The following is a 121896-nucleotide window of genomic DNA, read 5'->3' on the forward strand; positions in this document are numbered from 1 at the left end:
ATCGGTCGAGCAGATCTCCTCAACCTCCTGGAGACAGACAGCAGGCGACCAGAAGAAACCGACGCAAATCCCGTGCTGTCGGATTACAGGTACACGTAAAGGCAGAAATACATTGACTGCAACTGGAAGAGATAACCGTACGCCAGGATTTCAATTCAGCTTTATTCCCAAAGTTGTATTCTTCTGTCTTCTGTTTGTTTGTCTGTCCCTCTCCTCTTTCTCTTTTCTCCTCTTCTGCTTGTCCTGTCAGGGTGATGCTGTACCGAGTATACGAGGACATGACGGTGGAAAATCTTGACAAGATGAAGTTTCTGTTGTCCGACAAACTGGGCAAAGCAAAAATTGAGGCATGCAATGTGAGAGAACAAACCCACAGTTACATAAGAAATAATGACATGGATACCTCTCCTGTTTATTTGTTATGAGTAAAAAGTCTAATAATGCAACATTTGGCCCTAAACGTATTATAGTAAATAGTTAAAATCTCTTTTTCTGTAAACAGCGGCAACCAATATTCATAACTAACACTATTTATACATTTTCTCAATGCACTGTTAACTGTTACATTTACCTGTGTGTAAATGTGAATGTATCTGCTTAGGTTAGTGTTGGTAAATATTCAGTGTTAGTTCAGTAGGTTCCATCACGGGTTAACTTAATGTAATTGCAGTTAGGCTGAATGATATAAACATAAAGATATACACACAGCAACAACACAATTACTGCACAGGAAGTGATTTCTAGATTTGAAATTCAGCTGCAAAGCTTCTACACTAACCGACACAAACAAAATTTTTTTTCTGATAATTACAGACAGCACTGGATGTGTTTGCTGAAATGGAACAGACTGGTTTACTGTCAAATACAAATCTACATGAGCTGCATACAATGCTGCTGGAGTTTGATCAACTGCTGGCATCGACTATACAGCGCTACGAGGAAGGTATGATATGCACTTACACACACAAGCACATACACATTTAAATGTTGTATTACTATGAAACTCGTGGAATTATTGTATTCTTTTCAGCAGCCCGGCTGCCTCGAGTTCCTCGCAGCAGCATGGATTCCCAGGTGGGTTTATTAATGTGTGTTTATGTACAGTTAATCCTATAATGAGCCAGTTTACTGAGGAGCCGGACTCTGTTTTTCCTCCCACAGAGGGTCAACACCTTTCAGCCATCACAACCCAGCGGTAAGTCTTTTTTTTCTTCACTGTTTAACTCACCAACTTTACCATTAATTTGAGCACACAGCCATTGAATAATTATCTCCAGTGTCAGACTGGTCTCATGAAGTGGCGTTCGTATGACACGCCAATTCGTATGCCAGTATTGCCGTGTTATCAAGACGCATACTCATTTTAGCGTGTTTATCAACGCCATTTGGCCTCCGTTGACTTACATTACCTTGCGATTGCGTGTGTTTTGACGCCGTAGTGAGTAGTATGAAAGGCTGAAAATCCGCGTAGGGAGATTGGTCGGGGTGGAGGATGGGTAAAACGCAGGACTTTCACCCAGAAGAGCGGCGATCGCGTCCCGCATGTGACTTTGTGTCCCGCGTGTGATGTTTCCTTTCCACGTTTTTTGTTTTCCTAAACCCAACCAGTTAATCTTTTCCTAAACCAAACCAGTTATTCTTTTCCTAAATCAAACCCCGTTCTTAAAGTAACAAAAAATTGCCGGTGCAACACCGATGTCTTCTTACTTAATAGTTTTATTTCTTAAGGTGCATAACAGTGACTAACGTTTCGAAGTAGGGTTACATCTTCATCAGAGTCCTTCCTAATCCCAACCGTTTCTTCTTTTCCTAAACCGTAGCCTTGCGATAACACGTGGCTTTAGAACGTGCCACGTGGCGTGTAGGTTTACGCTGTGACGTTGCAGACTGCTGTCCACTGTACACATCATAGACATACACGCGGATAGCTCAAAATGCGTACAGATAACACGCCACGTGGCTTTAGGAAAGTGGCGTGGAAAGTCATATCACGTTGCCAGTGACTAGCCTTCCACCCCCCTCACTGCTATAGATGTTCACTCTCATGCTATCATTTGTATCATACCCATAGAACGGGATGTAAGTTTTCGCTGTTTTTGTTCTTCAGATGCAGGAGCATCCGATGCATCCGTTGTTTTCTCCGACGCAGAACCAAAGATCTCCCCTCTTCCTGATCACGTAACCATTCACACAAACACAAATACCTCTCATTCATTTTATATATGGAGCATGATTGTTTATGATTTGTCTATGTGGATGTGCTCGTGCCCTTTAGACAGATTACTACTCCCTGAGTCATAACCCACGTGGTTTGTGTGTGGTCATCAATAATGAGAACTTCTTTGGAGCAGAACTGAAAAATCGAGGCGGGACTCTGGAGGATGCAAGTGTGTATCCTTGTATTTGAACAACCATGTGATTTGTTTACGTACTGTTTATCTATTAAGTTACCTAGCAACATTCAGGGTTGAGGATGCTCAGACTTTATACTTATTACACATGATATGATGATATAAAGTAAAAACAATCTATGGGTATGCTTTAATTTGACCCAGAGGCTCTGCGCACAGTGTTCACCCACCTTGGCTTTGAAGTGAAGGTACACGACGACCTGACTGCCGAAAAGATGCTTCTTGTACTGGAAGAGCTGGGCTCAAGGAATTTTTTGGATGATGATGCCTTGGTGAGCAGTGTTACACACCTTCAAAACTGTAATATCGGTGACTGCTGTATATGCTTTATGTTTTGCTCTTTAAAGGAATAGTTTGACATTTTGGAAAAAAGTTTGCGGACTTAAAGGAAAGTTTGGATGTTTTGAAGTGGGATTGTATGAGGTTCTTATCCATAGTCAGTGTATCACTGTACTGCTGTTGACCGGGACAGCAGCAAAATGTATTATAGCCACCTTAAAAAAAATTCCATACTAATGTTAAGCATATCGTGATTCAAGTAGTCTGAAAGAAAACTAGACATCTGTATCTCCTCTTGGCTCTGTTTTCAGGCTTTAGAAAATCTTTGGTCAATCATAGGTCATTTCAGAGAGAGCAAACTAGTTTTTATTGGCTGTTCTGTGCATTTATTGCCCGTGTGACAGAGAGGGGAGAGGGAAAGCTGCAGGAAGAGGTTTCACTAGACTTCAAATTCTGTGGTTTTTCACAGCTTTATGTTGCCATCAGACAGCCCTGTTTACGGTTACACAGAGGGAACTGAAGTCTTTCTGTGCTCTTGTCAAAGCCACCAGAATCCTTGGACAAAACGGTAATTGTACATCGAGGCAGCAGTATACCAGCAACTCCCCTGTTCTGCAAAGTAAAATTACAGTTTTTTGTCAGAGGATTCTGGTGGCTTTGAATGAGAGCATAGGTAACTGCTTCATAAATCTCTTAGGGCAGGGACACATCAGGCCGATTATCGGCCGTGGGACAGTCTGGCGAGGTCAGTGACTCAAATCGGTTCGGTGTGTCCCGTGCCGTCGTCCGTCTGGGGGGCTGTCGGCGTTCATTTTGTCGGCGGCAGGGCCGTCGGGACTCACCCGGAAATGACGAGCGGAATGAGGTGACTACAGTCTCTCAAAATCTGACGAAAATCTTTTAAACTGACCTTGGTGGAGCTGAAATGAAGACAGATTCAGCAACTGCACGGCCTATTTCTCGCTTTAAATGTTTTCAGAAACATGTTTCAGTGAACTATTTTAGTACAATATGAGATCGTATTCTGAACGGCCGCCATGACAGTCCAGGTCTGAATATCCGGAGAAAACAAACCCATGTGACGCGTTCGTCCAATCAGCTGCCGGTTTTCATTTCTTGGGCGACATTACAGATTAGCGCCGCCTGCTGTTATGGAGGCGTATTACATCTCGTCTCCTCTCGTCTTTTTGATGTGTCCCGAGGCAGTTTTTTGGACCTCGGGGACGCGACTGATCATAACGACGGGGTTTTCTGTCAACGGTCGGCCGTCGGCTATATGTGTCTACACCATTAGTTCAAAGTCTTAAAGGACAATTCCCGCGCAAAATGAACCTAGGGGTTAATAACATATGTGTACCGAGTCCACTGTTCTATGGGATCTGTTTTCATGCTAATCAAATGTGTCTCTAGCTTGAAACAAGCTAGCGCAAACCGGTGATTAGCTGCTAACGCTATCTTCCGGGACAGAGGGTAAATCGCTATTTCTACACCACTAACAAGGCTCAAAATAGCACCACACTTCCACGGTAGCATAATGAGGTTCCCTACATGTAAACCGAAGCATTGAGAACTTTGTAAGTGTACAGACAGTTTATTAAAATGATAGATCATAAAGACAGTAGCATTCATTTATAGATGCGGGCGCCATCTTGGAAAACAGTCATGACCAGTCAAACGACGAACGCCATGCAACCAGTAACCAGTAACATAGCTCAAGCACAGCGTTCGCGGTTCAACTGGTCATGACTGTTTTCCAAGATGGCGCCCGCATGTCAACATAAACGCTACTGTCTTTCTAAACTCTGTCTTTCTGAGCCTTGTTAGTGGTGTAGAAATAGCACTTTACCCTCTGTCCCGGAAGGTAGCGTTAGCAGCTAATCACCGGTTTGCGCTAGCTTGTTTCAAGAGACATTCGATTACCACAAAAACAGATCCCAGAGAACGGTCGACTCGGTACACATATGTTATTACGGAATTGTCCTTTAATTTGAACTTGGTGAACCCTGCTATAGCTTCAGAGGGAATCCTATCTAAAATCCAAGTTAAATGGAGATGTAACACAATAAAAAGAAGAAGAAAAAAACCTGTTTGCCTCTGATCTTAGGTGGTTTGCGTGCTGTCCCATGGAGAAAAGGGATGTGTCTATGGGACTGATGAGAAGCCGGTGCTTTTGCAATATCTGTCCAAGCCCTTCACTAGCGGGAGAGCTCCCACCTTGGCAGGGAAGCCCAAACTGTTCTTCATCCAAGCGTGTCAGGGAAACGACTACCAGAAAGGATCCCTGCCGTGTCCTCCGAAGCCAAGACAGGAGGAGGGGGACAGACAGAGCCGCCTGGAGGAAGACGCAGGTCGCGTGGAGGGTGAGACAGTGCCTTGGGATGCTGACTTTCTGCTGGGCATGTCCACCGTGCCAGGGTGCAAGTCGTTTCGAAGCACTGCCACAGGCTCCATCTACATCCAGGAGCTGTGCAGGCAGCTGATGAGGTCAGCAGAAAGGTGAGAGATGCCTCCATCCAGAGTTTAAGATGATGCTTGTTGAGCTTTTTTTTATCCACTAGCTACAGTTAATGAAAAGATTTGGCCAACTAAGGCTACATCTACACTCCTATGTTTCCGATAAAAATCGACTATCTTTTGCTACGTTTACGCCTCACGTCCACACTACTCCGGTGTTTCCCACCCCCCTGAAATGGAGACATTTGGAAGCTGCCCCCGCTTTGGTTTGAAAACTCTGGGGTTGCTTTGTAGTCTGGGTGGGCACAAACGGAGACCTTTTGGAAACGACGATGCACGTCAGTCAGTCTTATCAGCTAGGTCGGCTTACATACCTTTCAGTAACAGTTCCACCTTGTTGTTGGTCTCTAAGCAATTAAATCCCTGGTCTTACTTTTCGCAATTGTTGTTCTCTGTCCAAAGTATTTTTTTTACTTACATCCACAATTTTCAACCGCAGAGTAACTTCCGACAATCTGCTTCCCGTTTACATCAGCACGCACATGTCCAGTGTATGCAAATGTTCATGTGATATGCATTGTCAGACATGTTAATGTGAATGCCGATTAGTTCTGCCACAGGAGCTAAAAGTCTTGTGTGGACAGAGATGGATTTTGTCTCAAAAACGCAGCTTAAAAATGATAACGTTGTGTGGATGTAGGCTAGGTCAGTCTTTAAAACCAGGCTTAACCACAGCACTTACTGACTGTCGTACTACACAGATGTGATGGGTGACACCTTTCAGTTTGAAAGTATACTATCCCCAAACTATTATAAACAAGTCCTAATATAAAGGTAAAAAGTAGGACTTAAGATTCAGGGAGAGTGATGTGTATGTATGTATATGTTGAGAGTCAAGACTAATGCATACATCAGCTGTGTTTACGGTAGGCCTAACTGTCTGACATGATGAAAAAAGGAACATAGAAAATTCCGGTTGTACCAGTTTAGGGACTATAATTCTGTCGCTTTTTCTGTAGGTCTGCTTTTGGTGTTTTTTAAATGTATGTGCATTGCTGTTGATATTATACTGTATTTTAGAGAGCATGATGTTGTATTAAAATATACCCACAATTTAAACAAGGATTATCATTTGTCATGCGTTTCCTCTGTTTTCTGTGCAGCTCGGAGATGGATGATGTGCTCACTGTGCTGACACGTGTGAACAGGGAGGTCAGCAAAGGAGAATATTTAAACTACAAACAAATGCCAGAGCCCAAGTACACCCTCACCAAGAAGCTCGTCCTCAAATTTGTTTGAGCTGACCGGGACCAAGTGCAATGCTGAAAATGTGCCATAGTCACATAGACCCAACTGGTTTACTGTGTGTATGACTGTGGTTGTGTCTGTGTTTTTTAATCTGACTTCATGTTACAGCTTGATGGATGAATTTGAATGTAGGTGTCTCTGTTTGGAGAGTCTGATGTCTCTTAATCTTGCAAAAGCATCATGTTATATAAAATGTAACAGAAGCCACTCCAGTGTGATTTTGAAAAAATAAACAATCAGACCTCATGTGGAAAGTTTCTTTGTGTCACAGTATTACAGATCACAGAAAAGCAGAAAACCTCCCTCAATCTTTTTATACTGACACAATGAAGTCAATATGCAGTGCACATACTCAACATTTGAGAATAGTTTTATTATAGGTAAAACTAACATAAGTCTTCCATTTAAATACAAATTATTTATGTTGGTATTGGTGGTTGTATGGAGTCAGAAGTATATAAAAACAAAAACAATAAAGGTAGCTATACCAAAATTTTAAAATGCTCTGTTACAGGTAGAAGTAATTTTAATCAAATACATCTATCCATTATCTAATCCTTTGCAGCATCATTCACAAGATAATTAAAATAAAGGTATAAGAGTAAAATGAACGATGAGTTGATGTGTAAAACTGACATGTTCATTGTTTCAATGTTGAAAGGTAACTAATAGTGTTGGACTCATCTATGAATGTAACACATGTATTTCTGCTGTCAGATGAAGGAAGGATAATAAAAAACTACCTTTTAACTCGAAAATGGAGAAAGAAATATTTGATTGCACTAAATGGAAATTCTCAGTCAAGCATGTGCAAGTATAGTATTTTTGTTGTAATGCACCTTTATTCAGTAACATGAAAAGGGCCTGTTCAAAATAAGTCGGCAAACTTGTCAGGCCTTGGCTTTCCATGCACTGTGTGTGTGTGTGTGTGTGTGTGTGTGTGTGTGTGTGTGTGTGTGTGTGTGTGTGTGTGTGTGTGTGTGTGTGTGTGTGTGTGTGTGTGTGTGTGTGTGTGTGTGTGTGTGACAGATTCCTCTGGACTCCACCCTGCTCTTTACTGTTCCGGGAAATGTTCTTCGCTGCTGCTGAACATACAGACCAGACCAGAGAGAACAGACGGGCAGGCCGCCGAACAACTTCATATTAACTACAACCTTAACCGAAACTCTTCAGTATTTTGGAGTTTTTTGGAAACGAGAGCACTTTCCGACACCGGAAAGACTTCCAACTTTTCCATTTTACTGCTAAGAAATATTAGGTTACGACCAGACTGTTTCTTTCGTTGACATCTCATAGTTGGTAAGAGGAGCTCATTTTAAGATGTTATCATGTTTTCCTAGCGGGCTAATGGAAATATATTTTACTTTGAATTGAACCTGTTGCTATAGTGGTGTAACCTTGTATTGTGTGTTAGCTAATTCATGGCAGTGTAGCTCTGTGTGTCCCCGCAGGCTAACGCCACACACCTGAACATTTTTGTGAGCCGGGGTTGATTTCTCAGTAAACAAGGTGGAGTGGGTGTAGTCAGCCTTGTGTTTGAAACAGCTCATACATATCAGTGTTCAGTCAAGTTCCAAAGTTAAAGTTTAATGTAGCCATAGTTAATCTGATAGCTACAGAGCTGTCTTTGGTCCGAATCTGAAATGGGGGAACTGATGGTGCATATTTTCTGTCTGCAAACGTGTGGTTACGTTTACACACTGGGTTGTTTGTTTACTGCATTGCTCTCAGCTGCAACACCAGATCTAGCTACAGTGCATTTCAACCCAGGAATAGTTTTTTATTTTTTATTTAGGGCAGACATTTTAACTGTCACACTAGGAAAATCCCAGGTGTAACCACCAACATTAAAGATGGCTTCATTCAGTCCCAGTGAGCCAGCATGCATAGGACCAGGGCCCCAGACAGACCTGAAAGGGAATGTAGCCATAACGAATACTGATTTATATTAACTAATTAATTCCACCTGTTTCCATCTGGTGTGATAACTTGTTGTGCATTGATGGGCATATTCCTCTTGATTCATTCATTCAGTTGTCGGTCACCATACTGCCCATAGACACAAACACTGCTGACGTAGCTGAACTCCAGTAATGGACGCTATGGAAGTGTGGTTGGGGGGAGAAGGGGGTGAACCTTATGTTTCACTTGAAAAAACAACGATTGTAACGATGATTTCATTATTGATTAATTGGCCAATCAATCTAATCAAATGAGCATTTGGTCTACAATCCCTTCCCACCCTAATGTTTGTATAGTCCCTGAAGAAAACTTGCAGCCCCTAACTTTACTATGGCTTGACAGAATAACCGAAAGAAACACTTCACAAAAATGGTCCTGAAACAAAGAAACACAAGTTATTAGGTTAATAAAAAAAAATGGATGTTTTGACATTGGTTTTAATTTGATGGTCAGTTTCAAGTCCACAGTTGATTTGGAACGTGTGAAAAATGAAAAGTCATGATGACAAAGGCCAAATGCAGGAAGTTATTTTAGTAGTAGATCCTCACCAATATAAGCTAAAATACACTTTATGGGTTATCTACTCAACAACAGCCATATATATATATATATATATATATATATATATATATATATACTTTTTAACATGTTCAACATAAACTAAACTAACAGTTAAGTCAAAACCTTAGACAGTCTCAACAAAAAGCAAAAATGAAAATCTTTGTCAAACCGGTTCACTCTGTTATTGTCTTGGGTATTACAAGATTATGATGTCCGTCCAAATGACAGGCTTCATGTTAACTTCTCTAGAGAAGAGTTAACACCCTCCCATTCAAACACCTTTAGCCCTCTCATGTGCTAACTTGTGTCTCAATGACCAAAGAAGTGACCAGTTCTGTGGTGCCTCCTTAACTGCAGATACTCTGAAGCATTTTTTCCATTTAGTGTTTTCTGTTCTGCTGCTTGGTTCTTGGTGCTCTGGATGTGATGTAATGGCAGCATGAGGTGGAGCCAGCTCTTGAATTCCTTTACTGTGCGTATTCCCCTAAAAAGCCCCAGTGAATAAATGCGTGATCGCAAAGGAACCTACTTACACGGTCTTTTCAATATGGTAGCTTAGTGTTTTTATATTGTAACGAGTCAGAAATCATCTGCAAAATGGGTGAAACCATTTTTGGGAGAAATGTGTTTGAAAACTGAGATTCACTTTGTAAAAGTGGCTTAATTTTGTTGATAAAGCACTAACAATATCCTGTAAACGTACCACAGCTCTTTTAATAGGCTACGTAGGAACATGGAATAGTTTGGCCATATGTGACAACGTTATATGTATGAGTGGGTGTGTGGTCTATTATAAGACCTTTCCCTCAGAGACGTATGTGGTTGTTTCCTGAGCCTGTGGTGGTTTTTTGGGACCACATTGCTTAGTAGAACCATATGTTCACTTTAACCTGATACAACCCCAAATGTATCCTTTTAAGTCAAACTCAAGTATGATTATTATTTTTACCCAGCCAAATCTGAGTGTTTGATAAATATGTGCGCACACAAATTCACACACACACCACAGCTGCTCAGTACACTGGCCTAATGCCAGTCTGTGCTTTTGTGTAACTGAAGTCAGGATTACCCATTTATGTATGTGTATGTGTACATGCTTGTGATGGCTTATATGATACTACTCCTGTTCACTCTCTCAGCTTGTGTACATCAAAATGTGAAACCGACGTGAACTGTATTTTCTCCAACTTCCCTCCTTAGGTAAAATGTCCAGGTCAGACTACCCTCCAGGGTACGATGACTCCCGGGACCTGCTGTATGCACCTCAGGGTGGAAATTACCCACCACCCCCTGCGTATGGCTTCCCTGGCTTTGGTGGTCCCCAGCCAGGCCAGCCCTCTGCTCCCTACCCCGCTGGTCCAAACGCTCCTATGTATCCAGGCCAGCCTGGGGGCTATCCTCAGGGCCAGCCTGGGGGCTATCCTCAGGGTCAGCCTGGGGGCTATCCTCAGGGTCAGCCTGGGGGCTATCCTCAGGGCCAGCCTGGGGGCTATCCTCAGGGTCAGCCAGGGGGCTATCCTCCCGGCCCTTACCCAGGACAGCCTCACCCTGGTGGCCCTCCAGGAGCTGGCTACCCCAGTCGCCCTCCCATGCCACCTGTCATGCCACCTACCATGCCATCAGATATCCTGAGTTCGGGTAAGACAGGGACTGCTGAGCATGTCAGCGTGTGTCTTCTAATTTTTTATTTAAACAAATGTTTAATATGTGAAGTAAGCACTGTGCCACTTATGACAAACCATTTAAAGGATGATGCATTTTGGTACTTTGTCCTGACAAAAAGAAAATACACTGGCTTGATGAATCGGTTGAAAAAACAAAAGCTACGTTCAACCAGCAGATCTTAGAAAATGGCCCTGGCCAAATACTGATGCTATAATTAAAGGTAAAAAAAAAAAAAAAAAAAAAAGTTTACTTCTCATAGCACTAATAATTACAATCAGTGCTGTCAGTTAAACACATTATTAGCGGCTTTAATGCAAACCCATTTTAATGGCGTCAAGTTTTTTATTGCGAAATTAACATTCTTTTTGGCCTAGCAAACTTTCTAGTTTTTTTTTCACATGCTGTTGCAACAACTAGTAACGTTAGAAAAACTACAACACCACACCGGATCTAACTAGACCAGAAACAAAACAAGAGGCACGCCGCACACACTTGTTTGGGCTTGCGAGCGGGCCAAAGCGTAGCAGGCTAACGTTATGTTTTGAGTGGATGGCGAGCGCGAGATGCCGAAATGGATGCCAATAAGATTCTGAATGGACAATTTACTTTTAAAAAGTTGCCAGATGGTTCCATTGACAAGACCAAAGTGATCTGTGTGTGTTTTTTGTTGTTGTGAACTGAGCTATCATCGCACGTCCAGTCTGAAATACCACTTGATGGCCAAGCACACAGCTGATGCCAATTCTCCCCCCCTCACCGCCAGGTGACAAAAGCACAAAGCAAGCCAATCCACTTTTCCATGTTGATAAGAGCATTAAAATGACAAAAAATAATGGGACGAAAAGAAATCAAGGGACATTTTAGAATAGATAAAAATGTGCGATTAACTATGACATTAATGTGATTAAATATTTTAATTGTTTGACAGCACTAATTACAATCAAAATTAAGAGTAAAACATGGGAAAATATGCGTATACACCTTTTTGGCGTCTTTTCACACCTGAAAGTCTGAACCAAGGTTCACGCGTCTGTTACATTGTATGCATGTGATCCAGTTAGTTTTGGTTTCACATTTCAATTATGCGAGCTGCGCACTAAAGAACTGTACATGTCATACCTACATCCTGTCGTCGTCACCTACGTACCTGATCTCCCTATACTTGCAGTTGATTGGTTTGTAGACAGGCTCTCCTGTCCTCTTGTATCCTCTCTCTCTCATCCTCGGAAAATAATTGAAAATTGTCAAAGTTTTGGGGATTTTTTTCCCCCCAGCTGAATCTTTGTCTAACCAAGCGTCAATTAAACACTCCTCCTCTCTCCATGTGCTACCCGCGGCTTATTTAGTTCTGTTGCATTGTTTTCCCTTTTTACCGGTTCTGACCATAGGCTGCCAGAACTTCTTGTAATTGGTCCGAAAGGCTGAACCATCCAAGAAAATGTTTTCACACTAGAACCGAACCGCACCATGGTTCAATTTGATCCGGACCCGAGATACCCTCTTTTCGTCGGTTGTTTGGCCCGGACCGTGGTCCAGGGGAGGTTTCACACCTGTGTTTTGTTTGGATCAAACTGAAAATTTCGAAAGATCAGACCAAATGAGGTAGTTGTGAGAGGGCCCTTAGATGAGAGAATCGATACTACTCGCATCTGTACAGTAAATGTGAAACTGCTGACAGGAGATGGCTGGCTCAGCATAAAGACTGGAAACTGTTCCATTTTTGTACAGATTAAACAAACTAGATGTAACACATCCTCACAATAAAACAACCGTGAGGTGTGGTGGTGCTGGTAGGCAGATTTATTTCCCCCTGCTGCCAGTCTTAATGCTGAACTAAACTAACCATCGCCCCGCTGTAGCTTCATATTTAGAGTACAGACATGAGCGGTATCAATCTTCTCATCTGGCTCTCGACGGCAAGAAAGCAAATAAGCGTATTTACCAAAATGTCAAACCATCACTTTAAACTTTTGATGTTATTATGCCTCCTCTCTCACTCTTGATTGGTGAGGGGATGACACGTTTTCTGTAGTTCTTTGTGGTCAGTGCTCATATTTCTGTTTCTGCTGACAACACAGGTGAGGAGTTTGCAGCAAGCGACAGCAGTTGGGACAGTCTGAGCATTCGTCATGCCTTTATCCGAAAGGTAAAACACACATTTCACACAAACCATAATGAATTAGCCCTAGTTTGTGTCTGTCGTGTATTATCATTACATTTAAGTCACAGAGCAAAGAGAGGAACGACGGGGTGTAATGTCCCTTTCTGTATGCATGTGTTTTTTCAGGTGTATTTGATTTTGGCGTCTCAGCTCCTTGTCACCACAGCCATTGTGGCCGTATTCACATTTGTGTGAGTATACAGAGTGTGTTTTGTGTGCCTGTTTGTATTTGTGGCTGCGCGTGTCACACTGTTAACTCTGCCTGTGGTTTCTCACAGCCAACCTGTCAGATACTTCGTACAGAAAAACCAAGCTATCTACTGGGCATCATAGTAAGTCCTACACTGTATTTATCTCAGCACATTTAAAGTTACGTTTTATAGGAATCAAAATCAAAGTTTGTGAAGTTCAATACATTCATCTCTGCATTTTGTTGTTTTAGTGCTGTGTATATTGTCACCCACCTTGTGCTGGTCTGCTGTAAGGGCCCCCGGTGAGTGACTGCTCAGTTTTTCAAAGAATATTTGCACAAAGAATATTCATCAAACTGCATTTAATCTTCTAATCGCACTCTCTTTGTAGGAGAAAGTTCCCATGGAACGTCATTCTGCTGTTCCTCTTTGTAAGTAAGATGACTTGTGGTTGACTTGGGAATCGGGAACGAGAGACGCATCATTACTGGCAGTTTCCTGGACTTGGATCAAGTCTATTCTTAGACTAAAACACTGTAGCTTTCTAAGTGAAGATTTCCATCATGCTATGCTAGTATCGTTCCAATGCTAGATGTTTGACTTTGATAGTAGAACATACAGAACAGTGAGTCAGCACCACACCTGACTCTGACTGGCTGTGTTTGCATAATGCCTTTCGATATGTTGTTTCTGGGTTTTATCAGCTCTGTGCACAAAATGGCTCCATGTATTATTTCGTGGCCTGATAATAAATAAATATATAAATATATAATGTTGCGATAATAAATTATGTATTATCATTTATTTAAGGGGACCATCACTTTTTTTCTGCGTATTGCTTTTTATAGCTTAATATTGATGTTTAGGTCAGTTACAGGATTTTTTTTTCCCATCATGTTTTTGTTTTGATGGAAAAATAAACTTTTTTTTTTTTATTTATTTTTTTTACAGACCCTGGCTTTGTCCTACATGACTGGCTCCATTTCCAGGTAAAACAAAGGTGCACAGTCCATGCTGTAGTAGTATATAAACATCCAGTGGTTGGTTTCCCCCAGAATTGACTCTGTTGTCTGTGTTGCTTTTATGTTTTTAGTTACTACGATACAAAAGCAGTGTTTCTCGCTCTGGGGATCACTGCCGTCGTCTGCATCGCCGTCACCGTCTTCTGCTTCCAGACAAAGGTAGTGTGTGCGCGTGCTTATTGGCTTCAAATGGCCACTGTGTATTTGTGCGGCCACGTGTATCAACCTGTTGGTTTCTCTCTTCTACTTCTAGGTGGACTTCACCAAGTGCCAGGGCCTCTTCTGTGTCCTGGGAATTGTGATGTTGCTGACTGGCATCATTGCAACTATTGTCCTGTCATTCAAATATGTGAGTTTTCTGTTAGGCTGATTAGAACAAAACACTGCTTCCTGGTAACACACAAGTTTCCATCATTGTAATGCCTGTTTTTTTTGTTGCAGATTCTGTGGCTTCATATGCTTTATGCAGCGATGGGAGCCATAGTGTTCACTATGGTGAGTGTTACGCAATTTCACTGTTGATGGTGGTTTGTTACTGTAATTTGTTTTACAGTTTCCCTGGTGGTAGTCCATGTATGACTCTTTCAGATCGTGTTCCAGTGTAATATTGAATGTTTCTTGTTTGTCTTGTAGTTCCTAGCGTACCACACGCAGCTGCTGATAGGGAACAGGAAGTACAACATCAGCCCAGAGGAGTACGTGTTTGCCGCGCTCTCCATCTACGTTGACATCATTCAGATTTTCCTTTTCCTGCTGCAAATTATCGGTGCCTCGACCAAATAAGTGCACCCAAGGGTACGCAAGCAACTTGGGTCAACAGAGTGCAGATTAATACCTCCAAAACCATTCTGTGCCTTTTTATTTTTTTACTTTTTGCTGTGGTTTCAGCCAGAATCAGGATACATTTTTAAAATCATGATTCACTCCAGTGAAAATGTCTTTTTTGAGATTTGGTCATAGGTTAATCCTATGCACAAAAAGATTTCTTTTCCCTGAAATTAATATTTGTGTGCTTCTGTATTAAGCAACTTATCAGTGGTTTAAAAATGTTAATACTACAGTATAAATACAGCAAATACCTTTTAGACATTGGATTTAAGTTGAGGCAGACAGCGTCTCAACCTTTCTTCTCTGCATGTACAAACTGTGGCCAATCTGTATATATGTTGAGAAAATGTGCAACCATGTTTATTTTATGTTTAACCTCCCAATTTGCCAACAAGAGGCCCACCTCTCTGGTTGGCTTTGAAGCAAAGTAGGAGGGGTTGGCAATACCACCAAATTTGGTTTCCGATATCAAGTAACATCAGGGCCAGGATCGTTTTAATACCGATACTGATATGCTTTATCTTTATTTATTTAAGTGTATGAATCATTAATAGGCTACTTCTAAATACATTTTTATTTACCAATAATTAGTTTTTCAAACATAAGGCATTTCTTTTTACATTATATATTATTATACGCTGTTTATAGTTCCACATTTTGGGAAATACTTCTTTTCTGAGTTTGATAAAAGGATTGTCAGGTTAAAAACAATTTGCCTACCAGCACTTCTAAAGCTAACCACTTATCTTATAATACCTCGTTTGTTTAATCCCTAAAAAAACAAAGTGTATCCTGGACCTTTTCTACTAGTAACTCATTTTTATACTAAGGTTTTTGTACAGACTAAACAAACAAGGTACAAAGGGTTATTTAGCGAGCTTTACACGTGCTGGTAGGTTTGTTACCTTTGGATAGACCAGGCTAACTGTTTCCCGTTTATTTATTTTTTTTAGTCTTTATGCTAAACTAAGCTAGCCTGTTGCCAGCTCGCTTCATATTTAGGATACAGACATGAGCGTGATATCGATCACCTCTTTTAACTCTCAGCAAATGTATCAAGTGAATGAGCATATTTCTCAAAATATTGGAACTTTAATGATTTGCATGTCGGAAGGCAAAGCTGGCTTTAATGGTAACTAGTAATTGAGATGTGAAGAGAAGTGTTTATGTGCAAAAAACGTGATGTTACCTGATGTAACCTTTGCATTAATCCTAGTGACACTAGTATGGATGCTCAAAACTACACTTGGTATCTTCAGTATTGATACTTTAGTGATAGATAAAAAGCAAAAACAGCTCAGTACACCTAATGATAGCCTCTGAATATGGCTTCATATTAACAAGCCTTTCCTAAAGGTTTAATCCATGTGTAGCTATATTGTAACTATATATCGTAACTATGCATTCTACATCCCTACAGTGCCTTCACAGGGTGAGGTTTCTGAGTTTAGATTATTTTGTTTTTTTTATAACTTTAAGAAGTACAGGGTTATATTCCACCAGTGTTTATAGTATTGATACATATGTCTGTTGATGTATTCTTGTCCAATCTGGGTCAGATACTGAGTGCCAGCAGGGTGGGTTTGTCCATACAGGATAACACAATCGGGGCCATGGTGTTAAATTATTGGAACATTCCTTAAAGTCAGTGAGTTCAAACCAATGCGTGTCTAAAAGCTCCTAAATGATCAACCCCAACCAGCTGGTCCTCTGCACATGTTTATATTCAGTATAGACCCAAGTTACATACAACTCTTGACTCAAACAACTAAGGCAGACATTTTAATATGTACAGCACAGATGGTCAGTTTGCCTTTTCATATTAAATAAACATTTGTATTTCATATGTAGTTGTACCATGGGTGATACTTTGTTTTTTGTATTCACACATTTATAAATATACTTTTATTTTCATATTTATAGAACATCTGCATTTAGGCTAATAAATGGCGTAATTCCTTAGATTAAATGAAGTGGTCAACCTAAGCACGCATCTTTGTTCATAAGTAAGATCAATCTAATAAGCAACAACAAAAAGGCTGTCCTGATTAAAGGCTCGGTCAAAAGCACGTTCCTGCATCTGCCTCTAGAAGAAATAGTCTCAGAGGGTTTTCAGAGTTCTCTTCTGTAATCAGTCTTTGGGCTGTAGTGCAGTGGAGTGACATTCAGGATATGGTAGAAATCATTGCAGCCATATATGTACATCATTGTTCCAGTTTGACATCCTCTGCATTATGGCGGTAGCGACTGCCTTCATATTCTCCCTCGTTTGACCTTTTCATCCTCTGGCGAACTTTCAGCTGTTTCAGTCGGTTCTTGTCCACTTCTCTCTTGGCCAGGAGGAAGCCGATGATTCCAGTGGGTAGGCCTATCATCCTGGAGGAGGGGGATTGGTAATTATATTGATTATCATACTCAGTGGGCAACACATACCTATCCATTATTGATGCTAAATCTAGATAAACTCCACGTATACAGAGGTAGCCAATTGGGTGGGAAAGCAAAATGTTTGATTCATGGTTGGAAAGCTAGTTTAAGGAGATTTCAATCTCCTGTGTTTGTGTTTCTTCTTAATTAAATCATCCAGTCTTTTGGGGCATTCATGCCACCTGGGAATAACAGGGACCGGCGCCCTGGTTACGTTGTTTTTCCAACTGCCAGCGTTCACATGGTCGGGATGGGTGTTCTTCTGTTATATTGGCGTTTGGCATACCAACTTGTTGCATGACTGCCACCAACTGTTTTCCGTAGCCTAGAGCATCAGGTGTGTGAAAACATAGAGGCCACAATAACAAAAGATTTGATAATGTGTTTTTTATATATATATATATATATATATAAAAAATTTGAAATATGTTATGTCTGTGTATGTTTCTTGGCAGAGGTGTTTGTCCACAATAAACACTTTATTGTCATTGAAATATTTTCAGTAAACAAATGTCGCCTCCATCAAACGTCAGTTGTCAACAACGCGTCACCAACTGGGAAACTTAGCAAAATCTAGCCCCAGTTTCCCACATGACGTGACAATAATGGTGACGTTTTCACTGGGGAAAAATGTTTTTCCGATGTCCATGAACGCACGGTTAGCTCTCTAGGAATACACAATGTTAGTTGTAACACAATTTAGTTGCCAGCTTATTAGGTACACCTAGTTCGAACTAATGCAGTCTAAATACAACAGCCCTGCAAAGGATCGTTAAGGTTTTTGTTGAAGCTGTTTCAATCAACTTCATGGGTCATGTTTGAAAAATGGTCTGTCGATAAATTACAAACATATTGTCTCATAAAAAACAAACTGTAGTATAACGCCTTATGTGTAGCAGAATGTAACTCAAAACCAAAGGTCTCTATGTGCACAGTTACGTTCAGATTTAGGTGAGAATGACTAAATCCATTTCATAATATTTTATTGCTCATTAAACGATGACTTAGGGGCTACATTTTGTAGTACAATGTCTGGGATCTTTTTTGTGGAAATCTGTTGAGCTGGTGACAGGAGAGTTCTTGGTTTGGATTGTAATGCTTTATGTAAGAAATTATGTCTTACCACTTTAACTGTTTGGTGTCTTAGAAATCCATATTGGATGTACACTTTTGTTTGTGCAATAACAAACAAACGTTTTTTTCTCCTACTAGTAATGCTACTGATATAATAATGATACTTCTTCTGTATACATGTGCTACATCAGCACTACTACATACAGCAGTAAATACCAGTGTTACTGCGGATACGTCTGCTACATTTAAATCAAGGTAAATTCCAACAAGTGTGGTTTAGTTATTTTTTGCTCATCTACAAATCCTTTCTAGTTATTTTTGTTAGTCACTAAGGGTGTGCATGAATGAAGAGACTCACCAGGCATAGCCAATCCCCATCATGGGGTTCTTCCCCTTTTTCTTGGGGATGTATTCAGGACCCTCGTCCTCCTCGGCCCTCTCATCTTGTGTGTGGCTGCCGGCTGTGCTGTGGGGCTGGCTGCTCCTCTGGGGACCGGTCCGTGAGCTGCACAGGGAGGCACCAGGGGAGACATGTAGCGGCCGACACTGAGCAGCATGCAGCCGCAAACACCGACACACTGTCGGGGTTTGGCCGGAAACAAGGTGCACACCTAACAGGAAAAAAAGACCTTTGTTCTTTAATGATATGACCATATGACTTGTGTCCCCTCGGCGACGGGGTTAATGTGAGCGTTGAGTCGGTTTATACGTCATGTAAAAAGAAAATGCGTGTTGGCCAAAATATTAGAAAGTAACGTTAACGATAAAATGACGTTATTTCATGTTACACAAATGCCTCCGCCACAGCCCCTGCCAAAAACGTAGCTTTAATGTTAACTATTGTTTATGTCTTGAGGGCGACTTTTACAGAACGTGCAATGTTATCACATTTGTATTTTACCTTTCAGTGCCGTCCCGACTGCTGTCACGTAACGTGCCGCCATGTTTGTTTAGTCGGGCATGCGCGGTGACATTTTCACCATCTCCGACTGCTGCCACCTAGTGGACAACATCGATGTAGCGCTTCTGTGAACTACTGCAGGAAATCATTAACAGCAACAAGAGGTTTTGTGTATGTCAACATTTTATTTATTAAACATTTCCATTTACTAACTCATCATTTTACAAAAGACACACAATAGAACTTGAAACCATTGAGGAAGAGTAAGCCTCAGCATATGTCTTGAATATACAGTTATGGATAATCAGCAATTACACAAATCAGGGTAGTTCCCCTGACAGAGCCAAACAGACCGAAGCCAGCAAACAACTGGAGGACAAAGAGCAGCATATTTACAAAAGTCTGCTTGACTAAGACAAGCTTTTTGTTTGAGAGCCCCAGAATCTTCTGTACAGTACAAAACATGTAAAATAACATCGCCAATGCTACTTTTATGTATGCGTTACATATGAGCATTCAAAAACACCTTGAACATCAACTTCATTGTTGAGGTTTAATATCAACAATCATGGAAGCTGTAAGGGGAGTGGAGAAAAACTAAACAGAGGCATGAAGGGAGAAGTTTAATCTTCCAGGATGTAGTTGGGGTTGACAACCAGAACTTCTTCTTCTGTGGTGGCAGATTCGGAGCCCTTCAGCCCCCCCTGAGACAGCTCGATGAGGATGTGATCCTGGAAAAGCAGACACACCTGGTCAATTTATGTCCAAACTTTCATAGACTTGTCTTTTGGTTTGAAAACAGTGGCTGTATTTTTTTTTTTTTTTTTTTTTTTTTTTTTGCAGATGGTGGACTTACAAAGTGCACGAGCCTGTGAAGGACCTTCTCTATCAGACCCTTCTTATTGACGAGCTCCTCCTCGGAGTCAATCTCTGACTCAATCTCCTTCAGATACCAGTTCACCACCGCACTTTTCTTCAGTTCTTCCTCTTCCTCAGCTGCAACACAGACAGAAGTTAAAAGGTTAAACTGTATAATAAAGAAAAGACAAAATAACTATGGAAGTTACTAAAAATAATTTATGTATAGATAGATGGATAGATAGATGGATAGATAGATGGATAGATAGATAGATGGATGTATAGATAGATGTATAGATAGATGTATAGATAGATGTATAGATTTATAGATAGATGTATAGATGTATGTATAGATAGAGATCTCCTACCTTCCTCGGCCCGGCGCAAATGCAGCACCAGCAGGTTGGAGATGCGTTTGTACTCCGTGAAGGACAGGCGGAGAGATGGTTTGGACTGGGTTCCAGACTCAGCGTGGCCGTTCACACCGTTGACATGTCCGTTAGTTCCACTGGCGTGCCCGTTAACACCGTCTACGTGGCCGTTTACACCATTCACTCCGTTAGGGACGGCGTTTCCTGTAAAGATAAAGTTTGCATTAGATAAAACCTGGTTCTCTTTTCAGTCCTGATACAAACTGCAGGTCTACTATAGGTACGTCATGGCTCTGCATTTATATGTTAATGTGTACATTTGTCTCCAAGAGTGTGTTTTTTTTGGGTGTCTGTACCATCCTCCTGCTGCTGCTCCTCTTCCTCCAGCTCGTCGTCCTGCTCCAGGTTGATGTCGGGCGTCTCCACTCTGATGATGGATTTGTTCAGAAGACGGAAGGCTTCCTTCACATGTTTGGGCTGCACCTGAAGACAAAAAGAAAAGACCAACATTCTGTAAGATGTAATATTCTTGTGAGTAGTTACAATACTATACATTAGGTCACCATCACTTAAAAATAATACTTTGCCCATATTGTAAAAAGTGTGATTTAAGCAGGTCAAGGTGCTATATAAAAATACTGTCAAAGTATCAAACGCTCAATTCATAAAGAAACACACACAGCCAGTATTCACAAACGGTGCCCATCAGGACTTCCGTACGGTTGTGATGTCACAACTATACTATGTATAGGACAGTGCAGTTACATCATTCCCCTGTTGCAATGACGGTGCAGAGACACAGATGGGTACAGATGTGGAAGCCCCCGGAAACGCTGACCAATCAGAGCAGAGTGGGCTTTATCAAAAGGGGGGCTTAAAGAGAGAGGCGCTAAACGGAGCGTTTCAGACAGAGGATGAATACAGGTGTATTCAGACAGTATGAGGGAAATAATGTTTATAACAAAGCATGTAAACATGTTCTAGTAGAAACCAAAAATACAAGTAGGATCCAGAATTTGAGCATAATATTGGACCTTTTTTTTTTTAAATGCATTGGGGTTGTTAGTGTCAAACTACTGTTGTGTAACCATCTGTGCCATAGTCTCTGTGCACCCTCTGTGCTTGCTGAATAGGAAATCCTCGTTGGTACCCACCTTGTCACAGCAGTGCATGCGCGCCATGCCCTCTGAAAGGCGGATCATGCTCTCCAGCTGTCGCACCGTTATTCTCCAGGCAGACTTGGACACACCTCCGGAGCCGTCGCGTTGGCGGAGACGCTTGTACTGCTCAACGATGAACTCTTCAGATTCGCTGGAGATCTACACGAGGAATACGCGTTAAATAGCGGTTAAATGTGAATCGCAAGCGTGCAAATCGTTAGCCTTATGAAAAACACACTATCGGTGCAGCAGGCAGATGCACACCTTAGGTTTGAACTGCCTTGCAAAGAGCAGGTATCTGCGGATTTCATCCAGAGAGTACAGTCTGTCCACAGATTGCTCCATGCGGGTATGCAGGTCCACGATGCGCCTGGCGATGGCGTAGTCCGTCACCTGGGATACACACAGATGAACATGCAGCATTAGACCAGGTCAAATAAAACGTTAATAATCCCCGTAGGGAAATTGGATTGTTATAGCATCCGATATGAGGTCGCAAGAAATAAAAAGGATTTTAAATAACAGAAAATGAGAGGTAAACATAATGTACACACATTTAACACGTCTAAAGTTCAAAAACAAAAGCAAGAATCGGTGCAAGAACAAATGCACAGACTACACGGTGTACCTCGTTACACTCGTCCACCAGGATGAAGAAGAGGTCGAAGCGGCTCATGATGGGGGCGGACAGGTTGACGTTCTGCTTCAGACTCTTGCTGCGGTCGTAGCGCCCACCGACAGGGTTGGCGGCAGCCAGGATGGAGGTGCGAGCATTCAGGGTGGCCTGGAGGAGACGGAGGCAAAGTCTGGTTATTCTACTGAAGAGATGACTGAAAAGCTTCCTTTTAGTTTTGGCTTATAGAACAGTGCATCTTGAAAGTTGTAAAGCCTTTAGTTGTATTGCACGTGTACGGCCATGTTATAGAAATGGGCGTTAAGGTTTCTCTTGACTAAAATGAGGTGCAAAATTAAAAAATTTTAATCTTTATTTTTTTTAACCTTTACCACACCCGAATCAGTAACGAAAACTCAGTTGGACGAATTTCTGAAATAGTTTCAGCAGACCAAAACATAATCCGTAAGGAAACACTGCGGTGAGTCTTGAATTTCAGAATGTGCATCATTTCCACGATCGGTTTAATTTGGCTGCATTACCTTGACTCCAGCCTTGGTGATGCTGATGGTCTGCTGTTCCATGGCTTCATGGATGGCCACCTGGTCCTTGATGTCCATCTTGTCAAACTCATCAATGCAGCACACACCCTGGAGGAAAACACCGCCATTAATACCACTCAATACACTAAATAAGGTCCTTCACTGCCCGCTTCATGACTTCTAACACTCACGTTGTCCGCCAGCATCAGAGCTCCAGCCTCGATGACAAACTCGTGGGACTCCTCGTCTCGGACCACCGCTGCCGTCAGACCGGCAGCGCTGCTGGCCTTGCCGCTAGTGTACACTGCTCTGGGACTGAACTCCTCCACGTGCCTGCACGCACATTTAAAAATTACCATTCAGACTGACAGATCTGTGCGCAGAGTCAATACTTTTCTCTATTTGATGGATTACAATGTACATATATACAAGTAGTTAGTGGTAATTTGTCTATATTGGGTTACATACTTGAGGAACTGGCTCTTGGCAGTACTGGGGTCTCCTACAATGCACACATTGATATCTCCTCTCAGCGAGGTTCGCTCCATGGTCGTCTTTGGAACGCCTCCAAACAGCATCAGCAGAACGCCGCGCTTCACCTCGTCATTGCCTGCAAATCAGGGTCACCATTTAGCTGAAAATCTGCAGCTTTGATAACCTTCAACAAAGTTTTCCTGGATAGAGAAAAATGTTCCGACAGCGGTTTCGAGCACTGACCGTGGATGGTGGGGAAGAGGCTGGTGCACAGGTGGTGGTACAAGTTCTTGTCCTGGCTCATCTCAAACACTTTCTCCCACTCCTTCTCGGTCATCTGGCTCTTTATGCTTTCTGCAGTCTGCTCCTCATCCCGCAGCTCCTTACCACCAAACTACAACAAGGGAAAGCACACACACACACACTGATCCTGACTAACTGTAACTGAATGTTTGGAGCTTTATTTGATCCTTTGGTTTGGGTGACGACAATGCTGTAGGTGCGTTTGCTATGGAAAATGCATTCATCATTATATTGTGTGCGTCTCTTACTCGTGGGTTGGTCGGGGCCACATTGCAGGCCAGGAAGGCCAGTCGGTATGAAAGCTCTCTGACGCCCAGAGCTTTCAGTCCTTTCAAACCCTCAGCCTCAAAGCCCTGGGGTCCTCCACCTACGCGGGTGCTGGTCTCTGCTCGCACACCTGGAGACGGGGACACCCATACAGACAGTCATGAGGTGTCAAATAAATAAAACTAATGTTAATCCGTTCAAATAGGTTATTGCTTCCACACAGTCACAATACGTGACAACATAAGTGAATTCAAGGCTCAAAGCGTGTGGTCCAAAAAAAAAAAAAAAAAAAAAAAAAAAAAAAAAATCACACCTGGAGTGGTGAGCTGAGAGACATCCGGCACGACAATGAGGGTCCCGGTAAAGTCACAGCGGTCTCCAGCCTGAGCCGTCTCCACAGCCTCGGCCCTCAGGACGACCTCCAGGGAGCGAGGGATTGATCCGCGAGGAAGCTCCGCCTGCGTCTCCTGGATACGCACCTGAACACACAGCGTTAAGACTCCATCAGAAAGCTCAAGCGGTCATCAGTAAACCCATTTCCCTACGTATGCATACGCACACATACATCCTCCCTCTCATTAGTTACCTTCTGGAAGTCGACAAACTTGGATTTGTGCGTGTCGAGGTGGAAGCGGGAGCGGTTGTTGCAGACGGGGTTTCTGCAGATGGTTGGTGGGGAGTATTTGAACTGCTGAGGGACATCTTTGATCAGTGCCTGGCAGTCCATGCACAGGAAGGTGCCACTCACCTGCAAAGTCATCATAAAAGACAATGCTATAACAGACACGCTCAACATTACCATTTACGCACCACAGCTTTCATTTGGTTTTTAGGCACGGAGCACCTCTGGATTGCTACCGCACACCACTAATTATTGTAGTGCATGTGTTGACTCTTACCAGTTCAGGGTGTACTGGGTGTGTCCTCACCACCTGACCACTGATCCTCACCAGGGTGCCGATGCGCATGGACGACAGCTCACGGATCCTAGATTACACACAAGAAAAGGGTTGATATATTGCTCTAGCTTTTACTCATTTAACAAATTTAAATCAAGTCTTAGATTAAATGTAATTCGAAAGATAAAATTACACCAACTTCATAATTTCTACTGAGACAACTACAGTATGGGAAGCCACAGTATAGTATGCCATATATCATATACCAACAAAGTGATTCACACCAAAACCAGCAACTGGTGTAGGTTTGTCATGTCTCTTACTTGTGTCTAGTGGGAAGATCCTCGAGGGCTACGTAGAACTCTTTGTTGAGAGGAACATTCCCATGATCCCGAGCAAAGTTGCGCACTGCCCGACAAAGGAAGGGGTAAACTCTGAAAACACAATCCTTTCATGTTAATCCACAGCTGCCTCTCCATGGCTGCCAATGCCATCAGCTGGTTGTTAATTTGCCAATACACATGGCATACCAGTACAGATTTACAACACCAGCTTTACTGGGGAGTCCAAAGTTACAGTGAAAGTGTAACTCCAGCATTGTCATTAGAGATCAAACTGAGGCTGCAAGGCCACAAAAGTGCTAACGCAGTGGGGTTGATGCGGGTAAGCTCACCTGTAGTACTCCTCCTGGATGGTGGTAGCCAGCTCCTGGTTGAAGCCCTCCAGGTCTGTGAAGCTGACCAGCAGCGTGTTCCTCTCAGGCCTGATCAGCTCCTCGGCCTCCCGGACATACTTCACCTCCCCATCCCCGGTCTGGAACCTACACACGGGTTCAGGCAGCGGGGGTGGAGGGGAAACAGGTAAATATTATACATGAACAACAGCCGATCAACACAGCAGTGAATCCTCATAGTTACTGCTAACGAGTCTTCGATTAACTCGTGCACAGCCCGTTTCGACCGACAACAATACAATGAAGCCTGTTGCTGGCTGACTTACTCCTCTAAGAAAGCCTGGAATAGCTTTTGGCATTTTTCAGCCAACTCGTCTTTCACCATCTCTCCGGCATTCTCCGCAGTTGCTGTGGCAACATCCATGCTGAAACACCGTCAAGCTGGAATAACAGACTCAAAAACTTGGGGGGAAATTCACAGAGCCGTACCGCTCTTCTCCGGACAGACACAGCACGCTGTAATAGTCCTGACAACAGAGCAACAGTTTCGCGCGAAAAGAGGGACACGTGATCTTTGGCGCGCAGCTTTCGTCCAATCGGTAATGCTATACAAATGCTCTCTGGGTTGTAGCCAATCAGCAGTGATGTTACTGCTCTTTCCCGCGGCACGCTTCCGGCTTCAAGCCATTCAAGCAAGTTCAGGGGAAAAAAATGGTGAAGACAGACAAGTTAAAAAAATAAAAATAAAAGTAGATTTTTCTCCTTTTGTATGTGCGCGTGTCAAACAGTTGCTCATTATACTATACTTAAGGTGGATGAAATACGGACATGGTCCCAGCCTCGAAATATCTTTCGTTTCCAGTTTTGCAAAATGCTGCTAGAAATGCAAAATACATTATCATTGTCCATGGATACTCACGTTATCACCAGTCACATAGCTTTCTCTAATCCTAACAATACATCTCTAATAATAAATCTGTTTTTAGTACAAGAATAATAGATGGTGGAGAGAATAATATTGCACAGGGTTAATATCCGTAATCATTATTATCCACATGTAGCCTACAAATCGTAAGTGTGATTATTAGCCTACCTAATGTAAAATAAAGTAGCATCTGTGTTGTTAATATGTGCCTAAATTGAATGTAGTGCTACAGTTCCCCGCTGTGACCACTGTAGGGCAGTAAACACAACCATATAGGCCGGGAGCCAGGTCCTCTCCTCAGGATGTTTTTTGCTACCTTTTTTTCACTATTATTTCCTATTTCCTATCCTATCTTATACCTTGGGCCATCACAAGTTGATAACGACCACCCCCAACTTGGCCCCGTTTGGTCTCAGGGGCCAAAAAACACCCTTTTTGGGAAAAGCTTTTGGCAGAATGATGTTGTGAATATTAAGGTACTGCAGCTCCATAAATGGTCATAGAACCCTAAAATTGTGCATGGTGTATCCTGACACAGCAGAAAAAGATTCTGGGGATTGCTGCCTTTTTGCTGTCAAATATCACCCTCAACAAACCCAAAAGACAAAAAATGTCATCAAGCATTTTATTATAGACATCACTGCCTCAAATGTACATGAAAAACTTCCCAAGTTTATAAGTTTCAATTTAAGTCCTAGATAACCTTTCTATCTAGAGGATTACAGCTGGTGCTCCACTGTACCTCAAATCGAGTAAACAGAACTTTCAAGCATTACCATTCCATATGGGATTAAGCATATTTTTTGCATATGAACAATATCTTAAACAAGAGTTGAGACTTGACTTATGTACTGCTATACTATATGAAGTGAATTGCATGAAAAGTGAGTAATGTTATGCCCCCAGGTGGATTGGGGTCAGGTTGCAACATAGTCTACAATCCGACAAAATCAATTAACCAAATGTGATATTTATTAAAGTCCACAAAGTCCACAAAGTCCTCGCAACACAAGGAATAAAGATGACTCTAGTGTGAAATCTGTTATCAAAAAGCAAACCTTCGATTGAGTAAATGTTAGTAACCTGTACAGGTAAATATTCTTTACAGCCACACATGGCAAACTAAAATACAGCTGAAACATAAAATAGAAAACATTTCTTTGGTTCTTAGATCTTTTTGCTGCTTACCCATGCTGTACTTTGACAACTGGTCATGTTAGTGTGTTGTATTAGTGTAGAATATAAACTCTCAATCATCATCACTTTTTTTTGCAGAATTGTGTTCATTGTCTTTTGAAAATGTTGGAGGTAGAGATTGTGCAACTTAAAAAGTGTGTTTCCTGTTGCAATTGCAATAGTTAAATAACTGGATTCTCTTAAGTGTGTTTTTCAAATGTTCTAATGAAGGATTTGTGCAATTGAGAAATCTAATTTTCTCTTACACTTATGTTGTTATAATAAAATATATATATGTGCCAAAAATATATCCAATCAAATGTAACAACAGCAGAGAGCAACAATAATATAAAATATTAAGAATAATATGCAAATAAAATATAGAATAAATATTCTAAATAACACAAATCCTTCATCACACAAATGTGAAAACACACTAAAGAGAATAATTATGAATTATGACACTACAGCACTAAGAACAGAAAACACAAACTAACACTAAAACTATAACTTTCTGGCCTTCCTTGATGTAAAATCATCAATGATGTTATCGTATGAAATCTGCTCCCCTATTGAATGATTGATATTGATGATGGCAAGGCCAGTGATCCGTTCCTGGGACATATGGTTGACCTCAGGTATGACTTGATCAACTTTAGTTTTAAAAGCTCCTCTCTGAATGAGCCACAGTGACTGACAGAGTAAGTGCAATCCTCAGAGCAGTCCAAAAGTTGGGGTATATCTGATAGAGCCTTATCGTGCATAAAAGTGTGAGCTCAAGGAGGCTCATGGTCCACCCGTTTCCCCGCTTGTCCTGACCGTTCCATTTGGGAGACCGAGCAACATAGGTGCCAATTTATGTTTTCCTTTGTGGGTGCTCACGGGCGCCCATGCCAAAAAACGTAAGGCCTACTGAAGAGCTGAAATGTATTCCTGTGAATAATCTTCAGCCTGCTAGTTGATGTTGATTAGTCTACGACATTGTCTTTAATCTGTTCCTCTTGATGGGTTCAAAGAAAAGGACCTTTTTTGTTTGTAGTCAATCACAGATGAACTTCTCTTTTTGAGTTTTGCCATTTTTCAGGGCATTCAGCACATCATAGCGCACCTCTTCTGGCATAGCTGCTCCTGAACTCAAACTGCTGCACTTGATCCTAAGACCGAGTGATTTCATGTGGTCTGAGATCTCTTTGTCGCTTCTCTGTATGTTCGCCTCGGCCACTTGTCATTTCCCATATGGCTTCTACAAACTCTCCTTTGGCATGGGCAGTCAGGATATGACGTTGACGCTCGCTTACTGGTTATTCCACAGATCCCAGCAGAATATACTGGTTATTCCACAGATCCCAGCAGAATATACTGGTTATTCCACAGATCCCAGCAGAATATGTCCCAGACCCTGAGTTTGACTTGAATCAATCTAGAAGTAGAGTGGGTGCCTTACATGTAGAAAAATATAAGACACCAATCTCCCACTAGAATCAATATATTATAACCATATATTATATATATTCTAACACCAGAAAAATAGATCAACTTACCTCCAAATTGTCTTTGCTGAATAACTTCAGGATGTGACATGAAGGGTTAGGGTGTTGGTTGGTTAGTGCAGTGATGTAGTCTACGTGATACGCAGGTATACGCAGTATACCCACTAAGAATTCTCCAGGATTTCCATATACCCATTTAAAAATGTGCAATGATACGCAACAACACATATTTTTGTGACAGAACTTTCACTTCAGATATTTGTATTCATAAATACGGGGTTGAGTAATGTGACAGCAAACAAAACTAACACTGCAGAACATGCAGAGAGACTTCTCTCATCTTTCACTGAGCCACTCCTCGCTGAGCACAGTGCGTAGTGTGTGTGTAGTACATTGGGGCCCAGTCGCTATGCACACACTACGTGTGCGAAGCAACCGCGCCCCAATGCTCCGCCTACACTAACGCCAGCATCCTCCCTTCACCACATTAAAGACTAATATAAGTAGCCTATTTTATTTTGTCCTCGTTGCTTTGGGGTAAACTTTTGTGATCCAGGCTACAATCACAAAATCAAGATGCAAGATATTAGTCTTTGGTGCTCTAAATAACCCTGGGTGAGGACACCCAGACCCCACACTTTGATATGCCCTCCCAAAAGGCCCATTCTGAGCCAGAAAAAAAAAAAAAAAGTGGTACAGTATACCAACTACAATACATTAGACTACACCACTGGGTTAGTGTGTTTATGTGTGTAACCTGGTTACCATTGTTTTATCTTACACCCTGACCCCAGTCCACCTAGGGGCTTAATATTATTCACTTGTAAGGCAATTCACTTCATATAGTATAGCAGTACAAAAGTCAAATCTCAATTCTTGTTAAAGATATTGTTCGTATGCAAAAAATATGCTTAATCCCATATGGAATGGTAATGCTTGAAAGTTTTCTCCGATTTGAGGTACAGTGGAGCACCAGCTGTAATCCTCTAGATAGAAAGGTTATCTTGGACTTAAATTGAAGCTTATAAACTTGGGAAGTTTTTCATGTACATTTGAGGCAGTGATATCTCAGATCATAAAATGCTTGAAAATGATCACTTTTGATGACAATTTGTGAGGCAGACATTTTTTTGTCTTTTGGGGTATGTTGAGGGTGATATTTGACAGCAAAAAGGCAGCAATCCCCAGAGTCTTTTTCTTCTAGTTTCCCCTATGTGTACACCATGCAAAATGTTAGGGTTATATGACCATTTATGGAGCTGCAGTACCTTAATATTCACAATTACATCATTCTGCCAAAAGCTTTTACCAAAAAGGGTGTTTTTTGGCCCCTGAGACCAAACAGGGCCGAGTTGGGGGTGGTCGTTATCAACTTGTGATGGCCCAAGGTATAAGATAATAGGAAATAATAGTGAAAAAAAAGGTAGCAAAAAGAGCACAATAAACATGATCATTTCATGATGTTCACTGAATGTGTTAGCTTGTTTTCATATCTGCCTTGACCATATTACATCCATCAAACTAATCTCCAGAGCAAAAAAAACAGCATTAAAACATCTCGGTTTTAATACATATATTTTCAATACTGTTGCTATTTGTAAATCACACCATTAATGAGCTGTAAATCTTGATATCAATAATCATTTTATCAATATCAAAGACGTGTTGGCGTTAATTATAATACATGAAGTGTTGTAATTCCTAACTGACCACTCATGTTTGAAACCTTTTTTTGAAGAATAAAAGAGTCCAAGTCCAACACAAACAACAGCACAAACACAACAGAACAATTAGAGGCATACTAATAAAACACATTGAGCACAAAAAACATTTAGAAAAGAGATAGATCATCAGCTTAGACTTAAAGCACCCAAGAGAGTTTGCTGACCTGAGTCCCAGGGGGAGACTGTTCCACAGCCTGGGACCCAGGACAGCACACACACAGTCCCCTTGTGTTTTCAGTCTTGTACAAGGTACAACTAGCAGTCCTTGTTCAGAGAGGACCTGAGGGCCCAGATATATACGTTTTAGTAGTTCACTAATATAGTCTGAAGCAAGACCATTCAAAGTCTTATAGATGAGGAGGATGATCTGAATCTTAAATGTAATCGTAAACCAGTAAAAAGTCATCAGACCCGTGTTTGGAGCACATTGAGGATGGATACACATGGACAGCAAAGAAGTAGAATGTGCTGTCGAAGAGGTCTGAGACATTTGCACAAGTTATTTGCTGTAATTAACTTGTCGCCATTGCAATCCTGAACCCAAGCCGACGTCAGCAGCTGTTCTCTATGAAGGATGAGAGCCTACAGGGACTGAATATTCAATATTCAAAAGGTAGCATTTGGGTGGAGTATCACTTCCAGAGTTAATATAAACTGTATTCTTAAGAGGAGTGTGTGCGGGGTCCAAAGGAAGTCACAATACCTAATCTGAGATCTTGTGTCTGTCTCATCATGATTTATTAGGAGTAAGTTGATGGCTTTCTAAAACTATTTTCAATTTTCCATGTAACTTAGGCTACTGCGTAATACGACTTGACCCAAGAACCGCTGACCATGTAGTGACTTAGAATGGCAACTAGAGTTTGTGATAAGGACAAAGAAACAAAGAAATGGACCATAGTTTAATACTAGGGGTTATAATGGTAGGGGAAAAGCAAAAAGTACACCTAACTACCTGCTATCACCAGGGCCATTTGTACATCACTATACTCATTTATGTGCTATATCAATTAACATGTTGTATATATATATACAGTATATATAAAGTCTTCATAATTTATCTTATGTGAAATATAAATTATTTGTTTATTATATATACATTTAATATATATTTTTAATTTATAAAAATTTCAGCAAATACCATCTGCTGATGAAGGCCATAAAATACATCTGAAAGCTCTGGGAGTAATCTAGTATTGGACCTTTTAGTTAATGTTTTGTGTGTGAAACTGCCATTTCCAAAATTAAGAATAAACCTTCAAACCCAACATTTCTTTGTAAGATTTGAACACGTTTAAAACAAACCTGCCTATGTTTGTTCATGTCTACAGCCAGTTAAGAGATGCCTTTTAACACACTGTAAGGATCTGTTCATGTGTGTTTGTTCATATATCACTGAATATGATTACAGCTACATTATGCTTGCTCAAGGGCAATGGATGGATGATATCAAACATAAAAATGCATCCTAACTCAGACAAAAAGTCTGCAGTCAACCTCTGCAGAGTTCAGACCCAGGACCATCTGTGACCAACAAATACTGATTTCTACTCTATTATTCCATTAATGTCTATTTCTGCTCATTCTCACGTCTCCACCTGCTGAGGTCAATACAAACACTCCCGGCAGGCTATTGGTTTCACCTGTCACATTGTATTAATCCACCAGGAACAAAGCAGGAAGTTGTTGCAGGCCATTTGGATGCAGCCCAGTCTTTCTCTCCCTCTTTATTTCTCCTTTTGTCTTGACCTCTGGTTTTCCCACGATTGTTCAGCAGCAGGAAGCTCAGCTTGTCTGAATATGAGGAAACCTGACCATCTGTAGGCACACACACACATAAACCAACACAAATGCACTGCAAGAGCATCAGTGCCATCAAGGTTGGTGAGGAAGGCTTTTTAATATAATATTTATCTCTGTAATTTAATGATGCAGAAGTATATGCGCAGCATAAATGTACCTCATCAGGATATGATAGAGAAGAGGGGAGAGATGGTTTAAAAACAGTTGTTTCCTGGTGTATTTGTATCCACATGGTGACACATTGTCATTGTTTGGGTGGTGTGTTCCTGCACACTTGACTCAAAATGAAACAGCGAGGGCTGACATTCAAGTTTATGGGTGGCTCACATACAGGGAGAACAGAGCAGTGCTTGTAGTCATTTGTATACACTTCACCCTCTATGACACTTGTTCAGTGTTTGTTTTATATACAGCTGGCATTTGCTCCTTTTTGTACGAAAATTCACACTGCGAGTCTGGTAATATACCGCATCTGTTGCATGTAGATCATGCGCATGCAGAATTTGTGCTTTCACAGTCTCTGACCATTCATCAACTCGTTCGTCACGTTTCCAAAAGTGTCTCCTTGATATCAATCATCCCGATTTGGTAAACTTCAAGATTCAGATGGCCTCTTTCTCTTTTTGCCAACCTCAGCTGGTGTGCCACAAAAGAGGCAGTCAGTATTGAAAGATAATGTCCCAGTAGTTGATCTTAGTGTTTGTCTCTCTCTACTTGGTTCTGAGTCTTGTTGGCCGGCGTTCTTGGCTATCTGGGGTCGTATAGTATAAGAACGTTGACAGTCTCTGTGTACTTTATCACCAGGTTGTCTCTCCTTGTTTCACTGGCCTCGTTGATAGACAAACTTCCCTTCTCTCCAAGTGTTGATAATTACCCTGCTCCATCAACATCCTGCTTGCAAATGACACACTGTTCATATTCCTCCATTCCTGAAAATGGACAAAAAAATCCACTCAATTTAAAAATTTATTTAGACAAATTTAATCTCACTGATCCATGACGCAAAGTAAACATAACAATTAACACTGATGGCAACATACGAAGCATATTCTTATGTGAACAGTAGGTGCAGATGGGACACATGTTTGGTGACACAACCAAGAGGGGCCTACATTAGTAATGGGGAGAGAAAAGGGAGAAAAAAAAACATAAGTAAATTATTGTTTCTTGCTATTTCCAAATTTCACTTTTATTGTCATCTTAATTTAGCCTACTGATGTTTTGGTTTTGTTGATATTACTGTAGCTTCTATCTAAGCAATCTAACATGGTGACACTTTGAATCCTACTTTAACTTACATTTATGTGGATAGTCCGGTCCTGTGTGGAGCAGTATGTAGGCATATGTGTAGTAGGCATAGTCATAGTCTAGTCATAGGTATAGGTATAGGTATAGGTATAGTCTACTCTAGAGATACAAGAGATAAAGAGGTGGGATGAGAAAAAGAATGAATAGGCGTATGAATAGGCTATTTAGGTCTTTTTCGAAACTTTCGTCTTTTCTCTTACTCAGGACATATTGAGGATACAAAATCTTTTTTAAGTTTGCTTCTGTTGCAATTTGTCCTATGTTTACCCCCATTTTGGCTTTCAATTACTAACCAACTATAGAACAATGCAGCATGACTATGTTAAACATACTGACAAGGCAACCAAGATGCATTTTCTGGCCAAACAATGGAATACTGACTGTCAAAGTCAGTAAGTCAAGATGAGCATGTGTTTTACTTGCTGAGAACCAGACTAAAGGCAAAAGCCCACCTAAACCTAGCAAGAAGTAAAGTTGGTAGTAGTACTGACCAGTTAAGCATCCCCAGGGAGGATATAGTGTCTGCTGATGTCTGTGGGATGTGTGGGTCATAGATTTCTGACAGTATTGTTTGCCATGTGACTAATGTGGGTGTAAACACTCCCCAAATGAAATCTGTAACTCAGCACACTGTTGTTTGTTATTAATATGCTGGAGTACAAAGCAAACCAACACAATATGCTAATGCTTGTAGTCTTTGGTTAACTGCACAAACAAGCTTCCGGGCTAATGTAAAATGAGCTGTAACATTCTCGTGAGAAAGTTGCAACTTACTAACATCCTGATTTTCTTTTTTTCAAAAAACATATTTACAAGACAGATAAAGTGAACACCTCTCTGAATGAGTGGCTGATATACAATCCGCAAAGCAATACGTTAACAGTCTACCAGTATGCGAGCAGCTCTGTGAGGCTTTTTTATAGGCACAGCTATGACCTAAATGCTAACGTAAATGCTAAAATATTCACTTTACTATGCTAACGTGCCTATGCTACACAGGTACGTTTATCCATGTTCACCATGTTAGTTTAACATATCGGCATGCTTACATGCATTAGCCCTAAACATGAAGTACAGCTGAGGCTCATGGGATTTGGCCATAAGCCAAAGTTTTGGACATTACATTTTGACCTGATACAACGCTATAATTGAGACTCAAAATGTGTCTTAAAATCTTGTCTTCTTCAAAAATCTATAATTGGGTCTTGATATTATATATTTGTATAGTTCATAAGAGCTAAGAACATCCTGTCTTTTAACACTAGAGATCTACTGTATATGTTTACACGTCACCTTTGTGCCCGGTTCATGATGCCCGTTTCATGATGTCCTTCAGTGTCTCTCCTGCATGTTGTTAAACTGATTTATTCTATAGCAGCTCTCTGTGTTGATGAGTGCAGAGCTACTCGGGTGTTTGATTGTTTTAACTGCTTGTTTTTCCTAAAATGAGCTGCAGGAAGTCTTTCCTGTTTTGAATACACTATGAATAGAAGAAGAAGCATTGTGTGTGTGTGTGTGTGTGTGTGTGTGTGTGTGTGTAAGAGAGACAAGGGCATAACATATGATAAAGAAATAGGTACGTTTTCTTTCTACATTTACTGTGAATGAAATTATTTCTGTATAAAGCTACATAAGCACATGCTATGACACAGTTATAATGATGCCAGTGTCAACCCTTGTGGTGCTGACTTACTGTATTCTTCCTTTTCGTCTCTCTCACAACTCTCCTCTTCATCTTTCTCCTCTCTCCTCCAGGAAACAGGACACTGTAAACTTCCAGCTTCTGTTTCTCTCACTTCCAAGTGGAAGTAGATATGTGGGAAGCACTTTGTGTGTGTGTGTGTGTGTGTGTGTGTGTGTGTGTGTGTGTGTGTGTGTGTGTGTGTGTGTGTGTGTGTGTGAGAGAGTACTGGAAAAATGGACCTCCTGACCCTTCCGTGCTCCTTTTTCTCTCACGTAGAAGAAGCAAACTGCTTATATCATCAGCATAAATCTGCACCCCCAAAACAGTGACACAAACACATCCACACATGCCCTCACACACACAGACACACACACACACTCTCTCACACGCATGTGACTCATATACACCTGGCTATCACACATCCCATTCTAAAAAGCAGTTTCATCTTTCGAAAGAACGTGTCCATGCTCCGGATCAGTGGATTCAGATGGCAGGCATGAATCAATACAAAGGGAGACAAGCAGATGATCATGAAGATTGGAACACAAGCCACAATGGGAACTAACTGACACTTTTTCCAAAGAATCTGTATCTGTAAACCACCAACTCTGCCCCCAAGCACACCAAACACAAAGTAAAACAATAGTATTTCCCAAAAACAATCTGCAGGCTTGGACACCGTTGGCAGCTGTCGGCTTACATGTAAACCATGTGTGAGACCAAATAGATTTGTTTCACGCTTGTTTCTTCCTATTCCACCTTTCCTGTTCCTTTTCAATGTGTTTTCTGTGATAAAGCTTAGATGCCTTCATCTACCATCTCATTAGCTTGCTTGGAATTGTTTGTGTAATTTGGGCCTTAATGATATCTATCTAACCCACTGAGAATAAGTTTGTGTGAGGATGGCATTGGCTGTGGTTGAGTGGTTAAAGTACAAGCCAGGAATTCATAGTTTCACTCAGGAAGCAAGAAAATTCTTTCACAAGAGAAGACATTTTCACACATATGGGTATATTTGTATATTTTATTACAAACATCTACAACAGTACACATCAAGCACAGCAGCCCTCAAAACAAATATAATAACAGTATTTACAGGAGAAACCTGACAGTGAGGGAGAAGACAAGTCGTGGGCCAGCAGACTGCTCCTTACTTTCTCAGACACCTTAAACACACACACACACACACACAATATACATATATACAGCATAAGCAAACACTAGCTGGAATGTAAACTGGAGGACTCTGACTCTGTGGTCGTGGAGGCCCCCGGGCGTCTTCGTGGTAAAATCTTCAAACTGGATGCTCGGCTCAGAGTGAGGGCTCTTCGGGCCGAACTCTTGAACCCCGCCCCCAGGAAGGCGTACAGCAGCGGGTTCAGGCAGCAGTGTGCAAATGCCATGGGCTCAGCCACCCCCAGCCACACGCCCAGGACGGCCTCCAGGCTGCAGCCACGGGGCAGGACCTCCAGGCGCAGCAGAGCGTCCACAGAGATGCCCACTCCGTAGGGCAGCCAGCAGACGAAGAAGCAGAGAACCAACGCGATGGTGGTCCTGACCGCTCGCCGCTTCTGCCTCTGGCCCCCAAGCGGGCCCCGGGTCAGCCTGGTGACAATGACGCAGTAACACACCAGGAGGACCAAGCCTGGGATCACCAGACCCACCAGGACCAGCTGGAGGTGGAAGACTGCAACCCAGAGAGGAGCGTTGTCTTCTGGGTAGAATCGCTGGCACAGAGTGGCCCCCTCGCCTCCTTCCTGAGTCCGAGCAAATATCAAGTCAGGCACTGCCAGGAGGCCGGCAGGCAGCCAGGCACCTGCAGCGAGAGAAGAAGATTAAAAGAAGTTAGCTATTGTGGAAATAAGACAAATAAAGAGGAGAGTTGCAACGAAAAAAAGAAATAGAAAGCAAACCAGTCTTTGGACACATACCCACATAAACCAGTCTGTGTGCCAGCAGCTGCCTCAGCCCACCAGTGTTTGTGTCCGTGGCTCGGACCACTGCCAGGTAGCGGTCCAGGCTGATGAATGCCAGGATGAGCACGCTGCCGTACAGGTTGACCGTGTAGATAACGTGCACACCAACGCAGGTGGCCGCTCCGAAACGCCAGTCGGCCAGGGCTGAGTCCACGGCCCAGAACGGCAGAGCCAGAACAAAGAGGAGATCAGCAGCTGAGAGATGCAGGCGATATCGGTCTGTGAGGCTACACTTTGACCTGTAAACAAACACGGGGGAGGAAATCATTAAGCCTATTTCTTATTGGTTCTTGTTAGGGACACAAAGAGAATCATCAGATCAATCACCACCCCAACCCCCCCCTCACCTGCGTTGGCAGCCCAGGACTATGACAACCAGGCCGTTTCCAGTGATGCCCAGTGTGAAGATGAGGGCATAGACAACAGGCAAGAAGACCTGCTGAATGTTAGCAGTCATCACATGCTCCACGTCACAGGGCTCCTCCAGATCCCCTCCCAGGTCACCAGAACCAGAACCTGAGCCGGTGTCGTTGAAGTCATAGTCAAAGAAGATATGCTGGAGAGATGAAGATGACGATGATGATGATGATGATGATGAGTAAGGGCAGGAAGCAAACAACAATTGGTCCTAAACACAGATTTGTGATTTTACTCAAAAGCTCACGTTTGCCTACACATCACCAACAACCTTACCTCATAGTACGACATGACGGAGGCAGTCTTTCTCCTTTCTCAACGGAGTGAAGTTGAGACTTCTGTTCACAGGGGATATATAGTTGTGTTCATGCTCCACCCCTAAACACTGTGACACATCTGTGTTCCTGCTGAAACGTTTTTCCTGTTTTCGAGGTGTCAGGTGCTGATAGTGGTTGTATTACAGGATACTGTGTTGTGTGTGTGGGCACACTGCTTGAATTGTTTTGGCCCTGAGACCTCTGGTTTGTGATAATAGGGACTGCCGAAGAGAATCGGACAATGTATAATGTGTGTGTGTGTGTGTGTGTGTGTGTGTGTGTGTGTGTGTGTGTGTGTGTAGAGTGTCTCCAAACTCCGTGCTCTGTTAAATCAGGACAAGCAGCAGGAGTTTCAGCTTCCCCCACCAGAGTGTGAACATAGTTGCTTTTGCGTCACTGTCTTATATGATGCATACAAGCATTCATGCATTAAAATGCATAGAGAGGCAGACACTGAGAGAGGAAGAGGAATGTGAGATGATTATCAGCTGTGTTCTGGTAACGCTGTAAGACTTTATTTGATCCTTCACTGCCAGTGAACAGTAAGTGTGTGTGTGTGTGTGTCTGTGTGATATTAGTGTCACCTTTCTGAAAGCAAACTTACAAATGTTTCAACACCATGTGAGCAGGAGCATTTATGGAGACTAGAGATGTAACGGTATGAAAATTTAACCTCATGGTTATAGTGACCAAAATGATCAGGGTTTTCAGTATTATCGCGGTATTTTTAAAAGTGTGTTCAAGATACTTTCGAAATAAAAATAGTAAAAACTATTTACATATTAAACATATCAGACTAAAAGATGATACAGAGGAAGTGTAGCCATGATGTGCTTTGTCAATTAAATCTGGGTGGTTTGTCAAATGTTATGGTTCAGCAGATAAAATACCTGTTTACCTGGAGCCCATCCATCCATCCATCTTCGTCCGCTTATCCGGTGTCGGGTCGCGGGGGGAGCAGCTCCAGCAGGGGACCCCAAACTTCCCTTTCCCGAGCAACATTAACCAGCTCCGACTGGGGGATCCCGAGGCGTTCCCAGGCCAGGTTGGAGATATAATCCCTCCACCTAGTCCTGGGTCTTCCCCGAGGCCTCCTCCCAGCTGGACGTGCCTGGAACACCTCCCTAGGGAGGCGCCCAGGGGGCATCCTTACCAGATGCCCGAACCACCTCAACTGGCTCCTTTCGACGCAAAGGAGCAGCGGCTCTACTCCGAGCTCCTCACGGATGACTGAGCTTCTCACCCTATCTCTAAGGGAGACGCCAGCCACCCTCCTGAGGAAACCCATTTCGCCGCTTGTACCCTGGATCTCGTTCTTTCGGTCATGACCCAGCCTTCATGACCATAGGTGAGGGTAGGAACGAAAACTGACCGTAGATCGAGAGCTTTGCCTTCTGGCTCAGCTCTCTTTTCGTCCTGGCAGTGCGATAGATTGAATGCAATACCGCACCGCTGCGCCCGATTCTCCGACCAATCTCCCGCTCCATTGTCCCCTCACTCGCGAACAAAACCCCAAGGTACTTGAACTCCTTCACTTGGGGTAAGGACTCATTCCCTACCTGGAGAAGGCATTCCATCGGTTTCCTGCTGAGAACCATGGCCTCCGATTTAGAGGTGCTGATCCTCATCCCAACCGCTTCACACTCGGTTGCGAACCGATCCAGTGAGTGCTGAAGGTCGCAGGCCGATGATGCCATCAGGACCACATCATCTGCAAAGAGCAGCGATGAGATCCCCAGCCCACCAAACTGCAACCCCTCCCCACCCCGACTACGCCTCGATATCCTGTCCATAAATATTACAAACAGGATTGGTGACAAAGCGCAGCCCTGGCGGAGGCCAACCCTCACCTGAAACGAGTCCGACTTACTACCGAGAACCCGGACACAGCTCTCACTTTGGTCATACAGAGATTGGATGGCCCTGAGTAGAGACCCCTCACCCCATACTCCCGCAGCACCTCCCACAGTATCTCCCGGGGGACCCGGTCATACGCCTTCTCCAAATCCACAAAACACATGTAGACCGGTTGGGCATACTCCCAGGCTCCCTCCAGGATCCTTGCGAGTGAAAGAGCTGGTCCGTTGTTCCACGACCAGGACGGAATCCGCATTGTTCCTCCTCAACCCGAGGTTCGACTATCAGCCGAACCCTCCTTTCCAGCACCTTGGAGTAGACTTTACCAGGGAGGCTGAGAAGTGTGATACCCCTATAATTGGCACACACCCTCTGGTCCCCCTTTTTTAAAAAGAGGAACCACCACCCCAGTCTGCCACTCCTTTGGCACCGTCCCAGACTTCCACGCAATGTTGAAGAGGCGTGTCAACCAGGACAGCCCCTCCACACCCAGAGCCTTGAGCATTTCTGGACGGATCTCATCAATCCCGGGGCTTTGCCACTGTGTAGTTGTTTGACTACATCAGTGACTTCCGCCTGGGAAATCGACGACAATCCCCGTTATCCTCCAGCTCTGCCTCTAACATAGAGGGCGTATTAGTCGGATTCAGGAGTTCCTCAAAGTGCTCCCTCCACCGCCCCTATTACCTCCTCAGTGGAGGTCAACAGTGTCCCATCCTTACTGTACACAGCTTGGATGGTTCCCCGCTTCCCCCTCCTGAGGTGGCGAACAGTTTTCCAGAAACACTTTGGTGCCGACCGAAAGTCCTTCTCCATGTCTTCTCCAAACTTCTCCCACACCTGCTGCTTTGCCTCTTTCACGGCAGAGGCTGCAGCCCTTCGGCCCTTCGGTACCCTGCAACTGCCTCCGGAGTCCTCCGAGATAACATATCCCGGAAGGACTCCTTCTTCAGTCGGACGGCTTCCCTGACCACTGGTGTCCACCACGGTGTTCGTGGGTTACCGCCCCTTGAGGCACCTAAGATCCTAAGACCACAGCTCCTCGCCGCAGCTTCAGCAATGGAAACTTTGAACATTGTCCACTCGGGTTCAATGCCCCCAGCCTCCACAGGGATGCACGAAAAGCTCCGCCCGGAGGTGTGAGTTGAAAGTCTGTCGGACAGGGGCCTCCTCCAGACGTTCCCAATTTACCCGCACTACACGTTTGGGCTTACCAGGTCTGTCCAGAGTCTTCCCCACCCCTGACCCAACTCACCACCAGATGGTGATCGGTTGACAGCTCTGCCCCTCTCTTCACCCGAGTGTCCAAAACATACGGCCTCAGATCAGATGAAACGATTATGAAATCGATCATTGACCTTGGCCTAGGGTGCTCTGGTACCAGGTACACTTATGAGCATCCCTATGTTCGAACATGGTGTTCGTTATAGACAATCCATGACTAGCACAGAAGTCCAACAACAAACAACCACTCTGGTTTAGATCAGGGAGGCCGTTCCTCCCAATCACGCCTCTCAGGTGTCTCCATCATTGCCCACGTGTGCGTTGAAGTCCCCCAGCAGAACAATGGAGTCCCCCACTGGAGCCCCATGCAGGACTCCAGTCAAGGTCTCAAGAAGGCCGAATACTCCGAACTCCTGTTTGGTGCATATGCACAAACAACAGTCAGAGTTTTCCCCCACAACCCGCAGGCGTAGGGAGGCGACCCTCTCGTCCACCGGGTAAACTCCAACACAGCGGCGCTCAGCCGGGGCTTGTGAGTATCCCCACACCCGCCCGGCGCCTCACACCCTGGGCAACTCCGGAGAAGAAAAGAGTCCAACCCCTATCCAGGAGTATGGTTCCAGAACCGAGACTGTGCGTGAGGTAAGCCCCACCAGATCTAACCGGTAGCGCTCCACCTCCCGCACCAGTTCCGGCTCCTTCCCCCACAGAGAGGTGACGTTCCACGTCCCCAGAGCCAGCGTCTGCCGCCCGGGTCTGGTCCGTCGAGGCCCCTGACCTTCACTGCCACCCATGTGGCATCGCACCCGACCCCAACGGTTCCTCCCACAGGTGGTGGGCCCATGGGCTGGAGAGATGGGAGCCACGTCGCTTGTTCGGGCTGTGCCCGGCCGGGCTCCGTGGCAAACCCGGCCACCAGGCGCTCGCCGACGAGCCCGCCGTCTGGGCCTGGCTCCAGACGGGGGCCCCGGGCTTCCTCCGGGCAGGGTCACTCCATCTCTACCTTGCTTCTTCATTGGGGTTTTTGAACCATTCTTTGTCTGGCCCCTCACCTGAGACCACTTTGCCTTGGGAGACCCTACCAGGAGCACAAAGCTCCAGACAACACAGCCCTCAGGTTCACAGAGACACACAAACCTCTCCACCACGATAAGGTGATGGTTCACGGAGAAGTACCTGGAGCCCAAACAGGCTATATGTAACTTAACCTTAATACTATGATCCAGACGAGAGAGAGAGAGAGACGCATGAGTGACGGAGGGAGAGCAGGGAAAGGAAATGCAGCTGAATGAATACGCTGCCTGCACCGCCACGAATTAGTCTACAATATGTGTAAGAAACACTGGTTTCCACACCGTCGTAATCCACCGTGATAATAATTATATTTTAAATTAAAACGGTAATTGTTATTTTCAACATTTCTATCGTGATTTACCGTTACACCGGGTAATCGTTACATCCCTAATGGAGACTGGAGTGTGAACCTGTACTGTTTTACAGTGTTTACTGTAATAATGAATTAATTGACCAAAGGATGTTTTAAATGAATGATATAAAATGCATCATAAAACTCAAAACTACAAAAAGGAATTTAATTTGACAACATTTCTATTTTATCATTGTCTTTAAATGAATACAATATAATTGAATTTTGAAATGAAATAGCAAATACTTATAAAAAAAAGGATGTTTTATTTCTTTACTCATTTTTCTTTCTATCAGGTCCCATCTCACAATTAAATTGCTTCCTGCTTTAACTTTTCCAGTTCATGACGGTTTAATTTAAACGTGTGAGCAGCATAGAGCAACGGCTGGAGCTGTGATTTGCCAGCTGCTATGTGTTGGCAGGACTCCGGTCAATCAGAGCACCTACTGCTTTGTACATTTCGCTTGATTTGTAGGTGGCACACTGCTTACATTTACACTGCATCCATGTGTGTGATACGGTCGGTCAGCAGACACATTTCCTGGCTTGGCACTGGCAGTTCTGACATTAAATCCCCATCCTCTCCCAATACAATAATCCCATAAGTAAACAGCAACACCCCCAATAAGTGCTGCCAAGCCTTCAAGACCCAACTCTCAGTCTCTTATCTCTTGCTCATTTACCCCACCCTTTCCTCCACATTCACTGGTATCAGCACAAACATCTTGAAAATAACATTGCTGTGTATTATGACCTATTCCTGAGTTACCCTCATCAAAATGAGCCAGATGACTCAGTGTCTGCACTGGCTTTATTAATTGGGGTTACGCTGCTGAATAGTAAGCTTGTTTTGAAGCAGACTTTGAGCTCTCATTACAGGACACACACAGGTGTAAGTCATTTCCTTTAGTCAATACTTTAGATTTATAGGTGCAGAGATCTGGTTAATATGCATACTGGCTCACTAGGACACTAAACAATCGTTAATGTTATTAATTACACCTGTACCTTTCTCTTTGGACAAGTCTTCTGTAAAAAATGCACACTAAATGACACACAGCTGATATACCGTACTGTAACCGCAGTGCTGATTCCTGCATTAAGTGGTGCCACCATGTGGGCTTCTAGAGAAAGGGTCTTACACTGCCCAACACCTCTGAAAATACTACCAACAGATCCCTTTACCATCGGTACCATCTTACAGAACATGGCTCATGTTCACCACTTGCTATTTATTTATAATATTCTTAGTAAACATTCTTTGTGTTTTTTTTATACATACAGAAAGGGCAGGCAGACACTGTGTCCCAAATACCTACTATACGATATGATCTTTATAGTTTTTGCAATTATTAAACTTTTTTTTTTTTTTAAATAAATATTCCTTACTATTTTGTACAAAGAGAAATTGATGCAACCGGATGTCAAACTGCGACATATATTGTGAGACAACTTTTTAAAATATATTTAATTTAGTCACTTTTCTATTGTAAAGCGACCACAAACACACTCATAACTTGCTTTGAATTAGTATATCTTATTCAATTGGGACACAGCTATAGTCATCTGAATAATCTTACTGAAAGTGCTCATGTAGGTCTACTGGTAAGGAAAATTTTAAATCTGTCTATCGTTGGCATACAGTAAAAACAGCTTTAATGTCAAAATAAAAACTTTAAATATATACTATTGGAAATTCCAAAAAATAAATAACACGCAAGTACGTGGAACTGCAGCAGTACTTTGCCAATAAACTCAGACCTATAGGCACAGGTATGACTCCAGGTACACCGGAGCAAGTATTTACAGGAAATATCATAAGTCAAAGCTACAATATGGCTAGAATAGCTGTTAAAGTGTAGCTTAAAAACAGTCAGAGTCACGTCACTAACATGTTTCTCGGACGATCATGTTGCTTTTGCCACGCAACTGCACAAGCAAGTCTCTGAATCCACCCCTCTTCTTTGGTGTTTTCTGCTTGGGTGGGACCTCGCTTGGCTTGGTGGTTGTCAGGGTGACTGTGGAGGGAATCAAACCAACATTCAGATTTGCATCCGCTTGATCGTCGACTTCTTGATCGCCACGACCCTCACGACTGCTACTGTGACCGCTGGTTGGGTGAAGACCGATCTCATTGGTACTGCTAATACTGATGTGTTGGCTGTGATTGTTGCTGTGGAGACGCTGCTGCTTAGTGGCGCGAGGATCCTGAGAACCATCTCGCCTCCTCTTCCTCCTGTTTTTCTTCCTCTCCTTTTTCACTGGCACTCTGACAAGCCGTGTAAGGTTTCTGACGCACAAAAAAAACGCACCACATTCAAGTCATTTTTTATGTAAACAGGCTCACTGATCTGCTTCGCTAGGAAATGTGTTACGTGTACAGAAGCATTACCTCGGAAGGAAAGTGTGCAGCCTCGAGCAGGCTGATGATTCTCCCTCTCCCACACATTGTGCAGGTCGCTTTGCACCATTGTTGACCTTAAGTCTTTTCTTAACCAGTTGTACATGGAGCAAAAGCTTCCTGACAAAACAGAGAAGTGCAGACAGTTATAATGAGCTGGGAGCATATACATTTTCATGGCTACTGGTGTTCCACCTTAAAGCCAGTAACCACACATACAAGCAGCCTTACCCTCTTGCATTAGGCAGCCTCTTAGGTCTCCAGTTCTTGATCAGGACCCACTGGTCACATGTCAGGGACTTGGGATCTGGAGAAAGAAACAAGAAAGAGATGTTGAACATAATAATAATAATAATAATAATAATAATAATAATAATAATAAATGTAATTTATATAGCGCTTTTCACAAACTCAAAGTCGCTTTACAGGGCAGGTAGATAATAAAAACAATTCACAACAAATCAAATTAAAGCCAAGCAAAACAAGATTCAGGCACAGATGAAAAGGGAGGGGGCGTGGGGTTATGGATAGGCATAGGTGAAGAGATGGGTCTTGAGGCGGGACTGAAAGACGGTGAGGGACTCAGAGGTGCAGATCTCTTGGGGGAGGGAGTTCCAGAGCCTGTGAGCTGCCCTGAAGAAGGCTATGTCCCCAAAACTGTGGAGATTGGACTTGTGGATGTAGAGGAGACCGACTGAGGTGGATCTGAGGGACCGTGTTAGCATGCATCGGTGTACTGGATATAGACTGACCCACCGAATGATCTCTGTGTGTTGCTCTCTAGCGAATTCAATAGCTTCTGACTCCTGTTTAATTCAATTTAATTTATACTTATACATCAGAACTGGCAGACTTTACGAGAGAAAATAAGTCTCAAGAATTATTAGCATGTGAAAATGGTTACAATGAGTTCCTACAGTAACCACATCATAACTTTTTATCCCGCTGACCACGAAAATGAGTCAAGAAGCTGTTTTTGTTTTTGTGTGTAGAAGCAAATATTTTTAAATATCTGGATGGATAGCATGCCAGGAGGGAGAAAATGTGCCTTTTGTACTTTGTGTTTAATGAAACATTAATAAAACTATGTTGTGGCTTTAACATCTGATCTTATTCACAATACACGCATCTTTTCTGTGTACTAGTATTTGCTGTAGCAATTGCCCAATTTCCCCCAAAACACATTGCATTGTTGCTAAAACAACGAATGAGTGCACTCACCGTTGTCTAGGAGTTTGTTTTTAATTGGTGCTTTCATCTTCTTTGCCTTCTGGTAGAGATTCTGACAGTCTGAGCACAAGCCCTGCGAGGGCCTCGGTTTCTTGGGAGAGGCGTCACGCAGGAAGGAAGGACCAGAAGCTATGCTGCTGGTAACAGAGCAGCAGTCTTCATCTGACTCGTCCACTCCTTCATCAGTCACCTCTACAGACTTCCCTTCATACTCTGCGATATCTTTTTCTTCATGTGTGCTGTTAATGATGTCGATGATGTCACGGTCCTTCCCCTCATCTCGATTGACTACGCTGTCGCCAGCTTCGATCCTCCTCAGGCCTGTCCTCTGTCTCTTACCCCTCAACTTGCGCTGGATAACTTCTTCATTTGGGCTGGGGCTTCTCTGGGGGCTCTTCTTGGAGGCCTTTGGTAGTCTGGAGGGGCGTTGGCGATACATGGGTCTCTTCCACTTCAGACAATACTCAAATGAACTGTAAAAGAGAGCAACAGTCACTACCTGTAATCAAGCATAGTGTAATACATTGGTATGTGTTCATTACACAGTGAAGTTTTCATGTGGTCTCACCTATAATATTCTATTCTTATGGATGATGAATTAATGAACTCCAAGCCCTCTGCCTCAAACTCGCTTTCAGTCGCAGGCCTGTAAAGACAACAAACTACTTTAATGAAAGATAATCAAAACAGTGGAAGGGAAAAAAATACAGCACAATATTAAAATATGATCTTGATACTGTTTCAGCTTGATCTCAATTGTCAAGTCAATTTTATTTATATAGCCGAAAGTCACAAATCTGCCTTAAGGGGCTTTACAATCTATACAGCATTGTTACGTGCATCGTGTAAATATTGTTAAACAGCGGACTAACGTTAGCTACATATAACTAAAACTGTATTTTGCCTTAAGTTGAGCCCGAGAGAACAAACAGTAACGTATGCTGTGTCAATGAGTCTGTGGTCTAAAACTAGGTTTTTAACAGGGTCCCTCCAAAGGACAGGATCTCAAGAACAGGTAACGATAATGCTGCCCCCACTCCATAAAAGGCTACTTTCCTTAAGATCATTTTAGCATCTTGGCTAAGCTAGCCAAACTAAAATACCGTAGACAACGACTGAAGGCTTGCGGGCACGAGATCAACAACGACACCGTCAGCACTGAAGCTAGGCTATGCCTTTAAAACTTACTGCTCCTCAGATTGTTCACAGTTTACGTGATCTGGCATGTTCGTAACTGCTTTTACTGACATATAGCTACAGCGACAACACAACGAGGCGCTTACTTGTTAACATACTGGCTAAAATCCCCTATTGAGCTCGCGGACCCGTGTTTGTTTTGTTGTGTTTATTGCTCGAGGACAAAACTTGAAGCGCGCGGCGGAAGATGCTCTGCTGCCATAGGCTGGCGTGTCGGTTCATTCTTCTTCTACTGCTGCTGTTTGACCAAAACAAGGAAAATGGCGCGTTAGCGCCACCACGCCCATTAAGAGAACCACGCCACGTTTTCATACATCCATGACGCCAGGTTATATAACAAATAAATCAATAAGCACATTTTTAATCCGGTTTTTGTGTAACTGTGGCTGATGTTATAGCTGCATAACCGTTAGCTTTCTTGTGATTGTGACGTTAGAAAATATCAAATATTTTGCATAGGCCTACAAAATTGAGATTGGGACCATCCCTAAATGTATCTATGATGTCCAAATTAAATATTACTTCTCTTTTACTGAAAATCCCATATCAATGAAATTGCCTCCAACTGCTATAGCTGTAAATCGTTGCTCTGGTTAAAGAGAGGACTTTGAACACCCACAGCAGAGGAATTTCAACCCAGGCAGAGGGGGGCAGGCATAGCTTAGGCTACATGAACATTGAAAGCAGAAAGAACCTCACAATTTCCTGTGTGTTGGATTCAGTGAGCTGCAGACACCGAGAAAAGAGAACAATGTGGAAAGCAGCAGTGTTTGTGTTCCTGCTACTAAACCTGGATATACAGGTGAATGGTGCTGTAGATAAGACGAGGGGGTCTGTGGTAGAAAACTCCAGGACAGAGAAGAAGGTGAAGACAGAAGAGGCTGAAGCAAACAACAACATTCCTGCAAGTGACACTGCTTCTTCAGGTTTTTTGGGCAACTTGCTGGTGGTACCCATGGATGGGAGTCACTGGGTGGGTATGAAGGCCATTGCCCAAGAAATGGGTCGTCGTGGACACCGGGTTACAGTGGTGATTCCAGAGATTAGCATGCGGATGGGCCCAGGGAAACACTACAACACTGTGACCTATCCTGTTCCTTATGACAAGGCTCATATTGACTCTATCATGTCCTCAAACAAGGACATGATGCAAACATCTGCACATTCTTTCACGGAGAAGATACGGAAAGGATTCTCAAAAATCCAGAAAATAACAGGCTTTATCCACACCACAGCAGAGAGCCTACTGTTCAATGTCAGTCAGATCTCACATCTGGCACAGCAGGTGAGTGCAAATACAGGATCAGGTGTAAAATCTAATAAATTCAATACAATAGTCTTGCACATTATACAGAATTTGTGAGGCATTTGTGTAAACTACCTTCTGGTGCTGCTGGTATATTGTATTGCATTATACTGTAAAGTGTTTGTGTCATCATAGTGTATAACCCCTGTATGAAGTTGGGACAGCGGTTTACTTATTTGCAATTAAGTGTCAAATATACAAGTACTCCTGCAAAAAACCCTGTAAATGACATTATTAAATTGTTAATACTGATGTATTTATATTGTAGGTAGCATTCACTGCTGTAGCTGGTTGAGGTGGAGCTTAATTTACTTAATTAGGTATTGTAGTCCAGAGGTTCTCGTTCCCAACCTGGGCCACAAGAAAATACACATACCCCTAATGAAATAAAGGGAAAATGTGAAAATGTGTCTTTGGTGTCGGGTCTGCCAAAGCGAGGCTACTTTCGTGAAACCGCTAACCACTCACATTTGAAAGATGACAAGGAACCCTGACCAGACACTGTTTTTTTTTATAGGGTCACATTCCAAAATGTTTAGAAATTACTGGTACATGCATACATAACATATATTGTAAGTTTATCATAATGTATGTTTTTAATGTAAAATTCTTTATCTGCAAGGTAACTATAGCAGACAAATAAAGTGAAGTAAAAAGTGACATCACTTGACATGTATGTAATGTCCGTTGTAAAATCAATGCATGATAAAGCAAAAGGAAAGGTGCTTTTATAAGTGCATACTGTTGAAGATTCACCCGTTTCATATTTTTCCTTTGCACCTTTCCACTCTGCAGAACTTTGATGCAGTCCTAACGGACCCCATGGTGCCCACAGGCTCATTAATAGCTCGGAAATTTGGTGAGTTCAGCCACATTTGGATCATCTGTTCTCTTTTATGTTTGCACATTTTTTCACAGCTCATATATCAAATCCTTTTCAGGTATCCCTACTATAAATTTGCTGAGGGGAATTCCATGTTCCTTGGATATGAAGTCTGCAGGCTGCCCCTCCCCGCCCTCATATGTGCCCCGCTTTTTCACCAGATACACAGATAAAATGAGCTTCCAGGAGAGAGCTTTCAACACTTTGGTGAGGACTTACAGCCAGATGTGCATCCACGGTGCATGCATGAAGGATGGCCATGTTTTCACATTCTATAAAATGACTCTACAAGTTATTAGGTAAAACACAAATTATGTGTTGACCAAACTAATGCCCCTACTTCAGATTCCTCATTTATTTTGCTAGTTGTCACCAAATTCTAGATAAAGATATCAGGTACAGTACCAATCAAGTTTTGAGACGCTTTCAGAATGGGAAAGCATGTCCAAACTTTTGACTAGTACTGTATATCTGAGATTTTCGCAATTGTCTGACCCACCTTGCCTCCATTAATATACCAATATACTAACAAACCCCCATAGCATCTGTCTCCCTACTTTAGATTACATTCAAAGTCAGGCAGTAGGTCAAGATGAACCAGTTCAACTACTGCACGATGAAATGAATAACTTCAGTTCCTGCAATGTTAAAATGTAACTGAAATTCAACTCTTTTGCCAAGCACCTATGCCTTACTTTGTACATTTTTTCATTGTTGCTCTGTGATACCTCTGACATACAGGTGGCTTTATTGGAGCCATTGCTATGCCGACTGATGTATTGGCACTTTGACCAAATAGCCTATCAGTTTCTGGGAGAGGAGGTGGGCATAGCTGAAGTGCTGTCAGAGTCTGCTATCTGGCTGCTGAGGTAAGGTTAGATATTAAGATTTAGGAGAAGAAAACACATCAACCTAGATGGTCCTATGAAGAAGTACTTAATAATATTAAACTAATAAACAAGATAGGAATGATGCAAAGGTAGTTTTACTGTTACTGTTGTTTTATGCATGTAAATCACACTAAAAGAACAAAAGGTCTTAGAATCTGATAAATATTGTAATACTGTGTTAAAACAGGATGGACTTCACACTGGAGTTCCCACGTCCTCTCATGCCTAATGTAGTACTAGTTGGTGGAATCAACTGCAACGTGAGACATCCTCTTCCTGAGGTAAGGGCTGAGTGGTATTGATTCAACCTTTTGATTTTGTGTTTCCACTGCTAATATTGTGGGGAGATAGAGAGCTAGATAGAGAGATGAATACCAGACCCTAGTTTGTGTGTTTTTTGCAGGATCTGGAGTCCTGGGTGTCAGGAGAACATGGGTTTGTAGTGTTCACCCTGGGCACCATGGTGTCAGATCTACCAGAAGAGACAACCTCCGTCTTCTTAGAAGCTTTCAGACAGATTCCACAGAAGGTACAGGAATATATTAACATAATCATACATCAATGCAATAATCAAAAGCATTAAATGACACTCAGCTTCTTTTGATAGGTTATATGGAGGTACACTGGGCAGGTTCCCGACAGTTTCCCAGAAAATGTGAAGTTGATGAAATGGGTGCCTCAGAATGACCTACTAGGTCTGTAACTCCACTGCAAAACATCCTGAAATGTGAAGCGCACGACTCAATACTGAGAGATGATGTGTCCCTTACCGTAACATCTGAAATCTTTGTGTGTTGTGTGTTAGCACATCCTGGAGCTCGGGCTTTCATCACTCATGCTGGCTCTCATGGTCTCTTTGAGGGACTGTGTCATGGTGTTCCCATGGTGATGATGCCAATTGGGGGGGACCAGCCTGACAACGCAATGAGGTTTGCAAGCAGAGGAGCTGGAGTTGTGTTGGATATTTATTCGATCACTACAGAGAGCCTTCTTCAGGGACTGAATGAGGTCATCAATGACACCAGGTGAGGGATTAGAAGCTCGTTTTGGAATCTGATTTTTATACCATCTTCACTTCAGTGTTGTATTCTTCAAACCTTGCCATCAATCTGTTTATATCCAGGTATAAAGAGAACATGCAGAAGCTGTCGGCTCTCCATAAAGACCGGCCAGTTGACCCACTGGACCTTTCAGTGTACTGGACAGAATTTGTGATGCGGCACAAAGGGGCAAAACATCTCAGACCAGCTGTCCATGACCTCAACTGGCTCCAGTACTACTGCCTGGATGTAATAGCAGTACTGGCTACTCTAGTGCTGTTTTTTGTAATACTGACAGTAAAGTGCTTGAAACTATGCTTCTGGAAACTGAGCAGGAAGAGGAAGCAGGACTAACCTTCGGGTTTCTTCAAAGAAGTTTCCAAGTGATCAAATTACCAGAAAACAACTGTTGGTTGCTATACACACCCTTTACACAATGCCTTTACATGTGTCAACATACTGAATCAGAAATCTAGAGAAACAAGCTTGATAAGACATAGGTGTCATATTAAGATACTTCAGGACTCTAGGACTGTTTATAAAAGCGGTGTTGGTTTAATGAATAACAAACATGTGACCTTAGTGATGATAAATGAATGAACCCTTAGGTACTGGTTCTATGGATGTAAGTGATATCTCCACAGGTTGTCTGGTAAGAACAGGAAAGATGGTGATTGGTCAACAAATGCAGTCCATAGTACACACACTCATTGACATGCCATTCATTTTTGGTAGTTTTGGAATATCCCAATGTGAATGTGATTACTACGATAAAGGGAGTAAACAGAGAACATGTACAGACATTAATTATATGCTGTAATAATAAATAACAAACAGTACGGCATGAAATACACAATGCATGAATCCGCTACCGCTCAGAACAGTTACGTGATTGAGAGTTGAAGTTGTTTTTGTTATATCTTTTATTTTTTGCTCTGCTGTCAATGCTTGTATACCTTCTGGTAAGGACAGTTAATTATTTTTGTGGAAAAGAAGAAACATATTAAATTGAAGTTTGAGTGATGAAAATAAATTGACAAACAAAAGAAAACAGTGGCGTGATTCTGAGTCTTGTCGACCAAGGCGCATTCCAAAGGACAAAAGGGATCAAAAACGTTGTCAGAAAGTTGTTCCCATAGTATGCATATGCTTATTTTTCCAATGTAAGTGTTGTAGTAGAACCAGCAGGTGGCCAGTTATTTGTGATGTCATTTTGGAGACATTAGCTATATAATGATGAAACTAGTGAATATCTTTGTTGTATCTCTCTTCGGTTTTGCACTTTGTAGATGGACCCTGCGCACTCGTCTCACAGATGGCTGCTCATAGACCAATGCTATTTGTTCAGGTTGGAGGGGAGACAACCTGTTTTGATGAGATAAGGTTGAAGCTCTATGTCTACCTTACTATGGTAGAAAGAGGTGTCCTTTGTGTTTTTAAAAAGGTTGGTTAATGTATTATTGATCCCGGAAGTTTGAATATCTGAATATCATTCCAACTTCACGGGAGTTAATTAGCTATAAAGAGTTTGGGACCATTCCTGAACATAAGGAATACTGTCCAAATTAAATATTATTTGTGTTCACTTTCACTGAAAGTCCCATATCAATGACCTTTCAACTGCTAACACTTGAGGAATGCAGTAGTGCCTCTTTTTAACATATAGGACTTTGAACACACACAACTTGCTAAAACCACAGAGGAATTTCAACAGCGACCATAAGGGCAGGAATTGTTTCCACGAGAAGCACAAAGAAGAGACAGAGGAAAGAGAACAATGTGGAAAGCAGCAGTGTCTGTGTTCCTGCTACTAAACCTGGATATACAGGTGAATGGTGCTGTAGATAAGACGAGGGGGTCTGTGGTAGAAAACTCCAGGACGGAGAAGAAGGTGAAGACAGAAGAGGCTGAAGCAAACAACAACATTCCTGCAAGTGACACTGCTTCTTCAGGTTTTTTGGGCAACTTGCTGGTGGTACCCATGGATGGGAGTCACTGGGTGGGTATAAAGGCCATTGCTCAAGAAATGGGTCGTCGTGGACACCGGGTTACAGTGGTGATTCCAGAGATCAGCATGCGGATGGGCCCAGGGAAACACTACGACACTGTGACCTATCCTGTTCCTTATGACAAGGATCATATGGATTCTGTCATGGCCTCACACAAGGACCTGATGGAAAAATCTGCACAGTATTTCACGGAGAAAATAAAGATTGGATTCTCAAAATTCCAGAAAATTACAGGCTTTGTCCACACCACAGCAGAGAGCCTACTGTTCAATGTCAGTCTGATCTCACATCTGGCACAGCAGGTGAGTGCAAATACAGGATCAGGTGTCAAATGTAAGAAAATTCAATAGCCTTGCACCTTATATAGTATTTGTGTGGCATTTGTTTAGACTGTCTACTACATTTAAACTAACTTTTGGGGCTGCCACTATATTGGATTGCATTATACTGTAGTGTTTGTGTCATTGTGTAATGTGTAACCCCAAAAATTTAACCTTTTTTACGTGTAAAATATAAATGTACTTGTTCTGCAACAAAAACAAAAAAACAACCTCTGTGACTGATGAATTATTATATAGATATAGATAGCTTTATTTAACTCAGAAGGGCAATTTTGTTGCTACAGTCCACCGGAAAATATGTATACATTCATACTACCAGTCATCAATGACAAAGAGAGCACAATAAAAAGGCATATGGGAAAGTGTGAGATCCAGAAGTATACAACAAGAAAATTATTTGAAATAAAAACTGAATGAAGACGATAAAGTACGATAAAAAAAACTAAATAAAATAATAAAAATGTAAGTGCAGAGTGGATTGCACATACATAACAAATTACAATCCAACAATTTTAAACACATAACCCATATAAGGTTTGTGCAAAATACATTTCATTATTAGAGCATTCATGTCTAAGTAGCAATTACTGTTATAGCTGGTTGAGGTGGAGCTTGTTTTAACTAATTTACTTAATTATTGTAGGATGAGGTATTGTTGTTCAGAGGTTCCCAACATAAGGGTCACAAGATAAATCTGAGGGGTCATAAAATGATTAATAGGGGAGAAAATACATTTATAACCCTATGGACATCACACGTTATTTAAATAAAATTGAAAATGGAATGGAAAATATCTCTTTGGTGGAACCACGATCCTCTCACATTTGAAACATAAAAAGGAGCTCTGACCAGACACTAAAACAGTCACAATCCAAAAAGTTTATAAATTACTAGTACATATACATACAGTACATTACATACATTGTAAGTTTATCATAATGTATGTTTTAATGTAAACTCTTTATATGCAAGGTAACTACTGTAGCGCAGAAAATATAGTGGGGTAAAAAGTACAGTATATTTCTCTGAGAGACAGATGATATGTTTATACAAAAAAAGCTGCAAAAAAGGGTGCTTTAATAGTCCATACTGATTCATCCCTTACATCTAATTTGACTTTGCACCTTTCCACTCTGCAGAACTTTGATGCAGTCCTAACAGACCCCGTGGTGCCCACAGGCTCATTAATAGCTCGTAAATTAGGTGAGTTCAGCCACACTTGGATTATCTGTTCTCTTAAATGTCTGCACGTTTTCTCACAGGTCATACATCAAATCATTTTCAGGTATCCCTACTATAAATTTGCTGAGGGGGATTCCATGTTCCTTGGATATGAAGTCTGCAGGCTGCCCCTCCCCGCCCTCATATGTGCCCCGCTTGTTGACCAGATACACAGATAAAATGAGCTTCCAGGAAGAGAGCTTTCAACACTTTGGTGAGGACTTACAGCCAGATGTGCATCGACAGATGCATGCATGAATGGCTAGGTTTAATTCTGTAAAATCAATATACCAATATACTATCAAACCCCTATATGTCATTACATTTAGCAATGTAGCAGACCCCCTTAGTATCTGTCTCCCTACTTTAGGCTACATTCAAAGTCACGCAGTAGGTCAAGATGAACCAGTTCAACTACTGCACAATGAAATGAATAACATCGTTCCAGCACTGTTAAAATGTAACTGAAATTCTACTCTTTTGCCAAGCACCTATGCCTTACTTTGTAAATTTTTTCATCATTGCTCTGTGATGCCTCTGACATACAGGTGGCTTTATTGGAGCCATTGCTATGCCGACTGATTTATTGGCACTTTGACCAAATAGCCTATCAGTTTCTGGGAGAGGAGGTGGGCATAGCTGAAGTGCTGTCAGAGTCTGCTATCTGGCTGCTGAGGTAAGGTTAGATATTAAGATTTAGGTGAAGAAAACACATCAACCTAGATGGTCCTATGAAGAAGTACTTAATAATATTAAACTAATAAACAAGGGAGGAATAATGCAAAGGTAGTTTTACTGTTACTGTTGTTTTATGCCTCTAAATCACACAAGAAAAAAAGGTCTTAGAATCAGACTAGAAAATGCATTTCCTGCAGAAAATGCTTGTGAATGCTGAACATCTAGATTGCTAAAGCCAAACTGGATTGCTGGCTTGATTGCATAAAACGAAGGTGAAGTAGTGAGGATAGTTGGAAAAGAGGGAATGGTTTTAATTAGTATGAATCTCATTGGAATGTTGAATTAAACTAATAATATATTAAACAAATGGGATATTTTAAGTCTAAAAAATAAAAACAATCATAGTATGGCATGTCAAAAAGTCATAGTATAGGTATGTAAAAAAAGGTAATAAAAAGTAATATTATAGCATGTAAAAAAGTGATTAAAAGTCATAGTATAGTATGTCCAACAAAGAGAAAAAACATAGTAGCTATAGTATGTCCAAAAAACTGATAAAAAGGTAATAATCTGGTATGTCCAAAAAAAGTCATAGTAAAGCATGCCAAAAAGTGATAAAACAGTCATAATATTGTTTGTCGAAAAAAACATCATGAAAACAACCAGCCCAGATCCTGGGTCAAAGTCTGTTGTTATAACTTACCGGTTTCCTGTTGAAGCAATGTTAACCTCTGAGACACTATGCCAGCAAGAACTTTGTTCAAAACAGACATAGCTTAGTATGTCGGAAAAATCCATTAAAAATTCATAGTATAGTATGTCCAACAAAAAGAAAAGGTCATAGTTTTGTATGTCATTAAAAAGTCACGCTATAGTACGTAGAAAGTCATTGTTTGTTAAAGATTTGAAACCTCAACCTCCTATCTTGACTTTATCTCTAGAAGCTTATCTCACTGAGCTATTTGTGAAGCTTAATATGAAGTGGTTCGTAGTTGTATTTATCCTTCAAAAAAGTAATAGTTTAGTATGTACAAAAATTGATAAAAATGACATAGCATAGCATGCATTAAGAGCTTCACAAATAGCTCAGTGCGATAAGCTGCTAGTGATAAAATGCAAAACATGCTATGACTTTCTTGACATGCTATAATATTACTTTTTTTTTTTACATACCATAGTATAACTTTTTCATTACTTTTTTTGACATATTATGACTTTTTTCGATATACTATTCTGTGACGTTTTTTCAACATACTATACTATGACGTTTTAATTACATTTTTGTACAAACTAAACTATGACTATTGTCTTCAGTAATGTGAACGATAAATATAACTCTGAACCAATGCATTATTGGCTTCACAAAACCTCAGTGAGATAAGTTGTTAGAGATAAAATCAAGATTGGAGGTTGAGGGTTCAATTCTCAGACATACTTTGACGTACTATGACTTTTTTTATCACTCTTTTTCGACATACTATACTATGACTGTTTTATGACTTTTTTTGACATACTTCAGTATACTATGACTTTTTTTATGACTTTTTTCGACACGCTGTAGTATGACTTTTTTTTTATTACTTTTTTGTACATACTGAACTATGACTTTTTGTCCTCAATAATGTGAACGATAAATACAACTACGAACCAGTTCATTATTGGTTTCACAAATGGCTCAGTGAGATGCTCTGCTAGAGATAAAATCAAGCTTAGAGATTGACTTTTTTTCAACATACTATACTATGACTTTTTTTCATCAGACTATAGTATGACTTTTTATGACTTTTTGACATACTATACTATCACTTTTTCATGACTTTTTGACATACTATACTGTGATTTTTTAATCACTTCTTTGTACAAACTATACTATGACTTTTGTCTTCGGTAATGTGAACGATAAATACAACTACTACGAACCAATGTGTTATTACCTTCACAAATAGCTCAGTGAGATAAGCTGCTAGAAATAAAATCAAGATTGGAGGTACGACTTCTTTTCGACATGCTGTTTTATGACTTTTATCACTTTTTTGTACATACTAAACTATGACTTTTTGTCTTCAGTAATGTGAACATATTTTCGGCATACTATACAATGACTATTTCACAACATACTATAATATGACTTTTTTATGATTTAGAATAGTATGCAAAAAAACTTCATGAAAATTGACTTTTAATTGAACCTGGGTCTGCTGTGACTACTTGCTGTTTATAAAATAGATTAAAAAAAAAGTCAAAAAAATATATATTAAAAGTCATAGTATGGTATGTCGAAAAAAGTCAGTTTAGTCAAAAAAAGTGAAAAAAAGTCTATATAGTCATAGTACCGGAGCCTTTAAAGAGCTGAACATTTTTATATTTGAATGGTTTATGTAGCTAAAAGTACTGTAGGCAGAATTAGTAGGCGAGCGAAAATTGTACTGAAGAATCCGATAACAATACTGTGAATGCTGCTAAATCACAATAATATTGTGATACTATGTTAAAACAGGATGGACTTCACACTGGAGTTCCCACGTCCTATCACACCTAATGTAGTACTAGTTGGTGGAATCAACTGCAACGTGAGACATCCTCTTCCTAAGGTAAGGGCTGAGTGGTATTGATTCAACCTTTTGATTTTGGTTTTACTTCCTCCTCACATTATCTTCTAATATTGGTGCGAGACAGAAAGATAAATAGAGAGATGAATACCAGACCAGTTTGTGTATTTTTTGCAGGATCTGGAGTCCTGGGTGTCAGGAGAACATGGGTTTGTAGTGTTCACCCTGGGCACCATGGTGTCAGATCTACCAGAGGAGACAACCTCCGTCTTCTTAGAAGCTTTCAGACAGATTCCACAGACGGTACAGGAATATATTAACATAATCATACATCAATGCAATAATCAAAAGCATTAAATGACACTCAGCTTCTTTTGATAGGTTATATGGAGGTACACTGGGCAAGTTCCCGACAGTTTCCCAGAAAATGTGAAGTTGATGAAATGGGTGCCTCAGAATGACCTACTAGGTCTGTAACTCCACTGCAAAACATCCTGAAATGTGAAGCCCACGACTCAATACTGAGAGATGATGTGTCCCATACCGTAACATCTGAAATCTTTGTGTGTTGTGTGTTAGCACATCCTGGAGCTCGGGCTTTCATCACTCATGCTGGCTCTCATGGTCTCTTTGAGGGACTGTGTCACGGTGTTCCCATGGTGATGATGCCAATTTTGGGGGACCAGCCTGACAACGCAGTGAAGTTGGCGAGCAGAGGAGCTGGAGTCGTGTTGGATATTTATTCGATCACTACAGAGAGCCTTCTTCAGGGACTGAATGAGGTCATCAATGACACCAGGTGAGGGATTAGAAGCTCGCTCACAATGTCAGTTATCTCACGAAAAAAAAGCTCCTTAAATCTCTGTAAAATATAAAAGAAGTTTTGGAATCTGATTTTCATACCATCTTCACTTCAATGTTGTATTCTTCATATCTTGCCATCAATCTGTTTATATCCAGGTATAAAGAGAACATGCAGAAGCTGTCTGCTCTCCATAAAGACCGGCCAGTTGACCCACTGGACCTTTCAGTGTACTGGACAGAATTTGTGATGCGGCACAAAGGGGCAAAACATCTCAGACCAGCTGTCCATGACCTCAACTGGCTCCAGTACTACTGCCTGGATGTAATAGCAGTACTGGCTACTCTAGTGCTGTTTTTTGTAATACTGATAGTAAAGTGCTTGAAACTATGCTTCTGGAAACCGAGCAGGAAGAGGAAGCAGGACTAACCTTCGGGTTTCTTGTGCACATTTCCAAAGACATTTTTTAAGTAATCAAATTACCAGAAAACAACTGTTGGTTGCTATACACCCTCCACCCAATGCCTTTACATGTTTCAACATACTGAATCAGAAATCTAGAGAAACAAGCTTGATAAGACATAGGTGTCATATTAAGATACTTCAGGACTCTAGGACTGTTTATAAAAGCGGTGTTGGTTTAATGAATAACAAACATGTGACCTCAGTGACGATAAATTAATGAACCCTTAGGTACTGGTTCTATGGATGTAAGTGATATCTCCACAGGTTGTCTGGTAAGAACAGGAAAGATGGTGATTGGTCAACAAATGCAGTCCATAGTACACACGCTCATTGACATGCCATTCATTTATTGTTGGGAGTTTAGAATATCCCAATGTGAATGTGGTTACTACAATAAAGGGCGTAAACAGAGAAAATGTACAGTAGACATTAATTATATGCTGTAATAATAAATAATAAAAAGTATGGCATGAAATACACAATGCAAGAGTATTTCAATGCAAGGATAAACAATGCAAACATGAATAAATGAGGAGAATATAGCCATAACTGTATGAGTGTGGAGGAGCAAAGCACTGTTGCTGCATTCAGGGCTTAGCACCGCCAAGGACAGTTGTGATTGGTTTAAAAACGTAAATAAAATGTAAAATGCAAACATATAGGAGATAGTTCTGGCTAGACTATACATGAGACAGTATGTGGACTACCACAATATGATGTACAAATACCAGAATAATAACTATTATAATTAGAAAAGGCACTCAGAGAGCGTAGACCTCCTTTAATAACTTGATTATTATACAGTGTAGGGGCGTAGCACAAAATTCTGGGCCCTGATGAAAGGCATTTTCTATGGGCCCCTCCCCGCATCCACAGCTATTCATTCTAGCATCTTTTTGGGCCCTCCTCACATGAGGGCCCTGGGTACTCGGTCCCCTTTTTCCCCCCAGTCCAACGCCCCTGAGTAGTGTCACCAAAATTAGATCACACATATCTGGTCTCCTGTTAGTTGTACTACAACACTTATTATTGAAAGAAAAGGCCTTTGTATACTTTTGGGGATTTGAATTAAGTTGAATTTCATATGGTTACTAATACATCATGGGACCAATTGTGCATATATCCAGGCAAAAATACTCATGTGCAAGACAAATAATATTTAATCTCAGGGCATAATATAGCTTTTGCACACTGCTGGGCACCAATTATAGTTTATTAAATATTTTTAAGTTAACATTTCAATCTGCCTAAAGAAGATCTTGCAGATTGAAACATTACTTTATATAATTTAATACACAATTGAATATTTTCCCTAAGAAATATTGCCCAACATTATGCAAAAGCCTTTTTTTCAGAAGTGCTGTAGAATAACCAAAAGGAGACCAGTAATGTGTGAAGAAGTTTGGAGACATTACTCTATGTAATAACAAAACTATTTAATATTTTCCCCAATAAATATTCCCCAAAAATATGCAAAAGCCTCCTTTTCAAAGTAAGTGTTGTAGTATAACCAGCAGGAGGCATTCTATGTGTGAAGTAAGTTTTGAGACATTGCGCTAAAACTATTACATGTTTTCCCTAATAAATATTGCCCAAAATTATGCAAAAGCCTTTCTTTCCAAAGTAAGTTATCTTAATACATCCATGAGTAGAACCAGCAGTTAGCCAGTTATTTTAAACGCAATTTGGAAGACATGACTTTGTAGACGGTCCCTGCATGCGCATTAATCTCACAAAACATATGTTAGTTGTCCAAGTCGGATAGAAGGACAACCCGTTTTGATGAGATAAGGTTGTGGCTCGTTGGCTACCTTACTATGGTAAGCAAAAGGCGTCGTTTGTGTTTTAAAAACGTTTTGCTGATGACTATTAATCCCGGTGCACTGAATATGTGACCCGTCAAAATCTGTGTCCACCTAGGCTACATTATCGGAAGGGGGCGCTACGGATTCTTACAGGAGGGACCGAGATCTCGACGCGTCACAGATTTCAGTGCAACATCGGAAGTTCAAATCTGTGAATTCCAACTTTACCAAAGTCCACACATCCATTTAGGAGCATTCCTGACGACCTGAACATATATAATAGGCTACTGTCCAAATTAAATATTACTTGTGTTCACTTTCACTGAAAGTCCCATATCAATGATTGCTATATAGCTGTTGAGGACTGCATTTGTCGCTCTTGTTAAAGAGAGGAATTTGAACACACACAATTTGCTAATCCACAGAGGAATTTCCACAATCCAGACGATCATAAAGAGCAGGAAGTGTTTACACGAGAAGCACAAAGAGAAGAGACACAGAGCAGAGGAAAGAGAACAAGGTGGAAAAAAGCAGAACATTCAAAACATAAAAAGATGACGTTTTCTTAGTCCATTTGTTTTTAACTTAACCTTACATTTTTTTTCTGTGTTGGATTCAGTGAGCTGCAGTCACAGAGGAAAGAGAACAATGTGGAAAGCAGCAGTGTCTGTGTTCCTGCTACTAAACCTGGATATACAGGTGAATGGTGCTGTAGATAAGACGAGGGGGTCTGTGGTAGAAAACTCCAGGACGGAGAAGAAGGTGAAGACAGAAGAGGCTGAAGCAAACAACAACATTCCTGCAAGTGACACTGCTTCTTCAGGTTTTTTGGGCAACTTGCTGGTGGTACCCATGGATGGGAGTCACTGGGTGGGTTTAAAGGCCATTGCCCAAGAAATGGGTCGTCGTGGACACCGGGTTACAGTGGTGATTCCAGAGATCAGCATGCGGATGGGCCCAGGGAAACACTACGACACTGTGACCTATCCTGTTCCTTATGACAAGGCTCATATGGATTCTGTCATGGCCTCACTCAAGGACATGATGAAAAAATCGTCTTTCACAGAGAAGATAAGGAAAGGATTCTCAAACATGCAGAAATTCATAGGGTTTATGCACACCACAGCAGAGAGTCTACTGTTCAATGTCAGTCTGATCTCACATCTGGCACAGCAGGTGAGTGCAAATAGAGGATCAGGTGTCAAATCTAATAAATTCAATACAATAGCCTTGCACATTATACAGAATTTGTGAGGCATTTGTTTAGACTGTGTCTACTACTTTTAAACTATGCTACATTTTGGGGCTGCTGTTTGTATTTTATTAATGTGAAATCTTTATCTGCAAGGTAACTAAAGTAGATAAATGTAGTGGAGTACAAAGTACAGTATATTCTTCTGAGAAGAATGGTATGTTTTATACATGTAGACATATGTCATGTCTTCTGAATAATCAATGCATAAAAAAGCAAAAGGAAAGGTGCTTTATTAGTGCGTACTAATAAAGCACTAACCGGTTGTATCTATTTTTCTATTTTTTTTTGCACCTTTCCACTCTGCAGAACTTTGATGCAGTCCTAACAGACCCTGTGGCACCCACAGGCTCATTAATAGCTCGAAAATTAGGTGAGTTCAGCCACACTTGGATCATCTGTTCTCTTTTATGTCTGCACGTTTTCTCACAGGTCATACATCAAATCATTTTCAGGTATCCCTACTATAAATTTGCTGAGGGGACTTCCATGTTCCTTGGATATGAAGTCTGCAGGCTGCCCCTCCCCGCCCTCATATGTGCCCCGCTTGTTGACCAGATACACAGATAAAATGAGCTTCCAGGAGAGAGCTTTCAACACTTTGGTGAGGACTTACAGCCAGATGTGCATCCACGGTGCATGCATTAAGGATGGCCAGGCTTAATGCTGTAAAATTAATATACCAATATACTATCAAACCCCTATATGTCATTACGTTTGGCAATGTAGCAGACCCCCTTAGTATCTGTCTCCCTACTTTAGGCTACATTCAAAGTCAGGCAGTAGGTCAAGATGAACCAGTTCAACTACTGCACAATGAAATGAATAACATCGTTCCAGCACTGTTAAAATGTAACTGAAATTCTACTCTTTTGCCAAGCACCTATGCCTTACTTTGTACATTTGTTCATCTTTGCTCTTTGATGCCTCTGACATACAGGTGGCTTTATTGGAGCCGTTGCTATGCCGACTGTTGTTTTGGCACTTTGACCAAATAGCCTATCAGTTTCTGGGAGAGGAGGTGGGCATAGCTGAAGTGCTGTCAGAGTCTGCTATCTGGCTGCTGAGGTAAGGTTAGATATTAAGATTTAGGAGAAGAAAACACATTAACCTAGATGGTCCTATGAAGAAGTACTTAATAATATTAAACTAATAAACAAGATAGGAATAAGGTAGTTTTCAGTGGCGATTTCTTTAAGACTGCAAGGGAAGCTCGGCTTCCCCTAAAATGTCTAAAATGTAATGGTCAAATATGTACTATTGTGTTAACATGTTATTGACTAAAAATGCGTTGTTCAATATGTTCATTTCGAAGACGATTTTGTTCAGAATCCGCTGACTCGATTTCCTTCTCATACATTCCCGTAGTGCCACAGTGTATTTCCCATGGATGTATTAAGAGGTATTTCCCTGTTGAAGCCTGGCATCCATTGACTTCAATGGGGCTGCTTTGAGCAGTTTTTTTCAGTGCTTCAAAACTAGACGGTCATTGGATAAATGCTGCGTCTCTGGGGGTCAATGGAGCAGTGGGCTAGCCTGGACGCCGGGCTTCTGCGTGATGATTGGAGGGTCTGTCGAAAGGCTGCATCTCCTTTTGATTGACTGCGATTTTGTACAATAAAAAGTCGCCAAAGTTGTTCAAGCAGAGTTCACTCTGCCCAGTTCATTTTGTAAGTGTTGTTGAAAGACGAACTGGTGCAACCTATTTCTTAATATTTGCTTGGCGAAATTGCTAGCCAATTTTCAACATACATTTCATACAAGTATACACAACATTCCTTGTTTCAGTTTTAACCTAATTCCCACATTTCCTTCTTCGAATTTAATATTGTTTTGTTAGATCGTTTGTTCATTTATTCATTCATACAGTACGCTAGGCTAGTGTTGTAGGGGTGAACTAGCCAGCTAGCAAACTGCACACGATGGCAGACAATGCTAATATTGTTGACCTGGTTTTGGCAAAGCCATTTTAAAGTCTTCCTTACGAGGAGAAACCATTAACTTATAATTAAACAGCAGGGTTAGATCAACACTTAAGATTGATTTAGTGCAAAAGATAGGGCAAAGTAACAGGTCTTTTCATCTCTCCTTGTATGACAAAGTTAGCTGGCTGACAGGAAGTGCTGTGACAAAGAAAATGTACTGCTGGCTGGCCATGCCCATGCCTCTTGATGAAACCTTTTCACGGATATTATACATTATTATTATAATAATTACTATATTATTATTGTATTATATAATATATTTTATTATTATTATTATTGTTAGTATAAATATTATAATATGAATAAATGTAGTTTTACTGTTACTGTTGTTTTACGCCTGTAAATCACACTAAAAGAACAAAAGGTCTTAAAATCTGATAAATATTGTGATACTTTGTTAAAACAGGATGGACTTCACACTGGAGTTCCCACGTCCTCTCATGCCTAATGTAGTACTAGTTGGTGGAATCAACTGCAACGTGAGACATCCTCTGCCTGAGGTAAGGGCTGAGTGGTATTGATTCAACCTTTTGATTTTGTTTTACTTCTTCATCCCGTTATCCCACTGCTAATATTGTGGGGAGATAGAGAGATAAATAGAGAGATGAATACCAGACCAGTTTGTGTGTTTTTTGCAGGATCTGGAGTCCTGGGTGTCAGGAGAACATGGGTTTGTAGTGTTCACCCTGGGCACCATGGTGTCAGATCTACCAGAAGAGACAACCTCCGTCTTCTTAGAAGCTTTCAGACAGATTCCACAGACGGTACAGGAATATATGATCATTAAGAATGTGCATTTTAAATCATACATCAATGCAATAATCAAAAAGCAATAAATGACACTTAGCTTCTTTTGATAGGTTATATGGAGGTACACTGGGCAGGTTCCCGACAGTTTCCCAGAAAATGTGAAGTTGATGAAATGGGTGCCTCAGAATGACCTACTAGGTCTGTAACTCCACTGCAAAACATCCTGAAATGTGAAGCCCACGACTCAATACTGAGAGATGATGTGTCCCATACCGTAACATCTGAAATCTTTGTGTGTTGTGTGTTAGCACATCCTGGAGCTCGGGCTTTCATCACTCATGCTGGTTCTCATGGTCTCTTTGAGGGACTGTGTCACGGTGTTCCCATGGTGATGATACCAATTGGGGGGGACCAGCCTGACAACGCGGTGAGGTTGGCGAGCAGAGGAGCTGGAGTCGTGTTGGATATTTATTCGATCACTACAGAGAGCCTTCTTCAGGGACTGAATGAGGTCATCAATGACACCAGGTGAGGGATTAGAAGCTCGTTTTGGAATCTGATTTTCATACCATCTTCACTTCAGTGTTGTATTCTTCATATCTTGCCATCAATCTGTTTATATCCAGGTATAAAGAGAACATGCAGAAGCTGTCGGCTCTCCATAAAGACCGGCCAGTTGACCCACTGGACCTTTCAGTGTACTGGACAGAATTTGTGATGCGGCACAAAGGGGCAAAACATCTCAGACCAGCTGTCCATGACCTCAACTGGCTCCAGTACTACTGCCTGGATGTAATAGCAGTACTGGCTACTCTAGTGCTGTTTTTTGTAATACTGACAGTAAAGTGCTTGAAACTATGCTTCTGGAAACTGAGCAGGAAGAGGAAGCAGGACTAACCTTCGGGTTTCTTGTGCACATTTCCAAAGAAGTTTCCAAGTGATCAAATTACCAGAAAACAACTGTTGGTTGCTATACACACCCTTTACACAATGCCTTTACATGTTTCAACATACTGAATCAGAAATCTAGAGAAACAAGCTTGATAAGACATAGGTGTCATATAAAGATACTTCAGGACTCTAGGACTGTTTATAAAAGCGGTGTTGGTTTAATGAATAACAAACATGTGACCTCAGTGATGATAAATGAATGAACCCTTAGGTACTGGTTCTATGGATGTAAGTGATATCTCCACAGGTTGTCTGGTAAGAACAGGAAAGATGGTGATTGGTCAACAAATGCAGTCCATAGTACACACGCTCATTGACATGCCATTCATTTATTGTTGGGAGTTTAGAATAGCCCAATGTGAATGTGTTGACTACAATAATGGGAGTAAACAGAGAACATGTACAGACATTAATTATATGCTGTAATAATAAATAACAAACAGTACGGCATGAAATACACAATGCATGTATCCGCTACCGCTCAGAACAGTTACCTGATTGTGAGTTGAAGTTGTTTTTGTTATATCTTTTATTTTCGCTCTGCTGTCAATGCTTGTATACCTTCTGGTAAGGACAGTTCATTATTTTTGTGGAAAAGAAGAAACATATCAAATTGAAGTTTGAGTGATGAAAATAAATTGACAAACAAAAGAAAACAGTGGCGTGATTCTGAGTCTTGTCGACCAAGGCGCATTCCAAAGGACAAAAGTGATCAAAAACGTTGTCAGAAAGTTGTTCCCATAGTATGCATATGCTTATTTTTCCAATGTATGTAAGTGTTGTAGTAGAACCAGCAGGTGGCCAGTTATTTGTGATGTCATTTTGGAGACATTAGCTATATAATGATGAAACTAGTGAATATCTTTGTTGTATCTCTCTTCGGTGTTGCACTTTGTAGATGGACCCTGCGCACTCGTCTCACAGATGGCTGCTCATAGACCAATGCTATTTGTTCAGGTTGGAGGGAAGACAACCTGTTTTGATGAAATAAGGTTGAAGCTCTATGTCTACCTTACTATGGTAGAAAAGAGGTGTCCTTTGTGTTTTTAAAAAGGTTGGTTAATGTATTATTGATCCCGGAAGATTGAATCTCTGAATATCATTCCAACTTCACGGGAGTTAATTAGCTATAAAGAGTTTGGGACCATTCCTGAACATAAGGAATACTGTCCAAATTAAATATTATTTGTGTTCACTTTCACTGAAAGTCCCATATCAATGACCTTTCAACTGCTAACGCTTGAGGAATGCAGTTGTCGCTCTTGTTAACAATAGGACTTTGAACACACACAACTTGCTAAAATCACAGAGGAATTTCAACAGCGACCATAAGGGCAGGAATTGTTTCCACGAGAAGCACAAAGAAGAGACAGAGGAAAGAGAACAATGTGGAAAGCAGCAGTGTTTGTGTTCCTGCTACTAAACCTGGATATACAGGTGAATGGTGCTGTAGATAAGACGAGGGGGTCTGTGGTAGAAAACTCCAGGACGGAGAAGAAGGTGAAGACAGAAGAGGCTGAAGCACACAACAACATTCCTGCAAGTGACACTGCTTCTTCAGGTTTTTTGGGCAACTTGCTGGTGGTACCCATGGATGGGAGTCACTGGGTGGGTTTAAAGGCCATTGCCCAAGAAATGGGTCGTCGTGGACACCGGGTTACAGTGGTGATTCCAGAGATCAGCATGCGGATGGGCCCAGGGAAACACTACGACACTGTGACCTATCCTGTTCCTTATGACAAGGCTCATATGGATTCTCTCATGGCCTCACAAAAGGACCTGATGGAAAAATCTGCACATTCTTTCACAGAGAAGATACGGAAAGGATTCTCAAAATTCCAGAAAATAACAGGCTTTATCCACACCACAGCAGAGAGCCTACTGTTCAATGTCAGTCTGATCTCACATCTGGCACAGCAGGTGAGTGCAAATACAGGATCAGGTGTCAAATGTAAGAAAATTCAATAGCCTTGCACCTTATCCAGTATTTGTGAGGCATATTTTTAGACTGTCTACTACGTTTAAACTAACTTTTGGGGCTGCCACTATATTGGATTGCATTATACTGCAGTGTTTGTGTCATTGTGTAATGTGTAACCCCTGTATCTAAAGTTGAGACAGCTGTTAGCAGTTTTCTTATGTAAAAGTACCACAAAGATGTATTTGAAGTGCTACAAATGTAGCCTTTTTGAAGTGTAAAAAATAGAAGTACTTGTTCTGCAACAAAACAACTTCTGTGACTGATGAATTATTATATAGATACAGATAGCTTTATTTATCTCAGAAGGGCAATTTCGTTGCTACAGTCCACCGGAACATATACACATTCATACTACCAGTCATCAATGACAGAGGGAGCACAATAAAAAGGAATATGGGAAAGTGTGAATCCAGAAGTATACAAAAAGAAAATTATTTGAAATAAGAACTGAATGAAGACGATAAAGTACGATAAAGAATAACAAAACAAAATAATAAAAATGTACAGTTTAGTTAAGTGCAGAGTGGATTGCACATACATAACAAATTACAATCCAACAATTTTAAAGACATAATAAATATGAGGTGTGTGAAAAATGCATTTCATTATTAGAGCATTCATGTCTACGTAGCAATTACTGCTTTAACTGGTTGAGGTGGAGCTTGTTTTAATTATTGTAGTACTGAGGTATTGTAGTTCAAAGGTTCCCAACATAAGGGTCACAAGATAAATCTGAGGGGTCATAAAATGATTCATAGGGAAGAAAATACATTTATAACCCTATGAACATTACACTGTTATTTAAATGAAATTGAAAATGGAATGGAAAATATCTCTTTGGTGGAACCACGATCCTCGCACATTTGAAACATAAAAAGGAGCTCTGACCAGATACTAAAACAGTCATAATCCATAAAGTTTATAAATTACTAGTACATATACATACATTTAATACATTGTAAGTTTATCATAATGTATGTTTTAATGTAAACTCTTTATATGCGAGGTAACTATAGCAGATAAATATAGTTGTGTAAAACGTACAGTACATTCCTCTGAGAGACAGATGTATGTTTATACAAAAAAAGCTGTGTCATCAGTTGATATGTAGACATGTCATGTCTTCTGAAGAATCACTGCATGATGAAGCAGAAAGAAAGGTGCTTTAATAGTCCATACTGATTCATCCCTTACATCTAATTTGACTTTGCACCTTTCCACTCTGCAGAACTTTGATGCAGTCCTAACGGACCCCATGGTGCCCACAGGCTCATTAATAGCTCGGAAATTAGGTGAGTTCAGCCACACTTGGATCATCGGTTCTCTTTTAAGTTTGCACATTTTCTCACAGGTCATACATCAAATAATTTTCAGGTATCCCTACTATAAATTTGCTGAGGGGGATTCCATGTTCCTTGGATATGAAGTCTGCAGGCTGCCCCTCCCCGCCCTCATATGTGCCCCGCTTGTTGACCAGATACACAGATAAAATGAGCTTTCAGGAGAGAGCTTTCAACACTTTGGTGAGGACTTACAGCCAGATGTGCATCGACAGATGCATGCATGAAGGATGGCCAAGTTTAATTCTGTAAAATTAATATACCAATATACTATCAAACCCCCATATGTCATTACGTTTGGCAATGTAGCAGACCCCCTTAGTATCTGTCTCCCTACTTTAGGCTACATTCAAAGTCAGGCAGTAGGTCAAGATGAACCAGTTCAACTACTGCACAATGAAATGAATAACAGCGTTCCAGCACTGTTAAAATGTAACTGAACTCTTTTGCCAAGCACCTATGCCTTACTTTGTACATTTATTCATCTTTACTCTGTGATGCCTCTGACATACAGGTGGCTTTATTGGAGCCATTGCTATGCCGACTGATTTTTTGGCACTTTGACCAAATAGCCTATCAGTTTCTGGGAGAGGAGGTGGGCATAGCTGAAGTGCTGTCAGAGTCTGCTATCTGGCTGCTGAGGTAAGGTTAGATATTAAGATTTAGGAGAATTTAGGGATCGTTTTAATTAGTACGAATCTCATTGGAATGTTGAATTAAACCAATAATGTATTAAACAAAAGTGGAATATTTTAAGTCTAAAAAAAGAGAAAAATCATAGTTATGGCATGTCAAAAAGTCATAGTATAGGTATGTCATAAAAAGTAATATTATAGCATGTAAAAAAGTGATTAAAAAGCAATAGTATAGTTTTTCGAAAAAAGTCATGAAAAATACATAGTATAGTATAGTATGTCCAAAAAAGTGATTAAAAAAAGTAATAATCTAGTATGTTGAAAAAGAGTGAAAGTAAAGCATGCCAAAAAGTGATAAAACAGTCATAGCATAGCATATTGAAAAAATCCATTGAAAATTCATAGTATTGTTTGTCGAAAAAACATCATGAAAACAACCACCCCAGATCCTGGGTCAGAGTCTGTGGTTATAACTCCTGTTGAAGCAATGTTAACCTCTTTGTCAGCGAAGAACTTTGTTAAAAACACACATAGCTTAGTAGGTCAGAAAAAGCCATTAAAAATTCATAGTATAGTATGTCCAAGAACAAGAAAAAGGTCATAGTATTGTATGTCGAAAAAAGTGATAAAAAAATCATAGTATAGTATGTCGACAAAAAGTTTTAAAAAGTCATAGTATAGTATGTCCAAAAATATTCTCAAAAAGTCATAGAATAGTGTCAGAAAAGTCATAATATAGTATGTGGAAAAAAGTAATAGAATAGTATATCAGAAAAGTCATAAAAAGTCATAGTATAGTTTTTTGAGAAAAGGTCATAGTATAGTATGTCAGAAAAGTCTTAAATAATTCACAGTATAGTATGTCGAAAACAATCATAAAAAAGTCATACTATAGTATGTTGAAAAAAAGTTATGTTTTTAAACTATGACTAATTTTCTTCAGTAATGTGAACGATAAAAAGGTTATGAGCTTCACAAATAGCTCAGTGAGATAAGCTGCTACAGGTAAAATCAAGACTAGAGGTTGAGGGTTGAATTTTCCAAAATACCATGACTTTTTTTTTGACATACTATGACATTTTTATGACTTTTCTGACATACTATTCTATGACTTTATGTTGTCGCAAAACTAGCAAAAATATTGATATATAATTTGTGTGGATAAACTTAAAAAATGTGGGCATATCAACGATTTGAAAAACTGGTACTCTTCCTGCAGGCTTTCTATGCCAATCTAGAATGGCTTGAAACAAGGTAACCAATGCATTTTTTCCACAAAAAATGTTACAGAGTCAATGGTAGAACTTCAGACATTACCACAAAGTAATGAAATACGTGTGGCAGGGCACCTTTAAATGAAGTAGAAAAATACATTTACGTTTTGACATATAAATGGTGTATGAGAATTAAGAATTGTGGCTGTGAGAGCAAGTTAGGAGAAAGTTTTAAGACAATGTTCTATCTTCTCTGCACTGTAGCTGAGCCATCACCCACACTGAGCAGTCCTCAAAAACTCATGAAAAAGCCTAAAGAAGCACTAAACTTAAACAGTGATAACACAAAAACTGTAAAAGATATAAAAAAAAGTTGAATCATTTTGAAATAGCTGAACGTTTTATGAATAGTTTAAAGTTTGAATGACGTCCGTAGGTGAAAGCATGTGGGAGAAATAGCATCTAGAAGTGGAAGAAGCCTGAAGAGATTTAAAGATTGCTCCATGGACTTTCAGTGCAAAAAGAAAAAAAAGCTTAATATTTTAAAAATCGTGAAGAGAAGTTGAATACAAGCACAAATGTTCTTAAAAAGCTTAACATTTTTTATATTTGATTGTTTTTTATAGCTAAAAGTACTGTAGGCAGAATTAGTAGGTGAGCGAAAATTGTACTGAAGAATCCGATAACGATACTGTGAATGCTGCTAAATCACAATAATATTGTGATACTATGTTAAAACAGGATGGACTTCACACTGGAGTTCCCACGTCCTATCACACCTAATGTAGTACTAGTTGGTGGAATCAACTGCAACGTGAGACATCCTCTTCCTAAGGTAAGGCCTGAGTGGTATTGATTCAACCTTTTGATTTTGTTTTACTTCCTCCTCACATTATCTGCTATATTGTGGGGAGATAGAGAGATAAATAGAGAGATGAATACCAGACCAGTTTGTGTGTTTTTTGCAGGATCTGGAGTCCTGGGTGTCAGGAGAACATGGGTTTGTAGTGTTCACCCTGGGCACCATGCTGTCAGATCTACCAGAAGAGACAACCTCCGTCTTCTTAGAAGCTTTCAGACAGATTCCACAGAAGGTACAGGAATATATTAACATAATCATACATCAATGCAATAATCAAAAGCATTAAATGACACTCAGCTTCTTTTGATAGGTTATATGGAGGTACACTGGGCAGGTTCCCGACAGTTTCCCAGAAAATGTGAAGTTGATGAAATGGGTGCCTCAGAATGACCTACTAGGTCTGTAACTCCACTGCAAAACATCCTGAAATGTGAAGCCCACGACTCAATACTGAGAGATGATGTGTCCCATACCGTAACATCTGAAATCTTTGTGTGTTGTGTGTTAGCACATCCTGGAGCTCGGGCTTTCATCACTCATGCTGGCTCTCATGGTCTCTTTGAGGGACTGTGTCATGGTGTTCCCATGGTGATGATACCAATTACGGGGGACCAGCCTGACAACGCAGTGAAGTTGGCGAGCAGAGGAGCTGGAGTCGTGTTGGATATCTATTCGATCACTACAGAGAGCCTTCTTCAGGGACTGAATGAGGTCATCAATGACACCAGGTGAGGGATTAGAAGCTTGTTTTGGAATCTGATTTTCATACCATCTTCACTTCAGTGTTGTATTCTTCATATCTTGCCATCAATCTGTTTATATCCAGGTATAAAGAGAACATGCAGAAGCTGTCGGCTCTCCATAAAGACCGGCCAGTTGACCCACTGGACCTTTCAGTGTACTGGACAGAATTTGTGATGCGGCACAAAGGGGCAAAACATCTCAGACCAGCTGTCCATGACCTCAACTGGCTCCAGTACTACTGCCTGGATGTAATAGCAGTACTGGCTACTCTAGTGCTGTTTTTTGTAATACTGACTGTGAAGTGCTTGAAACTTTGCTTCTGGAAACTGAGAAGGAAGAGGAAGCAGGACTAACCTGCTGCTACATTTGCACCTTCATCCCAGCAATAACACTGTATGTAAGGGAGATTATAAACCCATCCTGGTCATAAAAATATTAATGCAAAGTTAAGTCTGTTATGGTTTAAATATGCGACAGGGAGTACAAACAATTAAGGAAACCATGGGGTGATCAGAAAAAAACCTTTAATTAACAGAAAATACAGAATATTATTAGATGCCATTATGGTCTGGGCTTGAGGGACAATGATGAGCATTAGTGGCCGCCCTTCTTGGGTGGGAACAGGGCATACTCTACAGCCAGAGCAACAGTAAAGGCAGCAAATCCCCACTTGAATCCTCTCAGAAGCACGTCAGACAGAGTCACAGCACGAGCGAAGCCGCCGGAGTATCTCCAAGCCTCGTTGCTGCAGAGCAAGAGTGGCATTGACAGGAGAGAAAGAAAAGAGCAGGGTCAGGAATAAGATTGACTAATATCAGCTATATCTGATGTAGGTTGAAATACTGACCGTGCCCATGGATCCTTAAGGCCCCTGGCTGCCAGCCTCTGCTGTGTAAACTCCAGTGGTGTTCCCTCGGCCTTCCACTGGCGCCAGTCTGGCATGGACATCTTGTTGTGGCCGTGGTCACCTCCCATGCTAAAAACAGATATATACACATAAACTCAGCAAACAAAAAACACCTCTTTTTCAGGACACTGTATTTTAAAAGATACTTTTGTAAAAATCTAAATTACTTTAGAGATCTTCATTGTCTTCAGGGGTTTAAACAATGTTTTCCATGTTTTCCGTGCTTGTTCAATGAACCATAAACAATGAATGAACATGCACCTGTTGAACGGTCAAAAAGACAGAAACCGCTTGCAGGCGGTAGGCAATTAAGCTCACAGTTAAAAGAAAATTAGGAAAGTAAAGAGACCTTTCTACTGACTCTGAAAAACACCAGGTAAGATGGGGTAAGAGTATATCTGCACCCTTTTAAGTGACTAATGGGGTCCGAAAAGGTGGAATACTGTCACCTCTTGACTTCAATTTGTAAATGAATGATCTTTCTAAAAAAAAAAAGTTAAAAGAGGGGGATAGTGTTATTAACCCTTGTGTTGTCTCCCCTTTTTTCCGACACCCTTTTTTCAGTTTGTTTTTGCTTTATCCTACGTTTTAAATTGTTACATTTTTCTTCTACACATTTTCAGCGCTGATTTCTACATCTCATATTTTCTGATATAAAACAAAAATTGAAAATGGGTCAATTTGACCCAAAGTCAACACAAGGTCATCTGGTGTACATGCTGGTGACTTAGTTGTCCTGTTTCCGTATAGTGCTGGCCTACAACAACTGCTTAGGTCTGCTCACAGTATGGTGTGCAGCATGATATCAAATTTAACTCTAAAAACAGTGTTGTCATGATTGCAAAAACCGAGGAGGATCAGAGGCAAAATTTTCCTTCCTTCTTTATGGCAAACCAAGCACTACATATGGTAAATAAAGTGAGATATTTGGGTCACATCATCAGAAATAATTTATGTGATGACTGTATGCACAAGCCAATATGCTGGCACGCAAGTTCACATGTGCACAGATGATGTTAAAACTGTCCTTTTTAGAGCTTACTGTACTCCACTCTATACAGCCCACTTGTGGTGCAGCTTTAGTAAGGCAAAAATGAGAAAGGTGGCATTTAATGATGCATTCAGAATCTCTCTCAAACTGCCAAGATGGACAAGTGTGAGTCATATGTTTGGGACAAGTAATGTTCCCACCTTATGTACAAATGTGCGAGTCACTTAACTTATTCAAAAGAAATATAATAATAATGGCTTTAACTGACCCCACACAGAGTGAAGCAAGGTACACTTCTTGCTTTTGGAAAAATTTGAATTAATGTCTGCATGTGGGCTTTTTTTTTCACTGTGAACTTATGAAATTCAATATAACTTCTTTGTTTTGTCTGTGTTGTTGTGTTTTCCATATTTATATACTAATAAGGACGTGTGTGTGTGTTTTCCATATTTATATACTTATATGGACGTGTGTGTGTTTTCCATATGTATACTGATATGATACTGAAATAAAGTTGAATTGAAATTGAATTGTCATGTAAATGTAAGATTGGTGCAAAGGGAACCTTGTATAACAGAAAATCACAACATATATAATATTGTTAAAACCATGGATCCAACCAACTGTCAATCAAACCATGGCACAGTTATATGGATGTTTTTATAATGTCAGGATTGGTAAATATGTAAACTAGCGTCGCTGTTTCTAACAAATACCAAAATAAATCAATGTCTGTCTATTTTTATCCACTTAGTGTCCCTGAGGATTACATACCTACCTAAAATAAATGATCGCTTCGTACATAATGAATCAAAATACGAAGACAAAATGTAGACAAACCAATGTAGGTAACGTTAACGTTAGACAGCGACAGCGTTTCCTCAGCTAGCATTAGCTCCGTTCTCTCGCTAAAGGTAGATCAATCAAATTGCAGCATTAGTTCTAAGACACATTATCTACACCTTCATATGTGTTTAGTAAGTGTCGTCGCCCACTGTGAAGGAGCATCTAAAGATAAGTCAGAAATGTAAGATTTTATTCAAAAGAACACTGTACCTGTGTGGTTTGTTGTGACCTCTGTTGCTGGACTAAATGTTGCGACAGCTACCGTTGTTTTGCGGCTTTATTACGGCACAGCATTCGGGACAAAATACCAAAGAGGAGAGGGCGTTTGGAGTTCTTCTTTTAATGCAAACGAATTACACGTCACGTACAGCGTACAACAGTTAATATCAGTTTGTTAATTTATGTAAGCTTTTTCAGCATAACAAATTAAAATACAATATAACTACAATTCGTATTTATATTGTTCATATATGTAACTATATACTGTATTCGTAATTACTGTTCAGATCATTACATTCTATCCAATTTTAAAGAAGTATCAATGTGCTATTTTAATTTAATTAATTTAAAAAAATAATAATTAAATTTTAATTTTAATAGGCCGCAGATATGTATTTGGTCTTTTCATTAGGCATTAGTTTAATAACAATGAACTTCACTTATCTGTTTCCCCTTAAATATTAGAAAATAAAGGGAGCGTGATACATTATATCAAGTAACAATGTATATCACAGACATTCTGTGTCAAACGTTCTCCATGTATTACTGATTGTTTTGCTTTCTTAATGATCATCTACATCACAAATGTTTCACTTACAAAGAATAACATGTTCAGGTCCCTGTAAAAAAAAAAAAAAAAAAAAAAAAGGCTGCTTTCCCATCTCATCAGAGTAGGAGCTTAGTCCAAGGTCCGGGCTAACTAAAGTTGATCTTGCTTTTGATATTGCAGCTCCTGACTTTGAAACAGCCTCAGAGACACTAAAACAGTGCAGATTTAATCATTATCATTGCCATTTTCCTTTGTTGTTTCGGTCTCCATTTGTAAAGGACTTTGTAGCACTTACAGACCAAACACTGTATGTTAACCTACCAACTTACAAAGGCATTGGAAAAATATTCTACATACATTTCAACCGTTTGTCACAACTCAGTCAGACACAATCAGACAATCATGTTGCTGTTAATTACATACAATTTTGTACATGTTTTGCAATAATCAATCACACCATCTTTCAATATAACCAGGCCACTATGGTGTCTTGTTTCTTTGACAGTGCCTGCGGTGCCTGTACAGCTCAATGTCCATGATGCTTGTTGTCCAAGTGTGTGTAAGTGTGTTTATGCACTGGGCTCAGACAATGCCACAAAAGTGATTTAGAGTTTGCTTTGTGGGTTGAGCAGGTCCTTCAGAGCATCCAGGTTCTCCCCCTCTGGAGCCTCAGGCCATGCACTGTGGTCTGGAGAAGAACACACAAAACACACAAGGATTTAGTATACTAGTTTGCTTGTATTGTATAGTATATACCGTAAAGACTGCGTCTGTGGATGCTTTAGCAAGATGTACGTACTGGGTATCTCCCACATGGAGTGGTACAGACTCTGCCCTGCATCAACCTTCAGGGTGGCTCCAGAGATGTAGGAGGCAGCAGGGGAGAGCAGGAAACACACCGCTGATGAGATCTGAACTTAGAAAAAACCCAGAAGAAAATACTACAGCCTGTGACACTGCAACAAAGCCACAGACACGCAGCACATAATCTATTAACTATTGTTCTCAATTACCAAATGTTTATTTTCTCTTATTAGTCATGCCAATCATGATACATGACATTGTTGTCTAAAATGAACTCTACAATGTCATTATTATGTCATATGTTTCACAGGATGCTTTCTGAAATTCTGAGAATTACAATTCACTTTGACTTCCTATTATCATGCAGTTGAATGTGACAGATATCAATTAGACATTATACAACTAAACAGGGAATTTTCCTACATAAACAGATGCTGTGACATTGATAATTGAAGAAACTACTATGGATGTTATGGTGTATTTCTCTATATAGTTTAGCCCTTTCCACAACACAGTGTCATCAAAAAAGACAGATGTTTGTATGTTCACTTTAGCAAGGTATAGCCAGGACCTTGGATGTATGAAAAGGGACTTCCCATAACCATCCCATAAACAATTATACTTTTTTAAATATAAAAAAACGTTAAAATGTTTAATGGGTGCCTTTCCTCATGGTATTGAAGGTGTCACTACATGGTTACACACCTCTTCTGGTACTCCCAGCCTCTTTGCAGGGCATAATGGAACAGACATCTTGAAAAGATTTGGGCCAAAGTCCTTGTAGTTCTCCATTGCAGTTTTGGAAAAGATTGTGCCCTGCAACCAGACAAATGGACAGATTTCAAATGATTACATAATTAAAGACATCCAACACTTATTCTGCATTAACCTTGTCCTTACAGGTGCAACAGAGTTGACTCTGACTCCTGAGGATGCCCACTCAATGGCCAGACTCTTTGTTAAGTTGTCCACTGCTGCCCTGGCTGCCCCTGTGTGGCTATCAGGGAGAGGAGATACAGTGTTTCAACAACAGGGAGAAAAGTGTGCCAGTTGTAAATTCATGTGTAATGTGGTGGGTGGTGCTGCTTACGCCATGCCTGGGAAACCTTTCCACATGTCAGCAATGATGTTGACGATCACACCTCCATGCTGTTTCATCCACGCAGTGTAGACTGTGTGGATAGAACAGCATCAGTCATACTGACTGGGAGCTTTATCAGACACACACTAAGTCAATGCTATCTGCCTGCATCTTACCCTCCTGGCAGCAGTGAAAGGTTCCAGTCAGGTTGGTGTCTACCACAGCTTTCCAGCCTTTAGAGGACATATGTTCTGCTGGGCTGGTGAACTGACCTCCTCCATTGTTCACCAGAAAGTCTATCCTGCCGTACTCTTTCAGCACTGACGACACAAGATTCTTCACCTGCAGCACCAGGGAATCAAAACATGCGATCAAGCACTGACAACATCAACATGAAGCAGTTCTAGAGGCTGAATGTGTGTGTAGGCCCACCTCATCCTCGTTTCGGATGTTACATGGTAGAGGAGTGACACGTGCAGGGCTGGAAGCAGGGAGTTTTTGTCTCATCTCCTGAGCTGCTGCCTCCAACCTCTCTGCCTTTCTACTGGAGATCACCACATTGCAACCTGAAGACAAAATAGTTAGCCATGACAAAAAAAACTATAACAGTACTAATAGTCTGTTCACTTTAGGACACATTTTTTATAATCATTATTTGGTTATTTGATGTTATTATTTGAAATGAGTTGGCCACAATTAATAGTCACTGAATTGCTTGCTGTTCTGTGATTTTTCATGGATGACTCCAAATTAAAGATACAATTTAAAGCAATTGGGAGTTCCACTGAATTCCAAATTGTGAGGCAGCATTTATTACCAGTCACACTTTTGTATTTATTTAGACATGACAAACACAGAGGGTGAAATAAGTCTCAATTACTGAAATCCGAGGGGGAAACAGAATACTTGGTCCAGATGTTGCACCACATTCTGTAACCCATCAGTTAGGACTAGGCGACATGGAGAAAATCAAATATCACAATATTTTTGACCAAATACCTCGATATCAATACCACAATGATATAGCAATATGATATATAGGTAGTGTTGACTATTGGTGCTTTCACAAAATATTTACACAATGATATTTTTGATAATTAATCATCAGTAATGTGAATATAATGACTATGTGGGTAAAGACAAATAACAGAACAGTTACAACAGTTTGGTAAGTTGAGAAAATGACATAACTTTACTGCAATGCAGCCTTTAAAACCAAGAAAATATGCCATATTACAATATCCAAAAACTAAGACAATATCTAGTCTCATATCACGATATCGATATAATATCGATGTATTGCCCAGCTCTACCATCAGTTATGTGACCTGACTAGGATATTAGATATTACTGTTATATTGCCACACACTGTACACGTTTTTAATCACACTTTGCCACATTCTTGACTTTACTAGCTGTTACCAAAACCTGAGCCACCACAGTGTTTAAAAGGTGTCACAATTTCAAGGTCTTTGCTGGTGCGACAGTAAGGTTGGAACAGGTTTAGAATTCTATCGAAGTTCACTTGGCTGTAGTTGTCAGTCCGCTGCTGTTCACTTCAAACTGTCTGCTCTATGAAAAACATGTCTTGACCCAGAACTCGGCATCACTTACCCAGCTCTAGCAGCTCTGCAGAGATAGCTTTACCGATACCGGTCCCGCCACCCGTTACTATTGCAACTTTATGGTTGAACAAGCCCGGTCTGAAAACACTGGACGCCGCCATACTAGTATTTAACACTACTGAGGAAAAGCATGGGAAGATTCTAAATCGGATATGCTACAATGATCGACGTAGTTAGGTTTAGGCATAGGGAGTGAGGATTGGTTAGGGTTAGGGAAAGAATACCAGGGTAAGCCAATCAGAAGCCGAATAAGGCGGGTCATGAGGAACGTTCTTTGACGTCTACACATCTAGCGGATCCGATCTAGCATCTACCGAAGCCAAAAAGCACGACACTACTTGGCATTTTACGACAGTTTTTTTGTTGTTGTGCTTTTTACAGTTTAATGGTGTTACACTCATAGATATAGAACACTGTTTTATGGTTACAGTGCTGTCATCTTCAGGAAGGTACAGGTAACTGTTACCTACAGGGTTCATTTTCCTCAATGCACGTGTAGACTATATTAATACAATAAATAGTGTGAAATATTCTTTATAATCAACTACTGAAATTGTATGTTTTTCTTGACATTTCCTGAAATGTAATTGTTACTTATTTAATCTGACAAATATTTAAGATTTTAAAGTGAGAATTCTGTGCCTCTTTTTTTTCTACTTTATCATCAATTTTAATCGGGCGAGTTATTCCTGAAACCTAATAGCCGGGAGGAAAACAGTTATGTTTCAAGAATTATTAAAAAAATATATTGCGTAAATATTAAATGCCACAACTTTAAAGTATATATTTTTCTTGTATAACACTTATTCACTCTTTTCTATTTTACTGTAATTTTGTATTGTTTGTGCGTATGCTTATTTGTAGGTATGTATATTCACACCTGTGCTGAAGATCAATAAAAAAATAAATTAAAAAAAAGGAGCATAAAAATAAAACCTTTGTACGGCTTATTTGCAATCGGTGATAGTATATAAACTCTAGTAATATACAGGATGTATGGTACTATTAACACTGATCAGTACCAGTGACAAAGCTTTTTCACAGCACACATCGACTGGCCACTGCAGGAAATGCACAGGTGACATCAATAATGGCGCTTACATGTTTGGGTTTACTGTATAGGTATATATTGTATGGAATGCTTTATGCTTTTGTTCTGACTGCATATCAAAACTGCCTCTCACTGCCTTTACAATACTAGGGGTACAAAATTGCAAATGCATACAATAAAGCAATTATATTACACCTATTTGGCAAGTCAAAATATCTGCTGTGAAAAAAGGTCTGTATTCCACATGCAAGCACTGCATAAGTATTTATGAAATGACTTTTTATAGTTTCAATTAACCTTACTTTGCCTTGTTGATCAATTCAGTAAAATATTTTCACCTTCCGCTCCAGAGTCCGTATTCTTTAACGTGCTGGGGATTCAACAGGCAAAGGGTGCTGTGGTAGAGCATTGCAAACAAATGTAGGTCATTTATCTGACCTGCAAAAAACAAAACAAAGAAACAGCACAGGTGTCTACTGCCAAGAAATTGCAGGCCAGGAGAACCCCTTCTCGTTGTGTAACTATTTAAAGCTATATATTATATGCAAAGTTACTAGGAATTGTAGAGCCCTTTCTCACTTTGGTGAGGCATCTTTTTTAGGTTACAGCCCACAAGTTTTCATTTTCTGCTACATTATAAAAAAGATTAACAAAAGACACAAAGAATTCCGCTCCAGACTGATTTATTTGTGGTGTTGAGGCCGTGTCCAGGTTGTTTGAATTACAGAAAAAGTCCCAAATCCACCAGTGACTCTTGCACTGGTTTACTGGTCCTTCAACTCCTTCAGTCTCCTGATCGCAGATTTGACTGTGACAGCTGACGTTGTGCTGCAAAAGACAAAAAACAAAACAAAACATTACTTCTACTTTGTGTATGCCTTTTAAGAATATTCCCAACTTCCACTGTCAAGAGATTCCCATCCTATTCAAGAGCTTGTCTTTCCTTATTTAGAAAACTAAATAGTCGTGAAAAAACCTTGGGTGTTGCTCTACTTAGTCACGGTCACGCAGGCTTTCTACTGGGTATTTTGGTTCTCTCCATCAATGTAAAGGTTCGATGAATGAGAACATCTGAGAGGGCTAATTCAATTCTTGAGTAATTGAGACACACATATGAAACCAGTTTACAAACTTCACTCTAGGTACGCAAGATTGATTTACAAGTTTTGGTAAGGTTGGTTTTCACAACTGATGCTAACCATACAGGAGTTTGCATGAACTGTAGCCTACGAGACCGGCTTTTCAAGTGGACTTGGGCACGGATCGCCCAACCGTGCCCGGGTACAGTACGTAGTGTCCACACTAAACAAACTGGACTTTGGTTCCAAGTGTCCCTGATGTGAAAGCCCCCTTACTGCATTATATTTTTAAATGTCGACTGCCTGCTGAAATGCATTTTCTCTTTACATAAAAACCTGGATGGTATGGTCAAAGTATCTGTAATAGATCTGTTTGCAGAGCTTATTGATTGATCCAACAAATATTGCATCAATTCACTGTCCCATCACAGCACCTTTCGTCACACCAACAAATGAATCTCACATACTAAGACTGAAGCTTATAAACTTGTAATACAATTTAATGTGCATGTCCCCCAAAGGCCCTTTCTGAGCCAGGAAACACCTGGAACCATACTGCACAAACAGGCTAATCACTGGCATTGCCAGATGCCCCGGATTAGCTTAGAAGCTTTGCATAATATTGAAACATTAAAGACATCCAGTTCTCTAGGTGAAAGCTGTATGGCTGCTGCTCCATGGGTATACTTCCTACTGTGTTCTGACCATTTACTGTTAGCGCAACAAAACCCAGACATGGCCCTAGCAGCAAGTAGAACTACACAATGCTGCTGCCAAAAGTATGATTGTTGGTAATGGAGTTAAGGATTCCTACAGTATCCAATTCAAAATTCCATACTTTTCCAGACTTAAGATGACAGAGGAACACAGAGCTTTTGCCTTTGCATATGGCTTACAATTGCCACCTTTCCCATGTTGGAGATGTTTCTTTCTTTCAATTGATATGAACAAATCCACAGCAACAATATCCGTTTGGGTGAGTACATGTTGCCAGACTTGATGGCAGAATTACAGCAAAGCAGAAAGAAACCTACTTGTATGTCCAGGCGCCTCCTGCCACGGTCTTCCTGCAGGACCCACAGTGCCAGATACCAACAGCCCTCCTCTTCATCTTGGTCTGTCAATATCAAATTAGCACATTAGTAACTGTTACAAAACGGTATTTGTTTCCATTTCTCCAGAGAGAAATCCAAACATTTTGTACTAAAAAACAGTGCCATTAGCTGCAGTAACGTTACATACACGTAGTCCCACTACAAGATCATGAATTAGTTAAGGCGAAGTCTTTTGAGGATTTCAAGATATTCCTTACCTTGCCACAGAATGAGCAGGTGTATTTAGCGTGCTGGGAGATTTCAATTTTCTTCACCATCTTCCTCAGCGACGCGCCATAACGCGTGCCATATTTACCAACGATCCCCACCTTCTTGGTACGCTTGGCCTGTGGACAAGATGTACATCCAATAAGATACAATATGACATTTTAATGCAGGTGTACAAGCAGTAACCATTTCTGAGAGACGTGGTTAATACTACAGACACTTCTGCACTGCCACCGAACTTTCAAGCAGTAACTTTACAAGGGTAAAGGAGTGCACAGAGTGTTCTTGCAGGATATCCAAATATTGTAGTTATCCTCGTACACAGCCAGTCAGGTTCATTTTGCCAACCAAATGTATTGGGCAACACTATTCACATCACTATAAGTATTCAACACCTCCTTAAACTGCAGAAGCCGTAATACCAGGGTGCTAACGTTAGCCTACACCCGCTTCTTCTCACCAAAATGTTAACGTTACCAAGCTAACGTTAGCCATCTAGCTACATAGGGTTGACTTGTTTATATCCTGGGCCAGGTTCACATGAGACGAACTATATTGAGACATGAAGCATACCATATTGTTTTACTTTAAAATCCACGGGCCCTCTAACTAACATGGCATTTAGAATTTAGAGACCGACAGCATGCTAATTTGACTAGCTCGCCCGGTACATGGATTTGGTGAGTAACGTTAGCAATGGTGGCAGCCATTTCTCTCACTAGACCCAGGAAAATATCGTTTTACTTGTTGCCAAAATCACAAATCAACACAAATAACGGCAAGGTCTAACAAACAAAGACACCACAGAGGTTTCCAAATATGTGATTATATCATTTAGAGCACAGGAATTGTCGGATTGAAACAGATTTGGAAGGGGACATTCTAGGCTCACCATCGTTTCAGTGGAGACGTAGGTCCAAAGAGGGATTGCTTACCGCGCAGGCGCGATTTACCCAGCCGTTTACACAGCATTGTGGGACTTTGAGTTTTCACGGAATGCAGATGCTACTACATACAAATATAACTACTATTATTCATCGTTTACAATACTATTGACTTTTGCCAAGGAGTAGTGTTGCTTGCATATTATTTAACAAAAAATAAATTAATAGAATCTTCACGTACGCAATAATAATACAGGAAATTATTGTAACTAAGGACGCCATAGTGGATACGCGCATGCGTATTCATGTGGTGGAAACGCCATCCCTGCTGCTGAGTTGAAATGTTTGTCCACTAGCCTGTCATAATGCGGTCTTTGTTTTTTTTGTGAACATATAGTGCATTAAAAATATTCTTTCCTGACAGCTTAGTTAGTTGATATGCTATGAAGCTAACACGAAAACAGGTTCTCGCGAAGGCAAAGGCCTCCGACTTGGAAAGCGTGAAGAAATTGAACTGCTGGTAAGCGTTGAAATTGTAGCATAACAGTTGTCAGTAATGTTGTTGTTGTTTTGTTTACATGTCGATGTAGGTTGACAGATACAGGTTATTTTGTATATGTCTATTTTCTATATTTGTGGTAAGTTAACGTTACATTCTATTTTTGCAGGGGATGCAACCTGACTGATGTGAGTATATGGTTAATGGATATATCATATTAGGTTTAACACTGAATTCATGTTATTGATGCTCAAATTGACTTTTTTACTCGTTTTAATTTAAGTTGTATGCATATATGTATATAATAAGTGTTCCTTTATATTCTGTCTTTGCAGATTTCTATCTTCTCTCAAATGGCCAACATTGAGGTGCTGACACTTAGGTTGGTCTAGTTAACTCTTTGCTATGTGTCTCTCTGACACATTCACATACAGAGATACTGTTTGACACTAATGACACTGTTACATTTGCACCGCATCATTTGAGATGATCCAAGAATCCTGACTGTTTTTCCTTTTCTTTCTCTGTAGTGTCAACAACATCTCATCTCTCTCTTCTCTGGCTGGCTGTCTGTCTCTATGTGAGCTCTACCTGAGGAAGAACAATATTCCCTCACTCTCTGAGCTCTCTCATCTGCGACCCTTGACACGTCTCAGAGTGCTCTGGTTGGCTGAGAACCCCTGTTGTGGAACTGACTCCAGCCAGTATCGCCTCACCGTACTGCGCTGCCTTCCTCGCCTCCTGAAGCTTGACAACCAAGGTGAGTGTGCAGTGTGTATGAGACTATTAGAAATGATTCGCACCCACAATGGGAAGAAAGGCATTCAAATTATTGTGTTGACTGGAGCAAAACTATGCATAGCTTTGGTATGACTTGAGAGAAGGTAGTTAGATAAAATATTTGTTTTAATTAAGTATATGTGTATTATATACAGTACGTACACTTGTGTTTTGTGTCTGTGTTGCAGTAGTGACAGAGGATGAGCTTGCACTTGCTCTCATGGAGGGTGAAGAAGTCACCACCCCCCCAGGCAGTGTTCAAAACCAGCTTTCCACCAATGGACTTCCAGATGCAGAGACAGAGAATGACTCGCTTAACTACAACATGGAGGAGACCAAGTAAGCTTTGTGGATTGATACCAAAAGTTAGAGGAAGTAGAACATGCACTGGCTGAAAGCAGTCTGTCAAGGTAAAAACATTTCACTCTTGATTTTTGTATTTAGCAAAATCAGGGAAGAGTTGGGGATGAAGCCCCTCTCCAGAGACAAGTTCCCCTCTCCTTCTTCTCCATCAACAAGAGAAAATAAACCATCAATGAAAAAGGTAACCTCTTATCTCTGAACATTGCTTCCTAGAACTCTAACAGTTTAATATACTTAAAAACTTTGAATTTTTTTTAATTAATCTTAGGAAATAACCTAAATTGTATTTTCAGACACACACTCTTGATGCAGTTCTGCTGCTGCTGAAGGATTTGGATGAAGAGGAGCTTCACATTGTACACACAGCTACCCAAAATAGACTGCAAACTTACACACTGGACTCAGAGATGCTATTCGATTCACTGAAGACACAAAAAACTCCCGAGATCCAACACTGAAACATTATATAGCATGCATTCAGGGCCAAACCTCTCCCGCCTCTTTCCATATTTAACCCAAACCTCATTCTTGGGGATCACAACACAGATCCTTTAACAGCGCCTTTCTTACCAGTTACCTTCTGATTGCAATATGCATGGCACTTAATTTGGTTCACTGATCGCTCTCCCATTTGTTACACACTTTCACATGTGGAGAAGTACTAAAGAACTTTATTTGCTCTTTTTGTTTCTTCTTTTTTTTTTTTTTTCTTCAATAGCAGCATGCCTACCTGCCTTGTACAAACAAATGAATGTACATTTTGCTAAATGTAAATCTATTTCTATAATTAAAAAAAGTAATTGCAATAATTCATTATGTGTGGAATTTAATTACAGATGTTAGCTGAAAACATGTAATGCATCAAAACACACAACATATGAATGTCACAGAGCTATAATGGGGCATTTTGTGAAGTGAAACAATTCACCAATAATTAGATTCAAGCCATTCATTTAACACTGTAGCGCCTGAAAGCTGAGCTCATGGGCCTTTATATCAGTGACCGATTCAACCAAAATATCCATTTGCTGGTAAAGTCAGTGGATGAAGTATAAGTGATAAAAGTCTAAAGTCTTCTCCGCTCAGTCACCCTCTTCGTTCTCCAGGAAATCCATCAAAGTGCTTGCATCCACGGCAACAATTAAGTACTCCACACCATCTGCACCCTGAAGAAACATGGGAATAAATGTAAGTGAGAGACACGAGTCTGAGAGTTATTGCACTGAATGAGAGATGGGAACACTAAAGTCAAACAGGACTCCACCTTGCGTGTCCGTATCAGTTTGTGGTCTCTGAACTCAGTCAGCTGAGTCCTCAGTGTGAGGTCAGAGTTCACCAAGAACGCCTCGCGACAACGCTGGTAGAAATCTTGGAATGACAATCCTGCACACGGCAATAGGAAAATATTACAATCAAAGCAACATTTTACAGAACAATCTGTACAGAATTTTGAAGTTTTGTGTGTGCACCTGTGTATGAAGGGTTATCTTTGTTTTCCAGCTGGAATTTCACCAACAGTTTGAAAATTCCTCTGCAAAAAAAGGACACAGAGCCATGAAGAACGGAAGCAATTAATCAACCACTTAACATCTCTGATAGGTAATTATGCCAAGCTGAACGTAATACCTTGCATTGGGCGTCAAGCTGCGTAGCACGTGTGTAAGGGAGGACAGAGCGAGAGCGCCAGCCTGCTGCACCAGGAGCGAGTTTTCATATGACGTTTCCTCTGCGTAGTGCTGAAAGGTCACACACTCCCACCACAACCAGTTAAACTGGCTCTGCTTAAACTGGTCCCACACTGGAAACACACAGGAACGATTCAGCTACAAGAATACATTTCAATATAATTAACACAGCAGTACACACACTTACACCCACCCAGTGGAGCGTTTATGTGGTCTAAAGAAGCCACCAAGTGCAGGTTGGGCAGGGATGCCAGCTGCCCCAGTGCACTCTGGGTCTTCTCTCCTCGCAGCATTGGTCCGTCAATATTATGGATTAGCAGGTATACGTGGAGATCTGGGCCTGCAAGGACATGCTTTAATTATAAAAACACAGAATTCAAACACAAGCTTAAGACAGAGACAACTGACAGATACACTCACTGTCTTTGAGAGTCTGAGCGATGTACTGGATCTGGTCTGAGGGGGTCCGGAAACTTCCCTGGTGCTCTAAAACCTCGCACGTCAAAGCATTTAGGATCTGCAATGAAAGTATAGTACGATAAGGAAAAGAAGAAAAACAAAACAAACTACCATTTATCAATATTGGAAAAATGTCAGGAGGAAATCGTGCATTTATTGGGGACCATTTTTATCTATGGATTAATACACATTTGATGCTGCAGTGGGTATTTCCTTCAGCAGGACAGTGCATTTGTGATGGTCTCAAAATAAACTACAGTGCATGTTTTCATGTCACCCAGTGCAACAGTATGGCTCACTGATGTGTTTCAATAGTTTTTGCACAATGGAGCTCTATAGCACAGAGGAATAAGATGCATCAGTCTTTTGCCACACACACACAAAATACTAATTATACTATTAGTAGGACACATGCATTGCTCGTTTTGGTCTTTTCATGAAATTTGTTGACAATAAAAAAAAGAAAAAAAATCCAGAACATCACAAGCCTTGTTCCTTGCACACTGTTCACACTTCTACTTTGGTCCGAGTGTATAGGCTGTACCAATAAAGCATTTTTTATTTTTGAAAAGATTTTTCTGTGTATACTCACTGATTTAAGAGTAATGGAAGGGAAGAATCCATTGACCACGAGGTGGATTTCCTGAGCCAAGTGAGATACACGGAAGTCTTCCAGCAGAGATTTTTTGCTGCCCAAACCGTAGACCAGCACACTGAATCCCAACCTATACAAACAAACAGACACTTTTTGTCTTGTACCAAAAACATGACAACAAAGCATGGATTTAAGAAAGTGCAAACCAAACTTACTGTAACTGTAACATCCATTTGCTAAAGTGCTTTTGGTGTTTGTTGTGGAGCTGCTGGATCTCTTTGGAGCAGCAGGACAACTTTCCTTCTAAAAGCTGGACTAACGTCTCCTGCAAACACAAAATAAGGATTCACTTTATTAACACGGGAGCACAGCTCATTCCATACATTTAGAACACTGGCTGTCATATACTGACCCTGTCAAGTTTAGGTGTGTGTAAACGCTCAAGCGTGCGGTCTGATGTCAAGACCTTTGAACTGCCATGGGCTTCAAAATACTCCTCAATCATACTGGGCTGATTGGGTACTTCAGAAGTGGTCTTGCTCTTCTTGGCAGGAGTCTTGTTGAGAGCTGCAGATGAACCTTTACTGGGTGTTCTTAGAGTCTTCAAGTTCTCCTTGTCTTCTTTCGTTACTTTCTGCTCTTCCTCTATCCCATCTTCATCCTCCTCTTCCCCAGAGTCAGAGGGCGACAGCTCGCTATCGCTGTCTGATCGGATACTCGGAGCTGAAAGTATCAGAACAGCTTAGCTAAAGTCTAACTTAAATATCTTAACGACTGTAACAACAACAGAATCTTCTTCCATTGTAACATGTTACACTCACTTGTCATTCTCTTCCTGAGCCTGTGGGGTGTTGTGGAGACAAACTGAACCTTCTTGCTCTGTCATACAAAAAGAATAGGTAACACTTAGAAAACAACATCTCTGACACTGCAGCAAAAAGCCACCTAACCGTAACTAGAAAAATGGCAACATTAGCAAAAAAAAAAAATAGGTTGGTGGATCTGACGTGTATATGAGAAGTTAAGCAAACAAATTCCTTCTAGTCTCACCCTCTGAGGTGTCCTGCTTTCCCCTCTGTGGTCTAGTCAAAGACAGAAAGAATAGACTTAGTTGTTTATAAAAAAGTAAGTAAAAATAAGGAAAGTTTGCTGAACTCACTGCGGCCTGTTCGGGTGGGAGTCGAGGGTTCAATGTTGGGCGTCGTGCTGAAGGTCACGCTTTTCCCAGGAGTCCGAGCCAACTCGCTTGCTATTTGTAAAAACCCAAAAAGAAAGTGTGTAACATCCTAAAAACCAAGTTAATAATCATCTGATGCATGCAGCTGTTGACATGCAATCCAAGAGGATGGAGGACCTCACCAGTCTGGGCCATGCTGTGTCCACGTTTGCCTTTCTGAAAGGTGAAAATGGAGGATCCAGCCATTCTGTACATACCCTCCTCGTCTTCTGTAAAACCAAGGAAATTATGTAACCTCATAAAATGATAATATACATATGATTAGCAGCAATATATACAATGGCCTTGTGCCCATTCAGGTTGTACCAGGAGGAACTGGAGTTGGTGTGTTAATTCAAGCATTGGTCAGTTGTGAAAATATTATGTTTTAATACTGTATAAAACTCTGTCTACTCTCATTGATATAAATGGGGTGAACAAAATACCCTGTGAGAAGTAAAAAAAACAAAAAAACTCAACAGCAACACAAACTGTAAAACTGTTTTAGCAAAAACAAACACTATAACCGGACCATGAAGACAGGATTTATTGCAGGGCTGTTGTATTAGACATAATTCATTTTGGCAAGCTGTACTTAAAAAACTGGCAACTAAGTGCATACTAAATTGCAGCTGGTGTTTTTTTTTTTTTTTTTTTTTTTTAAAAAAAAAAGTTCAATAAAAAATACCTTGCTGTAAAAAAACAAACCTGACAGGTAGACTATAATTAAAAAACACAACATGTTTAGCTTTGAAAACTTCAGAAACTTTGCTGATGCCGGTCTTGTCTTTAAGGTACTCCGTGGGCTTGCTCCACCACCACTGTGCCAGTTTATTAAACCGAAAGATAAGGTCAATAGAGTAACCAGAGCAACCACTAGAGAGGACTGCATAGTTCAATTTAGAAAAAGTAGGATTGGAAGCACAGATTTTTCTGTCAGAGCTACAATTTTTTGGAATAGTCTGCCCAATGAGTTAAGGGAGTGTAATAGTCTCTCCTCTTTTAAAAAACAGCTTAAATCCTGGATAAGGGACAATTACAATTGTAATCATACACCAAATACTTAAGCCCATGAACATATTTTGCTTTTATTTTATTATCATTTTCTTTCTTTATTTATACTGTACTTTATACTGCAATTAAGTTGAGGATTAGATGAGGTGAGCAATATATTGTCTGTTTGAGGGTATATTCATATTGTTTTAAAATTATTGCTGTATTTATTACATTGCTACTGTGTTTATTAGATTTATAGTGTATTTGTATTGACTTTTGTATTTTAGGGTGCCTGTTAAGACCTAGCTAGGGACAATGGATGGAAACTAGCAAAAGTAGCCAACTCTGGCTTGTCTATAGCAAATAACTGGTCTGTTGCTCAATGAGCATTGTCCCTGTCAAATAAATAAATAAATATAAAATTAATGGGCAAGGTTTACTACCCACAAAAAAAAAAAAAAAAAAAAAAAATCACAGTTGCTTCACTTACCTTCTGCATAGTCTGTTCCTAAAGCTTGGACATAGTTCTGCTCATCAAGGACTTCATTTTCGCCCCCATCATGTTCTGCATCCACTCTGGTCCGTCGTCCAGCTGGGCTTTTAAACGTTACCATCTTCTGAACAGACCCACTGTTGCTCTGCACACCTTTTAGTTATACACAGACAGACCGACAGGCAGCAATTATTGAGACCACGTGCTTATAACAAACAAAATATCTGAGCTGGAGAAGTATAGGGGTTACTGTATTACTTACCCTCCTGTTTGTCCACGATATGCTCCAGAGCATCTCCATCACCAATAAACTTCACCTCCAACACACTCATGATGACTAAAGGGAAATAAAACATAGAGTGACAGTGGCTAGCTAAGCTAACTACTCAGCAATGTCTTACAAACACAACACACAGACTTCGCTTCTCAAGGCGACATGCTTTAACGTTACTGCTTTTATTTTAGTTTGGCTCTATCAGCCATGATAACGTCATGTTAGCTGACAGTGCAGTGTGGTGTAGTTTCCTGTGGACAGTCAGCTAAAAAAATGGACAGCGGCTGCACATTGAATGTCTAAAAAAAAAGTGGAACATTAACCAAATGTGTCTCAACTACGGTAACTTACCAGATAACGAGTAAGTACCGCCCGAAGAAAATGTAAACAAAACTTTCATAAACTGAGAGCTACGCTGTGCGGCGTGACAACTTTCCGCGCCATCCTCCTGATGTTTTTAAACCACATGACAAGCAAAAGGTCATATGGTGGCCAATCAGAACGTTAGCTTCAGTAAAAACCACATTTCCCAAGATGCACTTCGCACTATTTCCGCAATAGACTGATTCACAACCTTTTATCAATGCCTTTTATATGTCAATGTTCACAACCGTACTCTTAACATCCATGTTCACAACCTCGCTGATGACACTTCCATTTCAAAGTTTTATAATAATAATAAGAATACATGATAGTTAATAATTATAAAAATGTTAAAAGTGGCATTAAACTTTACTGTTATTTTTATTCCTATTATCATTATGACACATATATTAGAAATTAACCATATGCAAACTTATTATTGTAAGAACAATGGTAGTTTTATGTAGTCAGAAAAAATTATCCACCACCAGTATTCAAGAGAACCTGTGGTAGTCACTGCACACTTAGTCAATGAAAACGTATTATCGAGGATCATTTAGTATAACCACTCCAAGAGGCTCATGATTATTATACTTCTGACTATACATGCATGTCATGCAGTTACTAGCATCGGTTGTTCTGTAGTATATATGCACACTGTGAGTAAGCTTCTTTCTCTTTATAAGTAATACCATTTAGAGACAATCCAAAACTGAAGATTGTGTACCAAGCTAAATAATGATTATTTAAAAAATAATGAACACTTCTGAAAGAGGTAGGTTAAAACAAACATAAGAGGTTTATGACAAACATATCTAGGCAATATATAATTGTGTATGGTCAAGAGGTCAAGGTGGCATTGATGAAATGATTAGGAGAAAACATGGTGCCAAAGTTTTTATTTTTATTTCAATCATTTAAAAGCATACAGGTGTGTTTTTTTTCTATATTTCCCCCCACATTGCCTTAGATAAAACACTTGTGGAATAGGTCTAGAAAAAGTACTACGTATTACTTTATCAGTGGTTTGGAATACCTCTACACTTGTATTTTGGAATGAACTACAGGTGACATGAGTAAATCCAAGAAGTCCTTCTGCAGTGTTCATTTAGCTATCCTAACAAGGTCATGCATGAGTTGGCTAGCTGTTCACCACCCGCGTGTTGGTGTCCACTTCCCCAGCAGACGTCCCTCAGAGTGCACATGGTACACGGGATGCATCACTGCAGTTGCACACGACTGTAAAAAAATGAAAAGAGACAGGGTCAAACCAGAGAAGAGTGACACAAACATCAGCATTAAGCGTTACTCCATATTTGATTGTACTAACATGGTAGGGGATCAGTGTGAGCAGAGAGCCCAGGGGGTATTTGCTGTAGTCCAGCAGTCCTGAGATGGGCTCCACTCTACCGTGCTCCTGGGTCATAGACAACAACCTGGGGGGAAATATATTTCATCAGAACTTCAGTCAAACTTAAGTTTAGTATTAAGAGTAGAGACTCGAGAAGATAGATTTACTTAAGGTTTGGGTGTCCTTCAATCACAGCATATCCAGTGGGAAGTTTTCCAGCTCCGTCTAGACTGAGAGCAGTGAGCAAAAAAGGGTTTAAAGAATAATAATAACACTAGATAGCTGCAATGATGATATAAAGAAAAATCTGTAATAAAGTTGTGAGTAAAAAATTTGGTTAATGTATCTGCTCCATTTGGGGAGCATTATAGGTGAATTGAGAGTAAATTAATTGGAATAAGTTATTGATTTTTTTGCCCTCAAACTCCTTCCCCTAACATCACTCACGGTGTGTGCCACACACCGTTCATCGGCACACACTTCCCACACTAAGATGACACAGAGCTGGTTTAAAATCGGCAAAGTATCCCTATAAGTATGCTATTATACATCATTAAGGATTATGTCAGCATAAAATGGTAAGCAGGTAAAGTCCATTGTGCAACCAAAAAACAGGCTAAACAATATTGATGAAGGTACCTGAGTCCACTCCATCCACAGTCAATCAGGAGCTGGTTCCTGTGAGGACAGTGTCCGATGACTCTCGTCAAAACTCTCACAGCCACATCCTCCAGACTGCAAGAGCCAATCACAGACTGCTGCACATCTAGAAGACAGCAAAAAAACGAACATCATCACTGTTGAATTTTTTTAATGATATTTTTTAGGGCTTTTTCATTTATTTACAGCTTTTCAGTACACTAATTTCAATAAAAAAATAAATAAAAAAAAACAGCATACACAAACTGTTACACAACAGCAATATCCATACACACACCATAGAAGCCATAGTTTCCAGGATGCACCTCGCTGAGCTGTGCCATGTCTTTGACTGGGTGACTACAGGAAGGGGTGGATCCAATGCTTGATTTACAGGTGATGCCAACAGCCTTTAGTCTGCCCAAAATCAAACCCAGAGAAGTTTACAGAATGATTATATCAAGACAGCATTTCATAGGCAACAAAGACAAGACATTATTTACTTGCGCTGAGGCCTTAAAGTGATGGTTCGGAGTAATTTCACCCTAGGCTGCTTAGCACCTTGACCTCGAGCCAAACAACCCCCCATAAGCTTTTTTTCTTTTGTTATAACGCTTTTTTTCCCTTGTTACCAGAAGTATATGTAAATAACACTTGCCTGATGGATACTACTCTTGGCTGCTATCCCGCGAGATTATGCACAGAGCACAACATCTATTGCTTTTAAACTGCAGCCAGGATATATCCAACTGTGTAGCATCTTGTCCTATTGCATCACGCTGCAGTAGCTGCTTCTGCTGTTCCATCGCTTCTTAGATCTTCTTCTCCAGTAGTCTTTTCCGGCAATAGATGTTGTGCTCTGTGTGTGATCTCGCGCGGTAGCAGCCAAGAGGAGTATCCATCAGGCAAATATACTTCTGGTGTAGTTACACACTTTCTAATGCCTCGTTTTATAAGTACAGAAACTATATGTACTACTGTAGACGTTTGGTATATTTCCGGGAATTATTAATGGGTACTTTACGAGATACAAACGTGGATCCATTAACGCCTGCACTAAGCTAACCAGCTGATAACGCTAACTCGACCAACGTTATAACAAGGGAAAAAAGCTTATGGGGGGTTGTTTGGCTTGAGGTCAAGGTGCAAAGCAGCCTAGGATGAAATTACTCCGAACCATCACTTCAATATGATAATTGATCATTGATGATGATCATTAAGGTAATACCACTTAAATCTGAAATAATTACATTTAGGCCATTTGGAGGCACTGCAATCATCTGCAAACACAACCCTGACATAATATTACCATATAAAAGGTAATATGGCAAACATGTTAGCAAACAGTTGACTATTCACACAATCAGTAGGCATGAAGCAACATTAGCATCCAAGTTCAACAGTGAGTCCAACTGGACTTCTTAAAAAAAAACTATGGGTACACTAGTACATGCCAGTTAGAAGTAAACCAAATGATATTTACAAAAAATGAGAAAATCCATAACCATTCTCTGTGACATGTGACATGATTGGCCTCTACTGGTCTTTTTTGCCATACTTTTCCATGAACTGAAGAGTCAAGTCAGTGGTTTCCTGGGCAACAGCCTGTATTTTCTCAACTCCTCTGCAGTTATAGGTGTTCCCACAGTGAGCATAAACTCCTGTTAGTTCCACGCCCTCCGTCTCGGCAATGGCCTGAGCCAATCTGAGTGCCTCAGGTTCTGAGTGCAGGACACCAGCTACGGCAAAAAACAAAACAGAAGATCAGCAGGCACTTGACTTCCACAACTCGACAGCCAATGATGAGCTGTGTCCTGGTTTCCCTGCTTGTTTACCTCTCCCGTTTCCACAGTCGAGTTTGAGCCAGATGTGCCAGAGCCGACCATCTCTCAGTGGTCTCTTTTTGAGCTGCTCCAGAGCATGAGGATGATCCAGTAAAACTTGGAAGAGATCCAGCCTCTCTGACAGGGCTGCACAGCGCTCCACCTATGACCAACCACAGACATAAATTAGTGTGATTGGTATTTGGTGTATGGTTGGGAGATGAGACCTAAAATATATAAAAGCTATGAGAAATTATAAAAAAAATGTATGTTAATTGAATTTACCTGCATGTAACTTTTTAGTTGACAGGCAGAAAATCAATATGTGGATGAAATGAATCTGCTGTGAAAAAGCAAAAAGCTATTTCCTTAGTTAATACTACATGCTACTGTACATACTAATAGCATAAAGTATTTACTACATGCTATTTGTCATACAGTAGAATACTCTAATACTATAATTTGCAGTTAGTATACAGGAAACTAATTGAACCATTAGAAATGATGCAAATGGCAACTTTTTTAAAACAAAGCAAAATGTTATTTTCTACATTTGCCATTAAGTCTTTTGTTTTTCGAGATCTACATGGAGCTGTTTAACCACCCCCTGTAACTTATTTTAATGATATGCAGCTGTGAGCAGCTCCAATTTTACATTCGTGCGTAGACATTTTGACTTGTACAGTAGTACAGTAGGAAAAGCAGTACTGTAGGTAAAGGTGTAACTGAATGATGGCTCCGTTTAAAGTGAATAGCAGGAACCTGAAACTGAAGCAAGTGGCTAAATGGAATAAGCCATCACTAATCTTATTATTTACACCAGGGTTTTTTTCTACTGTGGTGCTGTCGAAATGTCTTGGAAATGTTTATGGGACAATAGCCTAAATTTACAATACACTCAAAAATCAAAGGGATTTTAGGATCCATATTGACTTACCTTTAACTTAATTTTGTCCCATATTCAAAACATACTACTGTTTTCAAAACGCACTACATATTCAAAACGTATTCATATGGAAAGAGTCTTTTTAGTGTATTTTGAAAGGACCTTATCAAAGGGAAGAGAGTATGCATAGAGGATGTCATCAAATCCGTGGTCGGCATAAAAACAGGCCTCTGCCAGCGTGGAAACCACAATGCACCTCCGTGATCCACCCGTCATTATGTCAGCACACTCACTAGACATAAACACAAATGCACAGACCTTATCAGTATCCCTTAAATATAGCAGATGTGAATGAATATGTTGTATGAGTGTGTTTCTGTAGTCATACAGTGTTTTGTGGGTTTTCATGTGCGGCCGAAGCTGGACCCCCAAATTCTGACAGCGTTTGATCATCCTCTCAGCATTTCTCTTCACTTTGTCTATATCCACCACTAGAGCAGGGGTACACAGGGCGGAGAGGGCCTCTCCCTCCATACTGGCAGCACTGGAACACACACACACACACACACACACACACACACACACACACACAAAAATATTTTGTGTAATTAAATTCTTGTGCATCACTGGCTTCTAGGCTTCAACTAACTAGTGACAATGACACTATGCCTCAGAGAGTTTTCTTCTTACAAATTAAAATCCACCATGCAAATATGGGCACTGATTTTAATATAAATTCTATGTATTTTTTCTTTCTTATTTTTACTATTATCAAGTGTGTTTTTCATCTTATTTTTTACTCATTGTGGCGTTCTATCCTTGTTTTTATGCTCATCCTAAGTCATGTTATTTCCTTTTGTAAGTGTGCTGCATTTCTCGTATAAAAAGGTGCCATACAAATCAATATATATATAATTATTAACAAACATATAATAGTATGTTATATTAAGAAATTACCACCACAGTTGCACATATACAGTACTCCCCAACTGTGTAGTTTTACAAAGGGGTTACGTAATGTTGAGAACCTTGAACTTTGAAAGTTATGACGTTAAAGTATTGCCTGAGATGTTTTCTGTTTGAACAACCTTCATTTTCCACTAAAGACTTAGCAACTTTTATCAATTCTTCCATATAGCACAGCGAATATTACAGTAATAGAAGAGTACGGAGCTAGCATTTGTCATTGTAGATGACTTACCGTTTGGCAGTGAATCTAATTTCTCGCCGAGAAGCAGGTTGTTGTGATCACGTCACTCACGGTGTCCGAGTGTGGTCAAACTTCCTGACCGGATGCTGTCATTCACTGATGTAAAGCAGCGGCAGAATCAGAACAAGCTTAAAGCCAGCGGCTGGACCATAGACAGTATATAAGAGGGCTGGACCCTTCTCTTTTCTTTTTAAACTACTTTAAGTGAAAGTCATGGAGGTATAATACAATAACAAATAGCATATACAGCGATATGACTGCGTCAAAGCTGCACGCAGCCTGATGACGCTCCTCCTTATACAGTATATTTGTTTACTGATTAGGATCATTGACTGTATACAGTCTATGATTAGGATCAGAAAAAAGTTTGTGTATTTTTGTTTATAGGTTCCTTATGTGTATGTATATTTTAATATACATTTTTTGTTGTTGTTGCTCTCAAACATTGTATTTGTATGTATCTGGCATTTATTGTAATTTTTGATGAATAAACTATTGAAGACGAAAAACAACGGTATAGGCAAAAACAACAGTATTGACAAAAATAAATAAATACATTTAAATAAAAGTATATCCTTCTGCCCTCTGTAAATGCGTTGCTTATTGTATTTTCAAATATTTCTAGGTCGGTCGCAACCACTGGTCGCAACCAATGACTTTTACAGTCGCAACAAAAAAGTAGTAGGCCTAATAGTTATGCATTTAAATTAGTAGGCTTCATAAATATTACCAATACAATATACTTACAGTTCTAACAGTTAAAGTACTCATTATGCAGAATGGCCTATTTCAGAAATTTATATATAGCCTATTATATTACTGCAAATATACATTAATCATCACTTAAATCTTGCAGCTGGTAAAGGTGGGATTAATTTCAATTATATTATAAACTCCTGGGTAGCTTAACCTATGATAATAGCTTATTTGATTTGACAGAATGTTTTATATTTTGCATTAATAACCCAAATCTGCAAAGTAACAAATAACAAACTGCCAAATCAATGTAATGCAGTAAAAAGTACTTAATTGCATGTTTCCCTATACAATGTGTAGACTTTCAGAATTATATAATGTAATAGATCAGTCTGATGACTTTGCTGCTTTGTATTTCTGTTCACAGCAGAGGGAGCGAGAAGCACAACACCCATTTTTACACTCAATGTCATGGCTCAAAGAGAGAATTTGGGAACACATTTGGGAACAATTTGTTATTATAGAGAGGGGATAAATATAACATTCCAAAAGGATGAAATGTATGTATGTTTGTGTTACATACGTTTTTTCTGTAACTCTTTTCTTTACTGAAAATTATTCCTGAGGGCCACTTCCTTCCTGCTAAGATTACAGTGATTTAATGACAAATTGCACAACAAAAACATATAACACATCACACATTTATATATCTTGCAAACATAAAAGACAGTGCTGGGGTAACCACATAAGGGTTTATTTGGACTTCATGTTTACAGATTTGGTTCTTTTATGTTTGTCTGTCAAATCATGTGTAAATAACTACAGCATATGTGTGTGATTCTCATGTGGCTGAGTGTAGGACATTACCGTAATGTGAGATTCTATTTCCCCCTGAAGAAGATATGTCTACATGATTTCCCCCCTGAAACAAACTACAGTAATTACAGCATAACATGATGTAAAAAAAAGTTTTCAGAACCACTGGCATGGCTTTGTCCTTTATTTCTACTTTAGCACCGTTAAAGTAAATACTGACTTTGTGAAGACAGACTGTGTGTGTGTGTGTGTGTGTGTGTGTGTGTGTGTGTGTGTGTGTGTGTGTGTGTGTGTGTGTGTGAAAGAGAGAGCAACACACTGCAAACTGAAATTCGATACAAAATAAAACCAAAATAAAGCGTACGCTGAAGGAGCTGGCCCTTCTTTAACTCTATGGGTTCTAATTGTATGGAGAGAGTTACAGTTCCTCACTAGCATATCCAGCGGATAAAGCGCTCAAAGAATGAGGGTTTGTTCAGCATGCTGTAGTCAGCTCCTCTAAAGACAGCAGACATGTCCCCTAGCGACACCTTCCGCAGCACCTCTTCATCTGTGTCTGTTCCCATGGCGATGACCGTGGGAACGCCTTCCACTCGCTTCATAGCAGTCAAGCCCTCATCCAGCTGTTCACTGGCTGTGATCCCATCAGTGATGAATATAAAGGCCAGCTCAGCGTTGCGACGAGCCAAGCGTTGACCCTGCTACAAACACAACATGCAATGTTAAGGGAATATACTCTTTGGATTTCTTGCCAAGAGTTAGATGATAAGATTGATACCACTCTCATATCTGTGTGTTTATATGGAGCTTGAGCCACACGAAAATTAGCTTAGCTTAGCATAAAGACAGGAAGGAGGACACAAACAGCTAGTATAATCAAACTACACGATTGTCACAAATGAGATATGTATTTTTGAAAACCAGGTGAGCAGTTTCCCCCTGCTTCCAATCTTTAAGCTAATGACCTCCTGGCTCCAGCTCCGTACTTAAAAGAATAGTGTGACATTCTGGGATATATGCTTATTTGCTTTCTTGCCGAGAGATAAGATGAGAATATTGATACCACTCTCATCTGTAAGAGTGGTATTGATCTTCTTCTCTTGTTCAAGAAAGTGAATTTCCAAAAATCTTTAACTATTCCTTTACATGTTTCTGGCATAGGTTACCTTCCTACAAATCCAAGACATGTGTTTATTTATACCTGTGGAACCACCAGATTGTTGACAGCATGGATGATGGCGCTGCCCAGAGCAGAAGACGAGTCCATGTAGGTCACCCTTGCCAGCGAATCAGAGATCACTGTAAGATTGTGAGTGAGCGCAAACTCCACCCTCTGTTCTGCAGGGCTGCCGTACTGCAGCAGAGCCAAGCGGGCATTCCTGTCGTCTGAACGGCTGTTGGCAAGGGTGAGCTGGCGAGCTACGTTCTCAATAAACTCTTTGGCCCTGCGGTGGGACTCCAGTCCCATCCTCTCAGAACCATCCAACATGAACACCACATCCACTGGTCGCTGAACACAGCTAGCCACGGCAGGCTCTAGAACAGACGCACATACGTGAAGTTTTAAATCAAACATGGTGTTCAGCAAGCTACAGCCAGAACACAGATGCTCAGAGGTCAAAGCCAGCAAAACATATACTGTAACATAGTGTACTAGCTGTCTTCATCTAACCCTTCTCATATAAATAGTGACCTCATCAAGAAAGCACTTTTTTAGTTTGCTCTATGATTTTATTCTCTTGAGATGGCATAAAAACATGAATACATTTGATACAAAACAACATAGTTCACAACAGCAGCAAGTTTCAGTCACAGTTGATACCATAACATTTGGTTAAAGCCATGTAGCCAGTTTCCTCTAGTCATCATACAAGCTAAGCCACATGCAAAAAAACATGCACCAATCAAGGGCATAACATACAATAGTTCCTTAATTGTCAGTGCCATGTCAATTAACCAAACATCCACAAACACCAACTTCTGACTCATATGCAGTAGGCTATTACTGAGTGTATTTTCCACATGTCATGACCTTTTCACCAACATGACTCATTCACAGAGCACAAGAATAAAAAAGTAAAGGCCGTAACCATGGATATGTGGAAAACAGCAATAGAAATGCCATCAGCATGATTCAGCAAGCTTGTCATTCACAGTGGAAATGAGGCTTCATCAAAAGAGCCACTGTACACTATACATGAGCAACATGAATGGCTCTGCAGACCAATCTGCCACCAACAAATGGACAACATCCACTTTGCATGTAAATGCAAAACGTTCCTCCACCAGGGTGGAAGAAATGATATGTAACATCTTTCAAACGGACTGACTTTTTTGAGAGACAGCTCAGCATGTAGGTTATTTAGAAATATTCTATGAGGAGAGGGATCATACCATTTTGAATGTTGGCCCATCATATATACAGTAAGTGTACATACAGTATAAGGCTGTTCTGAAACGTCAGGACATGGCCAGCTTTATATCATGCAGTCCTTTTGCTTTAGCCCAGGTGTAAATTGCACCTGTAAAGTTAAAAACAAATGCCCAAAGTTTTAATAAAATCTACTCTACATCCAGCAGTAAGCTTATTAGTTATTGGCGTCCATAATGGCGAGGTAGCATGGTTAGCTTATTAGCATTAGCAGAGTCCTAAGGCTTTCTCTGGGTCTCCCATAATGTCTCCATAGACATATTTGAAAGAGTTGATGAACAGCTGGGTCCATCGCTGCCTGTCCGCTCCATGGGCGAGTTTGGCTCTCTGGGCTGTGTACGCCATAGTTGCAACGCCAACCCCGTACTGCTGCTCGCTCAGGTTGTTTAGCAGGCTGGTCACACCCTCCAAAGAGGTGGGGACCAATGAGGGGCTGCCTTCCTCGGCCAGCGGCTTCCAGGGGGAAGGGGCTTGCCCCGCTGTGACGCCCCCTCCTGAAACAAGCGGGCGGAATAACATCGTGGGCGGGGTCCCACAGACACGACGCATCAACACAGCCAACAAAGATGCCGGAGCTACACCGAGTTGCACTAAATTGTAAGTTTGGTCTTTTGTGTTAGCTTTACAGCGCATGAATTAACTGCATCATAGCAAAGGAGGTAAAATTATGTGTGTAAATAAACATATTGACCTAAATGTAAGCCACAACATGTGTAATCCTAGCTAGCTTAAAGGCATCACTATGCTACAACCAAACTAGTTGGTACCAGGTGTTGTTCGCACACATCTGAAGGCCAAAATGTTTATACTTTAAATGTTCTGAATAGCCATATTTGAAGGTAGCGCAAAAAGCCTGCTGTCAGAAAGGTGCAGGGCGTGTTGAAACAAAAAATGGGTAAAACAGTGCCCACTTTTGGACAGTCTCTCCTCAAAGTTGCACTTGGTTGTACACACACGAAAAGTGACGGAAGAAGTTGTGTAAAGAATGAAAAAAGATACAAAAATTGTCCAGCATATGCCCCTGAAATCGAATGCTTTTTCAGACGCTGTTTGACAATTTGACAAGCACTTCATTGAAGCATATTGACACCTTAATAATGATAGTTACCCAGGCCTAAATGATGAAAATCTTATAAGAGGAAACACTCAGTGATACATAATATTTTAAAATCTTACCTGATTTACAGGGGAGATCAGGGCATATGATGACAGGCTCTAAAACGAAGATAAAGACAAATGTCAGACAAAAAAGACTAAAGAAAACAGCTTCCTAATCCACCAGATGAACATACTGTACGTTATGTGTGCTTTCCTAATGAGTGTACCTGGGCAGAGCACGGTTTCAATCTTGTCGATGAACTCTTCTGCCACCAGGTCTGCAAAGCGCTTCATGCCCAGCACCCTGCCATCTTTCTGGCAGGCAATGCTCTTCAGACTCTCATTCTCCTCAATCTGGTCGAACATGTCTCCGATTCCGATGGCACTCACATCAACAGGGGTAGTTTGTCTAACACAAACACAAGCAATGAGATGGATAGAAACATTTTCTTCCACATAATAGCTCATTCTAAATCTCAAAATACAGCCCCAGTGCCAGGCACCTGCAGAGGTAGTCGAGCAGCTGGTCGTCATCTCTGGGGTCGAAGCGTCCGTCAGTGATGACAACAACAGTGACTTTGGCTTTGGCTCTGCGGCTGTCCCTAATCAGGTTGTCATAGGCGTACTTCAGAGCTGATGGAGTCCATGTTCCTCCAGCAATCCACTCCAAGCGCTTCACTGCATCCTGAAAAGTCAGTCAAGAATGTGAGAGATGTGTATGTACAGTGGTACATGATGTGAGATCAGTACTCAGAGTGGACACGAGGAAGATTATGATTCCATTTTTTTATACAAAGTGCCCATGTTCATAGTCATGTAGAAAAATGTCACCCAGTAAAATGGTTTGATGTGTTGTTTTTTTTTTAAATAATAATGTATGTATGTATGTATTGGTAAATGTCAGAAATATAGTGAGAGGAACATGTAAACATAACTGTGATGACTCCCATCTGCCTTATGTGTGCTGACAGCACATTGGGTCTGACAGCACATCAGCCCTGATTAATTAAGAAACATCTGGACAAACGAGACAAAAGAACAGTCTGTGTACACCCTAAAAATACATTTCAAAGCAGTTGGAACATGTGTTTGTGTTTGAGACCTTGAAAGCAGACAGCGAATCGATCTTGGGGTCGTTGAGCAGGATGGCCTGGAAGGTTCCACTGTGACTGTACTGAACAACTCCCACTCTTGTGCCTGGGAATACAAGCAATACAAGTGTTTACGCCAAGTTGGCAGCCATCTTGTAAAGGTTTTTGGACTAATTCTGTAGTCATCTAAAAAACAAGGGAACATGTGCATGTCAACCTGTGTCTGAATTAGGGTCTTTGGCAAGGGATCCCAGTTTGTTGATGGTGTTGATGACAAAGTTCTTCTCCAGGGTGAAGTTGGTCATACCCACTGACTCGGAGCTGTCGATCACAAACACAATGTCCAAGGCTCCGCATTGTTTCTCACAATCTGCAAACAAATACACAGACTGTAAGAATCTGATAGCCTATCAGAGCATGTTCAGACCACTGAATAGAAACACAGTGGTAACTAAACTCACCACAGCAGCCACATGTTTCCCTGATGTAGTTCATGACATCACATTCCTGCAGTAAAAAAAACAACATAATATCATTATATCTATCATGTTTCTGTTGATGTGCCAGTGACAAAAGAGTGGTTAGATGAAATGCTCTTACAGTGAGGCCGGGATCTCCCTCAGGGCCAGGATCTCCCTATGGAGGAAGAGAACACAAAAATATCACATCCTGCCTCCCAGCTTTCGTCTGGTTTGGGATTGCTAGCAGATAAAGTAAATCATTAACAAGTAAACATCAGCTTAGGTTGGCATTTCCTAGCTGGATGCAACTCCCTATTAGCCTGACAAGCCAGACCCACATCAAGATGTTGGGTCCGGGAACTCACCATTGGCAGGGCTCAATCCGAGGGGCGGGATAAACGGTTGTCTTTCAAATTCCCTCTGCACGTAATAGGATAGCGCTACAACCAGGCAGAGCAACGAAGAAGGTAGTGAAGCTAGTTGATAGATTAAACTTTTGCCGTATCCGGTCGGCAAAACTCCGAACACATCTTCCTTTTTTAAGAATGATTTCTGTGCCGTTCTTTGTTCTTTTATCAAAGAAAAGCTTAACTCAAAGTCTTCCAGAAGACCGCTGTTCCCAGCAGCAGCAGCCATAAGCCCCGCCCACCGACTCTATACACGATGTGATTGGCCTGACCAAAATGTGGTTTTTCTAGCTCGCAAGCCAACGGAGAGTGCCTAGACTGACCCTGGCTGCAAAATAAATTTGCTGCCACTAGGGTGCGTCTAGATTTCTAGGCTAACTGTTTTCCTGATTTACAGTGTGGTTTTTGTATACTTACATCACGCCCAAGCTCTCCTCTTGGCCCTCTTAGGCCAGGTTCACCCTGAGATCCTGGCTCACCCTGTTGTAAGCAGAAAAAATAGCATTGTGCACCTTTACTGTACACCTCTTGCTTAACAGCATACAGCCAACTACAATGAGTTACTCACGTCCTCTCCGAAAGTTCCTTTATTTCCTGGTTCACCCTTTGAACCACAGTCTCCTCTGCCGCCGCGAGGTCCACGATTGCCCTTCTCTCCTCTGTCACCCTGTACAACAGCGGAGGAAAGGTTTCTCAGGCGAGTGTGTCACTCTGGCTAGCAAACGCAAAGAGACAAAGTGCATGTGTACATTACCGATGATCCTCTAGGCCCAGGATAGCTGAAGCCAGGTCTTCCAGGATCTCCCTGAATAAAGACAAAATGAACACTCAAGACAAACTGCAGCTATAGAGACCCTAAAAAGGATCCAAGGAAGATGCTATCACACTTTCACACACATACCTTTGGTCCAATCTGTCCAGGATCGCCTCTTGGTCCAGCATCACCAGGGTCACCTCTGGTACCCTATAATACCAACAGTGTTAATGTAAACTAAATTACGTAATGTATCTTTTTAACATGATGCTCAAATGAGACCCTTAACCTACATTTCTCCCAGCCTCTCCTGGTGTCCCCGGTGGTCCCCTGGGGCCTGGCAGGCCATTGTCTCCCTGTTCAGAGGACAGAATGTTGACAACAGGTGCAACAATAGTGGTTAGATTAAAGAGTTGTGTATGGTGTTCATATCAACATATACAGATAATAAAGGTAATATGACTCTTCTCACCTTTGTTCCCTTGTTTCCGGATTCACCTGGAAGTCCTCTCAAGCCCTCTGGCCCCATTTCACCCTGAAACATAAAATCAGCGTTGAGCCCCCTAGTGGTGGAGTAATGTCTCATAATGAAGGAAATTCCTTTGAGTCAAGGCAAAAAGTTCATAATACAGAAATGATTCACAATTGTGCGACTGTGTACACAATTTCCTACCTTGTCTCCCTTAACTCCATCTGACCCTTGAGCACCCTTTGGCCCATAGTCTCCTCTTCTCCCCTAGAACACAAAAACAATTGGAAAGTCAACATAAAGCCATGCAGGCGAACGATGAAGGGGAACATTATAAGCTGGGTGAATCAGATGTTCTTACCGGTTCTCCTCTGACTCCTGGATCTCCAGGGGTTCCCTAAGAAGAACAACACAGGTGAGCTACATGATGCATATAATGAGTGTTTTTGAATGTATTGTACTGTCTGTCTGTCTGTCTTACTGGGTTTCCTTTCAGTCCAGGGACGCCAGGTGATCCAGGACTTCCCCTCTCTCCCTGTGGAAGAAGCACCAGACTTTAGCCTTTCACCTCCAACATACCTTAAACCATTTAACATGACCTCAGGCCTAATATCTGTCAAAGCAAAGAGCAGCTATGCCTGTCCCCAGGTTTACCTTTGGTCCATCCTCTCCAGATAGGCCAGAGGGACCAGGTCTTCCAGGGCGACCGGGATCACCCTAAAGACGACACACACACACACACACACACACACACACACACACACACACACACACACACACACACACACACACACACACACACACACAGAGTCAGGCAGAGTTTAACCACATATTGGATTACTGATATAGTTTTTGTTTTTAAGTGAAGACCATGTACCTTTTCTCCATTAGTACCAGCAAAACCACGTTCACCGACGTCTCCAGGGTGACCATCAGGACCCTACAAAGCATCGAACACAACAACATAAATAGGCCATAACACAACACATTATGGCTGTACTGATCATTTAAAATAGTGTTGAATGTCATACTCTGTCGCCTGGGTCTCCTTTGCAGCCGGGAGCGCCGATCCGTCCAATTTTACCCTGGTGAGAAGAAAAAGATAAAGGGGAAAAAACTACATTACAAAACTGGAGCTTCTCTGCAAAATCAGACATCCACTATTTGAAACTTGAATCAGTTTTATTAAGTCTGTAATAACTAGGTTGCATCTTGTTCCCTAAATGTACTCGTCAATATCAGCCTTATACAGCACCTACCTTCTGTCCATCTGTACCATTGCGCCCTTCAACGCCAGCCACGCCCTAATGTCAAAGAAAAGAGACACTTAGAAGAGAAAGACCGATACCACCTTTACAAAATGAATGATAATTAACAGATTTGGTTAAGCAATAAATCATAAATAAGAAAAAAGTCCTACCTTTTTCCCCTGAGTACCAATCTCTCCCTGTGGGCAGACACAAGATCAGCAGTGATTTTACTACGATCAATATGTGCTTATTCATTCAACAGATTATGAACTCATTTGCCTCCAGATTTTATTATCTTTCATCTACAAACCCATTCATTTATTCAAAGACTTAAGTCATGCACTGATGAACCTAATCCACACAAAAGGAAAGCAATGCTTCACCTTATCGCCTTGTACACCTGGTTGTCCCTACAGAGAGGAAAAAGCGAAAAGAAAAATTGTTTATGACACTATAGATACAAACAAACGTGATACTGTAGTAAATATGGGCTGATGGGTAGGTGGATGTTCAGTGCCTTACTTTGCTACCGGGCTGACCGATGGGACCCTCGATACCGGGGTCTCCTGGGCGACCTTTTAATCCTTTTAGACCTGGGTCGCCGTTGTCTCCTTTAGCTCCCTGCAGTCAACGAGTTAAAAGGAGAAAATATGTGAATGATGAGGATGAAAGTCACGAGTGTGCAGTTTCTGTAAGTGTGTGTGTACGTGTGTGAAGCTCACTTTTTGTCCTCGGGGACCTGTTGGACCGTCAGGCCCTGGTGTCTCCAGACAGGTCACATTGTAACACTATGTCATACAGGAAATGAAGACATACAGTCAGTGTTGATACAGTCTGAAACATAAATCTTTATGATTATTAGTTGTGTGTGTATTCTTACCTGTACAAACGCCAAATGTTTCTGTGAACACAAATGGAACAAGGTGTGAGCAGGAGAGGCATTCAGCATGTTTCGTGTTTCTCTGTGTGTCTCTGTGGGTGTGTTTGTGTGTTACCATGGTGTCAATGATGCGGTTAATGGTGTCTTCATGTATGATGGCTCTGCCCTGGCTCAGATCCACAGCCATGAAATCCCTCCTGTAGACGCTCGCAGGAGAGTTGGCAATCTCCCTCAGCCCCGTCTCTTCGATGTTCCTCGATGCCGCCACAACAAACATATGGATGTCCTTCTCGCGAGCCCTCTCTGCTGCCATTTTGATGCCCCCGCATGGGTTCGCAGTCACGTGGCCGTCAGTGATGACCACAGCGAATCGAACTAAACTGGGGTCGGTAGTAGAGGGAAAGCGCAGCATTTTTTCGGTCATGTTGCTGATGGCGCAGTCGGTGTGAGTACCCTTACCCAGGTATTGGATTGCCTTGACGCCCTGGAAACATTGACAAGTGTGACTTGTTAAGGCTGGATTACCAATCAGGAAAAGCAGGCAACTGCCTAGGCACCCAAGACCCTCAGGGGCCCTGAAGGTATCTGCGTCACTCTGGGGTAATTTGATTTATTGATTGATATAAATTGAAATGGTATGGGACTAAAGGTGGCTCCTGTATTTTAACCTAATCTTCAGATGCTGTGTCGGAATAATAAAATAAATAACCATGGAACACATTTTGGGGATACACTTATTCGTTATCTGGCAAAGAATTAGATGAGAAGAACTCTCATATGTATCCGTTTAGTATATTGTCAGTTAGCTTAGCACAAAAACTAGCCTTGCTGTATGTAAAAACAGCAATGCTTTGCTTTACAGAGGTTATGCACTGGATTATTTCTTGGCTAGCCAGTTGCCAGGTGACCAGCGGAGACTCCAGGAAGTTTACTGCTCCCAGTCAAGAAATAGTCTGGCACATAATTCCCCATACAACGGCTAATTGTAATTTTTACATGTTCGTTTTTGTATGAATTAAACAAACAATATATAACTTGTTAATTTGTGAGCTTTAGAAGTGCTGGTATGCGGTTTCCCCGTTTCCAGTCTTTGTGCTAAGCTGTTGTCATTGGCGTCAACAAGTGTGTGGTGAGCTAAAAAACAAACATGAAGACCATGCGGTCACAGGTCAGGGCTTAATGGTGTTTTAAGCCCCCAGCATCTCCTTCCAGGCGGCGCTTTGACCGTTGACTTCAAGGCACCTCACCCTAACCTTAACCCTAACCCTAACCATAACCACTGCCTAATCCTAGTGCGAGAGTAGAGTAGTAGTAAGTAATAGACTAATAGAGACGTTGGGGGCTTAAAACACTGATAAACCAGGTCAGAAATCTCCATCCACAAAGATGCAGAACTCTTTAATTTAATTGCCAACATGTGATGATGCCTGGTGCAGCTGTAACCAGTATTGTACATCATTTGTAGGCTAAATGTCAAAGTTATCAAATTCCTCTAATTCAGTACTTGGTTAGGTACATAAAACACCCAAATTTGATCTATACAAACTATTTAATCTTAAACTTGATGGTATCTGGGATGTGTGTGTGTCACTCACAGTGATGAAAGTGGCCTTGGGTCCGATGGTACTGAACTCTTTCTGGATCTGGGAGAAGTGCAGTCCACCGATATTCCAGTTGATCCGCACGACACCTTTAAGTTCAGCATCTTCCAAACGCTCTGCAAACAGCGCAGCGAATGTCTACAACAACAAGGTACAACATATTATACAACATGGCTAATACAACCCACTTGGTCGAGTGTCATTAAGGGATGATGACACTATAAAACAGGGATATTTAGTGTTGCAGAAAAATGAGGAACCTTGATGCTCTCCACCAGCGCTCCAGGGGGTGGCTCCTGCATGGCGATGGTCTCAGATGTGTCTATGGTGAAGTACACGTCTACTGCACAATCATTCTGCTCTGGACGAAACACAGAAAAAAACACAGGTAAAGCTTCCATGAAAAGTGCAATGCATTTAAATCAGCAAGATGAAATGCTCCATGTTATGTCACTAAAACTGTTCACATTTTAACATGCCATGTTACTATGGCTGTGAGGGATCAGATTCATGGCACTCACTGTTGCACTGTTGTGTTGGCTGGCCGTGAGTCAGGGCTCCAAAAAGAAGACAGAGCACGATGACCTCTAACCCCAGCATCTTCCTCTTCTCTTGTCTGACACACAAGGGCACAAGACACTCCACTGAGCCAACAATCTGCTTGTGTATTTCTCACTTTATGTCTCAAGATCAATAAAGTGAAAAAATAACTCATGGAAAAGACAGAAAATACAGAAAAAAACACTGAATCGCAGAAATGGAAAGACATATATGTGACAGAAAAAAGGATTATATGTGTCTATCTTAAAATAACCAGCAGTCTAATAGCCTTTCACTCCGGTGTAGTCTAATAATACAGAATTGTCTTGTCATTCCACATTATTATTGTCATGTAATTATTTAGTAGTAGTTGATTGCCAAAATATTCAGATTCATAGTTATAATTTCTTTTTCTAGATTCTGCATCTGGTATCAGTTAATTGTATGAAGAACACTGACTACTACTGACTGTCCCATGTCCCAAAGGAACAAAATGGCTGCCACAGAGTTATGTAATAGGTTTGAAATGATCAAGTGTTACACATGGCTTTTCTTTCTTGTATTTAATGGTGGACATAGAAACGACTGATCTTAACATAGGCTGACATTTGCCTTATAATGGATTATTTATGCAGAAACCTGGACAAAGGCCTTAACATGCTGCCAAACTTCAGCCATAACCAATAGAAGTTCAATCAGATGCACTAAATATATACAGGCCTAAGTGCTTGAACGGCTTAAAAATTAAACTTATTACCTTATCTAAATATAGCACCTCATTGTTTTAAGTCAATAAAAGATTTTACAAACATGACTGCGTGATGAAACAAAATGAACAGACATGCATTTGGCAGCATAGAGCCCTCCAGAGGCTTTCCCTTCCCTCGCAGCGAACCTCTGTTCACCTGTTCGGGGGCCCTGGCACATTGATCCTTATTTGTAATTTGACTACACAAACACAAATTTATGTAAGGATATGCATTATGTAGTCTCACATTGCCAGACCTTCCTCCACAGTGCTGCGGAGGAAGGTCTTGCTAGTTCATACAGCATTCCAGGATGGGAGAAAAATCGTGTTCTGGTTTATTGGCATTTCTTAATTAAATTCTGACAAGACAGGTAATCATGCTGGACCTGCCTGTCCTTTATTATCTAAGGTGTGCATATTCCAAGACAAATTATTAATCAGATTACCACAAACCAACCAGCTGACACACACTTGATAAGAGGCCTTCAGGGCCCCTGAGAGGTGGGGCCCGGGACAGTGCACACTTTGCCTGATTATTAATCCCACCTTGCTGGATGTGCAGAAAGGAAGGGCCTCTGGAGGGCAGCTGACAGCCCTTACATCCATTGAACACTCAGCACACTGGTAGCAACATGTTTTTAAAGCCTACAGTTGGTCTATCAGTCACTCTTCATCAGCTACAAGATCTCAGCCAGCGAGTGTCCGCCACTAGACATCCTGCCAACTGTATTCACTGCATCTTTACAAGTGACCAATCGGAGAAAACTTCTTCCTCTTAAGAAAAACATTTATAATATAAATTTCACTGTCAATAAATGCCATCCCACGAGCAGTTTGCCTTAAAATTATAATTTTGAAGGTAGTTATTAAAAAATAATGTAATTTGAAGTACATTCAATTTACACTAAATACAAAAATATTTTCAGACACATAATTTTAAGAACATTTTAAGAGCACACCAACCAGCCACGCGCTTTGCTGTGGCTCCCTCAGGCGGACGGACAGCTGTGAGCAGCGAAGGAGTCGCTCCTGCAGATGTTCCCACTCCTCTCTCACTGTAGTGTCCAGGCCATGGGAATGAGTGGGAGACCCCATAGCCTTTCACCACTGCACAAGTAAATATCATGCAAGAACATGCAGAGATACCAGCACGACTGATAGAGCCCATGTTTTATATATGTTTTTTTATTTTTTCTCCTTGGGTTATTACTTGGATTTTGAAGGAGTTGCGTACTACTCAGTTTGTTCTTGCGCAGCATTTTGGTTTGGCTGGGAAAACCCCTCATTTCTGTTGATGAGAGTAAGTTTGAAGACATGCAAAGAGGCAAAGAGAAAGACAGATAGAGACACAAGGAGAAAGAAGGAGACAGATAGAGATTGGTACTTGTGCGTAAAAGTGCTGCTTACCTGAACTCTTTCCAACAACTTCAAAACTTCGTTAGCAGCTGATCCTCTGTTGATTTATCTTCTCATATCAGCAGGAGGTAAAAGCCGAGAAAGAAAAGGGAGATACGGGAGTTAGAAAATGGGGAACAAAGCTCTGGATGGGCTTTCACTTCCCGCAGAAGAGCCGTCCGTTCGCTCTCCTGTCCCGGTCCAGTCCCAGCAACAAGCTCTGATCCCTCCTCCTGTACGCGCACGACGCACCCCACTGCTGTCCGCTTGGAGGCGCCATGGCTCCTCAGGAGCCCGTGTAAGGGCGCGCGCGTGTACTCCCAGTATTACTGCCATGAACCAGTAAAAGAAGATGCCAAAGCGCAGCTTGAGTTTTGAACAGCCCCCCACACCTCTCCACAAACAGATTGTAATGCCCTTTTAGTATCCGTAGATATTACATTTTTATGGATGTGTCCCTCAGCCGAACACATGGGAACCCTGGGGACACTGAGCTTTCATGTCCCTGAGATAGAGCATTTAGGAGGTTTTCACAGTTAATCTCACACATGTGGTGAGTCAGTTTGAAATAGAACAGGATAAAGAGTAGACTTAACCCCCATACTCATAAACACACACACACACACACACACACACACACACACACACACACACACACACACACACACACACACACACACACACACACACACACACGGACCCTGCTTATGTCTGGTGGTCTGGTTACAATTAGTAGGCCGAGTGAGATGAGTTTATACTCGATATAAACAGCAACAGACTGCTCATGAGTCTGCTCACCATGTTTATACGCATGTAGGTGCTTCAGCTGCATGTTTGGCTATCCGTATGTGTTAGAGTGTTGGTGGGAGGTCTCCCTGTGAGAGGATTTACCATGTTTTTACACATCTGCACAGAAACTTACTTCTACACATGTAAAGCATGTAAAGCATATTTCTTGTCAGTTCATTGTTGCTGCAGACAAACACTTGAGCATATCAGAGGGTCTAATTTGCTTGAATTCTCTGATGTGGCCTGCCACCTAATGTTTTATCGAGGCCAGGATACGGGAGGCGATGTCGTGAACAGGCTTTTACTAGGGCTGCACGATATGAGGAAAATATTTGATATGTGATAATGTTGTTGAATATTGCAATATTACTTATTACTTGCGATAAATAAACAGATTAAAGTGGACTCAGTTCTGCCTTACTGCTGCTTTCAGTATTCTGCTGGAAGACCACAAATTGCTTGTTGAATTTAAAACAAATAAAAGGAAACTATTTCCAACATTCTTTTATTGAACAAACTGAACATTGAATTAAATAAAAAGGCACTACTTAAAAAAGAATGTTACATTTGAAAGTGCAGTTTTCTACTGATATTTGATTTCAACTATATTTCAACTAACACAAAAAATCTCTGAGTGTCTTCCGCGATATGTCGCAGCCTTTTGCGATGTATTTATTGTGACAGTTGATATCGCAATGATGATAAAAAACAATATATTGTGCAGCCCTAGCTTTGACATCAAAGTCCACATCCATCCGTCCCATGAGAGGGAGATGGGGGGGCCATTTGGGTCAACTGAGTATGGCAAGTGCTTACGTGAATGACCAGAGACTGGAATCCATATCTTTAGGAATATCACATCACAAGTTTGATCTGACCTCATCCGTCATTAGACATGGCTGATGTTGCATTTGCAGAACCGTAACATATATATAGACACAAGTTTTTCCGTTTTAATCCCTCATGCTTTTTAAGTTTAACTTTATCTGAAGGTATAGTGGGCTGTCATCAGTCTAGGGGTGGATGGAGGTGAGACAGCAGTCTGCATTTTACTTAGTGCAAAGAAAAGAAGAGAAGGAGTAGGAGAAGGGCAGCTTCTGGAGAGAGTTATTACTCTATAAAGCGGTTCTCTCTGTCTTGGCCCATGAAGAGTTTTTCCTTAAAAAGAGAAGAGGAGAGTGGCGCAGTTAGCGTGCGTGTGCGTGTGCATGTGATTGAGAGGGTGGGGGGTTCTGGTCTCTCTTAAAAGTGTGACTCATAGAATAGGAATGACCTCCCTTCCAAATAAGAGTAAACCAGTCTCTGTTCTCCTCACACACACACACACACACACACACACACACACACACACACACACACACACACACACACACACTCTCGCACTCTTTTTTCATTATTTCTTTCACATGGACTGAAAGAACGTTACAGTCTGGGGGGATTTCTGTATAATCAGTTCCAGAATCATAAACAGTTCTACTCTCCCAACATCGCTATAACTTTTTTTCTCACTATTCCATGGAAAACACACAAGGAGCGACTCAATTTTTGTCATATGCAAACAAGCACAAACACAAAAGACAAGGCGACAATATAGACATAAAAGCAAAGCAAGCATATGCACACACATGCACAAATCCACACATTCAAACAGCAGATACATGTTCATCTGCAGCATGCCCAGATACGACTGTCTGCATGTATGGGAGTGATACTGTTCAGTCAGATGTTTTCCAGTGCAGCTCCTGAATCTGAAATTCTATACACGGTATATATTAAAGAACAAACACACAAGATATTACATTTAACTTATGATAAGCTAACATTTACTTCTCTTTTCATTGGCTTCTTTTTTGGAATCTTTCCCCCTCCTTTCCACCAGATGTGCTTTCTGTTCAGACAAGACAGCTGGGAGTCGTTAACTCAATGCATCATGAACACACACACACACACACACACACACACACACACACACACACACAAATACACAAATACACACACACAGGATTGTGCACAAATCATGAACACGTATGGTTAAGATCATGTGCGAAACTTATGTCACTACCAGTGAATTTCGGTGGTATAAGGTTATTCTGAGGCCTGAGAGTAAGATGGTAGTGAGAGGTCCAATCGCTAGGGCTTCAGAAAAATAGGAGAGAGGAAATTGGGTCTTACTCAAACGACAGAGGAGCCAAGACAAATTTCTGAGGAACAGTCCCCCCCCATATGCGAGAATTTCAGTGGAACAGTTTAACTCACTTTACTGTATTTTCCCCTGCGGTCCTGAGTGTCTCATTGAGCCATAGAGAAGAAAACACTTTAACATTTGTGTGTCCATGTACTGTATATTTTCTGCACATCCAGCAGTGAAGAGTAGGATACAACAAAAAGATGCAGTTTGCAGTGATACACTCTTGACCCCTGAAGGAGGAATTCTGTCTTCTCTTGCCCCTCATCAACAGAGAGGTCAGAGGTCAGGATCGGCTGCAGCACAACAACCCTGGAGCTGGTAGAGATGCGTTGCTCAAGGGCAGCTTAGGAGGCAGATACTTGCTGACATAGTGGGTTTGACTTGAGACTTGTGTTTATATGGAGTCTGCCTACTAAACTGTCACATTGCTGCACTCAGTAGTTAAAGAATAAATCAGCTTTTTTCGACAAACTGAGTCTTTATTAGTGGTCATTATAAAATTTTACTCACTAAGTTAATGGCTAAGATCAGGGGACATGACACATAACTAAAGGTCAACAGGGTGGAAAAAAGAGCAGTCAGATAACAGCGGTGTACGACAGGTTGTTAACATACAACATATTATCATAACATATTAACATATTGTCATATTAATTAAACCACTGTTTTGTGGTTTTAAGAGGCTGTATGGGCACAAAGGTGCTTGACAATGCTTACATAGTGATGTTTAGGAGTAGAGGTGATGGTTCATTTGGGGCAAGCAAATTGGGGCTTTGCAACAGAAAAAAAGTGTAATGTAATGTAAGTGTAAGTGTAAAGTAATTTTCGCATAGGAACAAAATCTGTTGCTTATCTATTGTGAATTCTGATCTTCTGAGACTAACTGGAACGTCTCACTTTTTAATCATTCTGTGCTTATTTGTGTCAGAGTTACGACATGCAGCAAAGGGCGGCAGGTTGGAATTAAACCAAGGCTGCAGTGTAGGATGCTCTACAGAGCACATGCTCTATCAGGTGAGCTACCAGGACACTGAGGGCCAGATCTACTAACGCTTTTGCGCCCACTTCGCAACGTGCACGTAAAAACATGGTGAGGTATGTACATACATGAGGTAAAAGCGCAGACTGCCTGTCGCGGGAACTGAAAATGGCAAATTGCGTTTTCCGTATCATGCATATGCATTCACAGGAGGGTCAAGGGGAAAGTGGGAGTTTTAGGTTAGAATAGGTTTACATGGTTTCATTTTCAAAAAACACCATATTTTTGTTGTACTGCACATTGCTGCAGCTCCTCTTTTCACCCTGTGTTCAGGTCTCTGTTTTAGCTACAGAGTGAGAGCTTCGCATTTGCTCGGCATATCCATCTGGGAACTTTCCGTTGGAGAACTTTTGGGAAAGGGCAAAAATACTGGTTAGCTGATTGGATAACCCATCTGTCTATCACCACCTATGTTGGTATGTCAGATCAAACTCTTGACGAAACCAGTCGGGGGAAGAGCAAATCCATCTTTTCCTCAGAGAAAAGCCTCCAGTGTCGTCTTTTGCTCTTCTTTCAATGAAGGAATACTTTCTAATTCGGATAAAACTTGCGCGATAGCTACGCTCATCTCATCCGTGGAAGCTGCCATGTTGTTTAGACTGAACAGTCGCTTCTCGTTGCGTCACACCTAAACCCGCCTCAAAACCAACGCTGATTGGTCAGTCGTTTGGCGAACGGCTCCAAATTTTCAAGATGCCAGACTGATCTGCGAGTAGAAACACACACACACACACACACACACACACACACACACACACACAAATACACAAATACACACACACAGGATTGTGCACAAATCATGAACACGTATGGTTAAGATCATGTGCGAAACTTATGTCACTACCAGTGAATTTCGGTGGTATAAGGTTATTCTGAGGCCTGAGAGTAAGATGGTAGTGAGAGGTCCAATCGCTAGGGCTTCAGAAAAATAGGAGAGAGGAAATTGGGTCTTACTCAAACGACAGAGGAGCCAAGACAAATTTCTGAGGAACAGTCCCCCCCCATATGCGAGAATTTCAGTGGAACAGTTTAACTCACTTTACTGTATTTTCCCCTGCGGTCCTGAGTGTCTCATTGAGCCATAGAGAAGAAAACACTTTAACATTTGTGTGTCCATGTACTGTATATTTTCTGCACATCCAGCAGTGAAGAGTAGGATACAACAAAAAGATGCAGTTTGCAGTGATACACTCTTGACCCCTGAAGGAGGAATTCTGTCTTCTCTTGCCCCTCATCAACAGAGAGGTCAGAGGTCAGGATCGGCTGCAGCACAACAACCCTGGAGCTGGTAGAGATGCGTTGCTCAAGGGCAGCTTAGGAGGCAGATACTTGCTGACATAGTGGGTTTGACTTGAGACTTGTGTTTATATGGAGTCTGCCTACTAAACTGTCACATTGCTGCACTCAGTAGTTAAAGAATAAATCAGCTTTTTTCGACAAACTGAGTCTTTATTAGTGGTCATTATAAAATTTTACTCACTAAGTTAATGGCTAAGATCAGGGGACATGACACATAACTAAAGGTCAACAGGGTGGAAAAAAGAGCAGTCAGATAACAGCGGTGTACGACAGGTTGTTAACATACAACATATTATCATAACATATTAACATATTGTCATATTAATTAAACCACTGTTTTGTGGTTTTAAGAGGCTGTACGGGCACAAAGGTGCTTGACAATGCTTACATAGTGATGTTTAGGAGTAGAGGTGATGGTTCATTTGGGGCAAGCAAATTGGGGCTTTGCAACAGAAAAAAAGTGTAATGTAATGTAAGTGTAAGTGTAAAGTAATTTTCGCATAGGAACAAAATCTGTTGCTTATCTATTGTGAATTCTGATCTTCTGAGACTAACTGGAACGTCTCACTTTTTAATCATTCTGTGCTTATTTGTGTCAGAGTTACGACATGCAGCAAAGGGCAGCAGGTTGGAATTAAACCAAGGCTGCAGTGTAGGATGCTCTACAGAGCACATGCTCTATCAGGTGAGCTACCAGGACACTGAGGGCCAGATCTACTAACGCTTTTTTAAGCCCACTTACAACGTGCGTAAAAACATGGTGAGGTATGTACATACATGAGGTAAAAGCGCAGACTGCCTGTCGCGGGAACTGAAAATGGCAAATTGCGTTTTCCGTATCATGCATATGCATTCACAGGAGGGTCAAGGGGAAAGTGGGAGTTTTAGGTTAGAATAGGTTTACATGGTTTCATTTTCAAAAAACACCATATTTTTGTTGTACTGCACATTGCTGCAGCTCCTCTTTTCACCCTGTGTTCAGGTCTCTGTTTTAGCTACAGAGTGAGACATCTCACTGCTGTAACATCTTTGTTGGCAGTCGCACATGCGTAGTAGCTAGGTAAGGATCATATCAGCTAGCTAGCTGTTTAAACAACTTCGGTCAGTTACAAGGCAGGATTGGCTGTGAGACTTCTTCTAAACAAGGGCGCACTTCCAACTTTGTGTGGAATACCTGCAGAACAGGGACATGTAAGTAGTTATCTTGTAGATTATGGTGAACTAGTGTGTGTTGTAGCAGTGTTTGATATTGAGAACGAGCTAGCATGCTAGCGCTAGCATGCTACGGTTAGCCCCTTCGTTTCGGCTAGTGCCGTAGAAAGCCCTGCAGATTTTGAACAGCTCACCCAGAGACTGAAGGCAGGTTACATTCAGAAACCGTATCTCACTCAAAACAGCATGGATGTTTTTTCCAAGTTTGTATGCATGTGGAAGCACCAGAGACACAAAATAACACCCCAAATACCTGAAAAAAGTGATTTTTTCATAATATGGGCACTTTAAAAGCAAGTGTAAACCAGCCGCAAGCAGGTTTCCTCACATACGCATATGCCATATATCCGACCAAGATGAAGACATAGGCCAAGGAGACGAGCTGAAAGGATTTTTTGCCACAATGATCAGACTTTTTCAGTTGAGTGAACACAAAATCATTAAGCGTTACAGATTAAGCAGCCATGCAATATTATAATATAATATAATCTCCGACTCAGCGTTCACATTCCATTCCAGCAGTTGTTAAACTCCTCGCTACATTACAAATATTGGCATCAGAATCATTTCAAACAGTCATAGTATCAGCAGTGGGAATATCGCAGTCTGCACTCAGCCATATAATAGCACAAGTACTTAATGCTTTGCTACAGCGCAATTTATGGTATAGTGGGCGGAGGAAGGTGCTGATTACCCGATGAACTGCAGGTTTGATAAATACGACGTAAGCTGAAGTATCACAGTGTGCGCTTTCTGTTGGTTGGCCATGGTGCTGATAACGCTACGTTTGCAAATGTAGGTAAGTAAGTAAGTTTATCTGATTAGGACAATGCACATTAATCAACATTTCTGTAAATGCACCAGTGTTAGCCAGTCGGTTAATTTTCAACTGTAGTCCTAGTATGCATGTCTTTATGGTGGGAAGAAACCGGAGCACCTGGAGGAAACCCACGCAAACACGGGGAGAACATGCAAACTCCACACAGAAAGGCCCGGAACGACCTGGACTCGAACCCAGAACTCGAACTGTGAGGCAGAAGTGCTAACCACTTAGCCACCGTGCTGCCTAAAGGTACATGAGGGCCTGAGATATGTACATGTACGTATATCCAATAATTTTAGTATCATATTGAAGTTATTTGAGAGCTTTCACTACTCTGACTTTTCTTTTACCAAAGACTCTAGAAATGAGACACCTGTAAGAAAATTTTGAGAGTCCACACAGTGATCACTGTGAGACTAAACCATCTATATTTCTCTGGAGTGACAATTGAGATGAATGAGAAAATGCACAATGTCTTATTTGGTTGACTAGTTTCATCTTGAATTTTACTTCCTTTGCTATGGGTCATATAATTCTGGAATAACCGCCAATAGGAATGCTTTGGTGACATAAACTGGCCACCGGTTAGTATAGCAAGTTGAGTTGGTTTCAGATGCTGCAGTGGCTAATGTGTTCAACCAATCAATGTACACTTACATCACACCAGGTTCCTCTTGTGCTTTACTCTAGAATAGAACCTAAAAAGTCCATCAAAACAGCGTTCTAAGAACTACGATCCTCCAAAAATCGACAGTCACATGCCATGAGAATGGGAGAACAACAATACGCATGCCCAAAGCCTTTGGCAAGAATGCAAATTGCAGAAATTTGAAGCCAAGTGGGAGCTGATATCCTGCTGCGACACTGGAATTTGAATGGCTATTTTGTCATTTGCTCGTACTTAGCAGAAGTTAGTATTTCTTTTAAAATAACTATAGAGTAAAGTAACTGTGGTCACCATGAGCAATGTGGATTATCTTCTACAGCACAAATTTGAAAGCCATTCATCCAAAAGTAAGGAATATTAGGAGATATTTCACTCTGGACAAAAGTGGTGGCCCAATCTACCGCTCAACATTGCCCTAGAGACGCACCGCTAGAACAGCTAAGAACTGTGCTCACAGCTACATAAATTACAGTGGGTCAAAATTGAGTGAGCCTACAAAATCAAACTGAGTAGTAGTCTTAAAGTTTGCCTCCATTTTCTCTTTTTGACCCCACAGTTAACCTGACTCTGCCAGATGGATTGCTTCGCATTTGCTCGGCATATCCATCTGGGAACTTTCCGTTGGAGAACTTTTGGGAAAGGGCAAAAATACTGGTTAGCTGATTGGATAACCCATCTGTCTATCACCACCTATGTTGGTATGTCAGATCAAACTCTTGACGAAACCAGTCGGGGGAAGAGCAAATCCATCTTTTCCTCAGAGAAAAGCCTCCAGTGTCGTCTTTTGCTCTTCTTTCAATGAAGGAATACTTTCTAATTCGGATAAAACTTGCGCGATAGCTACGCTCATCTCATCCGTGGAAGCTGCCATGTTGTTTAGACTGAACAGTTGCTTCTCGTTGCGTCACACCTAAACCCGCCTCAAAACCAACGCTGATTGGTCAGTCGTTTGGCGAACGGCTCCAAATTTTCAAGATGCCAGACTGATC

At 41.0% G+C, this 121896-nt stretch overlaps 16 protein-coding genes and 1 pseudogene across 27 annotated transcripts in view; 7 read left to right on the forward strand and 10 right to left on the reverse strand.

Moving 5' to 3' along the window:
* casp8 (caspase 8, apoptosis-related cysteine peptidase) overlaps positions 1–6698 on the forward strand; it is a 9800-nt gene extending 3102 nt beyond the window's left edge. For 2 of the 3 annotated variants that reach the window (XM_028594021.1, XM_028594020.1), the window contains exons 3-12: positions 1–89; positions 251–356; positions 814–943; positions 1031–1074; positions 1162–1195; positions 2108–2178; positions 2276–2387; positions 2556–2683; positions 4795–5186; positions 6308–6698. The exon at positions 1–89 is cut by the window's left edge and continues 87 nt beyond it. In XM_028594021.1, the coding sequence (XP_028449822.1) occupies positions 1–89; positions 251–356; positions 814–943; positions 1031–1074; positions 1162–1195; positions 2108–2178; positions 2276–2387; positions 2556–2683; positions 4795–5186; positions 6308–6443 (1242 nt within the window). In that variant the 3' untranslated portion in view covers positions 6444–6698. The remainder of the gene's footprint in view (positions 90–250; positions 357–813; positions 944–1030; positions 1075–1161; positions 1196–2107; positions 2179–2275; positions 2388–2555; positions 2684–4794; positions 5187–6307) is intronic. The other variant, XM_028594022.1, reaches the window with a different exon arrangement.
* A 767-nt stretch (positions 6699–7465) lies between these two features.
* On the forward strand, positions 7466–16688 carry LOC114564978 (protein lifeguard 3). Of its 2 annotated transcripts, XM_028592724.1 has the most exons (13): positions 7466–7751; positions 10176–10403; positions 10476–10613; positions 12719–12786; positions 12928–12992; positions 13080–13133; positions 13244–13294; positions 13384–13423; positions 13944–13981; positions 14086–14173; positions 14268–14363; positions 14456–14509; positions 14648–14797. In XM_028592724.1, the coding sequence occupies exons 2-13, from the start codon at positions 10181–10183 to the stop codon at positions 14795–14797; spliced, it is 1065 nt and encodes a 354-aa protein (XP_028448525.1). In that variant the 5' UTR covers positions 7466–7751; positions 10176–10180. The 2 variants fall into 2 exon arrangements, with proteins under 2 accessions (XP_028448525.1, XP_028448524.1); XM_028592723.1 differs by having other exon boundaries at positions 10176–10613; positions 14648–16688.
* Positions 16612–19342, reverse strand: si:ch73-71c20.5 (DUF4748 domain-containing protein). The gene is made up of 3 exons (XM_028592725.1): positions 19245–19342; positions 18702–18954; positions 16612–17218 (listed from the first exon to the last, which is right to left on the reverse strand). Exons 1-3 carry the CDS (start codon positions 19285–19287, stop codon positions 17047–17049), a joined length of 468 nt encoding a protein of 155 aa, XP_028448526.1. The 5' UTR covers positions 19288–19342; the 3' UTR covers positions 16612–17046.
* A 73-nt stretch (positions 19343–19415) lies between these two features.
* On the reverse strand, positions 19416–25998 carry mcm6 (minichromosome maintenance complex component 6). Its single transcript, XM_028592726.1, has 18 exons — positions 25731–25998; positions 25405–25551; positions 25055–25165; positions 24732–24819; positions 24419–24580; positions 24146–24311; positions 23814–23962; positions 23506–23656; positions 23257–23398; positions 22980–23121; positions 22789–22896; positions 22262–22417; positions 21898–22026; positions 21628–21792; positions 20830–20956; positions 20471–20677; positions 20101–20240; positions 19416–19975 (listed from the first exon to the last, which is right to left on the reverse strand). Exons 1-18 carry the CDS (start codon positions 25826–25828, stop codon positions 19868–19870), a joined length of 2496 nt encoding a protein of 831 aa, XP_028448527.1. The 5' UTR covers positions 25829–25998; the 3' UTR covers positions 19416–19867.
* Positions 25999–36576: 10578 nt separating this feature from the next.
* On the reverse strand, positions 36577–38251 carry LOC114565452 (C-X-C chemokine receptor type 4). Its single transcript, XM_028593510.1, has 4 exons — positions 38184–38251; positions 37838–38046; positions 37446–37729; positions 36577–37330 (listed from the first exon to the last, which is right to left on the reverse strand). Exons 1-4 carry the CDS (start codon positions 38196–38198, stop codon positions 36735–36737), a joined length of 1104 nt encoding a protein of 367 aa, XP_028449311.1. The 5' UTR covers positions 38199–38251; the 3' UTR covers positions 36577–36734.
* A 4754-nt stretch (positions 38252–43005) lies between these two features.
* Positions 43006–47827, reverse strand: si:ch211-227n13.3 (uncharacterized). 5 transcript variants are annotated; one of them, XM_028592905.1, is made up of 6 exons: positions 47646–47827; positions 46931–47024; positions 46354–46835; positions 45364–45439; positions 45124–45252; positions 43006–45021 (listed from the first exon to the last, which is right to left on the reverse strand). In XM_028592905.1, the coding sequence occupies exons 1-6, from the start codon at positions 47653–47655 to the stop codon at positions 44619–44621; spliced, it is 1194 nt and encodes a 397-aa protein (XP_028448706.1). In that variant the 5' UTR covers positions 47656–47827; the 3' UTR covers positions 43006–44618. The 5 variants fall into 5 exon arrangements, with proteins under 5 accessions (XP_028448706.1, XP_028448705.1, XP_028448708.1 ...); XM_028592904.1 differs by having other exon boundaries at positions 46931–47008; positions 47551–47826; XM_028592907.1 differs by having other exon boundaries at positions 46931–47008; positions 47646–47825.
* On the forward strand, positions 47728–52670 carry LOC114565072 (UDP-glucuronosyltransferase 1-1). Its single transcript, XM_028592903.1, has 9 exons — positions 47728–48844; positions 49661–49724; positions 49807–49955; positions 50490–50617; positions 50826–50919; positions 51042–51167; positions 51246–51333; positions 51444–51663; positions 51762–52670. Exons 1-9 carry the CDS (start codon positions 48230–48232, stop codon positions 52030–52032), a joined length of 1755 nt encoding a protein of 584 aa, XP_028448704.1. The 5' UTR covers positions 47728–48229; the 3' UTR covers positions 52033–52670.
* A 785-nt stretch (positions 52671–53455) lies between these two features.
* On the forward strand, positions 53456–59707 carry LOC114565994 (UDP-glucuronosyltransferase 1-1-like; annotated as a pseudogene).
* Positions 59708–61476: 1769 nt separating this feature from the next.
* Positions 61477–66515, forward strand: LOC114564936 (UDP-glucuronosyltransferase 1-7C-like). Of its 3 annotated transcripts, none has more exons than XM_028592632.1 (11): positions 61477–61563; positions 61664–62068; positions 62168–62724; positions 63110–63173; positions 63256–63404; positions 63741–63868; positions 65192–65285; positions 65424–65549; positions 65646–65733; positions 65844–66063; positions 66162–66515. In XM_028592632.1, the coding sequence occupies exons 3-11, from the start codon at positions 62197–62199 to the stop codon at positions 66430–66432; spliced, it is 1668 nt and encodes a 555-aa protein (XP_028448433.1). In that variant the 5' UTR covers positions 61477–61563; positions 61664–62068; positions 62168–62196; the 3' UTR covers positions 66433–66515. The 3 variants fall into 3 exon arrangements, with proteins under 3 accessions (XP_028448433.1, XP_028448434.1, XP_028448436.1); XM_028592633.1 differs by having other exon boundaries at positions 61494–61563; positions 61974–62068; XM_028592635.1 differs by lacking the exons at positions 61477–61563; positions 61664–62068; positions 62168–62724; ... (1 more) ...; positions 63256–63404; positions 63741–63868 and adding an exon at positions 63883–64563.
* Positions 66516–67872: 1357 nt separating this feature from the next.
* Positions 67873–73615, forward strand: LOC114565995 (UDP-glucuronosyltransferase 1-1). Its single transcript, XM_028594335.1, has 9 exons — positions 67873–68406; positions 69696–69759; positions 69842–69990; positions 70322–70449; positions 72398–72491; positions 72625–72750; positions 72829–72916; positions 73027–73246; positions 73345–73615. The coding sequence occupies exons 1-9, from the start codon at positions 67873–67875 to the stop codon at positions 73613–73615; spliced, it is 1674 nt and encodes a 557-aa protein (XP_028450136.1).
* A 154-nt stretch (positions 73616–73769) lies between these two features.
* On the reverse strand, positions 73770–76324 carry ndufb3 (NADH:ubiquinone oxidoreductase subunit B3). The gene is made up of 3 exons (XM_028593223.1): positions 76217–76324; positions 74110–74238; positions 73770–74007 (listed from the first exon to the last, which is right to left on the reverse strand). Exons 2-3 carry the CDS (start codon positions 74235–74237, stop codon positions 73857–73859), a joined length of 279 nt encoding a protein of 92 aa, XP_028449024.1. The 5' UTR covers position 74238; positions 76217–76324; the 3' UTR covers positions 73770–73856.
* A 3-nt stretch (positions 76325–76327) lies between these two features.
* On the reverse strand, positions 76328–80757 carry pecr (peroxisomal trans-2-enoyl-CoA reductase). Its single transcript, XM_028593221.1, has 8 exons — positions 80275–80757; positions 79093–79226; positions 78837–79002; positions 78670–78751; positions 78480–78576; positions 78285–78395; positions 77575–77686; positions 76328–77463 (listed from the first exon to the last, which is right to left on the reverse strand). Exons 1-8 carry the CDS (start codon positions 80384–80386, stop codon positions 77381–77383), a joined length of 897 nt encoding a protein of 298 aa, XP_028449022.1. The 5' UTR covers positions 80387–80757; the 3' UTR covers positions 76328–77380.
* A 1245-nt stretch (positions 80758–82002) lies between these two features.
* rpl37a (ribosomal protein L37a) lies at positions 82003–84736 on the reverse strand. Its single transcript, XM_028593222.1, has 4 exons — positions 84630–84736; positions 83728–83856; positions 83450–83532; positions 82003–82164 (listed from the first exon to the last, which is right to left on the reverse strand). The coding sequence occupies exons 1-4, from the start codon at positions 84630–84632 to the stop codon at positions 82101–82103; spliced, it is 279 nt and encodes a 92-aa protein (XP_028449023.1). The 5' UTR covers positions 84633–84736; the 3' UTR covers positions 82003–82100.
* Positions 84737–84937: 201 nt separating this feature from the next.
* On the forward strand, positions 84938–87050 carry cfap410 (cilia and flagella associated protein 410). The gene is made up of 7 exons (XM_028593029.1): positions 84938–85141; positions 85290–85308; positions 85456–85502; positions 85651–85880; positions 86089–86239; positions 86345–86444; positions 86557–87050. Exons 1-7 carry the CDS (start codon positions 85065–85067, stop codon positions 86719–86721), a joined length of 789 nt encoding a protein of 262 aa, XP_028448830.1. The 5' UTR covers positions 84938–85064; the 3' UTR covers positions 86722–87050.
* A 22-nt stretch (positions 87051–87072) lies between these two features.
* orc2 (origin recognition complex, subunit 2) lies at positions 87073–92461 on the reverse strand. Of its 2 annotated transcripts, none has more exons than XM_028593028.1 (16): positions 92333–92461; positions 91970–92044; positions 91705–91860; positions 90362–90445; positions 90162–90251; positions 90053–90084; positions 89824–89881; positions 89415–89725; positions 89218–89327; positions 89000–89132; positions 88369–88465; positions 88142–88288; positions 87890–88061; positions 87733–87794; positions 87528–87646; positions 87073–87429 (listed from the first exon to the last, which is right to left on the reverse strand). In XM_028593028.1, the coding sequence occupies exons 1-16, from the start codon at positions 92379–92381 to the stop codon at positions 87346–87348; spliced, it is 1779 nt and encodes a 592-aa protein (XP_028448829.1). In that variant the 5' UTR covers positions 92382–92461; the 3' UTR covers positions 87073–87345. The 2 variants fall into 2 exon arrangements, with proteins under 2 accessions (XP_028448829.1, XP_028448828.1); XM_028593027.1 differs by having other exon boundaries at positions 90362–90448.
* Positions 92462–93228: 767 nt separating this feature from the next.
* Positions 93229–98428, reverse strand: zgc:162816 (D-threo-3-hydroxyaspartate dehydratase). The gene is made up of 10 exons (XM_028593728.1): positions 98245–98428; positions 97432–97587; positions 97206–97335; positions 96170–96320; positions 95893–96073; positions 94633–94751; positions 94335–94461; positions 93863–93925; positions 93675–93780; positions 93229–93583 (listed from the first exon to the last, which is right to left on the reverse strand). Exons 2-10 carry the CDS (start codon positions 97575–97577, stop codon positions 93494–93496), a joined length of 1113 nt encoding a protein of 370 aa, XP_028449529.1. The 5' UTR covers positions 97578–97587; positions 98245–98428; the 3' UTR covers positions 93229–93493.
* Positions 98429–99592: 1164 nt separating this feature from the next.
* Positions 99593–113124, reverse strand: col6a2 (collagen, type VI, alpha 2). Of its 2 annotated transcripts, none has more exons than XM_028592594.1 (32): positions 112903–113124; positions 110729–110823; positions 110468–110568; positions 110202–110345; positions 108722–109090; positions 108607–108627; positions 108449–108514; positions 108249–108347; positions 108110–108136; positions 107897–107923; positions 107736–107780; positions 107508–107561; positions 107354–107416; positions 107131–107193; positions 106958–107011; positions 106838–106873; positions 106681–106743; positions 106480–106542; positions 106301–106363; positions 106155–106217; positions 106008–106058; positions 105822–105920; positions 105671–105733; positions 104986–105021; positions 104847–104892; positions 104603–104755; positions 104397–104491; positions 103798–103979; positions 103522–103703; positions 103373–103411; positions 100967–101301; positions 99593–100463 (listed from the first exon to the last, which is right to left on the reverse strand). In XM_028592594.1, exons 2-32 carry the CDS (start codon positions 110805–110807, stop codon positions 100197–100199), a joined length of 3048 nt encoding a protein of 1015 aa, XP_028448395.1. In that variant the 5' UTR covers positions 110808–110823; positions 112903–113124; the 3' UTR covers positions 99593–100196. The 2 variants fall into 2 exon arrangements, with proteins under 2 accessions (XP_028448395.1, XP_028448393.1); XM_028592592.1 differs by having other exon boundaries at positions 99593–100466.
* Positions 113125–121896: the final 8772 nt, after the last annotated feature.

The sequence above is a fragment of the Perca flavescens genome, chromosome 12 (assembly GCF_004354835.1).
Source record: "Perca flavescens isolate YP-PL-M2 chromosome 12, PFLA_1.0, whole genome shotgun sequence".
Taxonomy (NCBI): domain Eukaryota; kingdom Metazoa; phylum Chordata; class Actinopteri; order Perciformes; family Percidae; genus Perca; species Perca flavescens.

Bases quoted from the DNA above. Each gene is read 5' to 3' on its own strand.
- LOC114564978 (XM_028592723.1), top strand. From the start codon at position 10,181: ATGTCCAGGTCAGACTACCCTCCAGGGTACGATGACTCCCGGGACCTG. The intron at 12,787-12,927 runs GTAAAACACACA...GTGTTTTTTCAG, and splicing joins GTCATGCCTTTATCCGAAAG to GTGTATTTGATTTTGGCGTC. The intron at 13,982-14,085 runs GTAAAACAAAGG...TTATGTTTTTAG, and splicing joins ATGACTGGCTCCATTTCCAG to TTACTACGATACAAAAGCAG.
- si:ch73-71c20.5 (XM_028592725.1), bottom strand. From the start codon at position 19,287: ATGGCGGCACGTTACGTGACAGCAGTCGGGACGGCACTGAAAG. The intron at 18,955-19,244 runs GTAAAATACAAA...TTTTCCTGTTAG, and splicing joins AGTCGGGACGGCACTGAAAG to GTGTGCACCTTGTTTCCGGC. The intron at 17,219-18,701 runs GTGAGTCTCTTC...CCCCTCCTCCAG, and splicing joins ATGGGGATTGGCTATGCCTG to GATGATAGGCCTACCCACTG.
- mcm6 (XM_028592726.1), bottom strand. From the start codon at position 25,828: ATGGATGTTGCCACAGCAACTGCGGAGAATGCCGGAGAGATGGTGAAA. The intron at 24,820-25,054 runs GTAAGAGACATG...TGTGTAATCTAG, and splicing joins GATCTTCCCACTAGACACAA to GATCCGTGAGCTGTCGTCCA. The intron at 24,312-24,418 runs GTAACTAATGAG...CTGTGTGTTCAG, and splicing joins AGTTTGTCGACTTCCAGAAG to GTGCGTATCCAGGAGACGCA.
- LOC114565452 (XM_028593510.1), bottom strand. The intron at 37,730-37,837 runs GTGAGGGGGGGG...GTTTGTTTACAG, and splicing joins GTCCTGGGCTGCCAACGCAG to GTCAAAGTGTAGCCTCACAG. The intron at 37,331-37,445 runs GTATGTGTCCAA...CTCTCGCTGCAG, and splicing joins ACACAGACTGGTTTATGTGG to GTGCCTGGCTGCCTGCCGGC.
- si:ch211-227n13.3 (XM_028592904.1), bottom strand. From the start codon at position 47,612: ATGTCAGTAAAAGCAGTTACGAACATGCCAGATCACGTAAACTGTGAA. The intron at 45,440-46,353 runs GTGAGTGCACTC...TTCTTTCTCCAG, and splicing joins AAACAAACTCCTAGACAACG to ATCCCAAGTCCCTGACATGT. The intron at 45,253-45,363 runs GTAAGGCTGCTT...CTGTTTTGTCAG, and splicing joins AGGCTGCCTAATGCAAGAGG to GAAGCTTTTGCTCCATGTAC.
- LOC114565072 (XM_028592903.1), top strand. From the start codon at position 48,230: ATGAACATTGAAAGCAGAAAGAACCTCACAATTTCCTGTGTGTTGGAT. The intron at 49,725-49,806 runs GTGAGTTCAGCC...AATCCTTTTCAG, and splicing joins ATTAATAGCTCGGAAATTTG to GTATCCCTACTATAAATTTG. The intron at 49,956-50,489 runs GTGAGGACTTAC...TCTGACATACAG, and splicing joins AGAGAGCTTTCAACACTTTG to GTGGCTTTATTGGAGCCATT.
- LOC114564936 (XM_028592632.1), top strand. From the start codon at position 62,197: ATGTGGAAAGCAGCAGTGTCTGTGTTCCTGCTACTAAACCTGGATATA. The intron at 63,174-63,255 runs GTGAGTTCAGCC...AATCATTTTCAG, and splicing joins ATTAATAGCTCGAAAATTAG to GTATCCCTACTATAAATTTG. The intron at 65,734-65,843 runs GTCTGTAACTCC...GTTGTGTGTTAG, and splicing joins GCCTCAGAATGACCTACTAG to CACATCCTGGAGCTCGGGCT.
- LOC114565995 (XM_028594335.1), top strand. From the start codon at position 67,873: ATGTGGAAAGCAGCAGTGTTTGTGTTCCTGCTACTAAACCTGGATATA. The intron at 69,760-69,841 runs GTGAGTTCAGCC...AATAATTTTCAG, and splicing joins ATTAATAGCTCGGAAATTAG to GTATCCCTACTATAAATTTG. The intron at 70,450-72,397 runs GTAAGGTTAGAT...ATGTTAAAACAG, and splicing joins TCTGCTATCTGGCTGCTGAG to GATGGACTTCACACTGGAGT.
- ndufb3 (XM_028593223.1), bottom strand. From the start codon at position 74,237: ATGGGAGGTGACCACGGCCACAACAAGATGTCCATGCCAGACTGGCGC. The intron at 74,008-74,109 runs GTCAGTATTTCA...CTTGCTCTGCAG, and splicing joins CTTAAGGATCCATGGGCACG to CAACGAGGCTTGGAGATACT.
- pecr (XM_028593221.1), bottom strand. From the start codon at position 80,386: ATGGCGGCGTCCAGTGTTTTCAGACCGGGCTTGTTCAACCATAAAGTT. The intron at 79,003-79,092 runs GTGGGCCTACAC...CTGGTGCTGCAG, and splicing joins ACATCCGAAACGAGGATGAG to GTGAAGAATCTTGTGTCGTC. The intron at 78,396-78,479 runs GTAAGGACAAGG...GTCTGGTTGCAG, and splicing joins GAGTCAACTCTGTTGCACCT to GGCACAATCTTTTCCAAAAC.
- rpl37a (XM_028593222.1), bottom strand. The intron at 83,533-83,727 runs GTAAGGAATATC...TGATATTGACAG, and splicing joins CCTGCTCATTCTGTGGCAAG to ACCAAGATGAAGAGGAGGGC. The intron at 82,165-83,449 runs GTAGGTTTCTTT...TGTCTTTTGCAG, and splicing joins GGAGGCGCCTGGACATACAA to CACAACGTCAGCTGTCACAG.
- cfap410 (XM_028593029.1), top strand. From the start codon at position 85,065: ATGAAGCTAACACGAAAACAGGTTCTCGCGAAGGCAAAGGCCTCCGAC. The intron at 85,503-85,650 runs GTTGGTCTAGTT...CTTTCTCTGTAG, and splicing joins ATTGAGGTGCTGACACTTAG to TGTCAACAACATCTCATCTC. The intron at 86,445-86,556 runs GTAACCTCTTAT...TTGTATTTTCAG, and splicing joins ATAAACCATCAATGAAAAAG to ACACACACTCTTGATGCAGT.
- orc2 (XM_028593027.1), bottom strand. From the start codon at position 92,381: ATGAAAGTTTTGTTTACATTTTCTTCGGGCGGTACTTACTCGTTATCT. The intron at 87,647-87,732 runs GTGCACACACAA...TGCCGTGTGCAG, and splicing joins AGATAACCCTTCATACACAG to GATTGTCATTCCAAGATTTC. The intron at 87,430-87,527 runs GTGGAGTCCTGT...ATGTTTCTTCAG, and splicing joins AACTGATACGGACACGCAAG to GGTGCAGATGGTGTGGAGTA.
- zgc:162816 (XM_028593728.1), bottom strand. From the start codon at position 97,577: ATGGAGGGAGAGGCCCTCTCCGCCCTGTGTACCCCTGCTCTAGTGGTG. The intron at 93,926-94,334 runs GTACCTTCATCA...CACTGCTCTCAG, and splicing joins TGTGGATGGAGTGGACTCAG to TCTAGACGGAGCTGGAAAAC. The intron at 93,584-93,674 runs GTTAGTACAATC...ATTTTTTTACAG, and splicing joins TCACACTGATCCCCTACCAT to TCGTGTGCAACTGCAGTGAT.
- col6a2 (XM_028592592.1), bottom strand. From the start codon at position 110,807: ATGCTGGGGTTAGAGGTCATCGTGCTCTGTCTTCTTTTTGGAGCCCTG. The intron at 105,734-105,821 runs GTGAGTAACTCA...TGCTTACAACAG, and splicing joins AAGGAACTTTCGGAGAGGAC to GGTGAGCCAGGATCTCAGGG. The intron at 104,756-104,846 runs GTGAGTTTAGTT...ATTTGTTTGCAG, and splicing joins GGAAACATGTGGCTGCTGTG to ATTGTGAGAAACAATGCGGA.